General features: G+C 35.4%; 1 protein-coding gene and 3 pseudogenes across 10 annotated transcripts; 1 reads left to right on the top strand and 3 right to left on the bottom strand.

Moving 5' to 3' along the window:
- Window positions 1–5,669, bottom strand: part of LOC122136386 — an 8,436-nt pseudogene extending 2,767 nt beyond the window's left edge.
- A 5,941-nt stretch (window positions 5,670–11,610) lies between these two features.
- On the bottom strand, window positions 11,611–13,252 carry LOC122136385 (annotated as a pseudogene).
- A 4,869-nt stretch (window positions 13,253–18,121) lies between these two features.
- LOC109079862 lies at window positions 18,122–21,892 on the bottom strand (annotated as a pseudogene).
- Window positions 21,893–34,984: 13,092 nt separating this feature from the next.
- LOC109054706 (adhesion G protein-coupled receptor L2-like) lies at window positions 34,985–133,992 on the top strand. Of its 10 annotated transcripts, XM_042717736.1 has the most exons (24): window positions 34,985–35,600; window positions 53,614–53,817; window positions 67,864–68,077; window positions 69,750–69,859; window positions 72,602–72,616; window positions 73,991–74,791; window positions 90,758–91,018; window positions 92,054–92,157; window positions 93,317–93,502; window positions 95,837–95,875; window positions 101,175–101,358; window positions 106,001–106,123; window positions 106,571–106,776; window positions 109,437–109,611; window positions 113,434–113,645; window positions 113,782–114,002; window positions 115,253–115,319; window positions 121,296–121,387; window positions 122,784–122,952; window positions 124,495–124,623; window positions 125,220–125,316; window positions 127,381–127,509; window positions 131,474–131,509; window positions 132,741–132,880. In XM_042717736.1, the coding sequence occupies exons 2-23, from the start codon at window positions 53,742–53,744 to the stop codon at window positions 131,506–131,508; spliced, it is 3,645 nt and encodes a 1,214-aa protein (XP_042573670.1). In that variant the 5' UTR covers window positions 34,985–35,600; window positions 53,614–53,741; the 3' UTR covers window position 131,509; window positions 132,741–132,880. The 10 variants fall into 10 exon arrangements, with proteins under 10 accessions (XP_042573670.1, XP_042573671.1, XP_042573672.1 ...); XM_042717730.1 differs by lacking the exon at window positions 131,474–131,509 and having other exon boundaries at window positions 34,987–35,600; window positions 132,741–133,992; XM_042717732.1 differs by lacking the exons at window positions 95,837–95,875; window positions 131,474–131,509 and having other exon boundaries at window positions 34,987–35,600; window positions 132,741–133,992.
- Window positions 133,993–144,179: the final 10,187 nt, after the last annotated feature.

The following is a 144,179-nucleotide window of genomic DNA, read 5'->3' as shown; positions in this document are numbered from 1 at the left end:
TTTTGGGCCTGTCTCTTTAAATGCAAATGAGCTGCTGCTCCCCGCCCCTTTTTCAGAACAGAGCTGCACCATTACAGCTCAGACCTGCTAAAAACATCTGTTTTGCTTCTGATTGTCTTTTTTATTGCACGGAAATCATGCGTTTTAAACCATAGTAGTTTAAACTTCTGATATATACGGTTTTCTGAGCACACACGTACAGAATGCGGCTGTCACAGCATGTGAGAACTAAACGAAGTTTTTCATTCACACACAAGTTTACGTTAAAATCAGACGAGTTACAAAAACAGTTGGTTATGTCTGTGAAGGTAAATAGCTGGGAAATTAAACTGCATGTTTATTTTAGATCTGTGTGGCAGCAGCAATATACAATAAATAAATCAATAAATCAGAATAGAATAGAATGTAGCAGTGTTTTTTGGCCTTGTAATTGTAGAGCCTCAAAGGTATAGTTCACCAAAAAATGAAAATTTGCTGTTAATTTAGTGTTCAGTTTCTTGCGCAGACCAATCGTTTCACTTCATAAGACCTCAATATATTGTCAAAAGCCACAGGGATTAATTCTTGTGTTTTCTGCATGTGCTTTTTTGACTCTTAAAGTGTCGGTAGTCATTGACTAGCAGTTCATGAATCACCAGTGCACACGGTTTCAGATAAAAATATTCTTTACTTTCTAATTGGCATTATGGAATCAATACCATTTTAATTACATAAAGCAAATTAAAAAAAAAAAAAAAAACCTATAAACAACTCAGTAAGAAAAAAGGGACAGTCATATCATACTTACAAAACTGCAAGAGCACGCCTTTGTAGACTGAGCGTGTGCAGAGGATGAGCGAGAGCAAACAGGAGCAGATCACCACGCAGTCGAACAGAACGATGAGCTGATAGTGAAGGTCTGCTGGAAACAAACACAGCAAAACAGACTTTCAGACGTTTTCTCACATACTATTAGTTAGTTGCTACATGGACAACATAAGTAAATCAGTGACTAAAATATATTTCATCATCCTCATTTGTATTTGTTTAGAGTCAGCAGTGGAAAACTGATCACATGACCATGTTGAGTGGGGGGCGTATTGAAAATCAGTATGGAATGAAGCTACAGAGGCCATAGAAAGAATGTGGACACTTAAAGATAATACAAGTACATTGTTTGCAGATTGGTCACTTGTTTGATATTTAGTATCTAATCATTCATACATTTTTAAGCCTGCCCGAAGTTTACAAATATGCTCTAATTTAGTTAATGTCATGACTACCGTTACCAAAAAGTAGTATACTTCAAGTTTATTTTATTAAGTATACTTAAGTAAAGTTCAAGTATATTTTTAAGAATACTTAATTTATCAAGTATATAAATATCAGTGTTCTAGTAGTATACTTGTAAGTATACTGTTTCAGTACTCCTTGGGACTAAATTGGCCCACATTCTAGTATATAAAAAGTATACTTTTAAGTATAACACAAGTAGCAAACTTTAAGTACACAACTAGTTTTATCTCTGTGTTTGTAGTTTGTACTGCAATTATACTAAAAGTGAACTTATAGGTATACTGAGAGTTACTAATTAAAAACTTTGTGTGCACTTTGAAGTATAGTCTCAAGTAAACTACTAGTTTAATAGTTTTATACTGCAAGTATACTCAAAGTTTTCTTTACGTGAACTGTTTGATCATACTTTTAAGTATGCTACCATGTACCTATTTAGGTTTTAATTTGTATATATTTTTGTTATATGACTATCTGAACATACAAAACATCCAAGAAAGAACAGAGTATCTGCCTTGTAAACAAAAACATTTTATTCTAGCTTCATGCATTCTTTTTTCTAAACACTTTAATGTGGGCAAGTTTCATAAAAAATAAAGAAATACACATTTGAACAAAAGCTGAAAAAGGAGGTCGATCAACACCCCAAAGCGTGACTGTAAGCTGGACATGATTATTATCTCTTCATCAGTCGACATTTTATTCCATAACGTTACAGTTTTGATGCTGTTTCATGTCAGATGATCGTGTTAGATTACATGTGTTTAGTATCTGTTGTTTCTTTTTTCTTCTTCACTTGTGGTGTTTTGGAAATTCTGTACAGAAGATGTGTACTAGCGCCCTCTACTGTATATAACAATGAAAACACACCGGATTCTAGGAGCACAAGTATAGCTCAAATATATTAATAATTTTTGTAAGTACAAGTCAAGTGTACTACTTAAATTAATTTTAAGTCACATATATATTATATTTAGAAAACGAAAATAAAGTTAAAAGCAAAAAAAAACAATTTCTGAGCATTACATAAAAGTAAACTAAAAGCATACTTTCCCTTTTTTAGTTTAAACGAAGTATACCAATAGCACACTTGAATAAACATATTTTTCGTAAGGGTATGATGACTGCTGATTTTGTATAGAGGGGATTTTGTGTTCTTTTGTGTGTGTGTGTGTGTGTGTGTGTGTGTGTGTGTGTGTGTGTGTGTGTGTGTGTGTGTGTGTGTGTGTGTGTGTGTTCTATTTTTGGTCCTATATCACAACTTACTTGAGCCAGAAACATTCCAGTCCTTGCAGACTTTTATCTGAACATCACTTCTCAGCGTTATCTTGATTTTTCCACTGTGTGCATGGTTGTCAAACTTGATCTGTAATCGAACGCAGCAGATTAACCACTTTATCAAATTAACTTTAACCTGTCCAATAGTTATTCCAGCTCTGAGTCAGACATCCTCTGCTTAACACTGAGAAATAATGAACTCGAGAGCTCCATGACGAAACGGCATGAAATCAACTAAATGTTGACATGAAAGAAATGAAAACAAAAATGGAGGTGTAGTCTTCATGTGACAAACCTCTATTAAACCAATCCTGGAAACTGTGTGGTTATGGCTAGTAAAGGACTTTGTGGAAATGTGCTTTTTGAAACCTAAAGCAGAAGCAGCTGTCTTTTGGATGTGAAAGCAAACCGGAGAATTAAGAGTTTCAAGGACAGCTACACTTTAGGAGATACGAACTATAAGTACATTTGCAGCTACATGTCAGCTAACTCTCATTAGACTATATTAGTAGACTGTTAGGTTTAGGTTTTTAGTAGAATAAGTTTGACATGTACTTGCAAAAGTTAGGGCAGTAGAATGTGTGTTGCTGAACCAGCCAAAATAAGTGTTATAAAGCAGATGACTGCTAGTTGGCATGCAAAGTTACACTTACAAGACAACATGTTATCTTAAAGACACGTACAGTATGTGTGAAATTTAACACTTACATTAATGGCAAAGTCATAGCAGTCCGGTAACTCCTTATAATGCACTGTTTGAAGGTTGATAGCCTTTACTTTGAGATAGATGTTTACTGCTAACAACCTGGAAATGAACCACAAAAATGTCCAGAAAACATAAGCACAAAACTCAATGAATTCAAATTAAACGGCTGAATGATTCAAATATAAATGTAATATACGCACCTTTGAAAATCTAAAGTGAGGTTCATGTCATTTTCCAAATCATCCTTCTTGAAGAGTGAAAGGGGTTAAAAATAAAGACATTCTGCAAATTAAGTGAATAACAACAAACAATAAGCTGTAAAATCCAGAGACCAAAGAAATTATATAATATTACAGCACATTTAACTTCTATCTCAGTAGTCTTTTCAGCTTAACGTGACAGTGGATGTTTACTTCTGTCATCCGTACCACCGTAATTACATTAGATTGTACAGCTGTGTTATTATGATAAATGATGATGTACCTGTCTCTACATGTGGGATCAATATCAAAGGTCTCATTGACTGGTAAGATGTTAGCATGTGACGATATAACTCTTGACAGACCGACAGAGGAGTGAACACGTCATCAATCCTCTCAAACGCATGATTATCAACCGTCAGGTCTTGTAGGTGTAGAATACTAAAAAAACCAATCAGACAATAAATCAGATGCAAACAATAAAAGAGATAAAATCACGCCACCTCTGTGAAACGTAATATTTACTCAAATGAAACCCAGCTGCATATATACTGCTGGTTTTGGAAATGTACATGCATTTCATGATCAGTATTTCATAAACTGTGCAAATCTTAATAAAAAAAAAAAAAAACATGATTTCAGCATGTTCCAATCTCACATTTGCATTCATAGGAGAGGAAGTTTAGATCCTATGTTTTTCTGCTTATTTTAATGTTCCAGTTCTCACTGTACATTATAAAAATGAGCTGAAAAAACTGAAACAATGTCATTTATTTAAATTGCATTTTTATATTGGTAATGATGGTAAATCACGGTTTTCAGTTCTGTTTAGTGTGTCTAAAAGCAAAAAAATTAAAAGAAACAATTTTGTTTAAATAGTGTTACACCAGAGTGTTACTAGTTTTACTGACCGCAGAAATTAATGTGGGTTGGTTGGTTTATTTATTTATGATAGATTTTTAAAAGATTATATTTTTAAAAGACATCACAATGAACATTGAGGTCTTTCATAAACAATGTTCACATCTTTAAGTGAACTAAATTAAACATCGAGTAACAAAATGTTTTTAGTTTATCTTGAGTAAACATTTGACTTCCATATTATAAGTAATTTAGCTTTTGTTTATGGTGAAATAAATAAATAAATATTGTATATTGCAATAAATATATATATCTATTGCTTGTATCTAAAGAAAAATAATATAAGTTTAAGGTCTTTATAATAAATTAATGTACATTTTTGTCTTTGGGAATTTTTTTTTTTTTTTTTAATTGATATTAAATCAAAATGTAGGTTTTGAACCAAACATAAATATATTTTGAGGAAAACATTTTCTGTAACAAATTAGAGTTTTTTTTTTTTTTTTTTTTAAAAGGTTGGGTCCAAAGTATGCTTCTTTTCAAAGCACTTACCCTGTTGATTATGTACAGGATTGTGGTCATGAACCTCGTGCTTTGTGTACAAGGCATAATCTTTATTTCTGTTCTGGTAATTTTTCAGGAAAAAATGTTTGAAAGGCGACGATATTTCCTCTTTGAAGGTGACCATCATCTCATTGCTCAATCCGAAAGAAAACTAACTGTGGAACAAAACCAACACTCAGGCAGATCATAATCAATTTATAAACAATATCATCAGAACTGCATATCTAGACCTAAAACAAACTGACAGTAAATGAAGTGTGAAATTGAGCTTGTTTAGAATAGGGACACATGGTCACAGTCATATTTCCAGTTTTACGAAACAATTTGAAACCTGAGGATGGTGAGACAACATGAGGAAACTATACATATTAACTGTAATGGGGGCACTCTGAAAATGAAAGGATTTGAATGAAAGCTTACTGAATTAAAAGTAATCTGTGTAATGTAAAACATTCTCTTGATGTGGAAGACTAAATCTAACAGACTACTAAAAAATGGATTCAGGATAACATGGATTTCAGCATTAACCTAACAAAATGCGGTATTTCCTGGAGTAAATCACATACCTGGAAGGTTATAATGGCAATCTTGAGTATCTGCAGCATCATTTTCCATGGCTTACGACCTCTGGCTCTGTACTTCTGGCATGGACTCATGAAGAAATATTTCAGTTTCCTCCTGAAGTTTTCCACAGACTGAGGGTCCACATGTGATTTAGCCGTTCTGTGGCATGCCGGGTGATTATTCGGACCACACCAGACAAAAAAAACAAGCTCTCCGTCAGACATTGTGCCAGCTCACTCTGAAATCAGGACGGACTGACTCGGCACTGAACACACACACAGGGTTTTTTTGGGGAACTGAAGTGTCGTCTCGCAGTTTTCAAACTGGTAAAAACCGAGAGCTCATCTCCAGCTGAAGTGCTTGCCCGAAAGCTCAGATAGATTCAACATTTTTTAAAATCGCCCCCGTGCCGTACATCATATATATGCAGATAAAAACATTTTCTGAGCAGGTTGTGCAGCATTCACTTCATTTGTCTGCCACTATTTGTGGGTGTGGATGTAAAGTATAAAAAATAAGAAAATGCTGCAGTAACTACATGACGTCTCATCTTTAAAAGAGAGATCAATAATTCTCCTGAACATATTTTTGAGTCAACCAAGCCGAGAAAAAGGAAAAGGGCTTTCACACTTGAAATATATTACCCTGGGTCATTCTAATTCCTGGGTTATCTTGCCTCATGTTTCACACACTGCTCATAATTTACAGTTTCATAAATTGTGATGACAGTCCATAAAAAACCGGCTGCGCTGGTTCTTTTCTCCCTTAAGTGTAGTTAACTTTAAGGTGTTTTTAACATATTTTAGCATTAGTGTACAAATGAAAACTTGTTTGATGTTTGAAGCTCATGTGACTGTATTAAATATAATGTCCTCGGAGAGTCAAAAGAATACACATGCACAGATCAGTTGGTTATAATTATCAAATTTGAAACCCCCCATACTGTATTTGTAAGGAATCAAATGATCAAATGAAGTGTTAACACTTTATATTCTGTGGAGTACTTGCATTTTCGCTTTAACCCTAACCTCCCTTACTCCTAAAACCTTACCATATACTTCAAAAACTCATTAACAGTTAAAGTGGGGAAGCTTCCAGAACAACCACGCAGTTACACAGTAAATCCATATTGTTGTATGTATTTAATGTTAGTATTTCATAGTAGTTTAGAGCCACCTAATAATAAGTGTGACCAATTAAGTTTATACACTTTTACTATATAAGCTGATGATCTGTAACTATATATGACAATATACGGTTTTAACAATATATAAAACACAATGCACATCATTTATTATTACAGGCTATGATCCTCAGTAATGCACTGTAAAACGATGATCCACTCCAGAATGACACTGAATGAGGTAACAATTTGCTCTCAGTTTGTTTTTGGGAAGATTGTAAAATCCACCCATTTAACAGCACACACTACCTAAAGTCTAAACATTTGTCAATAAGTTACACAACGGTTTGCTTGTAAAAGTGAGTAATAGGAAACTCTTGACTTTTGTACTGTATGCTTAACAAAACTTTTTCTGTAGCAAATGTTTGCAGCGAAGCATCTCTACAACTGATGTTATCACAGCATTATTTGCTCACGAGTGGAACAACATACTATAAAACTTAAATCATGGATCCACCCACAACTTAAACACCATGCTTTAGAGTCTTCAGCACAATGTGAACCACAAAAACACACCATATAGAAACTCTTTAAATGTCAGCATTCAGCAGTAAACACCAACAGGGTTTTTTCCCTTTACATCAGAAACATAACACATTTTAGACTCTTCTATCACAAATATGCAACATTTACTGTCCTGATGCAGCCCTATGCAAAACATGCAGGAAGCTAAAAATCCACTGCCCAGTTTGAGTTAATTCTTAAAAAAAAAAAAAAAAAAAAAAAAAAAAAAACACACACATAAATTCACTTTACTTGAAGCCTTAGTTTTTAATGCATTATATGCATTGTAATGCACATATATCATGCATTGTATGATTTCATAATTGTAAACACAGTTACAATGCTTTTCCCTTCATTGTTACACCTTCAGAAAGTATAACACATGACAAACAAGCCTTCAGATATTATACTTAGTGCAGTCAAATGATTAATTGTGCATCCCAAAAAACGTTTTTGTTTACATTATATATGTGTGTACTGTGTATATTTATAATGCATAATAAACACCACAGCATGCATGTATATATTTCAGAAAAAACTGCCCGTTGTTTATATTATTAAAATATTATATTTTAATGATTCAATTACATGAATATAAATATAGGCATGTAAATACTTTTCAAATATATTACTGGATGCATGTGGCATTTATATATATATATATATATATATATCATATTATTAGATATATAATATTGGTATATATATAAATATACACAGAATATACACATAAAAAAACACATTAAAAAAAAAAGTTTATTTTGTATGCCAATTAATCGCAATAACTCGATTTGACAGCACTAAGTATAATGCATTTAAGCACCGTGGTTACAAATTAATTATGAAAATTACATATACATTAAAACGTACATTAAGAATCCCTTTTTAACGCGTTATATAAATAAAGGCTTTAAAGTAAACTAAATGAAGCAAAATTCAGGTTCTGCGTGATTGGATACATTTAAAGTAAGTAGAAACAAATTGTTCGGCATAAACTCATTTTTTAATTAAGCAAATTTAACAAGCAGAAAAAAGAGATATCTGCAGTAGTGACCACGTTCTGGTGAGGGACAGTTGTTTTGGAGAATGTTCTGCATCTCACACATTGATGGAATGAGAGATTACGTCGAAAGGTTGCGCTAAACGACACGTGAGACATCGGAAACAAAGAACTGTGAGCGCAGCGGCTGGAAAAATAGCATCCCCGCTACTTCCCTGTACTGTCCACAAACAGCCAAGCATACTATATCCTGGACGTCCATTTCGGGCTCCTCGGGCAGCGGCGGAGCTCGTGTTCCGGGGTCTCACAGGTTTAGGCTGCCTGATGGAGGCGGTGGAGGACACGGTCACGCTCCCAGCGCCTCTCGCCGACCGACCAGAGTCCTCGTTCACCTTCGCCCCTAGCCGTAACGCAGTTTAAAGAGATCCCGTGAGCCACCGAAGTTTATCGACGACGTCTTCCTTCCTTCGTGATGATAGCATATAGTTGGAGTGTACTTGTCATAATCCGGGTCCATTTTGGAGAAGTCATTGCTTTCTCCTTTTGTTCTCTAATAACCCTGAATTTGCAGAGGACCCCTGCTGCAGTACATGAGACTATTAAGAAAAAATTGATTCAGAAGAAAACAAGAAACTACTGACAAAATTGACTCTCATCAAACCAAATGCATGTTACTTGTGATTTAAAAGCCCATTAGACAACGTTTCTTAACCACAGTCTCCAGAAAGCTAAGGGACGTCAAGGGTGATATATTGTTATTATATTATATACAATAAATAATATATACAACTATATCAATGCAATCTATTTTAAAATAATACTGTATATATTCTGCATATAAACAGGTTGTGTGGTGTATGTAGTATATTATATATAATATAACAGTACAGACAACATTTTGAGAAACATTACTATTTAAGTTGTGAGAAGTTCTTCTGCTCATCAGCCTGCATTATTTGAATCAAAAAAACAGAAAAAAATTATTATAGAGATATTAGTACAATTTAAATAAATGTTTTTAAATGATTATACTTAACTTATCATTTATTTCTGTGCATGCAAAGCTGAATGTTTAGGACATATACATGATCCTTGATAAATCATTTATATGATGATCATTATCAAAGTGAAACAGTCTGCTGCTTAATAATTTTCAGAACATGTGATTACTTTTTTAGGATAATTTGATGAATAAAGTAAAAAAAAAAAAAAAAAAAAGAAGCGATGTTTTTAAAATATAAAATTTTGTCAATAACAATAACAATCCTGGTCAGTAATTTGGGGTCAGTAATTCAATTTTTCTTTTTTCATTCTAAATGATGATTCAAGTAATCAAAGTTGGAAACAGTTCTCTGCTGCTTAATATTTTTCAGACATGTGATACTTTTTTAATTACTTGATGAATAAAAAGATAACAAAAAAAAAAAAAAAAGAGGCTATGTTTTAAAATATAACTATTATAGGAATAACAATATACACACTGGTGCAGTATTTGGGGGGTCAGAATTTTTTTTTCTTTCTTTTTTTTAAATAAATGCACTACTTTTATTCAGCGGCTGTGTTTTTAAATTGATAAAAAGTGATTAGTACGAGAACAGATATATTATTAGACATATATTTATTAGAAGTTTTTTTTTTTTTTTGAATAATCAGTTCTTTCTTTTTAAACTTTTTATTCATCCAATATAGTGACAGCAGAACTGTTTCCAACACTCATCATAAATCATAATATTAGAATGATTTCTAAATGATCATGGAAGACTGGATGGTCCATGTGACCCTAAGGCTGGAGTAATGATTCCTGAACAATTCAGCTTTGCATCACAGTGACATAATTTATTTTTTAAAAGTATATTCAAATAGAAAACTATTATTTTAAGTTGTAATAATTTTTCACAATATTACGGTTTTTTCTGTAATTTTTTTGATCAAATAAATGCAGCTTGATGAGCAGAAGAAACTTCTTTTCCAAAAAACTTAAAAATAGTATGGTTTCCACACTTTTGGTCTGTAACTGATATATATATACATAAATATAATGACATTTTTTTTATGATCTGTTTCTGCCACTGGATTCCTGCCCACTGACTTTTAAGAAACCCTTTGCATGGGAAATGAGAAATGAGTGAATGTATCAAGTTCTGCTCGCAGCTTAATACACAAGCTTTTTCTGTTTGTCTAATACACTACTTAATTTTACCTAAAAATTCTGCTTCATGTGGTATTGTATGAACTGGTTTGTTTAACACTGTATACTATTATAAATTCACTACCTTGACACCCAACTGCTAGATTATTACTATATATTCTTACGATTAAATATATACAGCAAAATGATACATTTCAAACAAATGTTACAGCGTATGATATAACAAACCATGCGGTTTTCAAAAAATAAGATATTGAAAATAAAACCAGCACAACTGAACTAAATCTGAACAATTAAAAAAAATCACATTTGCAACATGCACAAGCAAATCACAGCCAGCTGCCCTCTAAAATCAGTTCCTTTCTAGAGTTTTTATATTGTGAACTAGTTACGTAGGCTACTCATGACATACACAAAATCTGAACCACTTCTTCTGCTTCACTCTGACGTCACTGTTCAGCAGCATCTTTTATTCACTTCAAGCTTATAAAACCTAATTTTTAAATGTATTCCTCTCTTCAAAGGGAAAGACAGACAGTATAGGGTTCTTATTTTCAGAACGGGAACATGAATGGATGATCTTGTAAGCAATAAACATCAGTTTCATTTGGTAAGAGCTCAAGCTCTCAATGCTGTAATCTATTAATAACGAAGAAATATTTGTCCCCTGTGATTACATCTGATATTAATATGTGAGCCTGGAGCACAAAAAGCAGTCTTAAGTCGGCTGGGGTATATTTGTAGTAATAGCCAAAAAACACATTGTATGGGTCAAAATTATCCATTTTTCTTTATGCCAAAACAACATTAGGATATTAATTAAGGATCATGTTCCATGAGAATATGTTGTAAATTACCATAAATATCAAAACTGAATTTTTGATCATTCAAGGACTCTTCAATTGGATAACTTTTCTTAACAACAATATTTTTTTCCATTTTTTTTTTTTTTTTTTCACCCTCACATTTTCAAATAGTTGTATCTCAGACAAATATTGTCCTCCTAACAAACCACACATCAATGGAGAGATTATTTATTCAGCTTTCAGATGATGCATAAATCTCAATTTCAAAAAATTGACCCTTATGACTGGTTTTGTGCTCCAGGGTCACAAATACATTTTGGTTGATCCAGTGTAAAATACGGGTGTAAATGGGGTCCAAAACCCTTTGGGGCTTTTCCTCAATTTAGACATTTTGCATTTCTTGCATGGTGATTTTAACAATAATGTTAATAATAATGTTGCTCACTCTCAAGTCTTAAAGGAGATGTAGCAATAAATATATATATAAATAAAAATCAAGTAAAATTGGATTTCAAATATAATTTCACGCGCTGCACCTCATCAGTTTTTTACCTTTTAAAGCTTCCAGTCGCTCATTTTTCACGCGCTGCACCTCATCAGTGATCTTTGCGATGATGAAGTTGAGCGTTCGGCCCCATTTGATGGACTCGATGAGCATGTCCAGACCCCGAGGGTTTTCCGCCAGGATATCCAGCAGCTTGCTGGTGCGTCTCCCTCTCGTGGTTCTGCAGCTGATCTCTTCTGTGTCATCTCTGGTCAGGATTTTTCTTCGCGCAAAGTAATCAAAGTGGCGCTCTGCGCGATGATCTTATCCACCAGGTACGGCCGTAACCTGTCTATGGCCTACGAGGAAAAAGAAACACGAAGACCAAATATTTAGAGGTGAGCAGTGTTTTTTTTTTTTTTTTTTTTTTAAGGAAGCCTGTTTCCAAACACAGGATAAAAAATAAAAAAAGTAGTTTAGTTTATTTTTTCCGTGATACATATTACTTAACATATAATTTAAAAGACTTTAATACTCATATCAAATGGCCTAGCTGTAGGTTTTCTAATCAGGCCCATGAATAGAATACATCTTAAAGGGATGGTTCACTCAGAAATGATACTTTTGTCATCATTTACTCATCCACTGACTTCCATAGTTTGGAAACAAAACAAAAACAAAAAAAAAAAAACACCATGGAAGTCAATGGCTACCAGCGAATGAACGGTTACCCACATTCTTTAAACATTTCCTTTTCGATTTAAACAGAAGACAGAAAACTAGGTTTGGAACAAACATTTTTAATTTTGGGATGAACTATCCGTGTTCATTGCATTGTTTTAGTGTTGCCTGAATGTTAATTTTTGGGCGAAGTATCTCTTTAAAGCATGGATACAATACAATCCAGACAGATGCTTGCTCGCACACTATTCTGTGATTTCTCACAAAAAAACATTTTTAGAGCAATTTACAACTTTTCTTTTCTTTCCTTCATTTATAACAGAAGCAGGAGAAATGCTCTTAGAATTAAAAGCAGGAAGGCTATTGTTTTTGAAAGCAGATGCACAAAGTTAAACATTTAACACAGAAACGCTGGACAATAATTTATAAGATTAATATGTCTATAATCTATCTAATCTATAGGATATATGATTTATCGCGTAGGCCTATTTAATAGCTTAAGTATGCTGGAAAGTTGAAGTGTGTACTTCATGTGATGTAATGCTGCTCATGAGTCTTTTGCACTCTTTGACATATTTAGCGGCTCGATCGGGTTTATGGTCAGCGGATCAACAGAGAACTGCCACCGCTTTCGCTCGATACACCTCGATACAAAGCATCCCCCCTGGCAACCCACACTAACACACACTTCGACACACACACACACACACACACACACACACACACACACACGGCATCTCTGATCTGTTTAAACCACATTCATACACAAGACACCTACTTCCTTCTTTATATCGGCCATTTCGTCCTCCGTCAGGTGAGTAACATCCATCCTGTTGTCTGCTTTCACCTTTTTTGAGTTTTCAACTAGTTCCGCCTAAGAAAATATGATCACGAGCTCAACATTAAATCGGGAAAACGCATGAAAAGGCTAGACTTTCTGAACATGCGATGGCGAAGCTCGAACTGGTTTTTAACCGAACTATCTAATAGTTCTCTTAGAGTAAAGGGGGAACTACCGGATCTCTGACTTCCTCGTTTAATGCAAGCAGATGCACTGACGTCACAACGCACGCGATTCATCGCCGTACAGCGCTTTATGGAGGATCGAGTATTCGTGAAGAGTTTGGTTACAAAACGCTATAAATCCATTTTGATTCATTTGAGTAAAAGATGTGTTTTCTTACCAAGAAAGTGGCAAGATGAAAACCACTGTTTTCTGTTTCAAACTTTCACAAAGCATCTTTAGGTTATAATAGGCTAACATTAAAAATTCAAAATCCAGATTTTGATTTGTTTTTTTTTTTTTTCAAGATTTATTATGTATATAATAAAATGCAATAAATCTATGATGGGTTTTTTTTTCTTATTTTTTTTTCCCCCAAAAAGCAATAAATCCATTGAATCAATATGAAAGTTATTTTTCATATTGAAACTGTTGAAATTACTCAACATAGTAAGTTGATCCAAATATGACCTTCTCTGAACTTGGTCAATACTAATCTTATATACAGGCACTGGACTAAAAATACATTCATCACTCATAGCTCCCAAAATGAATTCAGCGTGTCATCTTGTTAATGCTATAAATTAATTACAACAATAAAATAAAATTTCATCATGAACAAGAACATGAACAAACATCACATTAGACCACAGGAATTCCATAAAGACATTTCCCTTACATTCAACTTCCTAAAGTGCATTCATGTTTGCCATGTTACCTTCCTTTAGCTGACTAGTGCTGTATTAACAAAAAACATAAATGGCATTAATTAAAACACTAACACTGACAGGCTACACAATATCGCATTCATAATCGAATGCGATTAATCTAATGAATGCGATATAGTGTAGCTTGTCAGTGATGTACGGCTCTGTGTATTAAATGTCACTCCATCTGAAAGCACGTGATGGAGATTTACCGGTAGTTTACTATTAATCACAGAACCGGCTTTACTGACGAGATGCTTGACAATCAATTCAATTCAATTCAAGTTTATTTGTATAGCGCTTTTTACGATACAAAATCATTGCAAAGCAACTTTTACAGAAAATTAAGTTTCTACAATATTTAGAAACTGGAATGGTGGAATGATGCACATGCGATTTATCGTGGAGCCTTTGTTTGTTGATCAAAGTACAAAGTAGATGAGGAAAACTGAGGGGGAGGATGCTGGGTGTATTCAAAGCGCCGCCATTACCGTTTACAGTGCGTGAAGTGGTGCGCTGTGATTGGTTGTTTCTGTTTACAGTGTGTGGAGTGGTGCGCTGTTATTGGTTGTTACTGCTTACAGTGCGCGGAGTGGGGCGCTGTGATTGGTTGTTACCGCTTACAGTGAGTGGAACGGTGCGCTGTGATTGGTTTAGCGGATATATCACATTCTGCAGAAAAAGGAGACTGGTGTTTGTCGCAGTTTGGAAAAAAAGATGACAGAACTACTCGGCGGGTATCGCATTTTGCGTAAAATGAAAATTTTCAATACAGATACAATACTGATTTTGGCGGAAACTTTTTTAAAAAGGCGTTTTGGAACCAAACTCTTCATATGTCACACGTGGAGAGCAGCATAACAAGTTATGCATGTTTTATTATGATTTATTTCACAACATTTCACCGAGCTGAAAAGAGGACTCACCCAGAACTGTTTATAGGTCAGCGTATAACATCTACATACCATTTGGTGTGTTTTTTGCACATCATGAAACATATGAAGACTCATTTGATGATTTTTCCGATACTTTCTGAATGTTCTTCTGATAATCTGTTCCTTTTATTCCATATTTCAGGATTCTTTATTTATGTACATACTTGGGAATATGGCAATTAGGTTGCATATTTTTTTTTTAAAGATGTCTTTGTTACAGTGTAATTATTCAATTAAGTACTGAGTAGTAACATGTATTTACTATATGGGTTAGTTGCTTATAATTATGCATATATTGTTATTATTATAGTAATACTATCAAAGTAGCAGACCAAAACTTACTAAAGTTTCATTCTTTGGGTAACAGTGTCTTTATCATTTACACACACTGTTCTCTTTCAGGATGTTCAATTCATTAATTATACTTTGAGAACTGACATAAAATAAAAACTGATTAATTTATGTTAAAAAAATAATTCTGCATACGTGTTACGGTGCTTTCTTTAAATTATAATTGTACTTTATAAATAATTTTTATTTGAATTAAGCATAGCTGCTTCCACAAGGTTTGTGTTTTTTACCTTCACCATCATCTTATAGACTGCTGTTGCAATCAAACAATCTCCATATCATGTCTAATCTTACTAATAGCACTAATAATAATTTCAGAATTGGACATGTTTTGTTTTGTTTTTTACCTTCATCATCATCTCTCACTGTAATCAATCAATCAAAAACTCTTTCACATCTTTCCATATAATAGAATACATTTCACCAATAGCACTAATAATAATTTCAGAATAGTCCTATTCATTGTAGCTTATTACTCATTTAGTGACTCTTGTGGTAGTGTTGGGGTACATTTAAACACTTGTTGCATTATTTTATCATTGCTTGCAATTTTCTGAATTGGTTTATTAAGATTTCAGAATTATGCAGAAATATTTAAATAATACATCTGCAAATATTCAAGGACTTTTATCCAAGTGTGGTTAAATAGGATACTTACAGATTAGCAACTTATTGTTACATGCATGAACTTTTCTGTAATAACTTTATTTTAAGGGTGTCCTTATTAAACGTTACATGTACTGCATTTTGTTATAATAATAACAAAAAAATTATGTAAGCCAAACCCTAACCATATCTGTTTATTCAATTATTAATTAATATGTAATAAGCTATTATTATTTGTACTGTTTACTCAAAAACAAATAAATAAAAAAAAAGCTATTATAATAATTTTCATCACAACAATTTAAATGGGCACTGGGCCATACTTAAAGGGTTAGTTCACCCAAAAATGAAAATGATGTGATTAATTACTCACCCTCATGTCATTCCAAACCCGTAAGACTTCTATTCATATTCAGAACACAAATTAAGATATTTTTGATGAAATCCAGCTCACAGACCCTGCATAGACAACAGCAACGCAACTTAAATGTTCCCAGACACAGAAACGTAGCAAGGAATATTCATAAAATAGTCCAATTAACATCAGGGGTTCAACCGTAATTTTACGAAGCTATGAGAATACTTTTTTGTGTGGAAAAAAAAACAAAAATTACAACAAATAACAGTTTAATTTTTGGATGAACTCTCCCTTTAACATGGTTAATGACATGCTTTATATTAGCTTTTCATTGCTGCACTAAACAGATCTAGACTGAACACACAAACTGTATGGTTGCATCAATTTTTGCTTAGAAATTTGAGTAAACATTCACATAATTGAATCTGCAGCCACCTGTGATAAACTGTATTTCAATAATCACTTAGCATAGGACTTTTCAGAAATTTTGTCAGCCAAACTCCTTTGGCCTACATGAATTAAGAAAAAAAAAAAAAATCAAAAACGTAATGGCACATTTACATGTTTACTTCAAAAACTTTTCTTTTTTTTTTGTCCATTTTTTTTTTTTTTAATCAGAATGATTTTACATTAGAGATAAAATGGCATGACATTTTCATATGATTATTGTGACCGAAATAATATATAAAAAATAATAATATCACGGTATTGTTCAAATGTGCTGGAAATGTTCAAATAAGTACTCATACACACAGTGAAATTATATTAAAAACCAATAGACATTAAACAAATAAAAAAATACTGGTTGGGTGACTTACAACATATCATGTTATCTGCTAACGTATACTAACGCTCCATTAACAATTCTACATGGGCTACTTTAGTATTGAAGTGTTCAGATTTTTAGAATGCACATTAGTTTGTTTTCCATCTAACAGATTCACAACAAAATGTTGGTCCTGTTTTCTCATTGGTCTGAACAAATACAGCAGACAGGCTGAATAAGTGTAAATCCACTCTCTGGCAGCAGGTGGCGCTTATGGAGCATCAGAAATAGAGCTGTTTCCATGGTAACTGCTGTAAACAAACCAGCTGCCCATTTCCAAAATACCCATGTGTCACTCCTATAGTTCTGAATGGGGAAAAATGCAACACTCCATATGGCTGCTCTACCGAAGGAAGCCCCGCCTTCTGAATGAAAGAGCCAATCGTTAATCTGTAAAGTCAGCGTTCTGAGACGAGCGCATGCGCACTGGCTGGTCAAGCCTGACAAATAAGTATTTTTTTATGCTATCGGACCATAAGGAACAACATTTATGAGGCAGTTGTTGTCAGATTTCACTGGTGATTTCAAATAAGAAATTTAATCGTAAGCTTGGTAAACCGTTTTGGAGAATTTGATGTTTCTCCATTCAAAGAAATGGGAGAGGCGTTTCAAAAAAGGCCGCCGAGCGAAATGACTTGCCTTAAAGGGACTTTAGCTTTTCAACCTTTTTCAAATTCTATTACTTATTAAATATTTAATTGTATTATTTATTTACAATTCATTTAATTAATAACTTTTCATGAACTCCCTGGTGTGATAAACCCTGATTAGGATGTGTTTATTCACAATGTTTTTTTTGCGCATAAATTACTGCCAGTACAAAATAGACGTGGAATAAATGTTTATAATCTATTAGTGGGAAAACAAAAATGATTGTGTAAAGAGGTACACAGAAGGAAAAATGATTGGCAACTGCTTAGAAACATACCAAGACCTTTTCATGGAAACTCTTTCAAATCTTTATTATTACAAAACAGTTTTTTGTAGAAAAATGATACATGAGGTTTTCATCCATATTTTTTGTTGTTGTTCACAATCTATCACGTCAGCCAAATGTAGGCTTCATTCTACAATGTGATAACACGGTCAAAGCTGCTCTCCTCCTCAATCTCTGGTCAGAACTGAAACCTCTTCTAGATGCTGACGCACAACGCCGTCCAGGACTTTACTGACACCTTTACACGCCGTCATGGCTGCCTCTATAGCATCCAGGTGGTCCTGGTGGCGGGCGTCCATCTGCAGCAGGGCGATGTTTCCGCTGCGGGGCAGCAGGGCTAGCGCCAGAGCCGTTCCTCCTCCGCTCTCCTCAGCGTGGCACAGATCGGTCAGCGGCGTGTCCTCCACAAAGCCAGCAGTGCAGGCGCACACATAGTCCCGCATGGGGCCCACCCCCCCCCCCCCCCCCCCACCCCCCCCCCCCTCCCCCCCCTCCCCATACCAGCGTCCCCCCTCACCAGAGCCAGAGTCGCAGCATTCACACAAGCGCTGTAGTTCCCCCGTCTGCCTGCAGAATCTACAGCACAGGACCAGAGACAGCGATGGTGGATATTATAGCCAATAAAATGTGACACGATCTGATCTTTGTATTGTAAGTGACGCTTTCTCCTGGAGTAACAACTATTCAAGTTGCATTTCTTGATGCAGCAGCAGCAGACTGTGTTAATAGACAGTGGTTTTCCGAAAGTACTCCTGAGCCCATGTGGCTATATTTAACATTGCAGCATGACGGTTTCTTATGCATTATGCCATCTGAGGGTTCAAAGGTCAAGCTCTGCCTTGCCCTACATGTACTGTGATTTCTCCGGATTCCCTGAATCTTTTCACAAATATACATGTGGTAGTTGGCGAGGGTCCTCAATTCTTTGCAGTTTTGCATTGCGAAATGTGATTTTTGATTTGTTTGACACTTCTCTCATGAAATTTGGCACAAAGTGATGAGATACACAAAACTATATTAAAACAGTATAAAGACAGTGTTGTCGCTCATGACTTCTGGAGAGAAATAGCGCAAACACTGGACGGAAATAATTATCAAATTAAGTATAGATTGAAAGGCTGCACGCTGTACAAATACGCTGAGATGCTTCACACAGATTGTTTTATTTTTATTATATTATAAAAATAAAAAAAACCTTGCTGTGTGTATTGTGTTAAGCTAACTGAGCACTTGTATATCATTGCTCTTTTGTTAGTTTTTGATTGCTTCTGTTGTCCTCATTTGTATGTCGCTTTTGGATAAAAGCGTCTGCTAAATGACTAAATGTAAATGTAATGGGAGGTGAATTAAGGTATTATAAATCAATAAAGACTCTGAAAATAGTCTCTGGATAAATGGTGGAAACCACAGTGGGACAGTTCTTGAAGGAAAACCCTTATCTGTATTAAGCCTCGTGTCTCCTTACGTATATTTTTCAATCAAAAATTTATATATATATATTAGGGCTGTCAAATGATTAATCACGATTAATCACATCCAAAAATAACGGTGTATAATGTTTTGTTTACATAATATGTATGTGTGTATACTGTGTATATTTATTATGTATATATAAATACACACACATGCATGTATATATTTAAGAAGAATATGTTATGTTTATATATTAAATATATTTATATATATAATATGAAATATAAGAATATAAATATATTAATGTATATACATGTAAATATTTTCTAAATATATAAATTTATGTGTGTGTATTTATATATACATAATTAAATATACCCTGTACACATACATATATTATGTAAAACAAAACTTTTATTTTGGATGTGATTAATCGTGATTAATCATTTGACAGCCCTAATATATATATATATATATATATATATATATATATATAATTTTGGCTGTATTAATGCAAACAGCATAAATTGATAAATGTGTATTTTCACCCTCATTTCCTTTAAGAATCTATTTTACAATAGGTACAAAAATCGTTAGACTCAGGACATTAAGGAGAAATGCACAAGAAATGATAATGCATCTAAATTAATGTTGCTGCTAATCACTGACATATCCAAGACTAAATAACTCCCCAAAATGCTTGGCATTGTGCATATGGATAAAAAAAAATATATATATTTATTGTGTTGTTCATAAAAGGAAACAACAGTGGCATTATCTAAACAAACTGACATTTAAAGGGTTCAAATTCTGAAAACGAATGAATTTTTGGTAGTTACAGGACAGATGTTCACAATAATAAATCCATGTCAGTGAAAGCAGAAAGAAATATTAATATCCAGTATAATACTTTTATAACATGCTACAGCAGGTTAGCACACACACGTCTAGATTACATCTAGTTTAAGCTGAGGGCTCTTACCTTAACGTAGATGTCGATTTGTGATCGTGGGTAGAGCTCGGTGAGCACCGCAGCTTCAAAGGTCTGTTTGAGGTGAAGGCTCATCTCGCTGGACTTGCGGTCTCCGTGTGGACGTCTCTTCCTCTCCGCCGTGCTGAACGTGGCCATGCTGTACTGACAGTTAATGACCGCGCGATCGTGCAGAGATTTACTGCGAGAGCCTCGCGTCTACAGGGAGCCAGAGAGAGCAAATGAGACGACAGTATGGATAAATGACACAAACTGCAGCTTTGACACACTGCCCTATCTGTTTGGTAAAACCTCATAACTGAGACGGTGTGTTCGAAACACTGCTTCGAGAAATCGTGTGAATCGTGTTGCAGTAGTTTGCATGTTGATAAAATCCTCAGATCTTCAGAAAGTTCTCCCATCATAACTAATAACCAGCGCTCCTGATCTCTCAATATTTCTGAAATGGAAACTGGGGACATTTACTACTAGTTATGGCTCAAAATATCACTGAAATCTCACTTATTTTTTATGAATTAAAAAGCAGGGACAACAGATTTTGTTTTTCAGAATTTTTTTTTTTTTTTTTTTTTGTTAGTACTCATCACTAATTTAATATTATAATGTCAAATAACCAGTGCTGTCAAAAGATTAATATCATCCAAAATTACATAATATATGTGTGTGTGCTGTGTATATTTATTATGTATATATAAATACACAGACATACAGTATATTTAAAAAATATTTTCATGTATTTACGTTCTTATATTTTATATTATACATAAATATATTTAACATGTAAACATAACATTTTTTATCTATATACATGCATGCATGTGTTTGTATTTATATATATATATATAAGTAATAAATATACAGTAAACATACATATATTGTGTAAATAAAAACTTTTATTTTGGATGCGATTAATCGTTTGACAGCACACTAATAAAATAATGAAAAACAGTAAATATTGAAAATCCCAGATTCGAACAGTATTATAACAAGATTATGAGTTTACAAAAACACATTGAGGCTAACGAAATATAAGAACATGTGATAAATAAAACAGTATTTAAACCTGCTAATATTATACAAATTTTCATTTATAACAAACTTTTTTTAAACGTTATTTTACGTTTGCGCTTTTGAAAATGAGAAATTACTATGAAGAATTAGGCTCATTTTGAGCACAACATTGACACAAAGTTTACAGTTGTGTTCAGAACAATGCCGTTCAGTCCCTGTTATATAAAACACACTGCATGCATTGCTTGTAGTATTATTATTATTGGTGTATCCGACACACGATACAAGGCCTGACCTCGTGCGGTCCGTACACCACGGCCAGCGCTTTAGTGTTGCCCTGCTCCAGATACGCGGATCCGTCCGCCTGCGCGAACACGCTCGTGCGCGCCTGGACCTTGCGCAGCTCGCACGCTCTCCGTCCATCTAGACGGTATCCCTGATCCGACAGCAGCTCGAGCCCCGCCATCAGCTCTGTTCGTTCACTAACACGCGCTGGCTTCTTCACTGAGCTTCTTGTTGTTGATTCAGACTCGGAGTGTAAATACCTCCACCTGCTGGGCTATGGATGTTAATATCTGTTATTATATATGGAACTAGATGTTAATTTCCAGTAACAATATGAATCTCTCAGAACTGAGGTCCAGAGAAAGGCAAGAATGAGTGAACCAGGGATTTTTATCTCTTTAATAATGTAAACTGTAAAAAGTTTGGACGTTGCCTTAAAATTTCCTCCTTACAGATAAAGGTTAAGGAAATCTCGTTCAAAATAATTCATCCTACCAGACAACTGAAAAGTGATATTTTCTGCAAAAGTTCCACTTAAACAGTTTCCCATTTGTTTCGATCCTGCCAAGATGCTCAGTGTTTTTGGAAAAAAAATGTTTTATTGCCGAAAATATTTTAAAAGCATTTCAGATTAACCTATAACTTGTCATATAAATCTAATAATTATTACATTAAAGTACTTGAGAAGAGGTGAAAATATACATCAATCTAAAAACAGTAACGCATCTAACAGTTGCAAGATGCTCTTCCAATAACATTTTTTATATAAAAAGAATGCTTAATGGTGCTTAATCACCCATGTGCATTTTAATATAATTATATTATAATGTCTAATGTAAATAAAATTTTTAAATCATTATATGGTATAATTTATACAACTGATGTGCCGTCTCTTTTATTTATTTCTGCTGTGCTGTGATGCATGTGAAATGTTTCCTTGATGTAATAAGTGATTTGTTCTTGTGCATGCTGTTTGTTTAGAATACGGCATTTATTTAAAATAAATAAAAACAAATATTTACAATTCATTCATTTAAAATCATTAAGGCAGTGTGAAAAAGGTTCTTAAGCCAAAGTTCTCAGGAAGTAAGAAGATCTGAAACTGAATTCCTGCACTTGAACCAATGGGCTTCTCTAAGCTAATGGGAGATTAGCAAATTAAAATGACACTTTTAAAAGTTAAAGTGTCAGTTTTGAAAATTGGCCCGCAAAACATTTGCATAAACACAATAAAATGGCTCATTGGAGCACAGCTGCAGGCTGTGGAGACGGGGACCAAAACACAATAATTGTGAGTCAAATTTTTCTTGACACTGATCCTGTCTTGTATGGGGACTGTCCCGGATTGTGAGGCGTTGCTCCTGTGCTTCTGTATCTCTACACGTCTGCATGCTGTATAATGTCCAGGCAGCCACATGCCACACCAGCAGACGCTGTAGTGTTGGCCGTGACATGATCTGTTTGTCAGCAGCCGCTCCTCAATCTCTGCGCTGCATCTCATCCTGACACTGCTTACTAGCTACATCTACCAAACGCTCCGGATTCAGGTAAATACAGCTGTCAACAGTGGGATTGTTGCGGGCAGTACACAAATGACCACAGCAAGGATGTCACTAAACACTATATGCCATTTACTGAGATTAGCGTCAAGTCTTCTGTCAGGCTTGTTTGAGAGATAACAATGAGGAACTCCGTAAGTCACCGCTACAGAAACTAACCGCTTTTTAAGATGCCATTTTATGACAGACTTCTTCCAACCAAAAATGTTGTTATGATTTACATATAAACATGCAGAAGAAGCATACAGACAACATCAAGACATAGCAGAGAAAAATGTGTGGGTAAAGCAAAGAGAAGGCAGTTTGTACAAATACAAAAAATAAAAATACAATTTAAAAATGACCAAAAAAAAAAAAAAAAAGTGGAAGAACCGGGGACAGCAAATGATGAGCATAAGTGCAAGTAATTTACTGAGATTAAAATCAGCTGTCAACATCAGAGAGGGTAGATTATGAAATATAATGACTGATAATGTTCATTCAAAAACATTAAGCAGCAAAATATTTTTGCTATATATATACACAGTACAGACCAAAAGTTTGGAAACATTACTATTTTTAATGTTTTTTATATATATACACAGTACAGACCAAAAGTTTGGAAACATTACTATTTTTAATGTTTTTGAAAGAAGTTTTCTTCTGCTCATCAAGCCTGCATTTATTTGATCAAAAATACAGAAAAAAAAAACAGTAAATTGTGAAATATTATTACAACTTAAAATAATAGTTTTCTATTTGAATATACTTTAAAAAAATAATTTATTCCTGTGATGCAAAGCTGAATTTTCAGCATCATTACTCCAGCCTTCAGTGTCACATGTAACATCCAGTCTATCACATGATCATTTTAGAAATCATTCTAATATACTGATTTATTATGAGTGTTGGAAACAGTTCTGCTGTCTAATATATTTGATGAATAAAAGGTTAAAAAGAACTGCATTTATTCAAAAAAAAAAAAAAAATTCTAATAATATATATTCTAATAATATATTTTCTTTACTATCACTTTTTATCAATTTAACACATCCTTGCTGAATAAAAGTACTGATTTATTTTATAAAAAAAAGAAAGAAAAAAAATTCCTGACACCAAATTACTGACCAGTAGTGTATATTGTTATTACAAAATATTTATATTTTAAAAACATAGCTTCTTTTTTTTTTCTTTTTATTCATCAAAGTATCCTAAAAAAGTATCACATGTTCTGAAAAAAATATTAAGCAGCAGAACTGTTTCCAACTTTGATAATGAATCATCATATTAGAATGATTTCTAAAGGATCATGTGATAATGATCCTAAAAATTCAGCTTTGCATCACAGAAATAAATGATAATTTAAAGTATAATAAAATTATAATTAAAAACAATTATTTTAAATTGTAATAATATATCACAATATTACATTTTTTTTTCTGTATTTTTGATCAAATAAATGCAGGCTTGATGAGCAGAAGAAACTTCTTTCAAAAACATTAAAAATAGTAATGTTTCCAAACTTTTGGTCTGTACTGTATAAATATATACAGCCATTAAATATTATATATATATATATATATAACACACACAAATATGACCAGTTATTTAATATTCATTTTGGATGATTATTGACATTGTTAGAACATGCCTTCAGAATAGATGGTTGGGTATTTTAGGAATCACTCAAACGTTAGCAGAACTGTTTAATCATAAATAATCACGCACAATATAAAATTATTGTTCTCTCATCTCCATCATCATCATCATGATTGTGATCGCCTCGTTAGTTTGGGCTGAATTATAATTTTCAGCATCCTATCTAGACAAATGCTATTATGATTGTGTATTTGTGTGTGTGTGTGTGTGTGTGTGTGTGTGTGTGTGTGTGTGTGTTTGTGTGTGTGTGTCTGTTGTTCTCTCTTCATTTCAGTCTCACTTTCACTTTCAGAAATAAACCTTATTAGCCCATGTTTGAAAAATATTTGGCTTTATCTAGGGAGGATAAACCAGGAGAATAAAAAAATCTACTGAAGCAGGCCTATGACTGCAGCACTGACTCTTTATGGTTTATAGTCAAATTTCTATCGTCATGCTTTAAAAGTGATTCTAAACAGAATTTTTATTTTTTAAAAAATTAATAAAAATTCAGTGCGTTCAAAATGACCGTTATTTTTGAGCCCCACACTTTTCAGCTCTCCAAAGCTTGTATTTTGTGAATGGAGACTGTCAGTCCTCACAACCCACCCACCCCCCCCCTCCCCTTTTTTTTTTTTTTTTGCTTAAACCCTCCTTAGAAGCAAATAGCTCAACACTTTGGGGACTAAAACCTGACACGCATGCATTTACTTATCACGCGCATGTGTGTGAAACCTCGGTGACTGCATTCATTTCCAACAATTCGCTATAACTTTGACAACGATCTGTTACTGAATAAAGTAGACTACTGTTCTCCGTGATGTTTTCTAATGTTCTGTCAGAGGAATGTTCAGAAACGCTTGTCATCTTACCTTTCATTCTCTTGGTTTTACTGAACGTCAAAAGATGATGTGCTTGCACCTTTTTAGGGCATTTTTGGATGAAAACTTGATTGATCCTGTGCTCAGATTAGAGATATGAGATATTTATAGTTTGTAAATTATCCTATAGTTTTAATATTTCATTTGCTTTAAGAGTTTTACCTAATAGACGACCATATTAATGTAAAGGATAGGCTTTTTTTTAAGAAGGGATGCTTTTTTTGGGGGGTTGCCATTCCCTCACAACCCCCTCAATTCGTGCACTGCAGCCTATAATAGACATATTCTATATTAATGGAAAATACAGTGTTCTGATATTAACACTGCATTTACTGTACCACTTCCATTTTTACCTAGCATGAGATTGTAGTCATTTTTAAGCTCATATTTGTAAATAATTTCGGACAAGAACATAGCCGAATCACCTGCTATATGTGATACACTTACACCATTACACTAGTTTGGGATTAGCAAGATTTTTGTTTCTTTGTTTTTGAAAGAAGATTCTTATGTATGGCCTATATAAACCCTATTAATTTGTGAATAAGTGCTACTTGTTGTTTTATTATAAGTTCGATTTTTAAATGCTGAAAGCTTGACCTGCTCCATATAAATCTGCAGTGTTTAGTGTGCTGTAAACTAGGCTAGCAGGATTCTGCACATAAAGCTGTTTAGTGATTACAGCTAACTATAGATTCCAGTCCCTTCATCTGTGATGCTTATGATGCATTTAAGGGCCAGTCTAAGTTCATCCCTGTCTAGGGGGGTCATGAATGCTCTGAAATCTTTTGAAATATAACTGGTCATCTGTGATGCTTATGATGCATTTATGGGCCAGTCTCGGTTCATCCCTGTCTGGGAGTGTCTGTTCTTGGGTCCCTGGATGGTTTTAGGAAAGGCAGTAAGGTGGATTTGTAGCTGTGGTGATGCTGTATTTTTTATTATTATTATTATTAAAGATAAGCTCTTTTTACATTACGGTAATGATTATTAAAGATAAGCTCTTTTTACATTACGGTAATGGCCATTATATTAAATAACTCTGGGAAGTGTCATTGTTTTGCCATAGGGTTTAAATACATTTATGATGGATTTTCATATTTTAAGAGTGAATGTGGGGACAAAGGTCAAACAATAAAATCTACGCAAGTGGAATGTTTATACAGTACATGGATTCTGAGGAAACTTCCATCCATTCATCCATCAAATTTGTGAACTGCTTAGCATGTACACTGGACAAAAGTGAAACAACCGTGTCATTTATTTAAACACACACACACACACACACACACACACACACACACACACACACACACACACACACACACACACACACACACACACACACACACACACACACACACACACACACACACACACACACACACACACAGTGCCCTCCATTTATATTGGCAGCCTTGGTAAATATGATCAAAGGTGGCTGTGAAAATAAATCTGCATCGTTGATATTTTTGCTCTTTCATTCAGAAAAATTCATTAACATTCTAACCTAGCATTGAAGTGAAACAATAAAAAGTGGAGATAAAACACATTTCTCCAAAACACATTTTTCACAAAAATAATAACACCCACAAAAACTCATAAGAAAAAAATATATATATCCATCCATACATACATTTTTTTTATTTTAGCACACCAGGGTGACTGGGAGCATGAAATTGTTCCTGTTCCACAGGATTATAAATATGAGGAACACAAAGGCCAAATTCCGTTAATCATCCATCACAAGGAGTAAAACCAAAGAATATAGTTCTGATGTGCAGAACAAGATTGTTAAACGTCACAGAAGAGAAAGTGGTTGTAAGAAAAGAACTAAAATCCCCATTTACACCATCTGCGCAATAATTAAGATGTTCCAATATAAGTGGAGGGCGCTGTATACATACATACATACATAGGCTCTACATACATACACATATATATATATATATATATATATATATATATATATATATATACACCTACATTAAGTATTTTTATATCTTAAGAAAAATAGACACTCTAAAAAATGCATTTCAACCCAACTTTGGGTCAAATTTGGACAACCCAACTTTTGGGTTAAAAATAGAATGTCAAAATTTAACCCAATGGTTGGGTTAGTCCATATTTGACCCAAAGTTGGGTTGAAACAACCCAGCATTTTTTTAGAGTGTATGGTAAAAAGAAAAAATTGAAAAGCTCAGACTGTCCAGTTTACTAAATCATATTATTTGTGATCTACACAAAAGAATTGCGTTTTTGTAATTCTCTAAAATGTGCAAACTATTCAATTAGAATTTAAATGTAAATAGTTGATTTTCAATGACATACTGTAACTGAAACTGTAGTTCCCAGCATGCTTTGCATGGGACCTGATGTAAAAAAAAAAAAAAAAAACATGAAATTAAGTATTATTTTGTTGTGTTTTTAGAAAGATGAGAAAAGGTGTTCAATTACAGTATATTGAGATTTAAAACGGTTTCAGTTTCACTGGGTAATGATTGTGGTGAAGAGAAGCTTTTGATTAGGCTGAGGACAGATTATTTGCTGCTTTAAGGAGCAGATCAAACATTCAGAATTTATATCTCATTATTTAGCGCAAAAATAAAAAATTCATTAAATGGGAACCAAAATAAAATCTCTTTGAGACTACTCAAAGTGGTTACTTTCAATGCTGTGGAGCAAGTTTGTGTTACTTGCTGTAATTGATTCATGTGGAACTGACGTACATGATTAAATACTGAAAATCCAACACACTTTTTAGTGTCTCCAAGTTCATCTGTCCTGGAGCACCCGGATAAAATTCACATTTTCAGGAAACTAAAACTTCAGACTAAAATTCATCTTTGCTGCCCAGAATAGACTATATTTATAACAGAGTATCTTTTTAAGCATATCTTTATGCCTTTGACTTCTTAAGTCGCCAGCTTCATTTGCCCCTCAAACCAAAGCACACATTGCTGTGGGCATTTTGTATTTAGCAAACCATGTTGGTTGCATTCTAAATAAGGACAAAGAAAAAAACATTAAAGGAAGGTTTGGCTGGGTAACAATCCAGCTTTTGTAGCAGCAGTCAGGAGCTCAGCGATGAGCGTCCCGGGAGGAGCGGAGAGTGAGCGGTGAGAATCCCGAGTGTCCCTAGGTGAACAAGTTTTCCAGTCCTCGGTCTGCGTCTGGCATCACGGCACATCCTGCAGCAGAAGAAGCCTGGTTTGAAGCAGAGGCTCTGAGGCCACATCAAACAATGGCTTTCTGTTGTAAACAAAGACAGGGCAGGCCGCCCGGGGCCCCGTCTCTCCCTCTCGCTCTCTGTGTTTCTCTTTTACCCCACACACCAGTCATTCTCCTTGTGCTCTCTGTCTCTCTGCTTCCAGGTCTCTGGACGGCGTCCAGCCTGCTTCGCCATATGCCACAGGTCCCAGCTGTCTGTCAGACAGATCCACACTGGCTTTCACTTTTATTTGTTTATGCATAAGCCCACAAACTTATCAAACAAAGAGAAGTGTGCAGGGGCGAAGGGGGAAGTCAGGGGAGAGTGTGGTAAATGCATCAAAGCACAAAAGCGATGTTCAAAACATGTCTACCTTATTTTAGAATATTACTTTTCTGTTTAGCTGGTTGTACATCACTAACAGACGAGGTCATTTGTCATTTTTGTTTTATATTTCTTAACCCTTATTGCATTTATTAAGCTCTTAAAGGCACTATATGTAAGATTTTCGTAAAAAAAAATAAAAATAAATAATAAATCCAAAAACTACTTGCATACACTCTCAGAAAAAAAGGTACAAAAGCTGTCACTGGGGCGGTAACTTTTCAAAAGGCACAGCTTTGTACCTAAACAGTCCTTGTTAGTACCTAAAAGGTACAAAAGTGTGTCTTTTGAAAAGGTACTGCCCCAGTGACAGCTTTTGTACCTTTTTTTCTTACAATAAATGTGATATATTTCATGTAGTTCTGTACTTACATTATCCCAGAAGTTCCCAAGGATTTGTAAATCCAGAGAAATTCCTATTTTAAATAATGGCTCGTCCCTGGTCATTGTCGCCTATCAGTGACGTAATATCCCCAGGTTTCTGCTTGTACACACACGGACACAAATGCTGCTGTACAGATAAATCCATTACAGCTGTCACGAATAAGATGCAATGAAGTGAAAAGCATTATATTTAGATCTACTCAGTGTTGCGCCATGATTTTGTTAAACCGTTTTTACAGTGTTGCGCATTTTAACCAATCACACACAAGTCTGTTGAGCTTATAAATGCAACAACCAATCAGAGCCGTTCATTTAGACGTTAATGCAACCACCCCGGTACCCTAGCATAACCATGGATCCCCTAGCATCGCATAGCAACACCTAGCAACCACCCCGGTACCCTAGCAACCGCCCTAACAACCACCTCAGGTACCCTAGCAACCGCATAGCAACACCTTAGCAACCACCCCAGGTACCCTAGCAACTGCATAGCAACACCCTAGCAACCCCTTGGGTACCCTAGCAACCGCATAGCAACAACCTAGTAACCACACTGGGTACCCTAGCAACCCTCCCAGGTACCCTAGCAACCATCCGGAATACCTGAGCAATGTTTCTAAGCCATATGACCTCATTCAAGCATCCATTCTATCTAGTATTTCTACTGTTTCTTAGCCACGATAATATATTTTGGTAATTTAAATGACACGTTTATGATGTTTTTAAAGTATATTTGACACTATAGACTATATAGATCTCTCTATGTGAGCCTAGTTAAATAATCCCTTTACTTTGCTTGACAATCATTAACCTGGACATTGTATAAGCATGTATTTAATGTGTCATAGAATGGAAGACATTAACCTGGACATTGTATAAGCATGTATTTAATGTGTCATAGAATGGAAGAAGAGAGGCTCTCTGGAGCATGCGTAAATGTCACATCCTTTTGTCTTTCCTGGCAAAAACATTCCAAATACTTTACATAAGAATCAGACTTCATGCTTTCATAGACAACATAGGAAACAGGGGACGTTCTTGTTTTTTTAAGTTTCATTACAAGCTGGTCACACATCAAAACATCATCTCCTTAAAGAAACATCAGTGCAATTTCAAACAAACTGGTGCAAACGAAATATTAGTTTGAAATTGCAATATGCTTTCCCTTAATGGATGAAATTTGTATTATTATAAACATACCCTAAATTGCAGAAAGCATGTTTACATAAAATAATATTATAAAAAAATCTGCCTAAAAGCCCAAATCTGTTTAAGTCTTGATGAATAATCTTTTACGTTCTTTTCTCAAAAGCTGCTTATGAGCACAATTCATTCACAACACATCTATGCTTTTAAGAACTTACATGCACGCTGAAGTCCCTGGGCTCACGGTGTCGAGGACGCTAATATTTTACTGAATCACTGTCTGGTTTAATTAGCGTTGAGTGCAGCATCACAGTTTTCAGTCTCTCATAGACATATGAGCAGCGGGTGAAGGATAGAGTCGACTTCAGCGGCAAAGAATGTGATTTTAGAAGTGGGTTATAAAAGCGAGCTTGTGGGTGGAGTGCATGCCATGTGCTTTGTCTCCCATTAAAAGGCACCAAAATGTGTTTCATAAAATAAATAAATAAATAAATAAATAAAGTCTTGATGGAGAGTCATCCGCACAACAGTGCATCTTTTTTTACCCCATCAAACCAATGACTCATTTACCACGGTTATATTTTGCCGCAGTTGTTCTCCAGCACTCTCTTATTAGCGGTGTGACACTTTCTGAAAAGTTCTCAGTTCTTTTTGAGGTTTTCTCAGCATAGAGAACAATATGTCTAAAAGGGAAACACATGTAGGAATGGAGAGAGTACAAAGAAGAGGCTGATGAGAACATTGAAGCCTGTGCATGGGAATGGAAAACATTAGATGTTTGCCTGCTGCTGGAATCCATCTTTAGCTGAACTCAGATGCGTACATATATAGATATACAAAATACAATCACTATCAATGTGAATTTCTTTTATTTGACTGGTTGTTAGTTACAAATAAGATGTTTTTCTAAATTATTAATGTGACAAGTTCTTAGAAGTATTTCTTTATTGATGGTTTTATAAGTTTTTGGGAGAAAAACTAAGTTTTTTTATGGTTTGTTTGGCTTGAAGTGCTGTAACTATTATATAAAATTAAGAAACAAATTAAAAAATTTTAACCTTACACCTTGATTACATATGCATATTATTATTATTTGAAATCTTATTTTAAGGTCTGTTTTCTTAGGCTTTACCATTTAAAAAACCATGTTATAAAATGTCTGATTGTCTATGCAGCCACAGATGAATGTGAAACCAATCGAAGTGATTTTTATTTATTTATTTATTATATTTTATTTTTTCGTATATATATATATATATATATATATATATATATATATATATATATATATATATATATAACAAACAATTAGTAAAACAATTTTTTTTTTTTAACAATTTATTGTATATTTTGAAACATATTTTTTTTTATCTTTAGTTATTTTGTTTGAAAAATAAATCTCTGAAAAAAAAAGTACATGCATTTCACATTCTGTTACATGCTGCATTTTATGCTATTACCAGAGTATATCAAATTTAGTTTTTCCAAATGTTCTCCTTGTGTAACTGTAAGTTACATTACAGTGGATACATTTAAAAAAATAATAAATAGATAGATTTATATATCATGCAAAAAAGAGTTTGCATTACACACACTATGCAAGAAAACTGAATATAATGAATGTTGGCATCTCTTTGCATTTCCTTCAATTTGCATTTGTTCAACCTACTACTTTTTGTTTTCACAAATTACAATGTTACACCTGTTTTCATTTATTCTGCTCTTGTTCATTATGTAAAATGATGCCTGTTAATACATGCATGCACACACCACTAATCCACTCGCTTCGCACCTCGTGAATCTGACCCAAATTCATTGCTTCCCTTGTGTGCCTGCTTTCCTTTTTTAAAATATTATTAATGTTGACGCCGTATATACGAGATCTGACCTGCCTATGTTCCTGTGATGGAAAAATCTTTTCTGAAGCAGAGCAAAACTTGTGTCTATGTAAGCACGGTAACAAAATGAGTTCTGGTTCAAATGAGAAAATCTGCTATATACCGGCGAGGAAATGAAGTAATCTCTTTACTTTTCTCATGCTCTCTTTACAGCTAAGATTGGGTTTCATTTCTCAAAATGAAAGCTGTTCTTGCTTTTTTTCTGAGGAATTCTTGTCTGAACAGGAATCGCAATGACAAAAGCGTCTGATATGTTTCAATAACCCGACTATAGTTGCAGCACATGTGGTTTGTTCCCTCGGCTCTCCTGAGGCTGTTACTCAGGGGGATACTACTGACACCACCGGGAACAAATGGCTGGACAAGCTTTTTTTTGTTGGGTGAAGTGTTGAGATGACTGCATGTGGCTCAAGTTACCACTGAGTCTGTCTGATTCACTCATTCATCTCTGTACTTCCTGCTGATCCCGCTCTTCTCCAGACCTCATTCATCAGATACAACGATTTGTCCCGAATTTCTTCCTTAATCTAAGAGGAATCATGCAGCTCATTTTCCTGCTTGAATCAAAGGGACAGTCGGATCAGTATGTGACAGTATAACTGGAATGGCCAAACAGTTTGTGCTTATCAACCATAACTGAACTAATATAAAAACCATGCACGCCACTTCATTACACTGTAAAAAGTGGACAAGTGTAGATATATATTTTAAAGAGCTATTGTACCTAATCTTACACTTAAAATACTTTAGTTGTAGTCATGCAAATAAATAAATTAAAACCAGACAATTTAGATGTCAATGCGTGAGCCTTTAGGTGACAACATGTGGGGTATTTGTTATGAAAACGGTCCGCAAACTCTAACTGCATTAATTGAAAATAAATGAAAATAAAAACTTATCTCACTTTTATAATTGATGATTTCAATTACTGCTAGTGTTACAGTGCAAAATAATTGTAAGCTGATTACACAACTGTAATGTGTTTGTGATTGTTGTTTCTAATGTAATAAAAACACTATACAGATGGGCTATGGTTATTATAGTTAAGAAAAAATTAAATTAAAACCATAAAAAACGTTTTTGTTACTTGAAGTAAAATAAACATTAACTAAAATAAAATAAAATATCAAACACTTTTATATTTCAGCCAGTTGCCAAGTAAACATTTCTAATTTTAATTTAGCTTAACTTGATGTATTAAAATAACTAAATGAAATTACATACAAACATATAAAAAACAAAAACTACCAAAAACTACTAAAACTTTAGCTTAAAATTTTCATATATAAGAATATTAATACGGAATATATATATATATATATATATATATATATATATATATATATATATATATATATATATATATATATATATATATAGTTGTAACTGATTACATATAATCACATGTAATCTGGATTACATAATCTGATTCCAACAAAGTAAGTGCTAAATAAATTATATCACATTTAAAATGCTCATAATCAGATTACAGTTGATTGTTATTAGATTCCATATTACATGATTACAAAGCCCAGTTTGGGAAACCGTGTCATACTGTGATGTTAAATACACTTCATGATGTTGATAACTAAGAATGGAATAGATTCTCTTATCAGAATGAGATCAAAAGTAATCTAAAAAATGCTGATAACAAGTAGAAGTCATAATACATTACCTTATATGTGACCATGGACCACAAAACCAGTCATAACCATGATGCATGGTTTGTTAGGAGGACATTATTTGGCCGAGATACAACTATTTGAAAATCTGGAATCTGAGGGTGCAAAAACATCACCTTTAAAGTTGTCCAAATGAAGCTCTTAGCAATGCATATTACTAATGAATAATTAAGTTTTGATCTATTTATAGCAGGGAATTTGCAAAATATCTTCATGGAACATGATCTTTAATTAATCTCCTAATGATTTTTGGCATAAAAGAAAAATGCATCATTTTGACCCATACAATGTATTGTTGGTTGTTGCTACAAATATACCTGTGCTGCTTATGACTGGGTCACATGTGTAATCCAATACAACACAGTTTGTTACAAACTACATTTGTCATCAGTAATGGATTACAATTTGTAAGTAGCCTAATCTGACCAGCTCTGTGTATAAAGAAGTATCTCGATATATGGCTCTGTGCACAGAGCAGTGTTTTGGAGGAAGTCAGATTTTATATCACCGTCCCAAGGCAAACTTTTGGCAGTGTTTGAACAGTTGTTGAGAAGAGAGACTTCCACGAGGTTTATGGCCCCTCGAATGGGGTTGAGTTTGTAGGCCAGGTGTGGCTCCGCTCCGCTCCAGGCCGGGTTTTCCAGCGCGCCTCTGCAGTGAGACACGCAGCCGGTGGAGTCGACGCGCGCGCCGTCTCTCTGCTCCGGGATCGCGGTGCGCTTTCCGCAGCACCAAACGAGTGGAATTTCCTTAAGTTTTCAGGAAAAGCGCACTCATTCAGCTGAGTGTGTGGCGGGTCCTGCCTCGGTATTGCAAGCGGGCGTTCAGAGGGAAACCGGTCGGGCCATCGCGACGACGAAAGGGCGCATGGCTTTGATTTAAACGCGCATTCATTGCGCTCTGCCCCAAACCGAGTGTTGCACGGAGCGGGACGACCCCGGCTGCTGAAAACGGCGAAATGCTCCTTTTAAACGTGACCCGGGTGCTCGGTGGTCTCAGCTCTCCATATTCGTAGGCCTAATGCGGTTTGGGTTTTCTGGACTGCGCGGATCTGCGATCTACCTGAGCGCGCGATGAAAGTCTTTGTGCGCTGATTTAGAGGTGACTTAGAAACCCTCGCTTTTCATTGCGTCGATAGATCTTCTGGGACTACTCCTCAATCCGTGAGTATCATTCACATTACCCAGATCTCCATTTTACGCACTACGCGTCCGAATACCGTGTTTTTTGCGTTTCTGCACATCCACAGACTCGCGTGTTAAAACACTGGGAGCACACAGAGAGCAGCAGAACTGCAGGCTTTTTGAACAAAACACCAGGAGCATCGAGATCTCACTTAACCTGCTACTTTTTAAAGATTTAATTTAAGGGTTGAAAGCATGTCGGGTCACCTAATTGTGCGTGCATCGTTTCAGTAACGTGAAAAAGGGGCACTTTATCTTAGTAAGACGTTTTTTTTTTCTTTAAAAAGAACAGGATGAGGGCCAGATGTGATTTTCGAAGGAGGCAATACATCACGCTTATCTGTCTCTGAATTATCTCTGTAGGAGAAATATAGAGACCTGTGCAATAAAACGAAAATTTATGGTGCAAAACACTATGAGAGAAACAAACAAAAGCAAAAGCCACTTTTCTTCTTCATTATATATATATATATGTATATATATATATATATATATATATATATATATATATATATATATATATATATATATATATATATATATATATATATATGATTACCATGCTACAATATTGCCAAAGCAATAGCATAGTTTGTAAAAGTTTCTGTAAAATAAAGGAATAGAGAACACTGTGGCTTGTTATGACTAGTTTAGAATGGGATATTTTGAATTTGTTTTTGTTTGCCTTTTGAAGGTCAATGCAGCGGCTAAATTAAGATCATTTTACTGCACATGCATTATTACACATGCTATGAGCTGCTCATGTCACAGTCGCTCATGAGAGACACACTCTTGGAGCTCACGTTTGTCATTTGAATCTGTGCAGAGAAACTGATGCTGTATCTTCTGATGTGTGCCACGTACAGGCAATAACACACAATCACATTTGTAATGGAAACAGAAGCATTTTCACATTTTACCTCATTATATAAAAATAAATAAAGGACTCATCCACGTGGAAACCCCTGTATTTCACATTTGAAACGTGTGAAGTGTTCAGCCTCAGATCTGAATTATGAGTCATTGTTTAGTGCTTGTTCATTCGAATGCAGAGAGTGAACTCACATGAACAAATGCGCAGTTGTGGCGCGCTCCATTTGTTGTGCATGTCTTTAGAGGAAGTGCCATCTCAGCTCACATCAACTGCCTGTGATTTCTAGCGCTTCGTTTCCAAGCGTGCATTTACATGACAAAGTGGTTGAATCTCAATTGCTAAAAACTTGAGCCACCAGCACCCCCCTCCCAAAGTACGGCTAAACCGAGGCTCACAGTTGTATTCTTACATCTTTGAAACATACTGTTTCGCCAAATTATCACACACTCTTAAAAAGAACCTTTCTTTATTGTCATCCACAGTTCCACGAAGAACCTTTAACATCTGTGGAACTCTTCCATTCCATAAAAGACACTTTATAGCGGAAAAAGATTCTTTAGTTTTTTAAAAGGTTCTAAAAAAGGTTCTCATGACATCACTGTGAATGGAAGCCTACAGTGATTCAGTTTTTCATTGAATAATTAGTGCAATTAGTTAACTTTTTTCCCCCAAATGTATTACTTAACCATTCTTTTTCCAGTGAGAAAATCCGAGTCAGAAAGTCTTAAATGCTGTGTACAAAATCCAGATCTCCGTTGTCAGAGGATTTAGGGTTTCTGACGTTGGAATGTTCTAAGAAAGGTTTTCATTTTTCAGTGATTTCATTGTTTGTGGATTCTTAAAGTTTCACCAACACTCGTCGGACGCTTTATCGTGAGTTGAAAAATAAAATCGCAGGTTACTTGTTACACTGCAACCACACTTTTCACAAGTATAGTCATGCACATTATTTCAAAGCAGCTTTACAAAAAAGAAAAAGATGTTAATGTTTCTAATATCTTCATGCCGTATAGTTGCAAGCAGATTAGAGCTAGTCAGTAATAATAGCACATTTTGATGAAAGCAATCAGGCAGTGTACCATACAGTAAAACAATGCCACTAGACATGATCTGAGAAATACGTATGTTTTTATATATATAGCAGCAGCTGACCTGATTGATTCCCTTTCAGACGATTAGTCTGTTGATTGGATGTTTTGATCTTGATCATGCTCTGTAACACACATAATGAGTCGCGGCACGCACTGAATGCGGTTTCACACTCTGAAGGTGTAAAACAGGCCGCTTACTGTCTTTTCTGAAAGAAAGCTGTTGTTAGAGTCAGTAGCATTGTGGGTATTTCTCCCACGCTTTGCACTTTGTTCAAGTCCCGGCTTGTGGTCCTTTTCCTGATCCCGTCACATTGCACTGTCCTGTCAAAATAAAGCCAAAGAATGCCAAAATGCATATGCATTGCTTTCAACAAGACCGTTCAGAAGAAAACGGCATTGAAAAGAGCATTCAGTTATATCGTATTACACCACTGGTTTCTTTTACCACTATTTACCGACTCCATCCGCCAAAAGACTTTGTCTGTCGAAAGCAATAATGGCTCAAGAACTTGGGGCGAAAGGCAGAAAGAGCTGGAGCTGGTGGAAAAAATGGTATGGAGCCGTCTGCAATGAGGAGCGATGCATCTGGAAAAGTTCAATGATGTTTTTGCAGTGGAAAGATTCAGTTGATGAACTTCATGCATAAGGAATGTCGATAATTTTTAAAATGCTTCTCATATTACATCAGAATGAACTGCTGCCATAGATCATTTGTTACAATCGTTAGGATTATGAATCGACAAATGTGTAAAAGAGGATTTCTTGTCTGAATGCGCTTTTAAATTTGTTTCACTCCTTAAATTCCTTAAAGTCTAGTCGATGAATGGAGTTTGATCTCTAGTTTGCTGAAGTTCCCACAGAAATGACTACGTTGACTACCGGATGCTGTCTTATTTCTGCTGTCCTAGAAAGTCTCGTTTCTTTCTCGCGTTACTGCTTAAACTTGCATTCATGATGCATGCAAGCAAGCAAGCTGCTACAAAAAATTCTAAAATGTGATTTTTCTTTTTGTTCACTCTCAGAAGAAAATATATCCTAATATGTACACTTCAGCTACGACTTTTTACCTTTAAGGTACCAATATGCAACATTCAGGGTTAAACGAGGAACAAATTTGTACCATTTGAAAATGATGCCACCCCAGTGACAGCTTTTGTACCTTTTTTCCCTGAGTGTAGTTGCTAATAACATTACATAGTGTGGCTAAAAAATATTACACCGTTAATACATTTTTAGTAATACATTTTCTAAAATATTTTCTCTTACTGTAGTGATTCAGGCTACTCTGTAACAAGTTAGAAAGTGTATTAGAGAGCAAATTGGAACCATGCAAAAGAAAGCCAGAGCTGTATGCATTAATCTTGAAGTATATTAAATGACAGAGTAAAGCTTTCACAATTTGTATCACAAATACATTTAAAGATTTTTTTTATAGAATTGTATATACAAAATCTTGTTGAATTTTAAAGTTATTTTTTTAAATAAAATGTTTTTATTATATTGAATTTATATATTTTATTTATATGAATCTATTATATGCTGTATAATGTGACAATACATTTTAATACATTCTGTAAACGACAAACTGAAATGTGAACATAACCTAAAGTAAGCTTGCATCCATATTTTGGATTTATATTGCAATTAAATGCTTTTGGAAATACAAAATACAACTATTTTACCGTTAGGTTTAGAGTTTATTCTATATTGGGATGTTGTGGTTTTTCAGTTACATTTATAAAACTAATATTTCCAAATGAAATGCTATGCATGGATAAGAAGACACTGGCACACACAAGTAACTTTATGCAAAAATGAAAATCTGTGCCTACCAATAGCATTTGCAAAATATAATTTGATGCCCTTGTAAGATCATACAATTGTGTTTTTGTTATTTTATATTTAAACTCCAATCCAAATGCCAAATGTTGCCTCTGTTTTTTTTACATTTTAAACTTAATATATTAATATACCTTTATAGCGTGTTTATAGTAAAGTAGAAATGTTTATTGATTATATAAATGTTGATCTGGTGTTTAAATCTTCTCGTTTTCAAAGAAATAAAAACATTTAATTATCAGTGAGTGAGTAGCTTCATGCAATTAATATATCAGTATTTGCGCTTATTTATGTTTTTGCAAATCTTACTTTGCTTGTGCGAATCCTTTTGCAATCATTATTAAAAATTGTCATTAAAAAACAAAATGTAAAATTGTAAGAGATGCCAAATCCTCAAGGAGCTGAAAAAAAAAGATTTTTGAGTGACAACGATGAGAAGTATTGATCATCTAACAACGTTTTTTTTTTTTTTTTTTTTTTTTTCTTGTGAACAATAGTTTTTAAAGAGAGCCCCGTCAAAAACTCTCTTGTCTTGGTTATTAAACTGCTTTGTATTGCAAGAGGCAGAACAAAGCTCTACAGGTCAGATTTCTTTCTGATCTTACAAAAAAAAAAAAAGAGAAAAGACTGAAAGAGTGCTAGCGTGCGTCGCGTTCCTGCTAAAATGTGCTGCTAGAATGCCACAGATTCCTCTGAAAGCACAAACTGTTTGCACGGCCATCATCTCTCAGAGAATCACTAATGAAGGCTAAAATGTTGGAGAGGAAAAAAGTGTATGTTCCTGTAAAAGTGTTTCTCAGCAGCTAATCTGTGTGAAAACAGACGGGAGAAAGGAAGAGAGCGCTGCACAGACGATGGGAATGTTTTTGTTCAGCGTTCTAAGAGTTGAAGTGATTTTGGTGAAGCTTTCTTTCTTCCTTTCATTCATTTATCAGTACAGTACAATAAACCTATATGGATCTGTACATATGTTTCTGAAGTTGTACATGCATAAAACACTTTGTTATTTTAATGTTGTACACCTCAGCGGCACTAACCGACAGTTCATACAAATATCTGTGAATACCAACAAACCATGTTAGTGAGCTGAGCTTGGGAGATTACAAAGTGTAAAAGCAAGCTTCGGCTAATGATTTGAACCCTTCTACTCCTTTTTATAATCTGAAGACTTTAAAGTCATGTACGTTGACAATAGCTGTGTTTCCATCCACCTGTCTTTATGCACATTTTGCTGAATCGTAGGATGGAAACAGTGCTTCATTGGCAAATGTTTTATGCAATATTCCATTTTTGTGCAGATCTGTTGTGTGTTAAGCGAAGCTGTATTGCACACCTAGCGTAACGCTGTGTTGGTGGACAGGACACATTAGCAGCGTTTTAAACACACGCTGCTGGATGTGATGGATGGCAGCGAGAGGCTTTCTGCTCTGTGGATAGCAGGGTGATGAATGGGTGGAGGTCTTGGAGCTCCATCTATCAGGGATTAGCATTGACCTGTGAGACTCCGGCGGCCCCGGGCCCCTGCGCCACAACAGACGCATGCATTAACATGGACAGAGACCACAGGCTCTTCAGAGGCTAGAGCGATAATATATCTGTGCTCCTCTGTGGGAATTTCTAATTAATTTGATTATGGTGCAGCTGAGAGGAAGCACACACAGATATTGGCAGGGAATGTTGTATATATTCTTGAAACAGAAGTAGGGCTGGGCGATAGGGCCACAAATGTTATCATGATATATTTTTTTCATATCGATATTGATCACAATATCCTTTTTACCATTAAAGGCAAACAGGGCTCGAACTTGCGACCGTTTTCTAAATGTAATCTGCGTTAACCAGTTCACCCAAAAACTCAAATTGCTGTTATTTACTTAACCCCAAGTTGTTTCAAGCATGTATGAGTTTCTTTCATCTGTTGAAGACAAAAGATGATATTTTGAAGATGTTGGAAACCAAACAGTTGACGGCAGCCATTGGCTTCCAGTGTATTTTTTCCCATACTAAAGTCAATGGCTACCAGCAACTGTTTGGTTACCAACATCTTCAAAATATCTTCTTGGTATTTGGTTTGGTTCTTTAAAATATTTTGTTTTCCTTTTTTTTTTTTTTTTTTTTTTTTGGATTATGTGTGATTTAATACAAATTTAAAGAACAAATGTCTGATTTAATCTAATACAAATAAAAAAAGAGAAAATATTTAATGAAATTAATTCATAAAACTTTAACAATTCAGTCAAAATTAGACAACATTTGCTAGAAATGTAGAAAAATTAGTCATATGAAAATATAACATTTTTATAGTTTTTTTTTTTGTCAAATAAGATGCTGCAAAACAGAACTATATTAAAAAAAGGATGAAAAAAGTATTTGCATGACATTCCTTAAAATATATATATTTTTGATTTTTTTTTTTTGTATACAGCAGTAATACATTTCTGTCATAGTTTCTTCAAGTTAAACTAAACTTTTATATTGGCATTTCATTTCTATGGCAATCATTCACACACATACTCAAAGAGCATGCAGACTTAAACAAATGTGCTGACAGACTGTAGTCACATTTATATCTGCTGTTAAATGAATCCATATCAAGTAAAAATGTCTAGAGCTTATCATTGCTATCCACATCTAGTTTTACTACCATCGTGATATGGTTTATCGCAGCTCTAAGTAGAAAGCACATATGGAGTCACACAGGTTGATGTGTTAACACATGCTGCATTATTTTATGACAGTGTTCTGAAGTGCTGTGCCAAACGCTTATGAATCATTGTCTAAACGGCTAAAATCAACCCGTCTGACAAAAAAACATGCAGTTAGGCCATGCAAAAAAAAAAACTTTAAAACTTTTTAAAAGATGTGTATTGCAACGTCTGTGCATGGTAATTATTGTTCTCTATCAAAGCTGTCACTGTGATGGTACCCTTTCAAACTGCAGTAATATGTAATTTTATTGTACTGATGTACACCCTTTAGGGGTAAAAAAAAAAGAAAAAAAGGTACTTTTCAGAGTGACAGCTTTTGTACTTCTTTTTCTGAGAGTGTAGAACAAAATTGGCTGCATTTTATGTTTTAATTGTGACTTATTTTTTAAGCAGATATTTATTTGCCACTCATGCTTTTCCATTGCCCTAAATTGATGCGGAAATCAAAGGTGCCCTCTATTTCTTTATGTATCTGAACATGAAGAGATGCAGAAAGCCAGACGGCTGTGGTGTTTAATTCATTCCCTCCCTCTTGATTGGCGCTGATTCGTTCCATTTCGAACAGGCGTGTGAATAAAGAGGCATGACCGTCCTGCTATGGATGCGATGCTAAAGCGAGTGTGTTGATCACCGAGGCGAGCGGGAGCATGATTGCTGATTGCTCGGGGTTTTAATTATGGAAATCATGAGCTGTTAAGAGTGCTCAAAGCTTTGAGCGATTCGCTAATGGTGAAAGTCATAAAAAAAAAGTCTAGTAATGACTTGCACTGATCGCTTCCTTTTATTTGCTTTTTTTGTTTCTTTTCCAAAACAAAAACAAATCTTGTTCCCATCTTGTCTTACTCATCTGCAGTTTGTTATACCACTCTTTTCCTGAGTTGTCACAGGCTACGCTAACAACCAAATAGTTCTTTTAGTTAATGCCACTAATGAGTGTGAAATATTGAATTATTTGTTTCTGACTGGGACCCGCTGCACTGCCTTGTTCTCTCTGCGGTAACTAAGGGAATCTGCGCAGACACAGGAAGGAATTGTGTTCTGGGGGACAGAAGAGGGAAAAGCAGGAGTGGAGGATTGGGAGCAGAAAATGAATTCGAGTCTTGCCATCCAGCAGAGGCTTTTCTTTTGTCCATTTATCATGAAAGTTATTTTATTTCTTTTTGAAATTTCAGTTCAATAGATAAAAATCCAATGAAGCTGCACTTTGGTTATGCTTTTCTTTGGCATTTATGAACTGAACATTGTTAAAAGGAAAAAAAGAGCAAATTGACTGAAGTACGTTTGAAAGAGTAGTGTCTTCATTATTAATGTGAGATGTAATGCATTGCTTATTCACTCTTAAAGATGTAAAGAAAGTTTTGGTAACACTTTACAAAGAGGTTTCATTCGTTAACATGAACTGACAAGCTTTAGAAGCATTTATTAATCTGAGTTTGTTAAAGGATAGTTCATCCCAAGGCCATCCAAGATGACTTTTTTTCTTCAGTAGAACAATAAAGAAGATTTTTAGCTGAAGCTTTGATTCTTGGTGATTCATAAAATGCAAGTCTGTGAGTGGCTACTGTCACTCTGAGAGTCAAAGAAAGCATATCAGGCAACACAAAATTAATACCCATGACTCCTGATGATATATTGAGGTCTTATGAAGCGAAACAATCAGTCTGTGCAAGAAACTGAACATTATTTACAGCCGAGCTGCTGATGTAGGGCTGCACGATAAATCAAAATCACGAATAGGCAAAAGCTGCGAGTGTCATGCGCATCTGGTCAGTGAAACACGGTTCTGTGGTCAGTAGTAAATCTCCATCTGAAGGCCAGAGAAACTCCAAACCCAGGAAATCCCTATAGCGCTAGCTGAATAAACAGAAGATTTAAATGCTTTCATTGATTCAACGTGACTGCTAAACACACCACTACGACAATATATGGTTTGTCTGAGTTATTCTTATTATAATTTTCATTATAATAAAGTATATAATAATGCAAGGCCTTTAATCACTGCTTAGAATACTATGAAATATGTTGCGTGCTTTATTCTGTGTAAAAGAAGCCACATCATCTCGCAGAAAGATTTGTTTCAAACACTCGACTGACGTTATGAAGTGAGTTTTTGCGTAAAAACATGATATTAAATGTGGTATTTTCACATGCTTTCAGATGGAGCAGCATTAGTTCACCGAGAAGTTATGCAAACAGGTGTCATTATCGCGAATGATTTTTTCGATTTCATAATGGCGTGATTATATCGTCTGCGATATTTATATTTTTTTTTACGTAGCTTGTCTAACTACGGCTCTGTGTGGTAAATGCTGCTCCATCTGAAAGCATTGATACGCTTTAGACATTTAAAACATCCACATTTGTCGTCATTATTGAGTGCTTTAACAATATAATTGCGTATACATTACATCATTGCATGATTATGGGAGTGAGTTAGATAATTGAACCAGTTTATTAAAACAGACTGTCTAAAAGAACCAGTTTGTGGAAAAGAATCAGATTTCCCCGCGAGGCTCTAGATTACAGGTTATAATGCTGTAAATAATCTTCAGTTTCTTGCACAGACTTGTTTTGCTTCGTAAAACCTCAATAAATCTTTAAGAACAACACATGTTGTAGTATATAGATTCCATAGTTGCGCACAAATGTATTTACAGTGGCTTATCACAGTTGGGAACATTACAATGACTTTGCCAGAAAAGGTGGAGCTGGGGATTCATAATGTATGGCTGATTAATGAGTACGAGTAAATTTAAAGGGCCACTGTAAGAAGTGTCTAAAGCGGATTGGAACGCATCAGATTAGGGTTGAATAATGTGGCCTGCCAGACTTAACACCAAAAGAAATAATGGAGTTAGAATCCAAACGTTATATCACCAGTGTGAAAGCACTTGAATTTGTGCTGAATAAGACAGGTGAGCTCATAAATTAGGATTAAGTCGGCTTTGTGTTCTGTTTGCGATCTGCTTACACAGTTTCCCACGAATCGAGCAATATTTCATGAGTTATTCTACTGGACTGCGCATGCAATCTCACATTTCTCTTCCACAATCCTCACCAGCTGGGTTTTTGGGAGGGGATTTATTTATACGTTTATTTTCTTCCTTTCATTCCCTTTTAATCCCAGTATTAGCATTGTTAACTGTGGTAAGGTAAATTAATGCCATGGGCCAGGTTCCTTTTTACTCGTCAAAACAACAAAGTGTGATTAAATAACATCTGATAAAAAATGAACAAAGATCCGGACGCTGTGGTGATGCTGCTTATGCTGAGATTTAGTGTTGATTATTTGAAATGAAAATCATGTTTAGGTCAGATTGTTCATATCATTTGTGAACTAAATCTGTTGTGTAAAGGTTCTCTATTGAGCTCATTGTTTGACACTGTTGAATGTGGATATGTTGTGTATCATAAGATAAAACCTATAAATGACATTTACATAACATTTCCCTGACGCAGTTTCAAATGATGTTTTTGTGCATTTTTATTAAAATTTATAAAAACACATTTTGCCCCATATAGCATCTATTTTATATGTTTGTGTAGTTATTGCATCTTTTCTCTTATTGACGGTATATTTGATTATTTTCACTTGTTTGCACACTCTCAGTAACTTTGATATTTTAGTGAATCATAGTAGGCCCTATGTCAATATTTAATAGTGCACTTGAAGAAAAATCTACAAAAGCTGTCATCTGTGTGGTACTTTTTAAAAAAATATTTGCCCCAAAAAGATGCATATTAGTATCTACACGGTACACTTTGAAAGGATATTGCCCATGACAGCTTTTGTACCTCCTTTTCTGACTGTGTGTGACAAGTTTTTGTAATAAAATATTTGCTTACTTGCAGATCAATAGTTTATTTATTGTCTGCATCCACTAATCTTTCTTGCTTATTAATGCTGGATAGTTGACAACATAAACATAATGATGTCCGACTGATATTTAATCTATTTATATGGTATTATGTCCTATCCTATAAAAATAAACAAAAAACAAACAAATAAAAAATGGTTAATATAATTAACCAAAAAACATAAATCAGGAATAGACAATCCTGGTTAAATCTCAAATGGTTAAATGTGTAGACCTGTCTTTTTAAAAATAAAGCAAAATGAGATTGTACAAATAAAATTAACCACAGGCAAAAATAAACAAAACTGTCTACGTCTCCAGACCATAATGTGTTGAACACGCTGGATTAGTTGTACTAATTTTAGAAATCCATGAGTGATGGAGAAAAAGATTTCAAACACTTCTCACATTTGTGTCTTGAGCAGGATCCGTGTTCTCTCAAATGTGAAGTTATCGTGTCAGTCTTACGGCACTCGGGTTACTTTTTGACACTTTTATAATCCTCGTTTGGAAACAAATTAAAAATACTGCTTCACGTCTTCAATTAGCTGCGTTAGAGCTCGATTTTGGATGCAGCTTTACATCTCATTTGTGCCCGTTCCGCTTGCTATGCATGCATGTATGCATTCTTTATTTTCTCCCATCTTGGTCGTGCCAATTGAAAATAAATTAACATTCCAGCTCTTTTATGTTCTGCTTCTTTAAGTGTGTCAAGAATACTTGGAGACGAACCCTGAGAGGTCAAGCGACACTCACTAGTTGTCAATCTTCCTGGTTGACCCGCCCATCCTTTTCTTTTGCTTTTCCATTCTTTTCTTCCCCGTTCATTCAGTTCCTCCCTGTCTTAGAAACTCTCAGGCATTCTTTCGGTGGTCTCTGAGACAGGAAGCTCTGGGATGAATGTCACACTCACAAACACAGCCATATTTGATCCCAAGTCCTCCTGGCTGCCGTTTCCCCCGTAGAAAACACAGACAGAATCAGCAGAATTTACTGTATAATGCTGAATGTCTTAACTTGGCAAATTTTGAAAAAATAAATCAAAAGTTGGTCAGTACACTTAATCAAATCGTGATATGGGCTGTGAATAATAAACCCGACAACCAATCAAAATAAAAGATCGGTTAAACTTGACAAAATTGTGACAGAAATGATTACTCTAGTACAGCACAGTGTACAATAATAAGCTTATTTTAACAGTAAACCTCTTTTTTTTTTGTTTAATTTTCATTTGATTACATTTTCAAAAGTAAATTATTTTTCCTGTGCCTTCTTTTGAGTACCACCATTTTTTTTTATACATTTTTATTAAATAATCATAAATCCAGAAAGCCCTATTATTATATAAAAAAGCAATAAACTATTAAGTTGTTAGTGTTTTAAAGCTTCGGTTGATTAGACATGCTGTTTGATTGTTAAAATTGAATTAAAATAGAACCCCTCCAAATTAAAACAGAATACACAGAATTAACCTTTTAATACATTTTTGTTAAATTGTAGAAGTGCTTTTTGATTGCTAAAATTTATTTTAGTTCAGAAAAAAACTGTAGCCAGAAAAATTGAAACATTAGGGGGAAAAAAATAAATCTGATTTCAATTTTAAAAGAAGTTCTTTAATAACAGTTTATTATTAATTTAATATGGAAAATGGATCTTATGACTATTAAAATGGATACTATGAATTTTCCTAGAATCCTAGAACCATTGCAAAAAATAATGATCAGAAAAGTCCAGTATTTTGTCTCCTTGGTATGGAATCAAATGTGTGATATTGTCTCATCGTGCATGTTTCTGCTATTTCATATCTCTCCTTCATGCAAAAGAACCAGGCCTCAGTTTCAAGTCAGAACAAATCCAGAATGAAATCCTCCAAACAAAGTACCTCAAGACATAAAAAAACCATTCTTAAAAGCTGCCAAACAAAGAGAATGGTGTTTATGGGGATGATAATGTGGGGCTCCTGTGATTAAGCCTCCAGACACACGGTGAGTGAGGGTTTGAGAGGAATAAAGTGTCTTCAGCATCAGTCTCTTCAGTCTCAGCAGGTTACGTCCGAGATCGCAGATCATTTCAAGCTTCCTAAAATGCTTCCCACTTGTAGATTCGCTTTTATTTTGGGATATTTGGAATTTTAATCCCATAATGCAATGCACTAAACGGTTCCCCACAGGAATGCACAGTAAGAGATAAGGCTGATTAACTTTATATGATTAGGCCTTGATTCGCCTAATTAAGCGTATTAGTGAGAGGTGAAAAATATTCATCCTTAAAGGGACACTCCACATACAAAGGAATTCTCTCATCCTTTACTCAGCCTCATACTGTCCCAGATGTGTATGGCTTGCTTTCTTTAGATGAACACAAACACAAAACGATCCATCTCTGTGAGTCCATATAAAGCGAGTGCAGTAACTGATTACATGTTATCTGGATTAAAAATATGTACTTGTAATTCCATTAGTTACCTTTTTATTGATTACAAGACTACATATTATATACATGATCACATGACATGCAGGTAATGTTTCAGTAGTAATTGTAAAAAGATTTATTTAAATGTAACATTTGTAAAAATTAATTAATGTTTATTAGCTTTTCATTTAAACTCACAAACTCCCTGCTGTTCCTTCACTTACCCTAGTTTGGGAAACTTTGACATAGTATGTTTAATGCACTTCATGTTGTTAATAATAATTAAAGGAATGCATTTTCTTTCTCTTTGTATTTTTATATCAGTATGGTACAAGACTATCCTGTTTAAATCAATGTGATAAACAAGTTAGGTCAAAAGTAATCCAAAATGTTTTCTGAATTATGTAATGTAATGGATTGTTGCTAACTGCATTTGTTTTTGTTTTTTTGTCATTGAATCTGGAGTCAGTAACGGATTATAATTTGTAAGTCATCTACCCAGATCTCTGCAAGTGTATGAATCTCTCAAAGTTGATGCTTCAAAAACCACACAAAACGAACACAATGGCAGTCCACATGATCCCAGTCTTCTAAAGTGTTATTGATTATTCTTAAAAAAAAAAAAAAAATTAATCACAATTATTTTCATTTTAGAATGATTTCACTTTCAGATAAGCATGCTGAAATGGAAAAAACTGCCATGTAAAGCAGAATATCTGAGTAGAGATTGCTACACTCCAGTTTACAGCGCTTTTTACGTAATGTAGAGAGAGCATGTTTATGGTTGGCAGGTTGGAAAGATTAAGTAATCCACTGGGCAGAAAATGTGTCTATTCAAGAGAAAAGCTCTGAAAGGGGATATAAACTGTTGACATCTGGCAACCGCAACCACGAAACCTTGTGGAGGCTTGTTATACCACATTAAATGACCACATTAAAATAAAATGCGGACAATTATGCTTAATAAATAAAAGAAGCAGAAATCACGATCGTGATTAAAATAAGATTCATTGCAGCCCTAGATACATATGACATTTGATTGGAAGTGATGGTTTATAGTTAAAAGAGTTGTGCTTCAGAAGACACTGATTCATCCGCTGGGGTCATATGATTACTGTTGAGTGGTTTTTAAAGCGTCAACTTTGAGGAACCAGTGCACTTGCATTATAGGGACTGACAGAGATGGATTCTTTTTCCAAAAAATCTCAGTTTGTGTTCAGCCGAAGAAAGAAAATCATACATTTAGGATGCATGAGGGTGATTAAATGACAAGAGAATTAATTTTTGGCTGGAGCATTTCTTTAATTCACCTGCAGCTTAAAACAATAAATTTTTTTAATTAAGTACAATCTTTCTAATTATAAAACAATAAATGTGTTTAGTTAAGTACAAGTGTTTGATTTCTAAAACAACGCTCCTCCTGCATGCCAAGGTTGACATAGCTCAGAATTATGTTTGTTCTGCACCAGTGCCTGATGTTCTTGCAGATGCATTGAACATATGAAATTATGAAACATAATTAATTTTGTCTTCTATGGAACGTTTTGTACAAACTTTTTCTGTCTCTTTTCATCCACATCTGTAGAGCTGTGAAAATGGCACAGTGTTTATATTTGGGTTCATTATGAAATAATCAGTGCACTTGATGATGAGGGCGCTTTGATGAAGCACACTTCAAAGTGCACCACTGCACAGGATTCCCTACCTGTGCTGTAAACGCTGAGCCAGTGCACTGAGGAAGATGAAAGTATTATTTAGTTTTCGGGTGGGCGTTTGTGTGTTTGTGCACATGCGCACGTCAGTGGGAATGAATTTGTGAACAAAGTGAGCCTGACATGTCATCTGTCTTCAGCGTTTGGCATTGTGTTATAATGAGCTCGGGCTCCCTGAGGTCTCAGATATTGCCTTCTGCCAATGCGGGCAAAGAGTCTGAATGTGTTTGTTCCCGTGAGATAACAGGAAAATGCAAACACACACAAAAGAGAGGTGATTTTAGTAGTTTATCAACTGAACCTGTTGCCACAGTAATTATGATGTACCTCAGGGTGAGCCGAGGGATATGAGAGATCTGTCTGTAATCTTCATAAACACAGTGGAATTTAAAGGTAGACCAGAGATGTCAAAGCAGCTCAGAGGTCCAGAGTTACTTAGCTTGAAATCCATTGTATCCTAGAAAAACAAAGATTGTGTTATGAATGCTGGAGACTGTTTCGAGGCCTGCGGTTAGATCCAGTGCAGTGGTAAAAAGTTTGCAATTATTAAGTTTGACCAAGTCTCTTCTGCTTGCATTTTTTTTAGCTTAAAAATACAGTAAAAGTAATGATATAGTGATCTATTATTACAATTTAAAATAACATAATTTAATTTATATGATGTTGTAATAATATAGTTTATTCCTTTGATTTAAAGCTATCATTACTCCAGGTCCTTCAGAAATCATTCTAATAGTTATCGATGCTCAATTAATAATGTTAACTCAATTTAATGCATCCATAAAAGTTCATCTTTCTCACCACAAACCTTTAAATGTTAGTATATCACAAAACTATTCGGCAGCACAGCTGTTTTCAAAATTCATAATAATCTGAAATGTTTCTTGAGCAGCATATTAGAATGATTTCTGAAGATCATGTGACACTGAAGACTGGAGTAATGATGCTGAAAATACAGCTGCGCATCACAGGAATAAATTACATTTTAATATATGTTTCAATAGAAAAGAGAGATTTTGAATTGCTAAAATGGTATTTCACAATATTGTATTTTTCAACAAATGTATTTAGCCTTTGTGTGCACAAAATGCTTCTTTTAATTCCAAATTTAGATAGATCCTAACTGAAATTGCATTGGATACAAAAGAGATCAGATATGATTCTGCGTTAGGGTGTTTCTGTAACACAGCCTCTTCTTCTGAGTCATAACAGCCTAGTGTTTTGGCTGTGAGTTTTGCACAGACAAGCAGCACTTTCTGGCTTGTAATTGAGATTGATTTACACTCTCCCAGCCTTTCTCACACTCAGCTGAAGTTCAGAAACATTTTGGTATGAGATGGTTTGATATGAGATGGGTGCTTTCATCTTGCGTAAAGTAAAACAAGTTTGTGCTCCATTATTCTTTGATTTGTTTGCCTCTGTTGTATCGGTTGACAAGGTGATTTGACAAGGTTGGCAAGATTTATTTCTGTAAACCGTACCGTTTTTTGGCTGGTAATGATGTTTTTCTGTATCACTGATGTTGGATATTTAATTTTGCTCGTGTGCTCAGTTTTTACAAGTAGATTTATCTTTGCACTCATCTAATGCTCACTCGTGAACACACAGTTTTCCTTGATGTGTTAATGTAATTCTGATTGAAACACGAAGTCAGGGTGGGACATCGAAGAGCTTGTCTCTTTTTCTTTTTAAAAGTATCAGCATTTCTTTTATATTTACAGCCTGGCAAAGCTGCATTCGGTAGCTTGTGACAGCCGCAGTCCTGATAAAAAATGAGTCTAATGAGTCTTAACTCTTACTACATCTAAACAGTGCTCATTTTTAGTAATGGTCATGATGTGTAGTTTGATAAGCGAGTCGTGGCGTCAGTGTTAGCTCTTCTTGTCAGTGATGATTATAATGCAGAGGCTTTTTAACTGTTCACGATGTTTGATCTAAAGCAGAGTGTTCTGGGCAGAATTCTAATGGCTCGGATACGTTTGGTGGTTATGATTAGCTTCGTGCCGTCTCCTCTCTGCAGCAGGTTGTGTGATAGACTTGGAAAGCATAATTACACTGGCTGAATCCTTCACTATGGAAGTAACTTTGCAACTACATGTCAACTAACTCTCATTAGAGTATAAGTAGACTGTTCAGATATGGTTAGTGTTAGTAGAATACGGTGACAAGTACTTACAAAATTAGTTATAGCTAGTAGAATATCTGAAGTGGACTATCAAGATAAACTGTTACCAAATAGTAAATGTGTAAAGAAAGGGGCGGGACCTTCAGATTCTGTGCAGTTGTTTTGATAGAGGGAAACAAGATCAGATTTTTCAGATATTTCCCTTTAAATATAATAACCAGCAGCTTTGGTTTTCGACTGCTGAAAATGGGTATCAATCTGAATATGGAGCTGTATTGAGATTCCTGTATCTCTGTGACTGAATGAAATATGGCCTTGAAATGGTTTATTAGCAACCAAATCTAATTCTTTTTGAGTTACATGCACACAAACGTTGGAAAAAGAATATTAATGGCACTCGGACAGGTATGTCCCATGGAATTGTTTTGATTGAAGGAAACAAGAAACATTCTGATTTCCACATTTGTTCTTCAGACATTCCTTTATAAACAAAATAAGTATCATCTGTGTACGAAGGGACAGACATTTGGTTTTTGACCACTGAAACTGTGTACAATTTAACAATTTACTCCTGGAGCCATATTGAAATTCCAATATCTCTGGAACCGAACAATATAGGGCCTTAAAAATTAAGATGCCAAAAGAAACGTTTGTTAAGACACAACATCTAAAAGGGCATTAAAATATCTTTAATACTACTTGAGTTACAAGCATCCAAACATTGGAGAAAAACAACTTGAAAAGTGCTTTTTCCCATTTTTGAACAGTCACCATTGGCAGATAATGCAACAAAGATTGCTAAAGTCAACAGATTTTACTAACAGACCTACCAATCTCTCTGTAGACATAACATCGTGATGCTGTCATCTTTCTGAAGTCATATTTACCCCCATGTTATTTGGCTTTGAATCTCAGGTGAAAATTGCCATTTTGACCCCCCTCTACAAAATAGTGGATTGCTCAGTAAATATACATCCATGGCATTTAATATTTTGGCTTTCATTACTATACATGTTTATCTTTCTTTAGAAAATATTGACAAAATCAAAAGCTTGAGCCGGGGACCTCTGGTAGAGTTCACACAGAATGACCCAAGAGATTTCAGAATGAGAGATTTCATCTGTGTTACGGACTGAGAAAATAGCCAGATTATTATTATTTTTCCTTTTGATTGGATTATTTCAGATCTATGCCTCCTCCTCCTCCTCGAATCGAATCAATTATGGTCTTTTCAGTCCAATTGAGCCATCAATCCCTTTACTAACACAGATTACAGACGAAGAGTGTTTTGAGCTTGATGTTCATGTGATATGATTTCTGTTTTGTTGATCCCAATTCACACTGCTAATCATTTTGTCTTTAATGTGCTTTCAGATGGAGCATGAATGGTGAAAGGTGGAGAACAGCAGATTGCTGATGTCTGCGTGGCCTGCGTACTGTCTAGATCCTCTTTCCAATCCAAACTCTTGTCTGGCATCTGGAGACGCTCTTGAATAACCAAAATGGCTACTTCACTGTGGAAATGTCCCCTGGTGCATGGACTTGTGTTAACTGTGATTTTTATACAATCTTCAGAAGGTAAGACCATCTCTAAAGACGCTATAGCCTGCTGAAATCATAAAGTGACATTTTTAGAGAGTCTGTATTTAGTGAATATGGAGCGCTTTCCAGCACAACATGTTCATGGAGACGGTTCAGAAGTAGTGTGATTATTCAGCTCATGTCAGTTCAGATCAAAAACAGTTTGAAATGTTGGTGTGTTTGGTTTTAGTTTGCAAATTGAATTTGGTCTGCCTTGATTCTGTGTTCTCTCACAAAAGCCGACTGGGAAATCGTAGACATGTCTGTTGAGTGCATGACCTCGAAAGGCAATCAGAGTTAAGTTAGTCAGAATTCACTCAATACTCAAAACGCCAGAGATCTGCTCTCCCGTGGATCCTTAATTCTTCATTTTGCAGTGTAGGTCAAGTCATATTTCATGTCAAGTCATAAAAGACAGAAAATAAATGTAACAAAAATGTGTTTTGCATGAGGGCTAAGAACAGTTATTATTACCTCTAGCTTTAAAGAAAAAAGAAATTGACAAGTACTTTTGTAAAGAAAGGTGTGTTTTTGCTTTACAGATTTGAATATAAACTTAAAAAAATAACTATCACATCAAAACATGCACATACTCTGAGTAGGTGCTTCTTTTGAATAAGTAGTTCACGACTGTTATGTAGTATGAATGTTATCCGGCTGAATGTTGTTATTGTCATGTGATCTGCCAGTCATTCATAAATCCTCTCCCATGGCCTCACAGGATAGGAGAGTGTCCTTTGGATGCGCTCTTCAGTATCATCTGGGAATTAGTTGGATAGTTTTATGAATACTGTGAATTTGGAGATATACAGCCCTACTGTATAGCAGGGAATTATGCATATTCAGATACAGCCTAAATTATTAAATTAAATTAAATTAAATTAAATTAAATTAAATTAAATTAACACATTTATTTTTAATTATTTAATTTAATTTAATTTAATTTAATTTTCCAAAAGTTGATCTCCATTTCGATATTTTATTTTATTTTATTTTATTTTATTTTATTTTATTTTTATTTTTTAATTATTTATTTTTTTATATTATTTTTAATTTAATTAGTTTAATTGTATTTTATTTTAAGCTGCCGTTTCCTGTTCTTACTCTATTTTGCTCTACTATATTATGAATAAACCTGGCCAAGCCAAAAATGAAAATCGCAGAATGCAATCTATGAAGATGTTAGACCCGCAGTTGTGATAATTCACTAGATTTGCTGATTTGACGAACTCTGAGAGTCTGAGAGAGTATGCGTTGCATGTATTGTCCATTGGAGTGACATTTCTGACCATTGTCTGAATGAGTCTGATTTGTGTGTGAAACTGTATCGTGCTGCACTCGTCTTTTGTTTTGTTTTAGCGTTTTCTAGCTCGTATCTGAATCATGTATATGTGACACAGCTATCATGATTTATCTGCATTTCCATGGGAAAGGTGTCCTCAAGCACACCAGAGATAAGATTTATCCATCTTATACATGGCTTTGCCTCACTTTCATTCAACAAGCCGTATCTCCAGAAACAAAAGCTGGCCAGAAAAAAGTTTTCAAAACAACACATATCTGCTTATATGATCTGGATTTTAATGTATGTTCTAGTATATTCATTTACATTGATTCTCCAGAAATGCCTTGTCTTTTAGTGAACTCTACTGACTACGAGTTCTAACTACTATTACTTATTTTGGCAATTTGATTTTTTTTTTTTTTTTTCCTCTAAGATGAGTTAGGAAGAGCTTTTCTTTTCCTACAATGTGCCGCTTTGATCAGCTGACACTTAATACATTTTTATGTTTTGATTTTGGTTTATCTTTTATAACTTTGGGAATTGGGAGGTTTGGATCTGCACTCAGCTCTTTGTACATCAATGTTTGTTTTCATCTAGCAGCGAGACGCATTTTTCTTCTGAGTTTTCTGAATGACTTCTGGAAATATGAGATGCTTGCAAAAAACAGCAATTTTATTTTATTTTTTTCACAAACTTTTCAACACCATTAACCTCTGAGCTGAGTTTGGGTTTGATTTATCTGTTGAGCACTAGAAGACAGAATGACACAATTAAGACCGCAGCATTTTACTACAGCAAAGAGTAATCTTAAAGGGTCATGACATAGTTGTTTGATATGTAAGAGGTCTCTGTACCATTAAAACATCCTGCACGTGCAAAAAAAATTACCATATAACCAAGCTCCAAAAACATCTCATTTGGAATTCACTTTTTTAAAATATTATATGCTTACCAATCAAAGATTCATTACATCCATATTTATAAATAAATTCTTTAACTAAGAATGCGTTTTTAAGTATGTGTTGCATGTATTGTCCATGGAGTGGACATTTTGACCATTGTCTGAAGGAGTCTGATTGTGTGTGTGAAACTGTATCGTGCTGCACTCGTCTTTTGTTTTGTTTTTAGCGTTTTTTTTTCTAGCTCGTATCTGAATCATGTATATGTGACACAGCTATCATGATTTATCTGCATTTCCATGGGAAAGGTGTCCTCAAGCACACCAGAGATAAGATTTATCCATCTTATACATGCTTTGCCTCACTTTCATTCAACAAGCCGTATCTCCAGAAAAAAAAACCTGCAATAAAAAATTTTTCAAAACAACACATATCTGCTTATATGATCTGGATTTTAATGTATGTTCTAGTATATGCATTTACATTGATTCTCCAGAAATGCCTTGTCTTTTAGTGAACTCTACTGACTACGAGTTCTAACTACTATTACTTATTTTGGCAATTTGATTTTTTTTTTTTTTTTTCCTCTAAGATGAGTTAGGAAGAGCTTTTCTTTCCTACAATGTGCCGCTTTGATCAGCTGACACTTAATACATTTTTATGTTTTGATTTTGGTTTATCTTTTATAACTTTGGGAATTGGGAGGTTTGGATCTGCACTCAGCTCTTTGTACATCAATGTTTGTTTTCATCTAGCAGCGAGACGCATATTTCTTCTGAGTTTCTGAATGACTTCTGGAAATATGAGATGCTTGCAAAAAACAGAAATTTTATTTTATTTTTTCACAAACTTTTCAACACCATTAACCTCTGAGCTGAGTTTGGGTTTGATTTATCTGTTGAGCACTAGAAGACAGAATGACGCAATTAAGACCGCAGCATTTTACTACAGCAAAGAGTAATCTTAAAGGCTCATGACATGAGAAATCATAATTTTCCCTGGTTGTTTGATATGTAAGAGGTCTCTGTACCATTAAAACATCCTGCACGTGCAAAAAAAATTACCATATAACCAAGCTCCAAAAACATCTCATTTGGAATTCACTTTTTTAAAATATATATGTTTACCAATCAAAGATTCATTACATCCATAATTTATAAATAAATTCTTAACTAAGAATGCGTTTTATCACTCACATGAATTACTGAATTTATCAGCAGTGTGTACATGGCTATATATTAACTATTTACACTAGTAAAAAAAGTGTACATTGAGGATCTCAGCTAGGGTTGCAAGGGGGTGGAACATTTTTGTTCGATTTCCACCAACTTTTCTAAAGGTTTCCCAAAAATTCTGGAAAGCCTCTGAAATTTCCAGATTGAAAATGCAGTTTTATTTATTTCTATGCAGTTTTTAGAAATCTCTTCTGAGTTAAACTGGACCTGATTGTGTTATGAGAGTTAATTATGTGCCCTATTATGTTTTTATTAATTTATTTTTTTGATATAATTCTGCTGAATGGAAATGTGAGTTAATTTGATTTAAAAATGGTTTGTTCCAGTTAATAGAGCTGGGAAAAAGTGTATCTAAGCCGGTTGTCAGTAGCAGGGAGAGAGCGCTAGTGAACAGATTGTGTTTTGAGTGGAAAGACATGAAGTTACTGCCAGTGAAGGCTAAAACTGTCACTTTTAAATCGACTTTCTACAAAGTCAGACAGCGTTCCGTATCGTTACAGTAAGCCTGAACAATTAGTTTTAAAGCCATCTCATTTCCTGGAACACGTCCAATAATTGTAAATTCTTCCTCTGTGTTATGATGAGCCTTATTATAGATTACTGCTGTAATCCTTTGAGGATTATATGTTTCATTATGATTCAGCTCTCTGCTGGAAAAACCCACTTTACCTGTCATTGCATGTGATGCAGGTGGCCAAAAGGTCATTTAGCCTATTATTATAAGACATTAATCAGGATTATTTGTGATTAATCAAACCCATTGAATAGTATTCGAGTAATCAATTAGTTACTACAGATGCTACAACTAAATTGATTTTTTTTTTTTTCAATTTCTGAGAATCAAAGTAATTCTAGCCATTCAGCATTTTGGAAACCATCATTTTTGCATCATTTTTTAATTTAAATAAACTTTACAAATGTCACAAACTCCCAGAAATGTCACATTTAGCTTTTATTTTTGCCTTTATTTAGAGAAAATAACTGTCAAAACAAATGTTATTTTATGTATTGATTTTAATGCTAATTAAGATCTCTACTTTAAAACTCTTAGTATTAATATTTTTATGTGAGCATTGATCGACTCAATACAATGTCATAATGTCAGGGCAGTACACTAAAAAAAACTGTATAAAAACAATTACTGGTTAATTTTACTAACTACAAAGAAACTGCAAGTAATGCATCTAATTAAAGTAAAAAGACCGAAATGCATTTTTTTTTTTTTTTTTGTAAAAGACACTTCAATAACCTTTATTGAAGCAGAGATTTGTTTCAGATGATCTGTGGTTATATGAATCTTCATTTGAGATTGTGAGGCCAGTGTTGGTCTGTTTTTATCTGTGTACATGACAGACGGAGGGAAATATCAGGAGCTGAATTCCAGCAAACCACGGCTGGACCTCAAACCATACACGAGCTCCTCCCTGGACAGAGTATTATATCACTGTAAGCTTCAGCAAAATCCTTTCCTGGTTTCTGTGGCCCGATTCCTTGCGCACAGCATGCGGTCCTTCTCTGGCAGTCTTGAAAAGAGGCCTGCCATATTTTTATATTCCAATATGAAAGGCCAAACAATAAATGACTCTGTAGACATTGGCTTCTGAAAGGACACACTTAAGAGAAAAGAGCAGATTGCTTGAAGAAGTGTCTTAGATCATCGAGTGCATAGCTTGTTTAACAACGGTGTAACAACAGATATCAGGACTAAACTGAATCAGGAAAAAAAGGAAGTGTAAATAAAAGTGCTTTCTTAGATTTCAGTCTTTTAATATTTTACATTTTCTTTTCAATGCTGAATCTTAACACTTTTAAACTACCAGTGTTTTCGGATAAAAACCCAAGCTGAAGCACATGCATAAAGAGTTTCTTCACGTTATTCATTTCCATCTAATCACTGCACTGCATTATGCATGAGGTCAGATAACAGCGCCAAAAAATGAGTTCCAGCGCTGTTCATTCACCTCTGTGTTGTCCTTCACATCTCATAACCTAATTCATGCTTGCAAAAAACAATCTGCAAATGCACAGCCAACGCTAGGTTAAAAACAACACGGTTTAGATCATTTAATAGATACGAAGCCAATGCTGGTGTGTGTTAAATCAACTATTGCTGCTGGGTTAAAATGAACCCAATATGGTGTGCAAGTTAAAATCACTTTAACACAGTAACAACACAGGCAACAGTAATAATCAAAAGGTTAAGATTAATCGACAATCAACAACACCTCAAAATAGACAAAAGTAGGCAAGAGCAATGTGTACATGTAATGGCAAATCAACAGTTAAACAACTTATGCAGTTAAACAAAATAGCTTAACGGTGCATCAGTGGTTTCTCTTTACAATGTGTTTTTGCAGCAATACGCAATGTATCCAATCACAGTTTGCACTGGTTTTCAAAACCGCTTTCTGTGCAATAGCCGCCCCTTTCGGGAATGAGATCTAAATCTCAATATGATTGCGCGGCTTGTTTCATTGACACACTGGTTGGGAAAAAAACTTGCTTTGTTGCACCATGATTGATCGCGCACAATGTGAATAGCTCTATAGGGAATTATTGTTTCGATTCAAGAACATCATTGCAGCATACATTTGCACCGATTAATCACACTTAGTGTGAAAGGCCCAATTTGACCAATTATTTCTTCCAACCAATGAAAATAGTTCCACTACTGCCAAACCATCTGAGTGACACCAAAAACATGCAGACTCGAAAGCCTGTAATAAACTCTGTGATAAACTGTGTATTATAGCAAATCAACAGGATTTTCTCCTCTTCGTGTAAAGCATTTAAACCTCTTGATGTTTTGGTGAGAGAGACGACACTCAGATTTAAACAAGCATCTTTCTTGCCAGAAACACAGTGAAAGTGATGCATGTTTAAATTAAAAAATATTGCATTTGCAAAGTTAGCCACATTCACTAAAAATCCCAGAATATTATATTCAACATACAGATATTTATTTGTGTAGACAGTAGGGACACCCATCTTAATGTTGCGTATCCTGTGTGAATTGACCATAAACTTTACAGATGCACTCAGTTACAATTCATTTACATATCAAAAAAACAAAAAACAAACATCCTTCTGACTGATAATAATTATATCAGAGTATTATAATACTCATTTGTTGATATTTGTAAGTATAGTCTATCAAAATAATTTTTTTTCTATCATAGTTGTTTGTCTTCAGTGATAAAGATGCCTGTTGTCAAACACGTCCCAGACTGTTTTTCCATAGTCATGTTTCTTCATCTCTGTAGTCAGTGTGTTTCAGGTCTGCTGTGGATTAGTCACAGTCTGGAACCTGGTTTTGTCAGTCAGGATTTAGTTTTGCCCTTCAGTTCCTTAAGTAGCTCACTACTACTGCACTTATTTTTGCGCACATTGCACTTTGTATTGTACATCTTGCAGAATCAACCAAATGTTAAACATTTTACCAAAAATAAGAGAGATTATACAAAATGTTACTTTTTATTTGGCACACACACACACATATATATATACTGTATATAGCAAAATTTTGTTGATTCTTGCATGTTTTGCGACTGACTCATTTATGTAGTCTGCTCTGCTTCATGTGAGTGGGCGGAGCTAAAGAGCTCTTTTGGCACGCTCACTTGCTGTTAGACTCTGATTGGTGGAATTTTCTGTACAGAATCATCATTTATCAATCATTTAAAAAAAGGTGAATTAATGCGATCAGATGGGTTCAACAAAAGTAAATACAATCGATTCACAACCTCAGAGCTCACAACAGCTCTGTCTTTTAAGATTTATATTGAGTTTTACTTCTGAAACCTGACCGTTGCGCTTTATACTGTACCAGGTGAGCTAATGAGCAAGTTTACCATGTTCCATATGGAGCTAGTTATGTGATGCAGACAACAAAATGTGTGTGCTGTTCATTCAAATACTGCACTTTGGTGAAAGGGGCTTAAGGTCATAACATAGTATTGTTCAATAATCTGTTCCTTTAACAGTAAGTTGTGTGTAAAGGAATTCAAGTTGTTGGTGTTTTACTGGCACTAGTATTAATTTAATCTGAAAACTGAACTGAATTGTATGTATAGTTACATTTTTTGGAGTTCTGCAGAAATGTAGGTAGAAGCAAGTTTTTCCAACGATGAACAATGTTAAAATAAAGCAAATTAGAACCTCATGCATCTTCCCAGCTCAACTGAGATCAACAGGTCAAAACATTTCTATGCCGCTAGCATCAAAAATCCAAGTGCTGGTGAAATTGCAAAAATAATGATTAATTCATTTCCAAAAAGTTTCATAAACACTCCCCATATGCCAGTTTTCAACCCCCCAAATCGGACAGTTCTGTCCCAAACCCATGCCTTCGATGTGAGTCACTGTTGCTGTGTTGGGCTTTTTTAGATGCTCGCATAAACAAAGCAGTTTTTGATGATGCCACAAAATCATTGTGTGTAGTGTTTGGTAAACTGTTGTTTTTGCCTTGTGGTGCATTTTGGCACAAGGGCTTGCTTTCTGATGGTAAGAATTCTTCGAACAACAGCGAAATTTAGAGGCTGAAGCGCTGAGAAGAAAAAAAAAAACTTTAAAAAGGCAAACATTGCATTTTAAAAGAAGCTTAACCCCCTTCCAACACATCTTAAATCCTTTTGGAAAATACAGTACAACACCGTAAACCCTGCATTGCTCCGTATATTGGATTATAGGCGCTTGAGAGCAGTTTGCACATTTTCCTTTTCTTCTGAAGCTACTTGGCGTCTAGTAATACGGGAAGAAAATCACAAAAAAAGACAAGTAGGCTCAAGAAGTCCCTGCTGGGTCTACTGTGGGACTTCTCATACTTTTCTTAAGATGACACCATCCTTTTCTGCTCTCCACCCATTTTTCAGTCTGAGAAATCCCCCGTGGAGTCCGGGACACAATGGGGGCCGGTCGAGGGGGAGTGTGTTGGATTTGCATGCAGCTGTTTGCTGTTCCTAAAGCCACAAAGGCCAATCAAATTTGCATTAATGGAGGGTGACAGGCAGGAATCCTGCTGGAAGCGGCCCTCACACTCGCACACTTGGGAGACGCGCTGCTTTTCTGCCTAAATGGTCACTGAGCGGGATCTTTCCAATTATTTTTCATTCTTATATGTTGTAAATGTGTAATGTATTTATTTATAAAACATCTCACCTAAGACCTCTTTCATTATTTTTTAGTTTTTAAATCTAGTTATAATAATGTAGACATAAATATATTACTGTTGTAACTTACAGCTGTACTGTTAAATAAAAAAAAAAACAGTATTTGATAATTATAAAGATCATTTAACTCTACACGCTACCAATGTTTATGCCTTAAGTTCTTCATTTTTAAATGGTCAAACCCTCGAGCGTTTGATGTTTCAAATCCTCAAGTTTTCTTTTGGGGAATTTCTGTAAACTTCTGTCCACAGAAATGTTGGAAATTATGCAAATGTGTCAATAAAGTGAACCAAAATGCATTCCAGAAATGCATAAACTCATACAGAGAAGGAGTTTACTCTGAGCCGAGCTGCTTTGAGACCCTGAAAAACTGGGGACAAAAATAAATAAATAAAATAAATAAATCATAGTCAAGAGGTCTAACCTGCAAAAAAACTAATAAAACTAATATAAATACAATAAATAATACAAAAAAAAAAATGCAAGAGGTCTTACCTACATAAATAAATTAAATAAAGTTCAGTTGAGCAGCAGAAAATGGGGTATATTGTGCAACGATGTTGGCTATGCTGGCTTGAGCCCACAGCAAACACCAGGAAGATGCATAAGAAAACTACTTTTCCAGCCACTGACCAGAATTCCTGATAAAATTCCAAGTCAAGTCCAATGGAACAGGATCACAGCTAATTAGAATCCAGCTAGAACTGTTGCCATGGCAATGCACGGAACATTGCATGTAATGTATTATGTATGGCATCGGATTCCCCCTTAACATGAGTTAAGTTAAAAGAAAGCGTGAGATAAAGAGGCACACGCTTTGGCAGGCCCGTTTAGGGCGACTGTTACTGCTTTCCTCTCTTTCTTCCCAGCTTTGATGTAAATCTCGACTGCTGCTGGCAGAAGGTGAGTTTGAAAAACTGTGCTGGTGTGTGGAAATAAACATCGACTCTAGAGAGCCAGTGAGTGGAGCAACGTGTTTGAGACTGCAGAGTATAGACACCAGAACGCTCTACTGTTTGCTTTGCACTGTTCATCTGTGCACGTCTTTCCAAAGAACAACAAAGGCTCATTATCAAGATAAAGTCAGGTTCTCTTCCAGTCAAATGACACATGCATGCGGGATAACATCCAAACTAACGAAGCGCACAGTGAAGTCTTGCCCACATCGTTTTCCAGTAAGTATCATCGTTTCACTGGGAAATGCATCACATTAGTCAGGGATATTGAACAGTCGGCTGGTCATTTTGCGAAACAAACCTTGAGGCTCGAGTCTCAGCTCAATGCCTTGAGACCACCACAGAATTTACACTGGCTTTAAAATACATTACTTATGGTTATCTCTGCAAAATAAATAAATGCATAGCCATAAATGCAGAAATCTTACACAAGCACCAACACATTCTCTCAAAACTGCCAGTTGAAATACCTCATGCTCAATGTTCATAATATTTACAGTTGGGCATGTGTTATACTTTTCATAAAGAAAAGTATAGGTGCATTAGTGTACATACTGTATTTATTGTACAATAGAACATGCTTCTCAATGTTATATCAATAATACGGAATGCTTAAAAATAATTTTTTGAAAAAAAAGGACAATTTTTTTTTGAAAAAGATCACTCTTCCATGTTTACATTTAGCAAATAAATCAGCAGTTAATAATTATTGACCCATTAGAGCGCATTTGTCTTTATGTCTATATTAAGTATTTTCTGTAACCAGATAACAGATCAGATCTATTTTCTGATCTGAAATCAAAGTAGAAAATCTTAAATTCTTAGTCATTACATTAAATGTTGCAAAGGGTTAGTTCACCCAAATATTAAAATTATGTCATTAATGACTCACCCTCATGTCGTTCCAAAACCGTAAGAACTCCGTTCATCTTCAGAACACAAGTTTAAGATATTTTAGATTTAGTCCGAGAGCTTTCAGTCCCTCCATTGAGAATGTATGTACGGTAAAGGTCCACGTCCAGAAAGGTAATAAAAACATCTCAAAGTAGTCCATGTGACATCAGAGGGTCCGTTAGAATTTTTTGAAGCATCGAAAATACATTTTGGTCCAAAAATAGCAAAAACTACGACTTTATCAGCATTCTCTTCTCTTCCGTGTCTGTTATGAGCGCGTTCACAATACTGCAGTTTAGTGATATCCGGTTCACGAACGAATCACTCGATGTAACCGGATCTTCTTGAACAGTTCACCATATCGAACTGAATCGTTTGAAAACGGTTCGCGTCTCCAATAAGCATTAATCCACAATGACTTAAGCTGTTAACTTTTTTTAATGTGGCTGACACTCCCTCTGAGTTCAAATAAACCCAATATCCCGGAGTAATTCATTTACTCAAACCAGTACACTGACTGAACTGCTGTGAAGACAGAACTGAAGATGCCGAGCCAGATAACGAACGAAACATTGACTCGTTCTCGAGTCAGAGAACCGGTTGCATCGGTTTTCGGATCACTCATCGGTTTTATGATCACCAGTAGTTCTTTCAGACAGTTCGATTCAATAAAAATGTTGAAGAAAACGTTTCACGTTTCACAACGGTTCACCATCAAACGTAATGACTTCATTGGCGATGACTGCCCTTGATTCAAGCCTTCGGTTTACCTGCGCTCATAACATTAGTAATCAGTTCAGAATCAATCATCAAAAGAAACAGTTCAGTTCAGACGCGCTGTGTGTCAGTCTGAATCACGCAAATTCCTCGGTTCTCGAATCGGGCGTGTCCGACAGAAACGGTTCTTGACTCGAGAACGAGTCAATCATTCGTTCGTTATCTGGCTCGGCTCGATGTTCATCTTCAGTTCTCTCTTCACAGCAGTTCAGTCAGTGTACTGTTTGAGTAAATGAATTACTCCGGGATATTGGTTTATTTGAACTCAGAGGGAGTGTCAGCCACATTAAAAAAGTTAACAGCTTAAGTCATTTGTGGATTAATGCTTATTGTAGACGCGAACCGTTTCAAACGATTCAGTTCGATTTGGTGAACTGGTTCAAGAAGATCCTGTTACATCGAGTGATTCGTTCGTGAACCGGATATCACTAAACTGCAGTATTGTGAACGCGCTCATAACAGACACGGAAGAGAAGAGAACGCTGAATAAAGTCGTAGTTTTTGCTATTTTTGGACCAAAATGTATTTTCGATGCTTCAAAAAATTCTAACGGACCCTCTGATGTCACATGGACTACTTTGAAGATGTTTTTATTACCTTTCTGGACGTGGACCGTATACCGTACATACATTCTCAATGGAGGGACTGAAAGCTCTCGGACTAAATCTAAAATATCTTATACTGTGTTCTGAAGATGAACGGAGGTCTCACGGGTTTGGAACGACATGAGGGTGAGTCCTTAATGACATAATATTAATTATTTGGGTGAAAACTATACCTTTAATGATCTGAAATCAAAGTAGAAAATCTTAAATTCATAGTCATTACATTAAATGTTGCAAACATTCCAAAAAATAAATAAATGTATGAATAAATATAAAAATAAAATAAATTCTTCCTCAGTATTTTTCCCCCACTTAAATCACATTTACCTGAGAAGCAAAATGAAGTCTTGTTTTCTGAGAAATAGAACAAAATGATGCTTAAAACGAGAACTAATATTTGTTAATGTGACAAAAAATACTGAAGAAAAGAGCACTTTTTTGCAGTGTGATCAGAAAGTACAGTAAAACTTATTTCAGTATTTTTTTTGTTTGAATTGAAAAGTAACAGCAATCTGTTTGAAAGTTGTGATTTCAAGCTTCGAGGCATTGCAAATACAAGACACTTACACTTAGAGACCATATCGATGTATTGTGTCTTTTAACATTTTCCTTAAACTGTGTACTTGGTCTAAAGAAGGTCTTAAAAAACTCTCAAGTTTACCTGCAGAAAGCCTGAATTAGGGCTGCACAATTAAAAAATGTCAACGATCTAATCATGCAAAATGTAGATCAAACCGCAAAAGTCTACTTTTCTCTTTACCATGTTTTTACACAGTTTGTGCAGTGTTGAGCATTGTGGCTTCACTAACTCTCTGCCTGCTGAATGTGGATGGGATGAGAGTGAGAAATGGAAATCCTGGAGTGGATCCGGAGCAGCGTATTCAGTCTGTGACTGAGAATCTAATCTTCTGTCTCAATCTCTCTATAAAATAAATAATAATTCAGCTACATCAGTGCATGCGTTACAACAAGCACAGAAACCTTTTTTTTTATTTTTTTTATTTTTTATGAAGGTCTCTAGATGATTTCTGTTTGTCATAATGCATGCACTATGTAAGTTTTGCTTCTGAAAGGGAAACCCCTACAAATGCATTTGCAAAAAGTTCAGCCGCAAAAATAACTGCCTTTTCATTGCTTCTTATTCACTGCGTGTCTTGAGTAAATCCTGACAGTAAGTTTTAACTCCAAAAGAGGGTTTGTGTTGCTGCAGGCTGATAGGAAAAGTCTGTGGCAGCTCATTGAATCATACAGTCACAAGTTATGAAATTTGGCACACAGTTAGTGGACAGTCCCAATGTAAACTACATGTCTCTGCTTGCATATTTTAAACCATGTGGTCTAGAAACCTCATTGTACAGAGTAACAATATCTCAAATATGGCACAGCAACAGAAAACACCTCTTTATGTTTTGGTCAGTAATATCATCTACTTTGTCCTCCCACACTTCACAATGTTCCCTGCATCTTAGGGAAATCTGACCAACCATATGGTCATAACCATAACTTCTGCATAGCAGTCTTTAATAGCCATATCTTATAGTATGATGGCTTTTTGCAAAGATGCAAAACAAAATGCACAAATGTCATTTCATTTATTTGTCTGGTGACATGCATTAATAGCAGATATCAGATAACATTTCTCTATTTTTGTTGACATGTTTATATGGTAAATTGTGAATTTGCTGCACCAAAAGAAATATGCTGACCCATCTGCTTCATACAGGACTCGGGAAATCACGCTGATGCAATTTAAGAATAATATTATGACATTACTCTGAGAGCTGTAGACATAATGCATGCTAAAAGTGCAGTCTGTTATTTTAGAAATGACACCAAAACAAGTTATTACTTCATGCAATGTCTGGCAGAACAGAGATCAAAATATCTGGGCTTGTAGTTCAAATGGAAGCCATTTGTTATTTATATTAACTGATAAATATCCAGTTGCTACCTAGTAATATCAAATAAAAAAAACTCATTTCATTAAAAAAAGTGAAAAAAAAAAAAATGCATGATTTAAAACATACATATATGCAAGATTTGCAAAAAGTGTCTGCCAATTCAAATGGGAGACCATTTTCAAAACGGTTGCACTTAAAGTCTTTCACAAGGACGCATTGTTTTAGGTTCTTCTGTGTTCAATGTTAGTGGGCCATTAAAGCTGAAATCCTCTGACCTAACACCAGGAGCGGTCTAATCTCTGATCTGCCTGTCTTTCCTTCAGCCTTCAGTCGTGCAGCGCTGCCGTTCGGTCTGGTGCGGAGAGAGCTGTCGTGTGAGGGTTACCCTATCGATCTGCGCTGCCCGGGGAGTGATGTCATCATGATCGAAACCGCCAACTACGGCCGCACAGACGACAAGATATGCGACGCCGACCCCTTCCAGATGGAGAACATTAATTGCTACCTCCCGGATGCATATAAAATCGTATCTCAGAGGTAAAAGACCGTCTGCCAAGCATCGCCTGTAGTCCAAATGTGGATGCTATTTCCTCGCTTCCTTTTCGCTTGTAGCTACTGAATTTGGCTCAGCAGATATCGTGTGCTTGTTTCTGAAAAGCTCTAGAGTTTAACATGCAAACTCGAGTTCAAATTCTTCCGGAGTTCTTTTATAAATAAACGCCACCTGTGTTAGTCCACTTTAATTGGTCCAGACCTCATCAGGGTTTGACATGTTCCATTCTGTCTCTGTTAGTTTGGGAATACTCAAGACCTTCCTCAAAATGAACCATATGCTTTTGCTTTCAGGATGGCCTAAATCTGAGCATTACGAGGGTTGAAATGGTTAGACAATATGTGTGTTCTTCACTTCAATAACTGTGCTTTCCGCCACATTTAGATTATTCCCCCAAAATAAAAGGAAATAAATCCAGTAACTGCACAAAAGCATGTGAACTTTTAATGAGCCAAGCACTGTACTGCTTTGCTAACTTAGGTTGCCAGATCTGAGTAAGAACTAGCCAAATAAAAACTATTCTTATGGCCCAAGCCCCAATATCAAAACCTCACTGTTTTGCAATACACACAATTTTAACTTGAAAATCACTGTGCATGCTAGTCATAATCATAAAAAACTGTCTGTATTCATAAAGAAGCTCAATGGAGCCTTTCCCCCTCACAAAACTCATGATCCAGCACAGTTTTAGCATTGGTAACATTTAAAATGGGTAAAAGATTTCAATACAAGCATTTCTGTCAAATACAGTTTATGCAATATGACAAACTTTTCACCTACCGGGGAGAAGAGATACAGCCAGCAGCAACCGTTTAAAAGTCGCCCAATTCAACGGGAAAACCACAGACCTGGCAACCCTGGTGCTAACCCTGCTCCGGAGCTATCAGGGTTTAAAGAGACAATAACCCAAGGTTAAACGCAGTGTGAAAAGCCCAAAAACTGGAAGTCAGCTATCCGTTATTCAGCTGCCAGGGCTTCAGCTGGCAATGCTACTCAGCTAGCAGAAAACAGCATGGCATTAGTTCAGCCAAAAATGAAAATTCAGTCATCATTTACTGTTACCTATGAACGGCACCACAGAGGAAATTCTCAAATGCTGGGGGATTTGAAAGTCTTTTTTTTTTTTTTCAGAATTAGTTGCAGTTGGCCTTGAGTTAGAATTAATGATTTTTTTTCTTAATTAATAAATGTTTTCCCCTGATTAGCCTAAAGCCAAAGTGTCTTGTGGTTAGCATGAGGATGTGTAAGCATGCATTAACACAGCCGCACTCCGTGCACGCAGAACATGATGCAAGGAAGGTGCAATTAACAAAAATGATACAAGACGTCTTCGTGCAGAAGCTCGATGGACACATAACTAATCTAGAGGTGTGGGGGGAGTCATGTAAGGTGCTAATGTGAAGTTAAAACTGTGCTGAAGAAGATATTTTGAAGAATATGGTTATGCAAAGAGTCGTTGGTCCAAATTGACTTCCATGATATGAAGAAAAAAAAGAAAAATCCTAATGAAGTCAGTGGGGACCAGATATTGTTTGGCTACCAGCATTCTTTAAAATATCTTCAAAACAGTAAATGATGACAGAATTGTCATTTTTGGGTAACTGTCCCTTTAAGTGAGAAGTTTTGTCCATTAATTGATTTCATTGAATGTTTCAGGTGTAACAATCGGACGCAGTGTGTTGTCATCACAGGCTCGGACGTCTTTCCAGATCCGTGTCCTGGGACATACAAGTATCTTGAGGTCCAGTATGAATGTGTGCCATACAGTAAGTGATCTTACAAATATTCTGAAATACGGCTCATACCAAAAAATTATTATAATAACAATTTTATCTTGTTTATTTTACTGGAATGTCTTGCAAAGTAATAGTAGAACAGTAAAATGCTGAAATACAACATCATTAAATTTGTCAAAGATGATACGTCCCATTTTAATAACAACAACAAAAATAAATAAATAAATAAATAAAAAAACCCTAAAACTTCATCTGTATGTGGGTCAAAGATGATACGTCCCATTTTGGTGTCCGCATCAAATTAAGTTTACAAAAGTGATTTTATATACAGAAAAGCAAGTAAAGTGTCTGCTTTAATGTTTTAAATGACTTTTGTGCAAATAAAATGTCAGTATGTGGGTGAAATAATGTTCCGTTGTCATTCAGCATTACAGATATACTGTATTTATGCAAAAATAAAACAGCATACTTATTCTGATCTGTACTTAATAAAACATATACAAGAAAGAGTGATTATACTAAATTTGATTATATTTTATATACAAACCTAGTGGTTTGAAGGTAAGTGGCAAAGATTGGTAAATATTTAAAATTACAATCAGTTCGTATTTTTAGGGCTGCACTGTCATCTGATGATTCAGTAAATATTTTTTTTTTTTTGCTATGTCAAATATTGTTACACCAATTTACATTTTAGTGGGTGTCTTCAGTAAAGCATGGTAAAAATGTGATAGTCTATTAAAAATAAATAAATAAGTACATAAAAATAATGCTTTATTAAACTTGTATTGTTTTGATGCTTAAACCCCTTTTCGTCTTTGACCCATGTTTTGATGTTGAATAAGTAATAGCACCCCACACGTAATATACCGCTTCAAACATGCATAGTAAGCTTACTAACAGCTTTTATCCTTATATCATAGCTCTGTTCCAAAACATAGTGAGCTGCTCTTCTTAGGAAGCATCCTAAATGAAAACACACATCCTAAGTGATTTCCGAATCTCTTCATGCGCAGCAACTCTATCAACAGTCACAATTCATGTTACTAAGAAAATCACACGATAACCTAACCTAGTGCAAAAATACAAAACACAAACCCAATATTACATTTATATGCTGTGTAATACAGACTAATATATTTATTTATATATATGTTTGTATATACATTTTATAAAGACATACATTTAATATGAATGTAAATAGTCAGTGCAGTGCATTCTGGGATTGCCTTATCCATGAAAGAAACGTGCGATGCTGCTATAGATTTAGACAGACATTTGGCATGTTTTGCATGCAACAATGAAGCCTTAAAATACTCGTCTCTATACAGTAAGCAGCTCATTAGGATTTGGAACAGAGCCATTGTCTGTTTCAGCGTTTAGCTTCGTGCCGTTGTTTCTCCGTCAATGATTAAATGGAAAGGTGTTTACTCTGTGTTTAATATCTTTAGCTCAGCTTTTGGGTTTCTGATTCTTTGTCCAGTTTTGCAGCTGATGGCCATTGTCTTCTTGAGAAATAAAATGTTCTGTCTTCAGACATCTTTTCTACAGATGCTTTGTTTCTTGTGTTTGTCTCTCTATTGAAAGCCTCTAGTTTTTTTCAGATGGATGTTGGAGGACCATGTCCTGTTGTGGTGGCCAAAAATTTTGGCTCCGATTTTTGAGAGATTTTGATATGTCTTTTAGTTTCTACAAAAATATTGTGCAGCACAACTGTCTTCAACATTGATATTAATCAGAAATGTTTATTGAGCAGCAAATCAACATATTAGAATGATTTCTGAAGGATCGTGTGCCACTGAAGACTGGAGTAATGATGCTCAAAATTCAGTTTTGCTCATAGGAATCAATTACATTTTACTACATATTCACATAGAAAGGTTATTTTAAAATGTTATATCACAGTTTTTAATGCATTTTTGATCAAAAACATGCAGCCTTGGTGAGACTTTTTTCAAAAAACATAAAATCTTACAGATCCTGAACTTTATTTCTCTTTGGCTTGGCTTTTCGTTTTAATGATAACTTTAAAAATCAAGCAGAAGCCTGCTTGCAGGTCAGATTGTTTCTTTGGCAGTGGATTGAATAGACGACCACTGCAGCACTAATCATTCTCCCTTTCAGGAAATTTAGTGTGCAAACCTTCTCATTTAATTCATATTCATGATCCAAGATTGTTACTACGCCCCTTTCTTCATTCCTGTTTTTCAGCATTTTAGCCGCTTTTTTAAAATTCAATTAACTTGTCCAAAAAATTATTTTCATATTATATTAATATGAGATCATGAAAATTTAAATGTGTTAATTAATGCATTAACTTGCCTGTAGATGTGTTATTTGTTTTTGTGACAATACATTGTTCACAATAATAACTCCAATCTTAGAGAATAATTGAATATTAGACAATTAATGGTTAAACGTGTCCTTTTTAAATGCCTAGTAGTATCTGTCTGGCTCTTTATGTTGTCGTTTTTCTTTCTCTTGCTCTCTAACTGCTAACTTCTCTCTCTGTTGCTAGGTGTCCACTGAAAGCAACTTGATTAATTAAACCTTATTCTCAGTAACACAGGTGTTGTCCCTAAGCGTTTTACTTTGAATGTTTTTTTTTCTCTGCATATGCTGTAAATTTTCCCATTGGATGGTCTCTTCTTTGACGTAAACATTTTGGCCTGTATATGTAAATGTAAGGTTTTTTTGGGGGGGGGGCTCTTCTAATCCTTTCTCTCCCTTGACGCTCTTTCCATTCTTTTGCTTTTCCATGGCTCAAAATAGAAGTGGAGCAAAAAGGTACAGTAAATGACTGCTCTGGCTCTCAGTCCTCAGCTCCTTGTTTTGTGTTGTATGGTTTTGAACCCTTCCCTCTGCTCCCCCTGCCACCCCATCGCCTACATGATATCAAGGTGGAGATCTATCGAACCCAAACCCAGAAAATGTTGGGTTGGAGGTTAAAATATCAAAAATCAACCTCTTTTTATACACTTCACACATGGAAATTACATGGAAATCTTCTATGGTCTATATTTTAAATTATTTTCCATTTTCCAAGGTCATGCATGTGATTTTTATGATGAAATACTTTCTAATTTCCCAGTTAATGTGCAGAGCCAATTATAAGTAAGCTGTCTTTCAGTTGATCCCCTGCAAAGTGCAAACACTGTGGGGTTAATAACAACAAATTACTTTTAAGTGTCTAGTCCAACCCAACTTTGACTAGCCCATGGTGAGACTAAAGTGGACCTTTTTGTTTTTAAGACAGGGGAAAACCAGATTTGAAAACCTGTTTGGAAACATTTTTTATGCCAATCTATTCAGTGCCACTAGTAGCACAACAATCGCATGCTTCACGTTAAATAAGATAAGCTCTTTGACAGTTGGTTCATGTACAGTGAACTTTGGCTGAATTTTATTTGGCTTTTTCCTTCAATGATAATGATAAGAGAGAGAGGCCAACTGTCTGTAGACATCTGCATGTGATATGCTGTTCACCACAGACTTTGCATTTCCAACTGGTTCAACACAAACCAACGACGGGCGCGTTTGGCAAAGGCCTCGCTCTCAGTGACATGAGCAAAGATTCTTCTCTTTGGCTCTCATCCTATCTGTCCTGAACAGCATTGTCATCCTGTTCCCTCGACCTCCGTGTCCTTTCCTCCCGCCTCTCATGTGTCGTTGGTTCTTTCCTCAGACATGATCCATGTATGTGTGTTTACTTTCAAAGGTATGGCTTTTACGACCAATCTGACAAACCCTCCCCATACTGTCGACGTAAAAGAACCGTGAACGTAGATATTCCAAAATGAATGTTATCTGTCCATTAGCTTTGTTTCTCTCATCTTGTTTCATTTACAGGACTTTTTTGCCGTCCTCTTTTTTCCCTCTTGACTGTTCCTCTCAGTTAAACTTGTTTGAGAACTATCTCAGGGAGCAAGACCACCTCAAAACAGAGTCTCACTTAACCTCTCGTTTTCTTTCGACTATGCACGTAACACCAGTTATCACACTGCCAAAATGAAAATGTGATACATTAGCTTCTGAAATCCATGTTTTACTTACACACACCCAAAGAATTGGACCTAAAGTATACATAGAATGTCTTGGAATGCATTGTAGAGTGCATTCCTGGTTCGTTTTCTAACTCTAGTTCTTGACCTTTCTTCTCAGTTTTTATTTGCCCTGGGACTCTGAAAGCAGTAGGAGATCCAGCCTTTGTCTTTGAGGCGGAACAGCAATCAGGGGCTTGGTGCAAAGACCCCCTGCAGGCGGGGGACAAAGTCTACTTCATGCCGTGGACTCCGTACCGCACCGACACACTCATAGAGTACGCCTCACTCGATGATTTGCGAAGCGGGCGACAGACGACTACCTACAAACTTCCACACCGTGTTGATGGAACCGGATTTGTGGCATACGACGGGGCCATCTTCTTCAACAAGGAACGCACGCGAAATATCGTCAAGTTTGACTTGCGGACTCGTATAAAGAGCGGGGAGGCCATAGTCGCAAATGCCAACTACCACGACACCTCGCCCTATCGCTGGGGCGGGAAAACCGACATTGACTTGGCGGTTGATGAAAGGGGACTGTGGGTTATCTACGCTACAGAACAGAATAACGGACGTATAGTTCTCAGCCAACTCAATCCTTATACTCTGCGCTTTGAGGCCACTTGGGAGACCGTCTACGACAAACGCTCTGCCTCCAATGCCTTCATGGTGTGTGGCATACTTCACGTGGTCCGTTCCACCTATGAGGAGAATGAAAGCGAGGCCAGTAAGAGCCAGATTGACTATGTGTATAACACCAAACTGGGGCAAGGGGAGTATGTCAATATCCTCTTCCCTAACCAGTATCAGTACATCGCAGCTGTGGATTACAACCCGAGGGATAACCAGCTATACGTGTGGAATAATTTTTACATTCTGCGGTACAATCTGGAGTTTGGGCCACCCGATCCAGACGAAGGTAAGACTCATTATGGTCTTTATGGAGTCTGATTTGTCTGCAGAGCGTAGGCTGTTATGGATGATTTAGTTTTAATTTTAAATACTGTAGAGAGTCCTCTAAACCAAAATAGCTGAAGTGCCTGGGATTATTGTCTTGTGTGATTGTCGCAGTGACTGCTTATGAAGGCATATTATGGCAGTGAGCCAAGCAAGGCTCTCATTCGCTCGACTCAAGTGTCTGATGAGTCTTTGCAGTCCTATTCCCCTTTATTTTTTCCGTAACCCTGTAAATCTCACCCATAAACTCAGACCGGGAGCCGCAGGGGGATCTTCACAATTGGCATGTTACACAAAAGCATCTGAGAAGCCTAGAAGAAAATTATCTCAGCTTGTTCCAATTGGTATCGGATTAATTTCCTAGAGAATAAGATTTCCACTAAATTTAGACAATCTCAATATCATTTGGTGTGTGGTGAAGGAAAATGCATAGCATGTGCATGAAAAGATGCAGTTATCATTTGGCTGCAAAAAGGCTCAACGAATGACAGCACTACCAAGCGTAGACCTTTAATTGCACGGTATGTGTTAACTAAGCCTAGCTTTGACCCTGCTTAAGAAAATCTATAATCTAAGCTAGTTGCCTTTCTCCAGAAATGTGTTAAAGCAATAGTCATTGCATGGCCAAATGCATGTATCATTGCCTCACAACAAGGCTTGAGAAATGACTTGCCAGAGGAAAAAAAGATCAGTCATCAAGAGCCATTAATTGTAATTGTGAGCCACTAGACAACATTCTTCTGTTAGCAAGAAGAATAATTAAACAGAAACCCAGTGTTATTATTTTTGTGCCAAATACCCTGTGCGTGCAAAAGTGTATTATATGTGCAAAAAGGCGTGCACATGTGTAAAGAATTATTGTATTGTAAAACCATGTATCGTTTTGCAAAGAAGGGCCATATGACACTTTGTTTCTAAAAAATGTACCCAGTCATCAGTATTTCCCCCTCATCCCTCATAGGCTGAAAATCTGGTGCAAAAGCTATGCGCTGTTGAGCATGTGAGCAGTAAAAGCTGTGAGCACACAGAGTATGTATGAAGAGAGGAAGCCAGTGAGATCTTGCACATGTACTGCAGTCAAAGAGATCTCAGAAGTGTGTTCAGATGTGGACATCAGCACATTTTTTGATGAAAAATTCTGTTAGAATTTAATGCTTAAAACTAAGTTCCCATGTATGTAAAATACTTTTGCGTGCTCAAAATATCCCCTTGTGTGTGCAGAGCTGTGGCACAAAAATAGCTCCATAAAAACTATGGTAAGTGGTGGCACTGGTGCCTGCTGTGCTTTAGCAGCATTTCCCCTTTTGACTAGGTCTGATTGTTTCCATTTCTGTCTGCTGTCCTCAGACGTGTGCATGCAAAGGTCGAGCCTTGAAATTCCAAGATCCTCTTTCCCCCCCTTCAAGCCACAATTAAGTCGACGCACCAGATTTTAACTGGCCCACCAAGCATGACAGGGAATGCATGCGTTCAGCCTATTTTCACTCTGGCAGTCACATGTAAATGTAATTAACATCTGAATTATCATAATTGCCATTAGTGGGTGATCAGGGCAGTGCAGCAAATTTGGGATGGTTTTGAATTGCTATTGTGACGCCAGTGGTTTTGTTGAGTTTTTTGGTTGTTTTTGCCATACTTTAATATACTAAGTCTGCAGTATTGATTTAAATTTTGAGCTATTGGGTTGAATCTCACAGGAAATTCCAGGCTTGCTTCATTCACACTTGCATGTTTATATCATGTCTTTAAACACTTGTCCAGCTGCTTTTTTCCCGTTTTTGGCTGTGGAGTGGTTGTACCTTGTTGCTACATTAATAGTGTTATTGTGTAGAATTTGAACACAACAACCTGCATTGACCTCTGGGAAATCATCCTCGGTCAAAACAAAGAGACTTTGAGCTGTGGAGGGTCTGAAAGTGACAGAGACCACGACAATACAAAATCTGAACCACAGACTCCGATATGATACTTGCAGTTGCTGCCAAAAATATTGATACCCACGTTTATTTTTTTCCCCAATAATCCACAATTTCTTTTAGAAAGCTTTAATAATAATAATTTTACAAAGCTTAATTTACTAAATGTAAATCTGATTAATGAATTAAGTTAGATTTCAGTTTAGATATAAATTTGAATGTGAAAAACAGTCAGATTTTGAATAAATCAGGTGAAGAATTCAATGACTCACCCATAAAGAGAGTGAGTCACCTTGACTTTATTTTATGACGATCCCTGAGGTCCTGTTAATGTTCATTTATGCCACCTCAGAGCTGCATTAAAGAGCTTCTGCAAATGCACCTAAATGCCCCTTCAGGTGCTGCTTCTGCAGTGCAAAGATGGCTTTTGTTGATGCTGATTTTATGTGATTGGTAGCAGCCCTGTAGTGTTTTATTATTCTAATTGAATTAAATTAAATGTAAAAATTTGACAGATGACGGATACATTTAATAAGGTTATAAAAAGCCATTATAAAGGTAAAAAGGGGGCAAATATCGTCCCTTAATGGAAATGTTAATTTCCATCACCACTGTGGTTATAAAACCAGAGCTGAAACTAGGACATCTGCTGTGTTAATGAAAGTATAATTAGACATTCCTGTTCACAGTAGCATAGCTTTACATCAGTGAGCTTGTGCTGAACATACACAAAGCACTTGTTTGTTGCCATTAAACCCCAGGTAATTTAATGTTTAATATATAATATTTCTTCTCTAACTGCTCAGTATTAAACTGTTATATTTCAGTTCTCATTGTTGATTGCAATAAAATATTGTTCTTAGAAAGAAAATGTAAATAGTGTCTCTTTAGCGGGAATTAAATCTCTAAGCCTGATCTCTGAGCGCAGAGATAAAATGAGTTGCTTGCATTAATATTCACAGGGAACGCAGTGAAGCCCCACAGCAATACCTGGCCGCAAAGCATCCGTAGAATTTACACCATCCGAAACTGATGACGCGAGATGCGTCTATGGGAGCCATTAAATCTCATTACCAGACTTTATGAAAGTGAAAGTGAAAGTCGTGACATTTGTCAAGTATGGTAACCCATACTCGAAATTGGTGCTCTGCATTTAACCCCATCCAAGTGCACACACACAGCAGTGAGAAGTGAACACACACCCGGAGCAGTGGGCAGCTATATATCCAGCGCCCGGGGAGCAACTGGGGGTTCAGTGCCTTGCTCAAGGGCACCTCAGCCATGGGTATTGAGGGAGGAAGAGAGCGCTGTTCATTCACTCCCTCCCACCTACAACTCCTGCCAGCACCGAGATTCGAACCTGCGACCTTCTGGTTACAAGTCCAAATCTCTAACCATTAGGCCACAGCTGCCCCATGAGCTGCACATTAAGCCTCAACTGTGAGTTGTACTTTGGGTAATTACATGTTAGCACAATTTCCAGCTTTTAAAAGAGTACCAGGGACACCGTGGTGCTCTTTGACTGTTGTAACAACACGCTGAAATGCTACTGCGAGTCGAGGAACAGAGTGTTAAATCCTTCGTAATAATCCTCCTTTACAATTCTGATAATTCCGTGAGGGCACAGACCGATTTGAAGCACGTCTGATTTCTTAGAGAATCAGTGTGAAATGAGAAGCGTGCTCAAACCACAATAGAGGACTGAGCTTTTCCCAACGTCTCAAACTTGTCAGTATATACAACAAGGCTTCTGTTTATATTCCATTTTCTAGCTAGAAATCATCTCCTGTCATTTCACACAAATGTGTTTGATAATGAAATCTGTATGATAATGTTAGCGATCAAGTCTTATTTTTGTTGATTTTTCAGTGTTGAGCCTTTATAACAAATGAGAAATGAAAATGCATCTGAAAGGTCTGTTCAAATCAAGACTGACAAAAATAAATTGGGCTAAATAAAGAACAAATGGACCTTAGTGTGTCTAATTTGACATTCTAACTCATTTAATCTTAAATTGTTATTCCATTCTATTTTTTTTTTTAATTTATTTTGAGGAACGAGTTAAGAGCACCATTGCAAAAATCTATGTCAAGATTGTCCAAACAAATTGTTGGAGCCAGATGCACTTTTTATTGACAAAGCACAATAGTAATACATGAAACACAAATATGGATCTGCAGTATATGAACATTTGTCGACTGACAAAGCAAAGTTATTTTGTACGGTGAGCATGTCAGTTTTTTGCTTTCCAGCGAAGAGGTAGACCATCAAAAAATATTTGAGTTTTGGTTCATATATCAGAGCACTTGGGGGCACAGAAAACAATATTGATGACTCCACAGTAGAGTTTGGATGGGTACATTACATTTATTAGTACATTATTCCAGTTCCTGTACGCTCACGCTGCCTCCCACAGCTTCGACATTTTATCCACAAAATCCAGCAGGTTGAAGGCAATGAGGATTTTCCGCTCTTGTGAGGTTCTGTCCCGCTCTGATGTCATAGGTTAAAGGTTCATGTTGCACCCTCTGTTGTATGAGTAGGTATTTTGTGCTTCCTTCAACCTGATGCATATTCGTTCCACTCTGGTGTGAAAAGACCATTCATCTGCCATTTAGCAACCTCATTTTTCACTTTGCGTTTGGTGTGACAAGCCTTAAAGGCATACTCCACCCAAACATGTATGTCACTTACTTTCTTGTATGTGACTTACCAGCTAAAGAAGTGGCCAAAACCCCTTTAAAAGCAGCCTTCATTTCCATTGCATTATTTTTCTATGAAACTCAATTTCCATTCCACAGAAGAAAGGAAAGTCGTATACATCTGGGATGGTATGAGGATGAGTAAATGAGACAATGTTAGTTTTTGGGTGGAGTATCTCTGTAATGGACATTTACGGGATTCTCAAACTTGGTGCATAAACCTCTATAATGATGAACAGGAGACTATTTTTGCATTCCCATTTTCTCCAACAGAAAAATTCCATGATAGCATTTTCCATGAACGATGGATTACAGCTGTCTGATGAGAGAAAGATGTCAAATTCATCACATCATCGCAGTTGTTAAACCATGTTTTTTTTCTTTTTCTCGTTGAATGTTATGTTACAATCAATGCATTAAGCTCCAGATGTCAAATGACTTGTGAACATCAATTCACATTAACTGTAAGCACAGAACGCAAGAGTCTCATGACTCATCGGTGAAGCATTATATTCAGAAAAGAGAGCAAGTCAAAAGGAACCAAATGCATTTTTAAACTCTCATCGGTGGCTCTTTCTTTAAAGAGAAGCTACTAATAAATAATAATAAAATGCATTGAATCCTGAGACTTTAACTTCTCATTTTGACAATTTAAAGCCATTTTAAGTGATGCACATGAACCATTTTGTCTTTAATAAGGTAAAAATTTGGAATCTGATGAGGCAATAATTGCTATGAATTTTCAGAGGTAAAGACGAAGAAATTTAATGTCCCACAGAACCTAAATTGTGTGTAAAAGATGTAAAATGAATAGTTCCTATAGGTACAGACAGGTCTATAGCTACCACTGAAATTATTATTTTCCCTTCATTTTGTTTTAATACATCAAGTCATAAAATATAGCTTACTTAATGCCAGTTTTGGTGCATATCAGCTTAATAAGAGAATAAAATGTGCTTTTGAAGGCCACTGTCCTCTGGGAATATCTCACAAGGGTGCCTCTGTGAGTTTTGAGTTTCAGTATAACACATTTTGAGTTAAATCGAAGCATTCGCAGCAGACAGAACTGAGAACAGCGAGCAAGAAAAGAGAGTATTGTTCTGTTTTTGTTTTTTTTTCCCCTCCGCCTCCTCAATGTTTGCCTGTTTTTCATTCTCCTGCTTCACATTCGCAGTGTATTCCTAGAGGCAGTGTCAGTCCCGAAGTTAATAAGCCACATTTCCACTCTCTTTGGTCTTTAGCACACATACATCAGCGTTTCTAAATGCAGTCTCTGACTTGGGCACCAATCTGTCTGGTTTTTATGTGCCTGCGGCTATTCACAGGGACTCACCAGTCAACCTGCTAATGCTGTCGTTTAGCAATGGAGCGTTTGACACCTGTTAGTCTGTGGTGATAAGTGGAAATGTAATGCCTGTGTGGGGTCTAAAGCTTTAAATCTTTGAAGAGATTCTACAAAGCAGGTGTTTTTCTTGATGGAGCTGTTCATAAATCAGACTGAAGCGCCTGAAACGGTTCGTGGCTCGAGCAGCACAGATCACAACAGCAAATTGTCATCACCCCTAAGCAGGCATTAATTAAAAATCATGCCATAGTACTTCAAAAGACGTTATGCATAGTACATAATATCTTTAGTGTCCTGTTGTGGAAGCCATAGGTAAGGAACGAAAAACTCCATTTGATGTTGGATAATGGAGAATAAAACCTGGGGAGAAACCAGGCAACACCAGGAGGCCAGCTCTCCTCTGGCAGCAGTGTTGGGGAAAGTTACTTTTTTAAAAGTAATGCATTACAGTACTGCGTTACTCCCTAAAACAGTAACTAATTACATTACTTAGTTACTTTTTATGGAAAGTAATGTGTTATGTTACTTTTGCTTTACTTTTTCTTATCTGGGCTTGGCTTGCTTGTTTGTTTTTAGAATAAAAAAAAAAAATATATATATTTTTTTGGCAAATGTAAAAGCCCTTGCACACCTAAAGCAGTGTTGCCAAGTTGGGCTACTTTAACAGTTGCTGCGGGTTGTTTTTTATGTCCACGGGTTGAAGCGACCCCAATAACGTGATATTTAGACCCAAAAATGTGAATTTTACCAGGGGAATACTGCCAAAAAATGAGTATTTTATCCCCCGGTACTCAATTTTTATCGGTGGACCTCCCTTGACAGGTGATTGTGCTAGTTTTGAGTAGCAATTGGGCGGGTTTTGCTGTGAAAACCTGGCAACCCTGACCAAAAGTGAAATGAATAAGCATCAGGCTGAGGGAAATGAAAATCTGTACAGTAGAGGGCGCAGCTCAAACAAACCTTTATGCTGTGCTGCCTTTCAATAAATGGAAAAAACTAAGTAAGTGGTGATGCTTATTTGACAAAGCAGTATTTTCTTGTAAATTTAAAATTAATGTAAGTTACTTTACTAGTTTTTTGAAAAAAGTAATCTGATCGCGTAAATTGTAATGCATTACCCCCAACACTGTCTGGCAGTCCAAATGTAATGTCAGCAATTAAATGGATGCATTACTGCATTTACTGAACTGTAAAATTAGAGTGTAAGTGTTTTTGAGATCCATTTAAGATTGAATGGTAAAGTGCAGGTAGATCCGAAAGCAGTAGCAGTTTATCTCTACAGTATGTGGTCTATTATCAACGGCTGAAGAGATGCAGATGTTAATCTACTGAATGTTTCAAAATGCTTGCTTGGCACAGGTTGCAAATTGTAGACATTGGACAGCAACATCAATCTGGGCCTGGATCTGGCAGGCTCTAGATTACTTAGTATAAGTAGGATGAGACTTCAGATTGTCAACTATTCACGCGTTTATATTCATTAAATTACTTAAATACATATACTAGGGGACATTTAATATATAGCCTATTCATTGTCTACAAGGTTGATGAATGATTGACCAAAGTTTGGATTAGTTTAGATGAATATTAGGGGGGAGCCCTACATATTTTATAAAACTTTCGAAAAGATTGGACACATATATGAATTATTAATTTCTTAACATCTGTGATTGTCAGTGGTTATAAATGGAAGTTTCCAGATGGACTAAAACCCTATACTCTTGTGCGAAGTGTCTTTGCCCTCAGATGACCTGATATAGAGTCCTCATCCGTCTCAATCACACATTACTGCTAGAGATGTCAGGGAAGTTGACTCTCTGTCAACAATGGAAACCGATATTCAGTCATTTAATCAATAGTGGAGCTGAAACCCTACAGATAAACTCTCCCTTGAGGTTTCTTAAGAGCTGCATGGACTAGAAAATGCCAGGCTAAGAGACATTTGAAGAAACTATTGATTGTAAGTGTACAGTGAATGTGCCTGAAATGGGACAAAAAAATAAAAATGTACATAAAAACCACGTTTTTTTATATTGGCCCAAAGCTGTGATCTTTTGATGCAACACACAGTCACCAGTAGTAGAATCACTACTGCATGCTTATTTATATATTATTTTTCTTTTAATTTGGCGGTTGTTGGTCTTTTTGTTCTGTTTTAATGCAATTCTATTTTTTAGACTTTGAGATCTTGGAAGCTCCAAAGAATTGGCACAGACAGCACCAACACATGCTGATCCTAAATTACTGTTTTGACACCACCAGTGTGTAATAAACCCACCTCCAAATGGCAACCAGCAGAAAACTCCAGCTGGGGAAACTTTGGACAAAGACTACATTTGCATTTGGCAACTCCTGCTTTTAGCCTGATAGAAAGGAACTGACACCGCTTAGCCAGTCTTTTTTCTTCAGGTTTTATTCAGTGAAGCATCTAGAGCAGCAATAAGCACAAGTCGGCGTCAATTATGTGACAGATTTGTTTAGCAATCTCACCACTTTTCCTCTTGAAATCCCAATTTCTCAGCAGACCAGTCAGGATTGCTCTTCTCTCTGGAGTCATGTTATTCTTAATCGTTGTGAGCTGTTGAGTGCTCTCGTCTTCGATAGGCTATACATCCTTGCATTCTGATTTCTCCGCTGAGGGTGATTTCAGTGACACTGACTGAAATGACAGCTAATTGAGGCTACTTTTCCTGAAAGCTCTGATGGACAATACTCTGATTCCTCCTCCTGCCAGGCGGTGAAATTGCCTGGCATAATAAAAAGAAAATTGTAGAGGTATGAGCCAGGAGATGTCAACATAAAGCAGCGAGGCAGGCTCAGCCATTGACAAGCAGTTTACCTCCATTTATTTTCTCTCACTCGTTCGCTCCCTTTGTTTTCCACTTCGCCAAAGAAGAACATTTAAGTAGACACAAGGTGAGTGCAGTTGCTACAGAGCTGCTGAGAGGTTACGAATTGAATGGTGTTTCACAAAGAAAGCATGCTTTCGATGACATTTTCTTTATCTTACCTCCGTATGATGCTTAGTAGTGTTTAGAAGTGCAGCACTGCTTTATTTTTTTATTACCGCTGTATTTCCACTTTTACATAAGTGCCACCTACTGCCAGAGAGTGAATTTGCACTTTCATTCAGCCATAAGCCCAAATTATATGTAACTAATCATTTTATTAAAATGAAACGTAAGATACTTTTTGTTTTCATCACAACTTGTATTATTTGAACGGTTGTTTAAATCATAGTTTTTATTTTTATTTTACAGTTTATGTTGCTACTATGGACATTAGTGGTTGACCGATATATTGCCAAGGCCGATATATTGGCCGATATTTGCCTTTTAGAATTTTTTTTAATTTTTAATTTTTTATATTTGCTTAAAATTTCCAATCATGTAGATTCTTATTGAAATGACTGGAATTCACAGAACAACATTAAAATTTTTGAGATGTTAACACATATGTACAGGTTAAAAGCAATTATTAAACTGACGTTTATTATTAAGGCGAAAGTAGCTCCATTTAAATTTTTATTTTTTTGGTTTATAAAGAAAAGTTGAACCAATGTCACAAAATTTGAGGTAAATGCGTAAAACTTGAATTGTGACTTTCTAGAAAGTATGTGTCCATGTTGTTACATTCTAAGCATTCAATGATTCATGTTTTTCAAATTTCAAAGTCACATGTTAGGTATGAGAATTCTAAGTAGTAATAATAATAATAATAATAATAATAATAATAATAATAATATAAAGTGCCATTTCAGCTCTGTTTAATGACCTCTGATGTTTCTGAGTTGTTGTCTATCAGAGATGCGGGATGTAAGTGTGTGTTTCTTCAGTTTAGGAGCACAAAAGTGTTATTCCCCTGCAGAGCGTAACCCTAACCTAACCAAACCAAACCTAATTTCCCTAACCAGACCATGACTGGCTGAGATTTAGACTTCTATTGCTACTAAACCCATAACCAAATTTACACTAAATTTAGTTCACTTACTAAGTAAAAAACTCAGCACTAAGTACTTCAGCACTGGGGCAATGGTAAAAAAAAAAAAAAAAAATTTGGAGTATGACCTAACCCAAGGATTAGGTTAGGATGTCTACAACATCCAAAAAGAAAAAAAGCACCACATTAGGAAACCATTGCAGACTGAACCACTTCCATACCGCAAGGGTTTATGCACAATATTGGCTGAAAAATCAGTCACAGATGAATACTTTGAGAATCCACCAGAAACAGTATACTGTCCGAGTACCTTTGACATAGTTTTCACTCTACTATGCTTTATTTCAAACCTACTGTGAACAATATTATTCACATACAGCCTGTATTTGTTCAGTCTGAATTGAAGAATGTGTGATTGTGAGTGAACCGTCAACAAATTAAGACATTAATTGACAGTGAAGCTGTTTAATTAGGCTGTGTCTGCTACTTCAGAGATGGCAAATAATGTCTCATTCAACCATGAGCAGAACACACTTTCCTGTTGTTTTAGTCCCCTTCCTTTTTTGGATGTTGTTGCACACTGGGCTGTTCAGAGATATCTGGATCATTATCAGCTGATTTCGTTAAATGGAGAAACAAAAGCAGAATTTTTCCAGATTTGGTGGTTTGGAAGCTCGTCCAGTGTTTGTGTAACTGTTGACTTACAAGTAGTGTTTTCTCAGTAACAGTGACATTCATCAATGCCCAATAACAATTCTGCTCCCAAAATTTAAAACTGCATTCTCTGTAAATTCAGAATAGGCAGTGATTTTTCAAATTTTAAGAATAATTAATATTTTATTATTTATGTATTTGATAGTAAAATTTGATTTAGATCAGCAGTCTAGTAAATGTTATATAGTAATAAAAAATATATAAGCTATGTGTAAATGCACTTGTTTCTGAATATTTATTGAATTATGCACCTTGCAGCTCTGTTAAATATCCTAATGAGTGCATTGTGCTAGACTAATAAAATAAAAAAAAACACATTATTTAAATCACCTAAAATAGCATACAGTCTTTCTTCAGAACAAACAATTTTTTTTTAATCCCCAGGTTTCGGCAAACATGATGAATAAAAACAATATATTATAGCAATGTTATAGCAGTTACAGCAATGCTCATAATCAGATTACAGTTATTTTTTAATGGATTACTTGATTGCATATTATTCACACTATGGCAGTAAATTATCCATAAAGGAGGATTGATTCTCTTCAATTCTTTTTTTTTTCTTCTAAATGAACGTACCATTTATATAAATTCCAGGTTTTGTGTAATTGCACACACCATCCATTAGTCAGGTGGCTATGATTACATAGAAAATGGATGCATTTTAATTAGTATTTGAATTATCGCTCGTTGAATCATTTAACCATGCATTATTAGGCCTTTGGACTTTATCTCTAAAACATATTAAAATGCAAAAATTCATGTCATTTACAGCGTAATCCACAGATGCATGCCCAGCTGACTGCATTAGTGTGGTGAAGTTTTAGTTTAGTGAATTAAATGCGTATTTAAATGTACTTTTGTAATAATTTTTTTAATTGTTAATGAAAATGCTCACTGTTTTCTGATGAACACCCACAGTATTTGACTTTATGCAACTGCAGGTTACTGGGAAAAATGCATTTGCATTTCACAGTGTTTGTATAGGCCTAGTGCAAAGTGAATGCAAACAGTCAGTTATGTCTTAAGGGATTGTAAACAGATGGGACAAAATTACTGATGTGTCAAAATAGATCATTAGTGCATTAGTGTAGTAAATGGAGCCTATTAGACTTGCTGCTATCTAAAATGTCATCAATAATAATCAAACGGCAATAAAACTGAGAAAAGAAAATGACTTACTGCTCTTGTCTGGAGAACTTCCGTAGCTTTATTACTGACTGTAGATTCTCACAGCACTCTTGCATGTGTTTCTTTGTTCTTCTTCATTACGGTCTATTGACTTGTATGTTTTGAAGCTATATTTAGTTAGTTGAAAATTACTTGACTACATTAAATCGTCTTTGTTTATTATTAGTTTTTATCTGGTTGTTCATTTAGCTCAAACAGTGAAGCAGATCCTGGGTTTGATTCCCAGTGAAAGCCAGAACTGAGTAAATGTGTTTGCTTTTGATAAATGTAAATGTAAGAGCATTGATCGATAGCATAGTTTTTTATCAAGGTATTTCTTTTTTTTTATTTTTTATTTTTTTTATAAAGAATAGAAAAGGTTTAACTGAATTTGTCTGTCTTTTACTGAGTTTTAAGAGTAAGTTAGATTAAAAATAAAGTGTGTTTTATACTGAGTAGTAACATGGACTCCAACGGCAACAGCAAAAAAAAAAAAAAAAAAAAGCGTTATAATATAATTTTTATTTTGGAGCACAATAGTTTGTCAAAGTGGTATAAACTGTAAGTATTGTCAGGTTTTTAATCATTTTGTTGCAAGTAACTCTGCATGTAAGGTGGACACAGAGAGTAGTTTGTGCCACAAATATTCATTATCAAGCACTTTGATGTGAAGGGTTGTACATTTCCCATCTTGTTCGATTTTAATCTGTCAGGAAATGTTGTAACTTTTGCTCTTTGTGTTGTGACATGCACATCATTCCAGAGCTTTGGTGGCAAGAGCTCTTTTAGTTTGATCAGGGCTGTGTTTCAGGTTGTTGGTTTTGTGTTTTGGCATCCCTTTTTTCTTTTCTTTTTTTACTGTGGGAGTGTTGCTAAAGTTTAAAAACACAATAGACCAGATCCGACCTTGTTTATTTTATCTGTCAGAATGATGGAAAGTGCTTTGAATCATCTATTAATGTTCTTAAAATAAGTACAAAGCACACTTTAGCCTCTGTCCTCGGCTTTCTAAAATCTATTCACAATGAAGCGTTGAAGCTTTTGGATGTTTGATAAGACACACACACACACACACACACACACACACACACACACACACACACACACAAAAGCTAAAACCTTGGTTTTAGAGGCCCGTGGTTGATTTTGTTATTGTGATTACATTATAATGCTGCAAATAGAATGATAACCAGCAACTCAGCTTCCTTCATTAGCATTCATCACGGATCACCGTACAGAACGAGCACTGAATCCACTCAATATTACAACATGCTGCGTTTTATTTCTCATGAGTGAAGCCCTAAAGCACATCTTTTTAACATGTTAACAGAGTTGTATTGCTTACATATTGTTCAGAACAAAATCACACATTCATTTTTTCATTCATTTTTGCTACACTTGTCAGCAGTTGGAAACGTTATGATTTTGAAATGCTTTTAATGAAGTGTCTTCTGCTCTGCATTTATTTGATCAAAAATGTGAAATATTATTACAACTTGAAATAAGCATTTGAATATATCTTCATACGTAATTTATTTCTGTGATGCGCAGCTGTATTTTCAGCATCATTACTCCAGTCTTCAGTGTCACATGATCTTCAGAAATCATTCTAATATGATGATTTGCTGCCCCTTTAATCTATGGTGATCAGTTATTATTAATGGTTATTATTATTTTAAAATGTATTTATGGCCTAATATTTTGACGAAACTTTTTTTTTACAGGATTTTAAAAGAATAGCATTTATTTGAAACATTATAAATGTTTTTACTGTCACTTTTTTATCAATTTAATGCACATTTGCTGAATAAAAGCATTATTTTCTATTAAAAACATGCACGTACACGCAATCAGTTTGTGGTATATCATGGTTTCTGGATGAATGTTGGGCAGCACAACTGTTTTCAACATTTATAAAAATCAGAAATGTTTCTTAAGTGCCAAATCAGTATATTAGAATGATTTCTGAAGGACCATGTGATGCTGAAAATTCAGCTTTGATCAAATGATTGACACTTTACAAAATATTCACATAGAAAACAGTTATTTTAAACTGTAATGATACTTCACATTATTAGTGTTTAACTGTATTTTTTGATCGAATAAATGCAGCCTTTGTGAGCAGAATAGACTTTAAAACGTTTAAAAACCGTAATGTTTTGGCAAGTACTGTATGTGTTTAATTCTGCTTCCCTGAATGCCGTCGACTGTCGGGTTCGGCTTCACCGAAAAGACAACTGAGCATCCAGAACATGTTTGTCCTTGTATCACAGAAAGAACAAGATGGTGCGCAGCCTCTTTATATGCGTGACGTGACAGACATGTGAGGGGGCGGGGCTTATGCACCATCTGCCAATGATTTTCTTCAGGCTTCATCCGTGGCTGAAATGAAAGGCAGCAGAAATATTTGATTCTGAGCACATTCATATCTTGTGAGATTCATTATTATGGATGATTTTCATGCAGTCGCTGCTCTGTCTGATACAGGAGCACACAAAGACAGAGGAGAATTCAAAAACACTCACGGATTTATACACCAGAGCGGTCAGATTCACTCCTGGACATGCTCGTATCCGCGTTTGGGTTTTTACAGATTAAATACACTGCAAGACAGTTTTTTAATCTATCTATCCATTCATCTTTCTTGCCATTTATCCTGTATGGGGTTGTGGGAGTGCTGGGAACTAGTCTGCGTCCCGCGCTGAAGGCAGAGAAACAGTCTGGGAAAAGTCCATCACAGGGTACACACACACACACACACACACACACGGCAGTTTATCATCTCCATTTCACCTGCATGTCTTAAGGTTGTGAAGGAGACTGAAGCCTACACATGGAGAAAATTAAGGGTGAAATTATTCACTCACTTCACTATATTATGCAATTTTGACAATATTTTGTAATAAAAAAGTAAATAAGATAGTAAATAAATTAAATAAACGTAATAATAAATTAAAGCGTATTTATTTCCCAAAACATGTACACTAGCCCAACATGTTTATATGCTTATTATCTATTGATATGTTAAGTTAGCATTTTATGTTTTCAGTTTTAATTTTAATTTCAGTTTGTTTAAATATTTCTAATTGGATGAAAGTTTTTCCATTTATTATTTATAATTTATTTCAGCTCATTTCACTTAACGAAACAATTTTTAATGTTTTCATTTTAATTTAAATTAGTACTGTGTACAGTATATTTATTATGTATATATAAATACAAACACATGCATGTATATATTTAAGAAAAATATGTTATGTTTATAAATTAAATATATTTATATAAAATATAAGAATATGAATATATAAATGTATAAACATCAATATTTTCAAAACATACTGTGTGTATTTATACATACATGATAAATATACACAGAACACAAACATATATAATGTAAACAAAAACTTTTTTGTATGCGATTACTCGTTTGAAAACACTAATTTAAATGTATCTATTTTTTAAAATATTTAGTTTTTAGTAATCTATATTTTTTATTAATTTTGATTTCAGTTCTGACTTTTTTCACAATCTATAAACTTTCTATTTATCATTTAATTCATTTTGTTTTATTTTATTTCACAATCGATACACTTTGTATTTATCATTGTATTTTGAGTACACTTTCTTCTAGAAAATTTAAAAAAAATATTTTTTTTTTATTTCAGTTTAAATTTTAGTTAAGGTTTAGTATATCAAATCTAACTAAACAAAAATGAGAAATGTTGCTTTTATTTTATTTTAAGAATTTTATGGTCACACTTTATTTTAAGGTCCAATTCTCAATTTTAACTTACCATTAGCTACGACTTCTGCCTCAATAAACTCAATAATGCTGCTTATTAATAGTTAGTAAGGTAGCTGTTAAGTTTAGGTTTAGGGTTGGATTAGGGATCTAGAATATGGTCATGAAGAATAAAGCATTGCTTTATAAGTACTAATAAACAGCCAGTATGCTAGTAATAAGCATGCTAATTAATAGTGGGAAGAGGCTTTCTATGGTTTTAGTTGACAATAAAATCCCTGGCTGTCTCAAATGTGTCTCTTCTGAACCACCTGTCAGGGTGTACATTGCAAACTATGTCTGTGTTGATAAAATGTCAAGTGAACTGTCTGTTTAAATGATCTCTCTCCTGTTCCCACAGTACCAACTGTCTCTGATGACATCACATCAACGGTGCAGCCTAGAGGATCCACACCTCCCATCAGGACCACAGCTATCAGCATCACCCAGAGACCTGCGCTCAACATCACCGTCACACCGGCCCCGCCGCCGGACCCCAGCGCCGTCAGCCCGCCCCCCTCCAGCAGACGCTTCTGCGACGGGACGGAGAGGAGAGGCATCTCCTGGCCGCAGACGCACCGAGGAGCGACGGTGGAGCGGCCGTGTCCTAAAGGAACTCGAGGTGCGTCCGCACTGGAAACAGAAATTAACGGCAGGAATCTGGCTGTCATTAGTGCAGAAGTGACACTTGTTCTGGTATCCAGCGTCTGGCGTTTCTTATTTGAATGGCATCCATATGGAGACGTCTAAATGATCCGCAAGATTTGCATTCCGTAGCCGAGTTAATATGCAAATGTTATGCAGTGCTGTTAGTAATAGAGAATGTTTTCATAGCATAAATATTTTATTGCAAACTCCAGACAGATGTAGTCTTGATTTAACACTTTCAAAAGTTTTAGGGCCAGTTTCACCAAACAGGGCAAATTAAGTGTTAATTAAGCCCGGCCTGGCCTCGATTTGGTCATCTAAAACAAATATTGAAAATATGAAAGATTCCTATAATCCTAGGCTAAAATCTGTAGTCTTTGATCTCTGGTTTGTCATGTTCACCGATTGCTGGCCGTTGCAATCAAATTTAACCTCAAATGAAATTCAGGCCGTGTCAGACTACACTATTACACTATTCTTCTTAAATACGCTGCTATTGCCACCATTCATATACTTTCAATTAAAGCAAACAACAGTCACTGAACATGTACTGTATGGGTTGGGAAAGTAAAACACCATACAGTATTGTCAGTCAAACAAAAAAACCATACATCACTCAAAATGAAAAAGTTTTTCAGTCAGACATTAAAGGGATAGTTCACTCAAAATGAAAATTCTGTGATTAATTACTCACCCTCATGTTGTTCCAAACCTATAAGACCTCCATTCATCGTCAAGACACAAATTAAGTTATTTTTGATGAAATCCGGGAGCTCTATGACCTTCCCATAGACAGCAATGTAAGTAACATGACCAAAGTTCAGAAACGTAGCAAGGACTTTATTAAAATAATCCATGTGACATCAGAGGTTCAACCGTAATTTTACGAAGCTACAAGAATACTTTTTGTGCACAAAGAAAATAAAAATAACGTCATTTAATTTTCATTTTGGGGTGGAGTAACCCTTTAAAGTCAGTGTTGAGCAGGTTTCCTTCTGTCGTTCTCCAGGAATCGCTCTGTTCCTCTGCACGTCTGCCGATGGGATCTGGAGTCCCAAAGGTCCTGATCTCAGTAACTGCACGTCCCACTGGGTGACGCAGGTGGCACAGAAGGTGAGTCAGAAATAGTCGCTATTATGTAAATATCATTTCTGTAGCACTTTTCGCATTGTTGCAAAGCAGCTTTACTGAAAATCATCATGTTAATTTAGCAGATTCGAGCCGAGCGATCGTGTACTGTAGGTGCATTTTGCAAACAACAACAACAAAAAAGTCATGCAGTTAAAATGTACTCTATAGTGTATATTGCATGAGTGTACTGTATGTGCAAATAATGTTGTATATAATATATTTATGCATTTTTTAATGATATAAACAATATAAACACAGCTGAGATTTGTATAGTATACAGTGCCAGTCAAAAGTTTGGAAATATTACAATTTTGTTATGTTCTTGAATTATTATCAAGGTTGGAAACAGTTGTGCTGCTTCATATTTTCATGGAAAATGTACATACACTACCAGTATTCAAGAGTTGGAGAAAAAATAAGTCAATACTTTTATTCAGCAATAATGCATTTCAACATTGATAATTATAAGAACCTTTATTAATTACCGAGTACCAATATTTGAGGAGCAAATCAGCATATGTGAAAGATTTATGAGAATAAATTGCATTTTACAATATTTTCAAATAGAAACAGCTATTTTAAATTGTAGTGATATTTCACAATATTGTACTGTTTTTGATTTTTATAAAATACTAAAATTGCAATTATTTGATTAAAACTAAAACTTTTAATCAAGTTATTGCAGCAATGGTCACCATAACAGATTTCCTTTAAAAAACATAAAAAAAAAAAAGAAAAAAGATTGCAGTCTGTAGTGTATATTTCATATACTGTAAGTACGCAGGTAAAGCAGGATGCACTATATATTCAACTTTTAATTTGTCACATAATTCTGATATGATGTGATGCAGTTTAATAATAGCAAAATAGACACACACACACACTCACACACTATATAAAAAAAATAAAAATTATAATGATGAAGAAAATTGTGTAATATAAAGAGGAAGTAACACTTGATTAATGATTATCGGGCGATATCAGACTGATATATTTTGGTCTATTAATACTCAGAATAAAAATGTACATTTACAATGCAGGAATTGGGTTTTTGATACAATAGTATTCTCTGAGCTGGTATACAGGTCTGTTTGTATGGATTGAGTTGAATGTTTAGGATTGATTTGGGCTCTTCTTCCAGATCCGGAGTGGTGAGAACGCTGCGAATCTGGCGAACGAGCTGGCGCGTCACACTCAGGGTCCCGTGTATGCGGGCGACGTCAGCTCCTCTGTGCGGCTCATGGAGCAGCTGGTGGATATACTGGACGCTCAGCTGCAGGAGCTCAAACCCAACGATAAAGACACGGCCGGACGGAGCTTCAACAAGGTACAGCTACAGCCACTCTGATTTATGAATGTTGTTTTGTTTGATTTGATAAAGTCTGAATCTTCAAGTCCTAAAATGTCAACAGTTCTGGTTTGACAATCTCTTCAGGAGATGTTTTTATCCTGGCAAATTCAGTGATAAGCAAAAGTTCATTTATGCATTAAAACTTTAACAAAGTTGATTAGTGAGAGAATATCAGTCCCTTTTATTAGTTTATGTGTCTTTCATTTCTTTATTTTAACTTTACTTTACTTTACTTTATTTTTTATTTTATTTTATTTTAAAATTTAATTTAATTTAATTTTATTTAATTTAATTTAATTTTATTATTTTATTTTTATTTTATTTTATTTTATTTTATTTTATTTTATTTTATTTATTTTATTTAATTTTATTTTATTTTAATTACAATTTTATTATTTTAGTTATTCTCTGCACAGTTTATTAAAAAAATTTTATTATTTTAGTTATTCTCTGCATGGTAGGATATAGGTTTGTATATTTATTTATATTAAGTATTTATATAGAATGCAGATTTTTCAAGAGACCACAGCCTTCAATCAAATATCAAGTGCTCTACACATTACACGTTTTGCCAAGATCAAATTATCTGAATTATGTACTATCCACATTTCTTGTATAGTTCTGTACCATTACTGGAAGATCAGAAAACCTGTTACTTTATGTATAAAAGAACAACCTTTGAGCAAAACATTTTTCCTCATGTGGAAATTGTGGGGATTTTAAACAGAGGTGACAGTGAAATTCAGCATTATTGCATCATTCAAGCCTACAAAAATAGCTTGGCCCAAAGCGCCACAAAAATAACAGGAAGAAAAATTTTATAAATGTGCATGCATGTATGTGACCCTGGACCACAAAACCGAAATTGAGATGTATACATCATCTGAAACCTGAATAAATAATTGATGTATGGTTTGTTAGTGGGACATTATTTGATCGAGATACAACTATTTGGAAATCTGGAATCTGAGGGTGCAAAAAAAAAAAAAAAAATACTGAGAAAATCATCTTTAAAGTTGTCCAAATGAAGTTCTTAGCAATGCATATTACTAATCAAAAATTAAGTTTTGATATATTTACAGTAGGAAATTTACAAAATATCTTCATGGAACATGATCCTTACTTAATATCCTAATGATTTTTGGCATAAAAGAAGAATCTATAATTTTAACCCATACAATTTTTCTTGGCTATTGCTGAAAAAATATACCCCAGCGACTTACGACTGTTTTGTGCTCCAGGGTATATATATAGAATATGTAGTGAAATGTGTAATTTCAAATGTAAAGTCTGTAGTATTAAAAATAAAGCTTAACATTTCTTACTTTTCTTATTGTAATCTTATAATATTACGACTTTAATCACATAATTATACTTGAACTTTGTTGCTATGGTGGTATTCTCGTCATTTTATTACTGCTTTAATCTGGTAATGTTATTTTCTCCATTAAGTTAATTCTAGTAAGAGGCCTATTATGAAAATGAAATTATTCCAACATCAGTATAAATATGAAACTTTGTGCTCAAAATCTTCTTCTTTCTTCTTCTTCTGGCAGCTGGCGTAGAGTTTAATGGATTTTCTGGCTTGATTTGAAAGCATGCTCTAACGTTTCCATCTCCATACTTCCCTCCTCAGCCAGTGCCTTATAGAAGAGAGATGCACATTCAAAGACATGTTTAATTGAAATGGGGTTAATGGATGTGCTCCACAGTGTCCTTTTATACTCTGTGTGACCTATATACAGACATTCCTTCAGCTATAGGCACTTTTGTCCAGTGGACTTTCAGAAATGAAGAACACACTTTTCAAGCTCAGTAATAGGTTATGTAAGTTGTATTTCTCTCTGTAAAGGTCAGTTTCATAAGCTGCATTCTATATATTCTAAATACAAGCAGTAAGTAATATTTTGACACCTTTTGTTTACAATTACAGCTTTACAGAACTTGCATACAAAAAAAAAAAAAAAAATTCTGTTCACATAGTGGTATTAACATAGACTTTTCCGACATTGCCTTATATATATTTTATCTTAAGCATACAATTCAAAATGGTAATTTTGTAAATGAAAAACCAAAACAGATTTAATGTGCCATTCAAGGAAGAAAAAACAACAAATATAAAAATCAGTCACTGGAACATAAAAGTGCCTGTAGTTGAAGTGACACACATACATGATATGACTGACACATAGGCTCTTATTTGTTCTCTTTTCTTCTCTCTCTCTCTCTCTCTCTCTCTCTCTCTCTGTGTGTGTTTGTTTGTTCCTAATCTTCCGTCTTTGTGTTTGAAACCAAAAAAAAAAAAAAAAGCGTCAAAAAAGAGAGAGGACTTGCAGGGCCTATATGAAGGTATATATGGACACAATCCCAGAATTCCCTTCACCTGCTCTGCTGCATGCAGCTTGTTTGTCTGGCTGGAAGTCCATCTGTCTGTGGTGCTGCTGAGTCTGTCTTTCTGCTGATACGCGACTCTCTTTTAGGGCAGCCTCGGTGTCTTTCTGTTCTGTTCTGTTTTGTGTTGCTTTTACTGTCCTCCTCTTTTCTGTTCACCTCCTCCTTAACGCTTGTCTGTCTGAAAGCAGTAGTTCACCCAAAAATGTAACTTTGCTGAAAATGTGCTCACCTTCAGGCCATCCACGATGTAGATGAATTTGTTTCTTCATCAGGTTTGGAGAAATGTAGCATTGCATCAGTGTCTCAGCAATGGATGCTCTGCAGTGAATGGGTGCCGTCAGAATGAGAGTCCAAACAGCTGATAAAAACATCACAATAATCCACAGCACTCCAGTCCAGCAGTTAACATCTGGAGAAGACAAAAGCTGAAACAAATCCAGCATTAAGACGTTTTTAACTTTAAACAATAGCTTTTGGCTAAAATATGACTCCATAATCCAGTGAAAAAGTGTTCTGGTCTGAATCAGGAGAGAAATCTGCACAGATCAACCACTGTATACAAGCCAAAACAGCTCTAAACAAATATGTGTGTGGATTTTGATGTGAGAGACAACAGGAGATGGACTTTATCACTGAAGGAAGCGTTATTATGGATTATGGAGTCATATTTTAGCCAAAAGCAACGTTTGAAGTTAAAATGTCTGGATGGATTTGTTTCTGACAAACACACAGCTTCCATCTTCTCCAGATGTTAACTGATGGACTGGAGTGCTGTGGATTATTGTGATGTTTTTATCAGCTGTTTGGACTCTCATTCTGACGGCACCCATTCACTGCTATATTTCTCCAAATCTGATGAAGAAACAAACTCATCTACTGCACATCTTGGATGACCTGATGTGAGCACATTTTCAGCAAACTTGTTTTTTTTGGGTGAACTGTTTCTTTAACTGTACACTCTGCTTTCCTGTTGATTCTGAATAATTGTATTTCTGGCTGGTTTCTGCCCATCTTTCTGTCTGCTGTTGCTCTTTGAGTAGATCGTGATCGCTGGGGTCTGTCAGCTGATGTTGTGATCAAAGTGTGTTTGCGCTCTCTTCCTCACCTGCTTCAGTCTGAGCAGTTCACGCTGTGGTTTCGTCCCCTTGCATTTCTTTGTAATCTTTTATGCATATCTCTGCTGTTGTGTTTTCATTATCTTAATACATATTTCAGTCAGTTCCTCAGAGCTGCACCTGTGGAGGAATAATGTAAATTTATTGCTTTTTTTTCTCTGTTCTAATGCAAATCCATTTCAAACAGAAACATGAAGTTGGACATACTCAAACAAAAAAAACCAATAAGCTTCAGTCACAGTCACAGCCTTTGACTGTGATTTGCTGGCATAAGAACATTTTATTAAACAAAAAATGGATACAGCCCTGAGTGCAAGATGAGTCAGCGGTGACTTCAGTCAAATTTTGACCAATTTTTAGTTAGAAATTGAGTTTTGCTTCATCTGTCACTCAAGACTATGTTTAGGTCTGGTCCATGTGATGAGTTTTGATTTAAGTTTTGGGTTTGGGATCTGACAAGGCTATTCAAGAACATTCACTGTCAGTTATTTCACCCACTGTACAGTTTCCCAGGACACACTGAAAAAAAAGGGTTACTTTGAAACCATTTTGCACAGAAATTGCTTGTAAATTCCATTAATAGTTACAAAGACAAGGCAACATTGAATTAAACTGGAAATTGGAGTTTTTGTGCATCTTAATTCACACTTCCACAAATAAAGGACTTAAAAAGGTCAAAAATCTGAGCAAAAAATCATTGCTTTAAATGTTGCATGCATTGCAAAAAAAGGTATTCCTCAGTATTTTCCAATATAATTATCTAAACACCTTTAATGCAGATGTAACACCTGAAATGCAAATCTAAATTCTTGAAAAACTAAATAAAATTAAGTGAGTTTAAGTTAAGAACAAATATCTGTCAATTGGGTTTGAAAACTTCCCTTTGAATGAAGGTTATTTTTCTGAGCCCACTGCAGATATTTCTTCTTGTTTTAATTATAAACTCAGATTAAAAAAAAAAAAAAAATGTTAAGAATCTTTAGACCTTTAAACTGAAAAACAGGATAAAATTACTAAGAATGAACATCACTTGTACTTATAAACTTTGAAGTGTCACCAACACAAAACATTTACATTTTGTGTTCTCTTTAATTGATTCCTTTAACTTTCTTTAATTGGTCTTAAACAAAGGTCTTAAAACCTGCAGAAACTCGATGAAATTTTGAAGATTTGAAGAGGAAAGACTCAAATTTTATTTTCTTGTAAAATGTACTCTAGCAATCTTTGTTTTATTGACAAATAATCATTTTTTTACAGCACATATGCATCCGTCTTCATAAATGCATGAATCTAGTGAGATTGAGTGTCGCCTGGATAAAATGAGAAAAATCCATCTCTGTTTTCTGTGCGCATATTTAAAATTGAAAGACCTTCACAAGCGTAACTGCAGACAGAGTTGAGTGTTGAGACTTGAGAGTGTTTGATGGTGAAGGTTGATGTCGGCAGTGCGTTTGGCCGCATGCCTTCAGCCGAGCGTCAGATCTGAAAGAAACCTTACAGCCCACAAGGCCATTGCACTTCAGACGGCCCACACAGCACTCAATCAATGCATGTCCATAATGAGTTGACAAGCTGCGAGAACAGGGCTGTGAACACTACTTGTGGCTCAGCAGATGCTTCTGACTTACTGTAGTGTAATTGCAGGGGGATCTCACTGGAGTAATCATGGGTTAAGTGTCCTGCCATTACTGTGTGTCATTCAAAGGCTCTGTAGTAATGAGATCCTCTCACAATCTCTACAGTTAACAGGTCACCCCTCTGAGACTCGAGTGCAAGTCCTTTAGAAGTTCAGAGTGAAGTTCCAATTTATATTAATTTCCTTATTTATTTTAATTATAAATTGTTTAAACTTTAAATTTGGCTTTGTAGGTTTTATTATAAAATTATATTTTACTATAATTTTTATTTAAAAAAATTACATTTAAACATAAATGTTAAATTATTTTAAACATTTTACGTTTAATTTATTTCCAAGACAAGTATTAAACATAGATTAAAAAAATAAAATAATAATAAGAGAAATTCTTTGCAATGCTATGCAAACAAAAACTTGAGAAAAATTGAAAAATGGGCCACATTTATGATGTATGGACGGAATTAATTTCTGTATAAATAATAAAAAAATTTTTTTCATGAATTAATGCTTTGAACTTAATGTTACAGCATATATAAGAAAGGCTTTAAACAAATGATCTACACAGACATCTGTTTTATTCATGAAATTTGTTCTGTTTGAGAGTTTTAAATAATGGACAAAAAGTTTTTGATAATGCTTAAATACATTTTAATATCCTGCAGGAGGTCATACATAAACAAATATCTAATGACAAAACAAAAACAACAATAAACAAATACCTTCTTAAAAACTTAGTAAACAATACACTCATTCCTTGTAAGTTTTTAGTCTCTTTTAGATTATTATTTATTTTTTGTTTGTTTGAGTAAAAGATCTTTTAGTATAATTGTCCAGCTCATGCTTTACATGTCTTTTTGCTGTCTTTTATAAAGTAAATGTAAGAATAACTCTTATATCGATAATATTTCACCTACTGGATTGAAGCAGCTTCGCTTTACTTCATTCTCCAGACATCATTTTTATAAAAATCAGTGAGTCTCAAATTTGATCATCAGGCTTTTGAGGAACATTTATTTGTTCATCCCTCAATCATCATTAAATTGCATTATATACTTTAATCTTGAAACTAAGTATTTAAATATCATTTAACTGAGACATATTATTGGAGAAATAGAGTGAGGGATGATATTTCTATCATTTTATGTAAGTATCTGCTATACTGTTATAAAGATCTCATTCATTTACATTTCAAGCATCAGAATTTAACATCTGCACCAAATTGCATATATTTGCTAAATTTGAGCCTCTGAACAATTATAAACAATTATAAATATGCTCACTATATCAGACTATATGAGCCATAAAATCCTGATGCATCAAATATGACACAGAGTATAAAACAATACTGTATGCTTTTTAAAAAAAATAGATTTTTTTTTTTTCAGACTTTTATTTCATAGATCAGACTTTATAAGGTTAAAATCCTCCTTTAAACCCAAAAGCACCCCAGTCTCCTTGGGATTGGTTAATTTAACTGCATACTGGTTAAAGCCCATGCAAATTAAATGGATTGCACTGAGAACATCCTGTTTTCTGGAGTCTTTATGATCTGCAAGCTACTTCCAGTCTGATAATGCTTTCTACTTTACAGAAAGATAATTATTTATTTATTTATTTATTTTTGTGGCAGCATGGCCATTAGAACCTGTTACAGATAGTAACGCATGCAATATTGATCCCCAGAAGGAAATTTAATATGACAATCCAGTAGATTGTGTAGATTGCAGTTGTTGTGGGAAACCTAGTGGACTTATGTCCAGTGCTGAAAGCAGTTTTTGTAAGCAGGGAAACTTGATCTTTGGAGAACTACAGACACGGTCTAGAAATTATGAATAATTGGTAACGGAACTGGATAAGAACTAGTGTTGAGTCCGAGTCCGAGTCTAGTGAAACTCTACTGTTTGTCATTATCTTAACCTTGTTTTAACCTTTACAACTAGAAAAAGGCAGTGCAAACGCAAACCTCTATTGCATCTTGCCATTTTGATTTTTGACATGCAAAATGGAATTTAATTCAGCATTTGCACGCTGGCTGACAGGTGCTTTCGCTGCGTGAGCACAGAAACCCATCAGCTTTCAAGTACTGGACAAGACTTAAAGTATGAATATCACTTTCGTGATAATGCATCGAGTCGGTGACATTTTCGTCAACTGTCCCTGGACTCGGAAATATTTTCCCAGTCCCAAAAGTTTGAGTCCATGTCAAGTCCGAGTCCTCTAAAAAATTGTACTCGAGACCCCAGCTCTCATACGAACCACAAAATGTGTTTACAATCCTGATGATCCCTGATGAAAGGTGGCAGAAACACACCCAACACGTATTTTTGCAGGAATTACACTAGTTGTACAGTGCTTCATTTCCCATTACAGTTGTCTCGTGTCACAAGTCTCATTCGGTTCTCTTCTCTCCAGTGTATTCCATGTGTGGATCCTTTTTTTTTTCCAGGGAAAGAGAAGGAAAAATATCAACCGCCTGTCATTTCTCTTGTTTCCATGGTTACAGGCCATTGTGGACACGGTTGACAACCTCCTGAGGCCAGAAGCCCTTAAATCCTGGGAGGACATGAATTCGACGGAGCAAACGCATGCTGCCACGATGTTACTGGATACCCTGGAGGAAGGAGCCTTTGTCCTTGCAGACAACCTGATCGAGCCCGCAGTCGTCAGAGTGCCTGCCGAGAACATCAGTAAGTGCTTTCATCCTAGACGGCAACTTTTGATGTAAATTATGAAGTTTCGATTCGAGCCACGTGTCTGACCTGCCGCTTATGACTGATGGAGAAAGGAGAAAAGAAACCGAATTGGCAAGAATGCTCAGAAGAGGTAGAAAGGTCAGTTCACACAAATTCAAACCAATGCCAGAATAATGGACAAGTTCACCCACAAATGAAAGTTTGCTGAACGTTTACTCATCCTCAGGCCATCCAAGATGTAGATGAGTTTGTTTCTGCATCAGAGCATTGCATCACTTGTTCATCAATGAATCCTCTGCAGTGAATGGGTGCCGTCAGAATGAGAGTCCAGACAGCTGATAAAAACATCACAAGTAATCCACAGCACTCCAGACCAACATATAACATAATTATAACAAAAAAACCATTCCATATTAAAAAACAAATCCATCATTATACATGTTTAATTCTCTAGCCATAACATTGCTTCCTCCAGTGAAAAAGTGTTCTGGTGTGAATCAGGAGAGAAATCTGCACAGATCAAGCACCGTTTACATGTCAAAGCAGTCCAAAACGTGTGTGGATTTTGATGTGAGAGACAGCAGGAGATGGACTTTTTCACTGGAGGAAGCGTTATGGATTATGGGCTCGTAATTTAGCCAGAAGCAACAATTTGAAGTTAAAACACCTTGATGATGGGTTTGTTTCATCTTCTCCAGATGTTAACTGATGGACTGGAGTGGTGTGGATTACTTGTGGATTATTGTGATGTTTTTATCAGCTGTTTGGACTCTCATTCTGACGGCACCCATTCACTGCAGAGAATCCATTGATGAGACACTGATGCAATGTGATATAAACGTTTGTGGTATAAAAGCTATGCTTTGTCCAGTTAAGTTTATCTTTTTTATCTTACAAATTTTCATATTTAGCAAGCACTGATTCTCACTGATTTGAACTAAAACATACATGAGAAAAAAAAAGATATCTATTTTGAAGAAAACATCATAGTCAACAAATGTATGCACTAATTAGAATGTGTAAAACGAGTGGTCATTGCACTTTTTCAAGTTAAAAATTACATGTTGAGGGTTGACTAAACTTATAAGAGATTTTCAATAAAGGCAATCTAACAGCTTTGTCAGATTATCACTGGAACTGGCCTGAAATTTTAGGTGAAGAAATACATTTTTTTTTTGTGATAATAAATACACTTTGACACGGTGCTGTTGGGTTTATTTTTATTAATGCACCCTCTTGTGAACCGTTGACTGAAAAATCTGATGTCCACTGATCTCTTCCTATAACTGAAATAAATCCTTAAAAAATTAAGAAATATTTAATTTAATCCTTTATTACAATTTTTTTCAGCCCTCTCTACAGGCTGCTTTGACATTGTGGTAAAAGTAGGAAATTTGGCAAATGGATGTAGTCTTTTGCACATTGCTGCAGTGCGGCTGGAAGTATTTGAAATATTCAGCTGCAGATCCTCAGCTGTAACCAAATAGTATAGAGAGCAGATAAATTATTAATTAATGAGGCAAATAGCATATAAGACAGTATGCAAATTCAGTATCCGCTCCAGTTACTGTTTCATGTACCTTCTTCAGCGCTGAGTTTTGAGTATAACTATGAGTTTAAACGCCCATGTACCCATCTACAGCTGGAGACCTCTGCAACAGTATGTTATTCAATCTGTAGATGTTCTTGCCTCATAAAAAGGCGTTGTGCCTAGATGATGAAGGTTATTGTGGGTTTATTGAATATACTGTCCATCAGACGTGTTATCATAACTAAGCAAGGTCTCAGTGAATGTGTGTTTGTGGGCAGTTTGACTTGCCTGTGTGTTATAACAGTGCTTTAAATGAGAGTAACCAACACTGCTTTTGCTGCCACACACGTCCATCTCTGCAGATATCAGCTTTCCTGGTGAGTCTGTGGAAAGAGAAGAAAAGACAAAGCGATCCTACACTGCTTAATTTAGAGAACCTTTCCCGGCAGATTCGATCTGGGCTCGAGAAATCATTGGGCTGATTGCTATTTACAGCCACAGATATGAGAATCTCGCAGGCAGTGAATAATGCAGGAATCTGAGCCGTTGACGGCTGTACAAGAGTTTACAGCGAACGAGTCAAATCTCAGGTTGCGTTTGTCAGGTTGATTTCAGGCTGGATGTAGCAATCTGCCCTTCTTGAGTTTGCTAACCAGGGTTTAGCATTCTTCATACAGTTCACAACCTACAGAAACACTGTACATACTGTACGTAATCTGGATTACGTATTGAAATTCCAAAAAATGATGTACTTGTAATTAGATTTTAACATACTCACACTCAGAATACAGTTATTTGTTTTAATTATTAAATAGTATTCAGACATGTAAAACATTCATAACACTTTATTTTGAGGTCCAGTTCTTACTGTTAATTAACAACTTTTGCCTCAATAAACTCCTAATGTGCTGCTTATTAATAGTCAGTAAGGTATATACCTTATGCCAATATACCAGTAATATGCATATTGCTAATAAACAACTATAACTAGTTCTTAAAATAAAGTGCATCATGTTCATAAATGATTTAAATTATTATTTTTATTTTCCACTACGTTCGGAAAGAATCGCAGTTTTGTTTTACAAAGTAAATTACACAGAAAACTGAGAGGCCACACAGCATTTGACCACTAGATTTACAGAAATCATGGAATAGCGTTTCATTCTCATTGTATTTTAATATTAATATGGTACTAATGAATTCTATTCAGTATTATGGAATAATCTAGTTAGTTCAGAAGTATACTAAAAGTAATCTGTTTTGAACTGGAACAAGTGAAACTAAAATTTTTTGTTAAATGTTGAAGTGGAAGGTTTTTATTTTTTTATATTCAGTACCGTCTCAGGCATGTTAGAGTTTCTCCTGCGAACAGTTTTAGGACAGTGTTCCAGTAGGAAATATCAGTTTACATTCCCAAACATTCCTTGTGCCATTAATTGTAGTAATCCAATGGGATTTTTGTGTGCATGAGGAATCCAACAACAGACAGTATGATCCACACAGAGATCTGATTTCAGTCCGTCTGGGAATAAATGAAGAGACAGAAATGGCTGAGACAGACTAAATCCATGAGAACTGTGACAGTGTCTCTAAGACATTTGGAGAATCTACCTGCAAAGCTACAGAAGTATGAAAACTTATAGGCAATATAAAAAATGTGAAGAACCTAAAGTGCAAGACTATGTGCATAGGCTATATGATGTCTCTTTAAGCCCGTCTGGCATGGCCATAAAGATTAAGTCTTTTATCAAAAGTTTTCATGTTACTGTAGCAGGACTGATGGATGAACAGTTGATATGTCCAGTCATGAAGTCATGATTGAAGTCATGCTAAACATGAGAGATTTCATAACTACTAGTTATTGAACACGTTATGACGTTCTGATTGAAGCCAATCACACACTGCAGTTTTCATTTTAGGTTCACCAAAAATTAGAATGACTACATAAGTGAAGAGCATTTGTAAAGGAAGTGCTTTTAGGCATCAGGGGTGGAATCCATAGCGTAATCAAAAATGTTGTGATTTCGATACAGCTGTTGTCTCGGGTGCATGTAAATAAGTGGATATTGTTCAGTTCTGCAATTTTGTCATGAATGCATTCATCACTGTGAAAGAGCTGAAAACAAATAGACTTAGCTCCGGTCTCAGCATGTGGCGACTTTAACCATTCAGATGGTGAGAGGATCCAGCCCAGGCCCCTGCCAGTGGAATTTATTAGTAATGCGATCTCATTCATGTAAGTCAGCTTTGTGCGCTCATCTGTCATTTCACTGTACAGGCCTCTGGGTTACTGCAAGCTTTTTCCTTTTAACCTTGGCTCAGTGCTTTTTTACTCCCTTTATTTGCTTTTCAATCTTTTTGTGTAGCTATTTTTTTGTTGTTGTTGTTCTCAGCCATATGAAAACGTGGTGATGAAACCCATGAAAATGTAGATGCTGTTGTAAATAATAGTGAAAATCACTTTTTAAACTGTTGTTCCATTATTACCCCTTAGCTAATTTTGACCCAAATACATTGAAAGCAAATAGGGATGCATTCTATCAAGCTTTAGCTCTCAGATCTCTTGCTTTCACATCAAAAGAGAAACGGATGTCAGAAATCACAACACTCAATGCGGCATCTGTAGGAAAGGAAGTCTCATCTTTCAGTTAAAAGCGCCAATTTTAGTATAAGGTAATGAAGAAGCTTTTCTCTTTTTTTTAAGGCACGAGTTAATTTTCTTGAGAAAAGTGTTCATTGTTAAAGAGAAAACATTTTCTGCTTACATTAGACAATACACCTGTTTGTTCTCTGCCTCTCATTTGAAAATTATATGATGCGGTACAAATGCAGCTTTGCAGAGTTTGTTGGCCCGAGGTGCATTAGAAAACTTTGAAACCATCTTCTCAATTCACTCTTTTATATGTGCACAATGTCTTGTTTTAATTAAATTATCTCGCATTGGTTTAATGAAAAAGACCAAAAATTCCATCATTCACAACAATCAGAAAAATTTAATAACAATAAATTAATTTATGCAACTGCCATTGTCTCGCATTTTGTTTAAAAAGACACCAACTGGCACCATTGGAATCCATATCTTTCTGCTTTTCTTTCTTCATTCAGTGTTGGACGTGTACGTGTTGAGCACTGACGGCCAAATTCAGGACTTCAGGTTTCCACAGACCAGCAAAAGAGGAGCCACGATTCAACTCTCGGCAAACATGGTCAAACTAAACAGTAAAAACGGTAAATAAAAGCAAGGTTGTAGTCATTTCAAATGCTTTAATGCAAGGCCTTGAGATGCTTAGTTAATGAAGTCAATGATTTTCCTGATCTGTAGGACATAATCGCTCTGCACAAGTACTTAGTGCATTGCAAGCTTTACATACGTTACATGCTTGCTCACATTTTTGTAGCTGTAGCAAATGTCAGTACTCAAGGGCACCATTGAATATTCTACCACATGATGTTATTCTGGTTGCTAGCAAAAACATGCTTGTAAGTTCTAAAGTGCTTAACAATGTCCTCTTCGATCCACTTTGGCAGTTGTTAACCTGAAAGGGAAAGTTCAAAATAAGAAAAAGATATAGATATTTTAAGACCCTAAGGCTCTTTAAAAATAATATCAGTTTATTTTTCTATCGAATTCCAGCAAGTACTAATGGTCTTCTCCTATCATTTATCCTTACTCAGGTGTTGCCAAGTTGGTTTTTGTCCTTTATAAGCACTTGGGGCAATTCCTCAGTACGGAGAACGCCACAGTTAGGCTGATGGGAGAGGGCGGAGTCAGAAACCACACCCTGACTGTCAACTCCCACATCCTCTCCGCCTCCATCAACAAAGAATCCAGCCGCGTGTTTGTGTCCGAACCACTCATCTTCACTCTGGCGCATTTGGATGTAAGAATATAAAAACTTAATTAAAAACATGTTTCTCTTTCTTTGCAATTTTACTTTTTGGTGTTTTTTTCTTTTTCTTTCTGAATACAGTGTTGTGAGAAATGTTTGTCCCCATCCTGATTTCTTCTGTTTTTGTGAATGTATCATACTAAATTGTTTCAGAAATAAAAACAAAATCTAAATGAAACTTAACAGAAAGGCAACCGGAGTGAGCACAAAAGACAGTTTAAAAAAAGTTATTGTTATTTATTAATGCAAGAAAAAAATGATAACAACTGGGCCTGTTTGAAAATGTATATGCTCCATTAATTATGGGGTTAAGCTGGACTAGACCAGGCCTGAACTTTTTCAATGGCATGAAGTTTTCTAAAAGTAGTGTTAATTTTGTCAGCTCTTAGGGTGTATTCACAACCTGTCTTGTTTGGTTTGATTGAATCAAACTTTAGTTTGTGCTCCCCTTTGGTGCGGATCTTTTGGGCAGGTGTGAATACAGCAATCGCACTCTGCTGCAGACCAAACAACTGCACCGAGACCCAACTGAAGAGGTTGTCTCGGTCCGCTTCCAAACGAACTCTGGTATGGTTCAATAAGACCCGAACACGACCCGACCCAAATCCAAAAACAACTCCAGAAACAACACCCAGAAAAAACAGCTCTTTCATATAGCACTTCAGTTTGCATTTCAATAGCCTAAATCACAATTACGCACATCAAAAAAAAATAGCCCCATAAAAAGTCACAAAAAAAAATACCCACAGCAAATATTAAAGAGATATTTGAATAATTTACTAACGCAGAGGTTACAATGAATGTGTCGGAGGGGAAATAGTAAGGAGATATTTGAATTATTTATTAATAAACTAGTGTTTTCTGAGTCAGTGTCGCAAAGATGAAGTTGACAATCCTGATTCGCCGTCTCACTGGACGCGCCTTTAGAAAGAAATGCATCTTTACGGGTTTTTGTTTTGGATTTGAAATATCTTGTTTTGTAGTCATTTAAAGCTTTCTATAGATATATTCATCATGTCTGTAAGGAAAATATTTGAGTTTTATTAACATTTTTGTGAAGCACCGAGATGGCAGAAAGCGCATCCTATTTGTTTTCTTTATTTCACAAAAGCACAACTTCAGCTCCCACTCTCCGCACAAACGATTGGATATGCGCCCAGTAGCGCACATTTATCTAGGTTAAATGTTTAACTAACATTGTGACATGTTTTAAGTATTTTATATTGTAAATATAAATTTTATATTTTATATTTTATATAGAAAATATAAATATAAATTTTATATTTTATATAGATTTTATTTTTGGAAAGTCATAATTACAACATCCTATGACATTGTCTCATAAAAGTTTATTCACATTGTGTTAGCTGATCAAATCAGTAAAAGAATAAAAATTGCACTACTAAAGATATTTGATTAGCCTGTTTTTGCACTTCCCATTTTTTCTGGCTTGAAAATTTCTCTCCAATGAATGGATGACCTTGGCACACGTGTGGTTTTGTTTACAATTTCTGGTTCACTTGCAAAAAGGGAAGCGTGAAATCGAACTACACCAAAAAAAAAAAAAAAAAAAAAGATCAACATTGTATTTTGTCTGGACCAAAGCAAGTGAACTAGCAGACTTTCCTGTGGTGAACCCTTAGTCTTAGTCCTGTGTCATATGTACTTTTTAGTTTTTATTATATAGAATTAACTTGTCATAAAGTAAAAGATTGTGCTGAAAGTGTGTCCTTGTAAAAGATAAGCTCTGGTAGAGGGATTTAAACTGTTGACATTTGGCAACCCTAAGCATGAGAACCTGTGGAGGTATACTTTTTTCTCCTCCTTTATTTTTTTTACTTATTTATTTAGAAAATATAGACACATTTCTAATATTTTTATTTAGTCTTATTTTTCTCATCAACAGTATTTAAAGTTGATATAGTCAGAGTTGATGCTTACATTTTTGTCATAGTTTTCATTAATGAAATTAACACTACTTAAGGGTCTTACCCAGTAACACACTATGCCAAATATAAAAGAAATTCCAGAAATGATGAAGAAGAAAGTAATTAAAATACATCAGTCATTTAAGTGTAAGTGGGTAATTACCTTTTCACATGGGTGTTAGGTGTAAGACAACTTTTTATGCTTCAATAAAAAAAGTGTTTAATCAGATTGCCTTTGATTCATATTGTAATTTATTGGAATATCTACAACTGTTTAATATCATACTATTCTTATGTTGGCGGTAAATACATTTTCACAGAACTGTATTTATATGAAACAGGTGCTGAAAAACAGTGAAGGGCCAGAGTAAGGCCAATCTGTTTGCTTCAAAATCTAAAGAGAAGAAAAATTAAAAAATTCTTAAAGTTTCAATAGAATTATTGGTACCTGTAATGTATCTTGTTGTAACATAAAATATGGGGCGTGTTATTTTAAATAGCCAAGTAATCAGTGCCTTCTGATTTTAGGATTGAGTTAAAATTAGAGCCTTGAAAAACATGCTTAAACAAAATCAAAGAACATTCTTGTCAGTCAGCCTGGTTTATTAATAGAGAGTGTTGATCAAGGAAAACAATGTTTGGGTTTAAAAGGTTTAAATCTCTAACCCTTGCAGATGTCAGCTGTCACATTCAAATAAAATGACATGTTTCTCCGTTTATCAGACTGAGAACTACTTCAATCCAAACTGCTCATTTTGGAACTATTCTGAGACGAGCATGACAGGATACTGGTCAACACAAGGCTGCAAACTCCTCGCGACAAACAAGACTCACACCACTTGCTCCTGCAGTCACCTGACTAACTTTGCAATCCTGATGGCTCATCGAGATGCACATGCGGTGAGTATTTACTGATCCCAGTCCAGCCCTGTGGTGGGACATCCGGTATAGAGGAAATCAACATAATGATTCAGTTAGTATGATTAAGTCAGCAGCTACTCTTCAAAGCCAATTTTCTGCTTTCTGCTTTTCATATAGCCATGATACTGTTGAGTACTGAGTCTCTTGAGTTTCCAGAATGTCATTTTCTTCTGCTGATACATTCATTGGACATAATTTGTGTTCATCACAGCAACAGCCACATATCTCTACAAGAGAACAAATGAATATATTGCAGCTCTTTCTTAATATAATTCTTAATCTACTTTGATGAATGAATCTCTTGTGTCTCTTGTAGATTTCTGGGAACAACGCAATTATGTCAGTATGATGACATATCAGTAGTAGTTGTCTGATAGCACCAAACATACGATATGCTAGCATAGCTGTCATTTAAGCTGTAATCAATGTGGAAATCATGGGTTTTGATGTGTAACTGTTTACTTGGTCTTGGTCCACAAACTTACCTAATTGCTGCAACTGTGGAAAGATATATAACCATTATGACAGCAGAATCTTATTTTCTGCCTACATATTACATAGATATTGTGTTTTGTCCTGTTGAATCAGGAATAATAAAAAAGATTCCCTTTCTACTAAAATGGTTTCCTTAAACAATATAATTATGATGCACACAATTTGCTGTGCTCCTGAAAAAAATCTATATTGGAAGAACTTACAAGATTGAAAAAGTTGTGTTGTTAGTAAGGTAGAGAAATGGAAATCAAGCCAAGTAAATATCACATTATTTTCAACCAAGCAATAATTGAACTAGTGCCTGCAGTGCTCGAGGAGCCAATTAAAAGCCTTGAAAGCTGGTCTGATGTAAACCTAAACAACAGGAAAGTACAACAAATAAGGGAGGATGTAATCACTGGCCTCAAGCATATCCACAGTACTGCTCTCCTATGAAAAAAAGGGCAACAGCCCAAACTGGAGGCACCAGAGTTTCAGCTGCCCTGTCTTTCTGGCCAATTACCTTGTTCAAAGTCGCCCTTTCACAGGTCAGCTAGGTGGGGTATTTGATTAGCTCACATTTGAGAAGTGGCTTGGATTACCAAGATATGTCAGCAGGATAGGACTGTATGGTAAGAGGGTTCTTTCACTTCCAATTATGAGCCTTATGAAGGAATACAAATGTGCTAAAATTAGGTTAGACATGATACTCAAACAGTCCCAAGATATCATTGTGAGAGAGGCCCCTCTATCCCTAGTAATGGACGGAAATGCAATCCACCATCAGCGGATGCAAAGTCACCCCCTTGACACTGGGATATTGCAGGCCAGGTACAACTTGGAAGAAAGGGTTTTGGGGAAGCAAGCCCACCTTGTAAAATGGCAGCACCAGCCGACAACTTGTGGTGGAAGAGATACACCAATCAAGAACAAGTCTACAACCACTAAAGCCATTTCTCAAACCAAGCAAGACAGCTGGGGGAGTTGGAAGAGTATTGATAAGAAAATAACTACCTGTAAAGACCTGTGGGATATGTTGAAAGAATGAGTTTTCTCATCTGTGCCACAAATGAGGTCCTTCCTTGTCCTATAAACCTAAATTGGATTTGACCACAAAGAACAACAGCCAGTGCTACGCTTCAGAATGCCCAGTCAACCCACCCATTTCTGATATCTTTGCTTAAGAAAGGAAAAGCAGAGTCTTTGCTTCTTAAGGCTGGCCCACTGGTTGCCACCAGGGACTGGAAAAAGACATTGACCTAGACCAGAAACTTAGAAACCTTTCTCATGGAAATCGCCAACACCAACCTGAGACCAAATCTTGCTCTGTGGTCCAGATTACAGCAATATGTCTTTGTTGTCTAAGTTCTTTGGGTGGACTCTGTAGATGAGGCACATGAGCGAAAGAGGCTGTAATATGCCAACCTTGCAGGAGAAACAGAGATTTGATACTGGAAAATCCAGATGTGCCCAGTCGAAGAGAGATGCATTGGATCCAATATTATTTTCAGCTCCTGAGAGTTAAAGACATTTGTGGAGGACACAGAGCAAAACAATAATTGACTCTGGCTGAAAAGGAAGGACAGCTCCTGGACCAACAATTGAGACCATAAGATACCAGGGCTGCGTTTCTCAAAAGCATTGTGAGATAAATTGATCGTACAGACTGTTGGTGGCAATGGATCGACAATATACTTTAGGCTTACAATGCTTTCGGGAAACTGCCCTGATCAGCCCACTGCTTGTTAAACTAGATGGCTCTTTGCAGTGTTGGCAATCTTAGCATCCTGACATTCGTGTACTCTGAGCAATCATTGACTATGGCTAAAATGTAAGGACACCACCTGGACCAGCATTTGAGCACCATAAGAGACCAAAAAGTGGCAAGAAATACGCCCAAACCTAAACGGTCCACTGCTTGTTAAACTAGGTGTTGCTACTCACAGTGTTAATCTTTGCATCATGGCAGTCATGCACTCAGAGAAACAGCAAAACATCAAGATGCACTGATCAACTAGATATCAAGAATGACTGGCTGTAGGACATACATCAGGGTCTAAAGAGCCTGTGGTGGGCGAACCTCATGAGAGGGTGTATTAGTTTTGGGGGCGAAATGCTTAATTTTCATATCATCCTACCATCAGCCTGTGAGATCGCTGATACACGATATTATCATGCTAATTTATTATTTCCTCAGTTATTCAAAAAGCAGCTACAGAAAACGAGCAAAGAACATATGCATTACCAAAGAACATCATCACTAGCTCAGTCTAGCGTGAGCTTATGCACTTTAAAAACACTCCCGTGAACTAGTGAATCTACACTGTATGATGAATAAATCTCTTATACTTGCATAGCACGTACATCTGCACTTTGTTGTTTACGATGAGAGAATTCGAGAGTCAGAGTTTAGTCAGCGCGCGCTGAACAACAAAACTCCGCTGTTTCAGCAGTGACTCATCTGAACGGCTCTTTCATAAACTCAAACATAAATATAATGGAGTGTGATTGGTTATAATGCGCAACACTGTAAAAACACAGAAAAAGAAATATAATGGAACAAATAAACCCTAAAATTAATTAGACAGTATTACAAGCCTAATAATAATAATAATAATAATAATAATAATAATAATAATAATCATCATATTGCTATCAGCCACAGGCAATATCTCTGACTATCGTTAATGCACGATACTATCATCTATCGGCACAAGCCATAGGGTGTATTATGATAAACTGGTAAAACACCCAAGGATGCTGTGGTACACAACTGATGATGTGTCTCAATACAATCCTTTAAGCTTCTGCCCAGCATCAGGACATCATTAAATGAATGGAATGCTGATCCACATTGATGGTGCTTTCATGCATACAGCCTTTCAGTAAATGTATTAATTTGTTGTTGTTGTTACTGTTATTTAGAGGATGTGTGAACAGAACCTGTCAGTGTTAAAACGTCTTTAGCTTCTGTATTGGTGCCATGTGTAAACAAAGACGTAAGATAGATTATTAAAACTCTGGGATGTTAAGACATTATGATTTAAGACGTCTGCTGTCAAAAACTTGCTCTATACTAGACGTGAGCTTCCATTGTAGTCAATAGCTGTCTCTACTGGATGTGATCACTGTGGTGCATTGACTTACAGATTCAACAGCATTTTGTTGCTAATATGTAGATAATAGAAAAGCCTATAAAAGATAGCTGCTGTATGTGTGACTAGCACACTTAAGATGCGTTTTTGCCCTACGCATTCAAAAATGATTAAATTCTGACAAGTGACTTGTTCGATTTAAGTAACTGATAATGCTAATGTTCATTTTTCGGGTGTGGGGAGCATTCACGAGCTCCTGCTGACAGTCATCACTCGAATGGGCATCGCCGTTTCACTTGTCTGCCTTGCCATTAGCATCTTCACCTTCTGCTTCTTCCGTGGCCTCCAGAGCGATCGCAACACCATCCACAAGAACCTCTGCATCAACCTCTTCATCGCAGAGCTTCTGTTTCTTGTGGGCATCAATATGACCGAACCTCCGGTGGGTACATTTTTTGCACGCTGGGGGGGTATTGGTGTGAAGAGGGCTTATTTGAACCCTAGTGAGCTGCCTATATTTTCAGGCATCAAACCATAGGCAGCTTTGTTTGATTCTTTGTTTATTTCTTCCTGCTCAGATTGTGTGCTCTGTGATTGCTGGAGTTCTGCATTTCTTCTTTCTTGCCACATTTGCCTGGATGTGTTTGGAGGCCGTTCAGTTGTTCCTCATGCTTGTGGAGGTCTTTGAGAGCGAATTCTCCAGACGAAAATACTATTATGCATCTGGCTACCTGTTCCCCTGTGTGGTGGTTGGCATTTCAGCAGCCATCGACTATAAGAGCTATGGGACGAGGAAAGCGTGAGTAATGTTGTTTATTTATATCAGATGTTCAGACCTCCCTCTGTCCATTAATGTTGTTAATATTAAACAATGTTGACAATCGAAAACCAGTCACTGCTCTTGACTGTAACTTTAACTTTAATAAGTATTAAAGTATTAATTCTAATGAATTTTTCTGGGTAACACTTTAGTTTAGGGGCCAATTCTCACTTAATTACTTTCTTGTTAGCATGCATATTACTAGCATATTGGCTGTTTATTAGTACTTATAAATCACATGTTAATGCATTATTCAGCATGACCATATAGAGCATCACAGTCCCGCCCACAGCCCGAGAGAGCTTAGGTGCCAGAAGTAAATTTCTGTAAAAATCTGTATCTAAAGAGTTTTAGAGCATGTCTGAGGATAACCAGCTACGGCTGAACTCATAAGCATACAACATATCATTTCGAGTGAAAAAACGAAGAGAAAATCCATGTCTTAACCCTACCCAATACCTAAACTTAACAACTACATTACTAACTATTAATGAACAGTAAATTTGGAGTTTGAGGCAAATGCCATCATTAACAGTTCGTTAATATTGAGAATTGGACTTTAAAATAAAGTGTAACCTTTTTCAGAACATTTGCTTGGTTAGCTACTGTTACATTCCTGATAAGCTTAACCGCTTACTTTATTTGTATCTTTGCTTAATTAAAAACTTGAGTTTTGTACTTAAATTACTTATTTTTGCTATGTTAGCAAAATTGTATTGAATTCATAATCGTATTTTGGTATATATACTGTCACTGTAAAATAAAATTACTTACATTGTGATAATACATTATTTTGGTTATACCGTTAACGCTTTCTCCAGCGGTAGATCTCACCAAATCTCTGAATAAAGTTCTAGAAAACAACGTCAAACATCAACAACAATCTTAAAAATCATACACCATCTTCTTTCCATTAGACAAAATATTATATGGCAGTGTTTCCCAACACTGCTTCTGGAGGCACACCAACAGTGCATATTTTCGACCTCTTCCTAATCAAACACACCTGATTCAACTCATCAGCTCGTTAGTAAGACCTGAAATTGATGGGTTAGAAAAGGGAGACATGCAAAATGTGGAGTGCCTCTGGAAACAGGATTGGGAAACACTGATTTAGGGAATTCATTCCCTCCAATGAAAGTGGTTGTCACTCTCAAAACTGCAGTGTGTTCATAGCTTTAAGTAATTGCTTCTATGGTGGTTCTTTCTTTCTTTTTTCCTCTTTCCAGCTGTTGGTTGAGGGTTGATAATCATTTCATTTGGAGTTTCATTGGCCCCGTTACGTTCATCATTATGGTAAGTTTTTCACATTTCCCATTAATACCTTTATTTAGGTGTATGGAATTTTAATTTAATTGCTATTTTTTATTGTGTTATGGTTCTTTGCGATGTGTTGAATTGTCTATAGTTTCTTCAGTACAGTTCCAACTGAATGTATGTTTTGTTCGCATGTCTTGGTAATGTATGTTGCATTCAATTAGCTCAGTAATATTTCTTCTTATTGGTCAATAATTCATGCTGTTTAATTTTGGTTGGTACGTAATGATTACTGATTGATTACCGTAATGATTACTGTGTTCCCATTGGTCAGACTTCATTCATAGAGTGAAACATCTTCCGTTTAATAATTATTGAGGCTACTGTGCTCTTGGAAACCGTCAATGCAGCAGATGTTTTTGTGACCTTCACCAGATCTGTACCTAGACACAACCCAGTCTCTGAGCTCTGCAGGCATTATCTTTGACCTTATGGCTTGGTTTTTGCTCTAATATCCAGATTTGCAGCTGTTTGACCTTTATATAGACTGTGGGGTTTTTTAAAGTCATGTCCAATCAATTGAATTTGCCACACATTGACTGGAATTAAAAGGTAAAAACACATGAACTGCAGAAATGGGATTCACCTGAGCTAAACGTCAAGTAAACCTCATTATGCTTTTTGCTTTGTCATTATTAGGTAAAATACAAAAATAATTATTTACAAATAATCACAAATGAAATCATTTTAAATGAGCCTTTTAAGGCTGCAACATAAAATGTGGAAAAATGAAGGGAGTGCTCTCCACTTTCACAAGTAGGGACTACAGATTGTAACTATACTGATATGAATTATGGCATAATTGCGCTTGGTGAGAATGTCTTTTTCACAATGAAAGGTAGAAAAAAAATCCACACCATTTTCTAAAATGAAATGCCCTGAAATGCAGAGATACTGAGGTGCGCAATCACACTTCAGTTTCATTTATACATGCACTTACTTTAAATGTGCATACAGCGGCTTTTCAGAACAAGAAACGGTTACACCTAATACATCCATGTTCCTCCCGTCTCAGAGAGATCTCGTTCTGTAACCATGAATTTAAAACAAATGGGTGCGTCGCATATCTAGGTCACATTTTACCCCATAAGCAAAGCTAAAACCCTTTGTGTAGGACCATTTCTTTATCCATTTATTTAAATATGACTCTCATTCTCAAAATGCTTGGCACTTTATCGCAAAATATCTTGCGTGACGTTTTCATGACAATTAAGCAGATCCTCCCCTGTGCTTTTCAACAGGAAATACTAAGATATACTTCAACGGGCTCAGTCAGCTTGTCTCAGAACTCAGACTGGTTTATATTAAACTTGTGCTTGTGGGTCTATTTTGGGGGATGGAAGGGTGAGATGGAGGAGGAGGGGAGGCTGAGAGATGCTTCGGCTGGTCTTGTGCCGTGCCTGGCCGTCTCATCAGATCTGTGTCATCACTCCCAGCTGTGTTATAAATTCATTCCTGGCCTCTCCACCTATGCCGGAGCGAAGCGGCTCCTGGTGGCTCAGCAGCAACACTCAACAGCGCCATAATTAATGATCTAACAGACCCGACCTCTCTCTCTCTCTCTCGCTCCATGAATCCTCCCATGTCTTTTCCTTCTGTCAGTTGACCTGTTTCTCCTTTCTAATCTCCTGCTTCCAGTTTTTAATACCACTTTTTTTTGTGCTGCAGTCATGAATTATACCTCAAATCAAAAAGAGAGGTGTGCTATTTCTTTTCAGACATAAAATTTTTGCCCTATGGTAAAAATAAAAAAAAAAAAACGGGTGAAAAAGCCAATATTAAAGGAGGGACCTGCACCAAATGGAGTCCAGAGATGTGGAAGTACAGCATGGTGCTAGCAATACTAAGAGAACAATAAATCTTATTCACAGGGAATGCATGTACTGATAAAAAAATGCACGTTTACAATATTTTCATCTGAATATGTCAAAATTGCATTGTTGAGGGGAAAAAAGACACACTGATAAATCACATGGGTTGTGTAGTTATATTGTATACAAAACAAGAATGAAGAATATGAGTATAAAATAAACAAATTAGAGTGGCATTCATTACAAACATCATTTATTACAAACACCAAGGCTAAACAAATTTAAAGAATAACCGGTGCGTGGGAAATGCGCTAAATTAACTTCACATGCCTTACCTTGCCTAAGAAAAACAAACCATTAAAGTTGAATGTGAGGAGATTAAAAACTGAAATCCACAAGAAAACATTTCTGTACAAATGCTCGGACCATTAATGTCTAATTCACCGACAAGTTATTTACTGAACTAGAAAAACATAATGATTTCTGGCTTTTAACAAGTAAAAATATATCTGGGCTTGTATTCACAAAATATTTTATCTTACCACTAAGAGTTCTCCTAAATAGCAGTAAAAGTTTTTAGCTTAGCGTTTTCTCTTAAAACCTATTTCCAAAGTTGCTGAGACAAACTTTTACTAAGGAATAGAGAGAAGTCTTAAGCTCAGAGTAAGGGGGCGGGGTTGGTCTCGTTGCTATGGATGATGTCAGCGTGCTTACTAACTATGCACACAGTGATTGGCTGATAGTCTCTGGCAGAGATTTATTCATAGAAATATTGTAGAGCATGATGTTGCCATATATAAAGGTTTAAAACTTAAAATGTTGCCACATTCAAATAAAAGATTTTTAAAATGCAGGGTAAGTGTCACTAATTAAGCAAGCATATGTTCAGCTTATTGTCCGCCTCTTACACGTGTGCTTCTCGTAAACAATTAGAGAGTATGCATATAAACAGCCTTTTAATTAACTGAGTAGAATAATCATGGCTGATAGTAATACATGCAAACGTAAATAAAAAACTGGATGCAAGAACAGCTGTTACTTCTTGCCCAACTGGTTAATGAAAACAAGGATATAATCAAAGGACAATTTAGAGTCGGGATAACTTCCAAAACCAAAGGCGATACCTTTTTAAAAGCTCATTATCATCAAATGTTTTTAAAATGTTTACATTCAGAGGCAGCTCGCCGGCAAAAGCCATTTAGGATAGTTTGTGGTTTGGTCTTATTGACTTAGGAGTCCTCTTCACTACTCCTAACCTTTCACAGATTGTGAAATACACTTAGAGCCAAAATTTAGGACTGACACACCCATTATTTTTAAGATTGTCTCCTAAATCAGCGAGCTGTGAGCTACTTTTAGCCTTCAGATGTTTTGTGAATACAGGCCCTGGTCTACTGTGGTTTTAATTTTAACCATATTGGATGTGAAAATAAGGATTAAAAGTGAACGAAAAGAGGAAGATAAATGTTTATCTGAACAAGTCCCATGCAGAAAAGGCTGAGACGTGACTGAAACAAGAGATATACCATTTAGTCCAGGGGAATAACCCTAAATCTAAATGTTTCCATATTTGCGATGTGACATTTTGTTGGTGAGCTTTAATTTTTTTTTGCAAACATGGTTTTTAATTGCATTGTAAAAGTTGCTTTGGAATACAAGTTGCAGCATGTATTCTACAGTAAGTAAATAGCTTTGGATAAGTCAAACAGAAGTAGCGAACAAGCCTGAAGTACTGCCAAATGTAAATGCAAAGTATATATAGATTTAAACAAATCATTTGCAATTGTTGATTTTCTTTTTTCTTGCTTGCTTGCTTTTTAGTCTTCACCTCCCCCAGTCCTGCTCTTTCTGTAATTCTTTCTGTTTTTGAGCGGGTGCTCCTTATTTGAAAGGCTCTGAAAAATTGAGTTGAATTCTTTGGTGTTTACATGTGGTTTGTGTTGATGATCGACAGAGCAAAGAATTCAGTGCTTTTCTTTTTTTTAAAGGCATATTCCTTTTCTCTCTCTAGCTGCATTCTGTATATACAGTGTATATATATATATATACAGTACACACCAAAAGTTTGGAAACATTACTATTTTTAATGTTTTTGAAAGAAGTTTCTTCTGCTCATCAAGCCTGCATTTATTTGATCAAAAATACAGAAAAAAAACAGTAATATTGTGAAATATTATTACAACTTAAAATAATAGTTTTCTATTTGAATATACTTTTAAAAAATAATTTATTCCTGTGATGCAAAGCTGAATTTTCAGCATCATTACTCCAGCCTTCAGTGTCACATGTAACATCCAGTCTATCACATGATCATTTAGAAATCATTCTAATATTCTGATTTATTATGAGTGTTGGAAACAGTTCTGCTGTCTAATATATTTGATGAATAAAAGGTTAAAAAGAACTGCATTTATTCAAAATAAAAAGAATAATATATATTCTAATAATATATTTTCTTTACTATCACTTTTTATCAATTTAACACATCCTTGCTGAATAAAAGTATTGATTTTATTTAAAAAAAGAAAGAAAAAAAATTACTGACCCCAAATTACTGACCAATAGTGTATATTGTTATTACAAAATATTTATATTTTAAAAACATATCTTCTTTTTTTTTTTACTTTTTATTCATCAAAGTATCCTAAAAAAGTATCACATGTTCTGAAAAAATATTAAGCAGCAGAACTGTTTCCAACTTTGATAATGAATCATCATATTAGAATGATTTCTAAAGGATCATGTGATAATGATCCTAAAAATTCAGCTTTGCATCACAGAAATAAATGATAATTTAAAGTATAATAAATTTAAAAAACAATTATTTTAAGTTGTAATAATATATCACAATATTACATTTTTTCTGTATTTTTGATCAAATAAATGCAGGCTTGATGAGCAGAAGAAACTTCTTTCAAAAACATTAAAAGTAGTAATGTTTCCAAACTTTTGGTCTGTACTGTATATGTGTGCGTGTGTGTGCCTCCAAAAAATAAACCAGATGTGTGTTTTTCATTCTCTTGTATGCAAAGCTAAAAGTGCTCACTTATTTGTAATGTAGGTTTTCTCATTTCTGACTGAAGTCAAACACAATACACTAAGCTAACAGCATGTGCTTTGCTAACCTATACACATAGTCAGTGCCTGGATGCTACATTTTCAACATGTGACCCAAATTTTGGAATTAAACGTAGTTTCAAAAATATATAGTTTAAAAATAGTTCTCCACTTGCTTTTATACCATTTTAGACTTTTAGTGTTTTTGAGAGTTTGATAGAAAGTGAACTGTGCAGCGAGAGCTTCTATAATTAGGATATTGTTATAATATATAGGGGGGGAATTTGGAAAGTCTGGGGAAGAAATAACTTTTGTCACCACCAGCTAAATTAAGACAAGCTTCTTTTAATAGAGGTGCTCTATTCTTGTTCCACATATTTAATATAGATGATGCTCATTTTTTGTTTCCTGAAGTATGTTTCTTTAAGAGGTCTTCTCTGGTCAGCCTGAATTACATTCCCATGTTCAGGGCGGTGAAGAAAAACACAAGCTCTTGCCAGCAAGCAGACATTTTCAGGGCCAAAGTTATGACTTATACTCGTCTGAGAAGGCGCCTACGCACAGTTCGAGCCGGTTATCTTTAAGATCAGAATTAGGAACAAATGGTAGCACTTTATTTTCTGGGTGATAGTTTATGTGTCGGGAAATATCAATGTTCTTACAAGCTTCTGTGCTTGAATCACTATTGAAGATCTACTTCAATTGTCATGCTAAGAAGACCTTTTCAAATGGTCCGTGCATAAAAGCATAGTTTATAAGATGTCTCGGAAACTCCCAGCAGAGTTCATGCATTCTTGCATTTTGATGTTTTTTTTAGCTGCTGTCTGCTTTTTGAATTATTGAAGGCTATGCTTTGTAGTTCAGATCAGCCAACATAAAAGGTGCTTTATTTTTATATTTCAATTCCATTGATAGTCGTCTAATAGCCTGGTGATCGCAGATCCCAAGAAAGATCATTGCACGGTGCTCGTGAATGTAAATATGAAACAATGTTTGACAAATATGCCATCTGAATGATGAATTGCAATCGTGATTTCCAAGAGCTTCTCGGTGTGGTCTTCTCAACATGTTTTATCTTTTCCGACAGCTCAATCTCATCTTTCTGGTGGTGACTATGTACAAGATGGTAAAACACTCAATGTCTATGAAACCTGATTCCAGTCGACTGGAGAGCATACGGTAAGCTCAATCTTCAATGCTGTCGTACACGCTTAGCAGCTGTGCAGTTTTACACGTTCATGTTTAGAACTCAGCTATTTTGCTGTCGCTACTCTATTGCTTTATTCAAAGTGTCAGGATGCTAATAACAACAGCGTGGCCGCTGCATTGTCGCTGTATGAACCGGTTCACGAGGTAGAGCTTGCATCTGGAGCTGGACGTGTAAATACTCAAATACAGCTAATTGGGGGATAATTACAGAAAACATTAACTTTTCAAGCACCGTGTCATTAACTAATTCATTTGCTTCCTGCAATGCGAGAGCACAGTCTGACCCTCTTATAAACACTGTCCTTGGGAACTAAATGCATATTTCCAGATGGGCCGTACAATGGTATGATAAGCAAGATGTTTTATTGGACCCAAAGTCGTAATTACTTTTAAACTTGCATCTGGGGGCCGTGAAATCTGCTCTCGTCGTGTCCATTTGTAGAAATCGTCAGTTCAGGACATTTGATCCACAGAAATAGTTTCTGGACTCTCTAATGGGAAGAGTCCAGTGATATACGGCTGGGTGGTCTAATCGTAGGAATGGCTTGAATTTATAAAAGTATTCAGTGTCTTTTTTTTTTCTTTTTTCATCAGTCCTGTTCTCAAACAAATGATTCTTTTGAGCTGGCTCTCTTTAATGATTCATTAGTGTTTGTGTATTGGGAATAAAACAGAGCACATGAATGCAACAGCCAATCAAAGACAATTAATTGTCTCACTGACGGAGAGGGATTAAGCTCAATACCACTCAAATCAGCAGCGTTTTCTCAGCATGACCTCGCCGACTCATTATAATCAACAATGATGTCAATGAGATTGAATAAATGCATAAAACAGCTATAAACTAATTCAGAAACACACAAAGCTATTGCAATCTAACTTCTCTTAATTGACATTAAAGGGATAGTTGGCCTAAAAATGAAAACAGTCATCATTTATTCACCCTCAAGTCGTTCCAAACCTGTATGAGTTTATTTCTTTTTGCTGAACACAAAAGAAGATATTTTAAAGAATGTGGATAACCTTTTGCCTTACATGGTATTATATTCTATGTTATGAAAGTCATAAATGATAACAGAGAAGTACAAATGTTTTTATTTATCATTAGAACCATAACAGCAGGCTTTGCTTAGAGTTGGCGCTTATAGACAGATATTGTATGATGTTGCTCACAAAAGCAACCCAGGCTCATTGAAAATGCATGCTTGTGGTGACAGATATTACATGAAACTGCAGTGATTCATACGTTTAGGTACGTTTTTGAGTTTGTGGAAATGTAGGTAGAGGCACGTATTTCCAATGAGCCCGGGTAGATTAAAAAAAAGGCTATGAAATGTATTTCTGACTAGAGTCCTGTGGGTTTCAGGTCCTGGGTGTTTGGTGCTTTTGCACTGCTGTGTCTGGTTTGTCTGACCTGGTCCTTCGGCCTGTTTTTCCTGAACGACTCTGCAGTAATCATGGCGTACCTCTTCAGTATCTTCAACACCTTACAAGGGATGTTCATCTTCATCTTCCACTGTCTTCTGCAGAAGAAGGTAAACCCATGACGTACTGAAGGAATCGGTTTGTCAGACGCCACTTTCTTTATTACTGATAGCCGCTGAATGTGTTTAGTAATAATGCATTTTCTGGCTGCAAAGTTTTTTTTTTTTTTTTTTTCGTATTCAAATCCCAACAAGTCGGGAGACAATTTCAAGGTTGTCTTTATCAAAGGCTTGTTTTAGAAGGTTATAACCCTTAAATATACTGTATATTTTAATACATAATTATAAAAGATAAAAAAATCAATACAACAGTCCAATTTTATTTCAGGCCCACCTGTGAGTGATTTAATGCACATATAATTGCATTTCCTAAAGGATGTTTTCATAAAGTCGCTCACCTTCTCCTTTGATCCAATTTAAAGTGATTCACAGCGAGACACAAAATTGGCCAGCTTTTGCTGATGATTATTTATTTCAAATGAATTATAAATATGAATGTTATTTAAATTATACTTTTAATCAGAAGTCAGAAAGAACTTTATTGCCAAGTACATTAACACAAACACAGAATGCATTACATGTGAGGAGTTAGGAGCTAGCTTCTCATTTAAATTAATATATATATATATATATAAAAAGGCCATTTAACACCATACAGAGTACGAAATGACAAATAAAAAGATGCAAAAAAACTTGCCTTTACAAATGTTACAATAAACTGTAGAAACAAGTCTCTCATTACAGCAAAAACATTAAAACAAATGAAATAGAAAGGTGATATTCAACTAATATAAATACAGTAACACTTTATTTAAGGACCCAGTTCTCACTATTAACTATTAACATTTGCTGTTTATTAGTACTTATAAAGCACATATTAATGCTTTATTCTGCATGAGCATATTTTAGATCCCTTAATCCACCCCATACCTAAACTTAACAGCTACCTTACTAACTATTAATAAGCAGCAAATTAGGAGTTTATTGAGACAAAAGTCATAGTTAATTAGTAGTGAGAATTGGTCTTTAAAATAAAGTTTGACCAGAAAGACAGCAGCAAAGATGCTAGTAAATAAAGTCAGATTAAATCCATAAAGTGTATTTGTATTCCGTAACATCTTTAATTATTGCAGGTACGCAGGAAGTTCTGTGTATGTACTTCCTTCTGGGTTTTTATTAATTTCAAGGAATATTAAATCTTTAAGCAGCACATGTGGTGCATTTTACCACGAGTCTAATCCAAAGGAATCATTTAACCAACTTATCTTTAGTGTAAATACAGTATGTCCAAAAATGCATAAGATAAATTGTAAATTATTTTATGCAAACACCTTGCTAATAATCTGCAAAAATGTATCAGGTTTATGCTCAGATGTGGTGGCATTTTCAGTGTTCACAAATATGTGACTTAAATATTATATCGCATATTATAGTCTAGCAATGCCATTGGTTGAAGACTATTAATAGGTAATCGATTCAGTGCCTGATTAGAAAACATACACATTATTAGTTTTATGATATGTCATATTTACTGTATGTCTCCTTTGCTGTGAATGGTGTATTAACGGAGCTGCTGTTGGATTGTGTCTTCAGGTGCGTAAAGAGTACAGCAAGTGTTTGCGTCAGTCTCAGTGCTGTTCTGCTCTTCCCTCTGAAGGACCTCACGCCGTTAACAAACCCTCGGCCTCCAGGTCCACCGCTCGATATTCATCTGCTACACAGGTACATCTCAGTCAAACTCTGCACTCTCATATGAAATGTGAATGGTGTTTCTTTTTTATTGATATGGTCTCTCTCTTGCCTGCGGTAGTGATTGTAAAGGGTTGCTCTTCGCTGTCTGGTGGTGATTGGTTCTCTTAATAAACGGACAGGTTAAAGAATCAATCTCTCGGCTGTTTAGAAAGCTCTGAGGATCCTCCCGTTCATTTTGAGCCAGAAATGAACAATTCTGCGAGTCGTTAACTGAAGATCTGTCCCGAACAGATCGTTAAATCACTGACTTGTTGACAGTCGTATTAGTCCAGTTCACATCTGAGCCGGTTCAACAGATTCAGTGAAAAGAATGATCTCACGCATGAATCAGAAATCGATTAGGTGTCTTAAAAATGGATGTCTGTTTACTTGATTGTTATTGTGATTATCGTGAGGGATTTGTGAAGCTGCAGCAGATGTAATCTTCAGAATGTGTTGTTTAGACATTTTCTTTCGCAGTTTTTTTTTCCCCACATTTAGTGTTATTATTCCTGCTATACGCTGCAGAGCTGTTTGCATGAGTATTAGCCGCATTAATCAGCGAGCGTGTCTCCGTGTCGCTGCAGAGCCGCATCAGGAGGATGTGGAACGACACAGTGAGGAAACAATCAGAGTCGTCCTTCATCTCCGGAGATATCAACAGCACTTCCACTCTAAACCAAGGTAACAGATGAAACCCTGGGCTCTCACACGCGCTACTGTGGGTTTATAGACGCTGTAGGGTTTTTCTACTTGTTCCAGAGATGTTTATGTGAAAGGTATAATTATTTAATCTCCTTCTGTCTTCATTTAAATGAGCGTAAATAGTAACAAATTCTGTTTGCCTTGGGATGCATTCATTATTTATTTTTAGTTTTGTTTATTTATTTAATAGTTGGTTGGTGAATGTAGCCTGCGGTCACGAAGTGCATTGAACAAACATGGGATCTGTTTCAGTTTGACGAATTCAAACAAATTGAACCCACTCAGTATAAACTTACTGTCTCAAGATTGAATCTTGTGGGTTTTGTGGTTGGTGTAGTTCACAGGGAATTAATTCAGTACGGAGCTGAGGATGGAAAAATTATTATGGACGCGTTTACACAGCGCAAGAGATTATTAAGAAACTATTGACACAGACTTATACACTGAGAGATATCACCACTGAAAGTAAGGGAGAAAACAAGCTGAATCTAATATAATATGAATGCAAATAAAAGTATTTTATATAGATCCACAGCGAGATTGCATTGTCTTATACAAATTAATGTAAATGCCTCTATTTGTAATTTTTTTAATTAAAATATGAATTTAATTTCTGTTATTTTGCAGTCTTTTTTGCAAGCACCAAACATTCAGAGTGAGCAATGCTTGCAACTGCCACTGATTATTTAAAAAGTGAACACTTGTATGCATTAATATGTATTTTGCTCTTTCTTTCTAGCAACACAACAAGTAATGAAGATATATTTGGTGTATCTTTTTTAACTTAGTGATACAGTTTGTTCATGTCACAGCATCTCATCCTGCTGTGTGGCCCATGATGCATTGCATCAATCCATCTTACTAGCCATTTTATCAAACTAAAATATATATAGCACTCAATTTTTGTTTTTAGGTTTTCTCCATCACACACTTCATACAGGTTTAAACTCTTATGGAGCAAAAACTCCACAAATAACAAAAGGATATTTTACCATTTCTTCTCTTTCATTTTCAGTTGTTTTGGTCTTTTCTGTTGAATCTGTGTGCAAATAGTCTCTGTCTTTTCATTAGGACTCTACATGTAATCCTTTATTTTCTTTCTTTCTTTTTATTTGGCAGTTTAAAATGTACAAAAAAAAAAAAAAAACAAGAGAAAAAAATTTAAGAAACAGTTAAAAAAAAAACAAAAAATAAAAAAACAACCCATAATTAAATACTCAAACCAAACACCAAAAAATTATAAAAATTTCACAATATAATAAAGAAAACAAAATTAACAGAGAAATTTATAAATAAATCCCAAAAAGTAAATAAGCAATTATGTGTAAATGTATCAGGGTACATGCATGCATGCAATATGTGAAATGCATGTATGTACCGTATGCATGCATCTGTGAAAAGTGCATATATATGAACAAATATAAATGCCAAGAAAATATTGATTTTACACCTTAACAAACACTATAATACTGGTCATTGTATTAGGTTAGAGAGCAACCAGGATGCTTTTTAAAAATTATTAATTTTTTAGGCTAATGAGAGTTTGGTGTTCAGTTCGAGCTGTTAGAGACGTGACCGAGCTTTGAGTCAAACTAACGTAAAATGCTCAGGTGTGATGCAGGACCCAGTGTTCTTTGGTACACTAGAAATTGGGAATTGAAAGTAATAGTTTTCATGTTTTTTTTGTATATTCTGAAAAGATTTAGCTGGGACCTGGCATTGGGACAGATGCATGCTGTAAATTGAGTCATATTTATAAATATTAGTGTCTGAAAGTCAAACATCTTATCGGTTCTTGTGAGATCATAAGATATATTTTTGTGTCCAAGTAAAACATTAGCTTGGTGGGCCATTCTGTTCACATATCTGAAATATGTGATCGGTCAACATTTTGTTCTTCTGTCCACTCAGAGCAGTTTTTCACACGCATAGCGATGTCATCTGAGTGGCTGTTTCAGTTCACTTTAGCAGTCGCAGACGGGACTCTGTCTTCTTCTGTTCTGTTTTTCTTAACTCATTCTCCTCTCTTTATTTGTTCAACAGGAATGAGCGGCAACTATCTGCTAACTAACCCTCTCCTCAGGCCTCACGACACTAACAGCCGCTATAACAACCTTCTCGCCGAAACCATCGTCTGCAGCACCCCTTCTCCTCCAGCTTTCCGCTCTCCAGGTGCTTTATGGGGCGGGTCTCGTTCTGTCGTTTGGGAATGTGGGCTTTTTCACAGCATGATGAACACAGGACTGCAGTTTACAGAGAATCTGTAATGAAATCACTGCAGCCTTTCTTTAGGTTAACACAAATATCCAAGTTGTCACTTAATAATATAACTAAGTTGACCAAACTTGGTTATTCATTCATTTAAGCATTTATTATTATTAATATTATTGAGCATTACATCAGTGTTTTATTTCCTGCTGTGTATTGTTCATAGGGAAGCCTGTAATTAGCATTATATCAGTGTTATCTATTATTTTCATTACATTTTTTACATTTTATTTTATTTTACTTTATTATCAGTGTTATCTATTCTTCTAATTTTTATTTCATTTTTAATATAAATTTATTTATTTGATTATTTATTTATTTACGGACATAAGATGCATAACCCTAACCCTAATTTCAATTTAATATATACATATTTTAATGAACCACCCAAAATTTAAGGGGAGCAGCAAGCGATCACCATGCATTTTCATACATTATGTGAAAAAAAGCATACACTGAAAAAGAATGGTGTAATAACTATTTTCACTCAGAATTTGAAAAAGAAACAGCAAGCAACACATTACATCTGAAAGTTCAAAGACTGAGATAGCATGCTCTTGTAAAATGTACTCCAATAATGTTTTGTTTTATGTACAAGGAAACAAGCCATCTTACCAAATAACACATTATAAAACTTTTTATATTGCCTTTTTTTTCATTAGAGAAGACTTTTTGCCATTTGAAACTGTATTTTATATATACATTTTATACATAACATTGTAAGCAACTTCAAGCATAAAACAAGTGCATGGTGATATAGTTTCTATAGAATAAGGAGAACAGATTTTAATAAATCATACAAATATTGTAGATAGGTGTTTATTTATGTATGTTGAAGTACGGTAGAGTATGTAAATTCACATAATTTAACAAAATAAATTGAATAATCACTGTATTCATAACTGTCAGTCTCTCAAACAGTATAGAAATGCACAAGCTAGAAATGCTGACAGTTTCAGTGCTGTCTACAGACATATGGAGACATGTTTCGACTGTAATAGAAAGTAGGAGTTTTATAGAAATATTTGATTTGTTGTGGCAGTGTAATGTCTTCATAGCCGTGTCTCTGGGCTGACTGCAGCATGATGCTTGAAGCGGAAGTGAACGAGAGAATTGAACAGCTCGCTCAGACTGAGACCTTCGCTCTAGACAAACAGCAGCAGGAAAAGCTTTTCTACATTTGCAATGCTGAGCAATCAAAGATCTGGCCTGGCTTTTCTCCCAGAATTCCTGCTTTCTAGCTCGTCCGACCGCATTCGGTCTGCTTCTCCAGTTCAGACAGTACCTGACTGGATGAAACCACTCGCCAGCGCATAAACAAATGCAAATCATCTGGGCTGAGATGATGTCTTATGGTTGATTGCTTTATTTTTGTCCTTCATTTCTCCCCTCGGTCCCTCTCTCCTCCCGTTCAACTCTTTGATGCCTGTTTCACAGCAGAACACAGACGTGTTTTTCACATCCCTTATGTTTATTTCAAACTACAGAACTTTAAATCCATCCTATGCTCCACATGAAACAGCAGTTCATTAAATCTGTGATGATTTTCCACACTTTCAATTCTATCAACAGTTTTTTTTATTAGTCACGAAATACTGCTGTTTCATACTGCTTTGTAATTATGATTCGAGATGTTTATGCATTCATATACTGTAGGCCTGCAGAAAATAATCAGGTAACACTTTATTTTTATGCTCCACTTTAGACATTTTAGTAACTATAAGTAACTTTGCAACTCCATGTCAACCAGCAGTCCTTAGAGTATTAGTAGTCTAATATCTGCTAACACTTTATTTTGATGCTCCCCAACACACATTCTACTGACTACACTGTAAGTAACTTTGCAAGAACATGTCAACTTATTCTACTAACCCTAACCCAACAGTCTACTGATACTCTAATGAGAGGTACGCACTTGACGTAGTTGCAAATTAAAAACGGTTAGTTGACATTTAGCTGCACTAAGTTACTTATAATTAGAGGAATGTCTAAAGTGGACTGTCAAAATAAAGTGTGACCAATATTTCTTTTTTTCGTTTAAAGATGGAGTACTAAACCTGATACTCCTACCATATCCTGCATTCAGCCTTCTGATAGATTCGCTCACAAAATACAAATACAAAAATTCTAAATTAAAAAGCTTTATTGCTTTACACATTCAAATTTAAATATAATTCGAATTGGAAAGATATTTAATATATATATACTTTCTCAAATTATTCTATTTCTATTAAATATTTCTACACGTTGGAATAAATATAAATAATAGATTCGCTCACAAAAAAAATAAAATAAAAAGCTTTATTGCTTTTTACATTCAAATTTGAATATAATTCGAATTGGGGAGAATATATATCTCTCTCTCTCTCTCTCTCTCCATATATATATATACATATACGGACCAAAAGTTTGGAAACATTACTATTTTTAATGTTTTTGAAAGAAGTCTCTTCTGCTCATCAAGCCTGCATTTATTTGATCAAAAATACAGAAAAAACAGTAATATTGTGATATATTATTACAATTTAAAATAATAGTTTTCTATTTACATATACTTTAAAAAAATAATTTATTCCTGTGATGCAACTGAATTTTCAGCATCATTACTCCAGCCTTCAGTGTCACATGTAACATCCAGTCTATCACATGATCATTTAGAAATCATTCTAATATTCTGATTTATTATGAGTGTTGGAAACAGTTCTGCTGTCGAATATATTTGATGAATAAAAGGTTAAAAAGATCTGCATTTATTCAAAATAAAAATTTTTTTTAATAATATATATTCTAATAATATACTTTCTTTACTATCACTTTTTATCAATTTAACACATCCTTGCTGAATAAAAGTATTGATTTAAAAAAGAAAGAAAAAAAATCACAAAAACAAAATTAATTACAATTAAAGTAAAACAAAACAATATTATATATTTATTTAAAAATTATATACATAACCTTTTCTTTTTACTTTTTATTCATCAAAGTATCCTAAAAAAGTATCACGTTCTAAAAAAATATTAAGCAGCAGAACTGTTTCCAACTTTGATAATGAATCATCATATTAGAATGATTTCTAAAGGATCATGTGATGATGATCCTAAAAATTCAGCTTTGCATCACAGAAATAAATGATAATTTAAAGTATAATAAATTTTAAAAACAATTATTTTAAATTGTAATAATATATCACAATATTACTGTTTTTTTCTGTATTTTTGATCAAATAAATGCAGTCTTGATGAGCAGAAGAAACTTCTTTCAAAAACTTAAAAAATAGTAATGTTTCCAAACTTTTGGTCTGTACTGTGTATATATATATATATATATATATATATACTTTCTCAAATTATTCTATTTCTATTAAATATTTCTACACTTTGATTGGAATAAATATAAATAACCTAATGATTTAAATGAACCTAAAGATTTGAAGGGAATTGCAGTCTGTCATAATAATAAACATATGTTATATGAAGATGATAACAGTCCAAATTAATTTTCACCACAAAACTTTTTTCACAACTTCAAATTGCAGTTTAGCATCCTGTGGTGCCAATTCGATTGTAATTTTAATTTATGAACTGAAAAAGAGACTAGTTTTACATTTAGAATGTTCCCTAACCCTAATTTATGGGGATAATTACTTTCGGCCTTTCAAGCGTGGAACATTAAAAAAGTCTTGCATATTTCTTTATTCATGTTATTTATTTGTTCAAATTGTGAGTGAAATGAAATATGTGTGGTGGATCTCGATGGACTGAATTCAGACCTTTGGAGTTTGTAAGCTTGGTGATTTCTCACTTTTCTGTCTTTGCTGCAATTTTTAAAACGCCGTTGTTTCACTCTTTTTGTTTTGGCTCATGGGCAGTTCTCAGGTCAGCTAGCCTGAGCAGACACACATGATGTGAGTGTTTGCACTCTTCGCCTTCGCTCTGTGATCTGTGGACTGGCATCTGTGTGCTCCATAAACACGCTTTCATCTCTGTGGTGTTCGATGCAGTCATTTACAGCATGTTTTGTGTTTATGCTCATGCTTTTTCTGTGGAAAAAAAGAAAAGAATGCTGATTGTTTTGTTTTTGCAAGAGGTTCTTTGGCTGCTTTGCTGTTGCCATTACTGTTAAAAACATTTATGAAACACTGAATATTTTGTTTAAACATCATCTGTTCAGCAACATGTATCTCTACTCTTTTAATTTAATATTTTAGTTTTAAATTTTAATTAGTTTTAATTAGGGCTGTCAACCAATTACAATTTTTAATCTAATTAGTTACATGACATGCCGATTAATGAATCAAATTAATCACAAGTTATTCGCACATAAATTTTGGCTGAGAAATTACCCTCCAAAAATCGTTTTAAGTCATTGTTGTGTTAGATGAGAAAAGCCTTGAATAAACATTGCTTTTGATTTAGCATTGCATAAATAATGATAATAATTCAGTATTATTATTTTTAATTATAATATTAAAATATTGTAATAATTGAATTTAAATGATACAATAAATATGATTTTTTTTTAGCTTAAACGGCAGTAGATGGCAGCAAGTCACTGTCTTAATGAGCGTGTCCTTTCACTAATCAATCATTCAACTGATTTGTTTAAAAAAAGTATGTTCAAGTATGATGAACGAGTCATTGAATCACTGGCTCACTCGATTCATTCAGTAACAAAACTGCTGTCTACTGCTCCTTGTTTGGAAGTATGAAATTGAGTAAAACAGACAATATTGTATCTAAAATGAAACACTTTAACTTGTTTATTGAACTACTGTATATAATCAGTATCACATTCACAATCCTGCAGATCGGGAAAAAAATACTTGTGTTATATTGCTAAACTGTATCATATGATACAAGACGACAAAACCATACAGGGCATTTTTTCGCTCATATCTTGAAATGAAAGATGACAGTACAGATTTGATCTAATTTTAACATAATTTTCCTATAATTAATCGCACCCAGTGAATACATTCAATCGACAGCCCTAGTTTTAATACATTATTTTTAGTTGGCATTTGGCATGTAATGAGTGTGATGAGAAATCCCGTGTCCTTAATGGTAACAAATACCTAGTATCGTCTGTCATACCACTTACTGTTTCCAACAAATGAATTTTTGTTATTATTTCAGGCCAGCACTCGCTAACCCACAGCCGTGATGTCAGCACCATGGACACGCTCCCTCTCAACGACAACTTCAACAACAGCTACTCACAGCGAGAGGACGACTACGAAGACCCTGCGTTGTGCTGCCCGCCTGCTGACGCTCTGCGTCTTGATGACGTTGCCTTTGAGAAGATGATCATCTCCGAGCTGGTACACAACAACCTGAGGCCTCGCCGGCCGCCCCAAAGCCAATCCGGCTCAAAAAGCCAACCGGCGTCTGACAGCAGCCACCGGGATCCGCAGGAGACCTTCGACGGGGGTGTCGGAAATAGAAACCGGAGTGAAGATGATGCCACAGTTTCCGACACCTCCGCTTTGCCGCCGTCCTCCAGCCACCCGGCGCTGGAGCTGCTTCTCCTCCACCCCAACGACCGGGAGGCCCTCGAGGCCCCGCTTTTGCCCCAACGAACTCACTCGCTCCTTTACAATGCTCAAAAGGCCAGCAGAAAGGCAGAACAAGATGAGGAAAGCGCGAAAGAGTTAGACGACACGCCATCGCCGAATAACAGGGACTCGTTGTACACAAGCATGCCCAATCTCAGAGACTCCCAGTCCTCCGAATCCCCCGACCTTGTCAGTGGACAGGACGACGGCTCTCCTTGCTCTTCCGCCCAAAGTGAAACCGAGGAACAGTGCTACAAGAGCTTGCCCGACCTGGGAGACGGGACTCAACCGCTTTCCTACTATCAGATCAGCCGCCGAGGCACTAGCGAGGGCTGCATTGGCCCCGGGATCCCCGAGGGCGAACCCTCTAGCGATGGACAGATGCAGCTAATCACCAGCCTCTGAGCCAAGAATGTACGCTTTCCTTCCTTTTCTTCTTTTGCTTCTCCCATCCACAGACGACAGCGAATCAACGGCACAATGAATTGTTTTTTAGTAACAGAACTCTGGTCAAACTCTTCTGTCGTACTGATCAAACTGCTCGAAGTGAGCAGAAAGTGTCAAGACTGGCATCATCTACGTCTGCCAAAAGCTTTGTACAGTATACATATATAAAAAATAATAAACATGCCAATGTCTGATTTTTGTAGGACTTTGAAAAGTCTCCCAGCCAGTTCGCAGGTGAATCTTCCCTTCTTGGAAAGGCTGTGATACAGGAAATGAAAAGAATGAATTAAAATCCCAGACTCAGGCCTTATATTTTCTCTATTGCACAAATAACTGTTGTACGAATGACAACTAAAGAAAATCTATTTTGCAGTACCATGTGTAAAGAAAGCCAGTTCAGCCCGTAATCACCACATCTGCACTTGTGAATGATGTGTTCAGTTATGGATTTTATCATGAAAGAAGTATTATTCCAACAAAAAAAAACAAAAAAAAAGCATCCTCCTTATTTTTCTTTTTAGCTTAATGGAAGTTGTGTCTTGCACAAATTTGGAGTGAATTGGACTAATCTGTAATTTGTTTTACTTAAAAAAAAAAAAATGCTTTGACTTTGTCAGGGATCATTAACATTCATACAGGTCAACACGATATCTCCGTATTTGGCACTACATAATTTATTATATGAAGTATGAAATAAAAAGGGTTGGAACGAAAGTGGGTGTGATGTAACACTGTTGATATTCACTTCAGTCTTTTTCAAGACCCCATTGTCGTTGCAGATGTACATTCAACTCTTGTTTGATATTGAATAAATGTGATGATTTTTTTCTTGTTTGCAGATATATCATTCTCATTCATTGAAGCATCAAACTAGCCAAACAATTTTATTATATGACAAAATCAAAAATATTCTAAGATCTCTTCATAACTTGCCTGATGATTTATTTGCAATAAATTGCTAGTTATTTGTATTATTATTATTTGTGTGTGTGTGTGTGTATGTGTGTTTTAGCAAACCTTTGAAATGATTTACAACCCATTTATGCTTCATTTTTTAATTTGATTAGTTGACAGTATGTATTTTATGGTTAGCATTAGAATTAGGGTTTGGTTTTGGGTAATTGCATGTAATTATGCATAATTTGTTATAACTATCTTAAGAACACATAACATGTTTAAAGGCAGGGTAGGTGATTTGGCTCAAAAACATTTTGTTATGCTGGTTGAAAGTCTCTTCACATCCCGATAGCACTCACTGAGTTCAGTGGTTTAAATGTACTTACATCACAAATTTGCAGAATAATGATAAATTTGACCTCAAACCTGATTTAGGAGATGCTTGGGACCATGATACATCGGATTTTTTTTTTTTTTTTTTTTTTACTTTTCCAGAACATTTTGATTAATATAAGTAAATACTTTAACCACTTAATTACAGTTATCTACTTTATTTTAGTTTTTACTTGGTTTTTTTTTTTTTTTTTTTTTTTTTTTTTACATTAAGGGGAAGTGCTTAAAACATATCAACCAGGCCCTATATATTTTACACCATATTATAATTAGTGTTAACAACAGAGTTATGTAAATAAAATCAGGGAAAAATATATTTTGTGGTCATAAACTGAAAATTAATTTAGTAAAATTGTGGCCACAAATTAAACAAAATGGGGGGAAAAAAAGACCTTGTTTATTCCTGTATGTTGTGCTTAGGTTAACAAATACTTTTTATCGATAAGCCACTTTTTATCACTAGGCCATAAAAAATACTTAATGCAAATATGTGAAATCTTGGCAAATGCATTGCAAGTGCAGCTGAACTTGCACTTCTATCACCGTGACGTAAAATGGAAATAAAGGAATGAGAAACTGTCAGTAGCTGATACTTTGGACTGAAAATCTTTCAATTTTTGAGGGATTAGTTAAACCTTTCTTCACAACACCTGGAAGCAAAGGGTGAAATGCCAAGAAAAACACATGACTCCAACGCAAGCCATTTTAGGTCAAAGCTTCAACCCCACTGTGGGAAGCTTGGAATTTCAGAGAGAACCAAAGCCGATAATATGTTTACTTGACTGATACAACTAAAGCCAAAAGTATATTTCATTTGTCCACATTCCTTTCCAGCTTCAGGATTTTTGTCATCAGCTGATGTCCACACAGACAGCGCTGAATGAGAGCTTAAAAAGAAAGATCTGCCTTTCATGGTGGAGTGTACTTTAAAAGGCTTGCATGCTTGACTGTGCACAAGATGGAGTGGAATGTGGACAATTAAGTGTTCCTAAGTCTTAAGTCCACTTGTGCTTCCACAAACACTCACCAAATCCTCAATGCCACCTGAGGATGCAGCCTACATTCTTCAAGCATGACTCCCTGATGCAAGAGCAAATCTGTGGACAGCAACACACTGTGCCAGATCTAAAGTTGGGTATGAGTGCATTCCCTGATTGTAGACCAGTGATTCCCAACCACGTTCCTGGAGTACTCCAACAGTGCACATTTTGCAATTTTCCTTAATCAAACAGGTCATCAGCTCATAAGTTTAGACTCTGAGACCTGAATGGTTGTCAGACGAAGGAGGGATGCAAAATTTGCAGTTACTCCAGGAACATGGTTGGGAACCAGCCGCTACATTTACATGGACACCCTTTGTTTCAGTCAGAATGAAATCATTCCAGTTGATGAATTTGACCATAGTGTTTACGTGAATGCCAAATAAAGTGATTGGGTTGATGTGAGCATTTATATGCCTCAGGTTTCCAATTTTACAGTATATACCCTCATCAGATACTGCAAATGTAACGATTTATCCACAGTGATAGATTTGCACCATGCAGGACTTTTGAGCCAAGGCAACTGCCTTTTATAGAGAGTCCCTGTCCCAAACTCTTGAGTATGTCTGCATAGTAGAGAAGCTTTCAGGAAGAGATGCCTAAAAAGACAAAGCAGCAGCCAAAGACCTGATGGAAACAGGTCCTTAGAGGATGACATCTCTGTCACCTCCTCTAAAATAAAGGACAAGACTTCTTGAATCAGGATCTGGTTCATTTGTCATGTAACTCAATCACGGTCATGCTTTCAAGAGCCTTAAAAGATGGTCAGTTAAAAGCACAATTTTGTGGAGTTGCTAACAATCCAATTAATGGGACATCCATAAAACGTTTGTCCCAGGTGTGCATCAATGCGACAGTACTAACTGCAACAAAACAATCTGCCTGTATTAACATCAGCCGAATGAGATGCATAAAAGAGACCCATAAACAAGCAAACAGCATCAGTGCCCTTTTATCAGCATGTTTTTAAGACATAACACCAGGCTTAATGAAAGTCTTAAACACCTTCAAAAAGCTTTGCGAGGTTTTATGCATATATATTGCCTCATTCTTACTCGGGAAAAGCAGCCTGTCTCATCCTATTTCTATGTAATTATCACTCTTCAGGTGGAGCAGATTGTAAATTAACCACTGGATGCAAACTGCTGACAATGTTGTCGTCATATCCATTTTGCATGATGACAGTGTTAGTGTTTTATGCACATCCTGATTACAACAATTTTGACAGTGGGTGGTTGTTGTCAGGGACTGTTAAGTATGGAATGATTTCAGAAGTATTAAGGTTGCTGTTTTGTGTGTTATAATCATTCTCCTTCTTGAAATGTGTTGCTTGCATAAAGAAGGTTCATTAGTATCACTTGGTGTTAAGCAGCACAAACCTATTAGTTCAGAGAAAGAACTTTTTTACACAGTTCCAGCTTTAGGACATTTCTGTAGTCTTAAAATGTGTTTGTCTAAGCAAATCAATTTGTTTGTGAACCAATGCATCAGCAGATAAATTAGGCCACAATGATCTGGACTGTTACAAGGCTTTGGAGACAGTGTTCAGTCTTCTTCTTTACTACTATGGAGTATTATAGTTCCCAAAGTATTCAAACGTGTAGTAGAGACAGTGAGAAAAGCATGGTTTGTTCCAGGTTCTCAGCCAGCTCTAGATAAAATCCTTGTGGAAAAGAATGATTAATTTGCAGAAATGGACAAAGAGGTTGAAAACCCTGATAAGATGAGATAATCTTACCACAGTGCTCTTATCTCACAAAGGAGTACCGCAAGGATCTGTTTTAGGCCCTCTTCTGTTTTCCTTGTAAATGCTTCCCCTAAAAGCTCTACATTTCTTGTATAAGACCTTTTTTGTAGAGATTGTATTACAGACATTAAATACTCAGTGACCAATATTCTTTCTGTTGACACTCCATTGTTGCTTTCAGATAGAAGTGGATGACAAGTCTGAGTCAGCAAAAGAAAAGCTGACTTTCCGTATTGAGAACATTTGCAAAAGTTGGGAAAATCTGTAGTGGATTGTTTATATCCAGATTAACAAGGTAAAACTTTGATGTCGACCCCAGTGCATACTCTTTTTCTCTTTGTTCTGACTTAGGAGTAAAACCTATCATGTACAACCAAGTCAAACTTCCTTATCAAGGCCCTACCTTTGAAAGTACAGTTCTTGCATTTTAGCTTTTTTTACATTGAATTGTAAGGAATATTTGTCCATTTGGCCTCTTTGTGATTCAGAGGTACTACTGTACTGTTTCTTCCCTTACTTCAGATACTGAAACGCACTGCAAATGCCTGTTGAATAGCAGAAAGAAGAAGACGTACAGACATGGGGCAAATTTGTAGATACATTCTTTTGTTCTTTTCTGAGTGATGACTATGAGGTAGAAGCTGCACGAAGGCTGTTGGAGAGGAAACAAAGCTCACAGGAGAGTATTCATGACTTTCCATTATCAAAGTTTATGCCTGAGATAGAAAAAGGATATTCGATAGAGAGATCGTTCACACTACTGAAATTGTAATCCTTAACTAATCAGCCTGCTTGGAGGAATGGTGAGAACGGTGAGTATACTGGAAAGGATTGTTAAGATTCAGATTCTTAAATTTGTAATCCCACACTATGCTGACATGGAGTCTGAACTTAAAAAGACATCTGAGTTTCAGCATATGTCTCATTGGAGACATTTGGACTTGTAATAGTAAAAGCTTCCTTGATGACAGGCCTTCGGATTAACGCTGTGACATTTAGCCGATTATTGTCCTCTGAGTCAGATGGATAATTTACTCTTACCTCTCTCTCCTCTCAGCTCTGCTTTTCACATGCTTAATTTTTTGGTGTCATGTAATGATGGAGATAAAGGATTAACAACTAAAACCAAATCCAAAACTGTATACAGAAGTGTCGTCATCAAGGTTTGTGGACCAAAGCCAGTTGCTCAGAAGTGGCCTCAGAGCTAGTCGAGAATCTAATCAAAAGAAAACAACATCAAAATTGCTGTCCTCTGTCTTTCATGCTGAACAATTATTTGGACTGAAAGAAAGGAATAGTATTTAATTTTTGCATGCAGTAATCTGCAGTGGATTACTTTTGGGGTATTTTACCTGACACTACACTAATGGTTAAATACAAACTACTTTTAAATCAAAGTTTTCACATTTATAGGAAACTACTACAACACACAGTCCTGGTATAATTCAAATGGACACTGAAACTGAACTAAACAAAACAAACCTTTGGAACAGCAGTAAATGATAGAATTTTTGTTTTTAGGTGAGCGGTTCCTTTGAGGTCTAGATTTTTCTGTCAATAAATGATTTGTGAGAGGTTAAACAACATCCATTCAACACCACTGCCTGATGTCTTCTGGCACCCCTTTACTGCAAACTCCAAGACATATCAAAACAGTTGTGAAGTCAAGGATGGAGTATGTCCATTTTAACTTAGGAGAGCAACTGCAGCACTACCTGAGGGAGAGAACAGAAAGAATAACACTAGAGATATCATTCAATATAGATGGACTGTCAGTTCTCAAAAGCATCTGTGGTCTATCCTCTGTGCCATTCATCTCACAGCCATCAGACTCTTGTGACATTGACACTTGATCCTTCTAAACCAACAAAGTTGGACTTATTTGGTGAGGAAGGCCTAAAGACAAACATGGAGTTCTGCAGGTGAGAAAATGCAGGAATTAGATGGAGCAATATCTGAAACCATTATAGATGAAGTGCTTAGAAATCTCTAGTCGCTGCTGTGACTGTTGCAGTTGCTGTTGTGCCTGAGTTTAGATGCAATGACCTTCAAACATCACAGATGTAATGATATCAAGGCAAAAGAAGACATTAATGATTTTGATAAATTATCTCCCTGAAGTGAGAGTAAGGGGGTGTTTACACAACAACATTTTCAAATAAAACGTTTTATGCATTTTGGCCATTCATTTACTTGACAACACCATTTTGGGGGTCTGAAAATGCAAACTTTTAAAAACAGGCTTCAGAGTGCAAGGTTTAAAAAAATAATAATACTGTTATCATGTCTGTGTGGAAATGTTGACATCATAAGCACGTGTGTTATGTGTTCAGTCCACAGGTACAGTAGGGGCGGGGCCAAGATGGCAGCGTGATAGGTGGATGCGTTTTCGGAGGTGTCATCAGGAAATTTGAAATAATACCAACTGGCTTAAGACCAGCATAAACCAGCAAAGGACCAGCATAAATTAGCAAAGGACCAGCTTAAACCAGCAAAGGACCATCTTAAACCAGCATCCCAGCTTCAAAACATGCCTAACCAGCATATGCTGTTTTTTTCAACAACACGGCTAATAATGTTCTGTATTAAAAAAACACACACACACTTCTTTTTGCATACTTGCAATAGAAAAACATGCAAGGTTGTGAAATATATATTATTTAATTTTGTACTCGAGGATTATGTTCGATTATATATTGTTCCTATCGCAATTTAAAGTTTTGTCCATTCAGATTTAAGAGGTGTTAGATTTGTTTTTGGTGTTTAATGGAATTTAAATTGAATTCCTTTTCTGTTGTATCTTTAAATGTAAGGGGTTTACGTGATGCTGTAAAGAGGAAAGCTGTTTGTTTGTTCTGTAAAAGCACAGAGACTCATATAAAACTCCTCCTCTAAAAAAAAACCAATTAAAAATGAATTAAAAATTTTGAAAAAATTGGAAATTAAACACTATATATTGCAGCCACGGCTTTAATCACTCTGCTAGAGTTTTAATTCTTTTGCACAAATTTAAAGGGCAAATACTTGGGGTAAGGTCATCTGTCGAAGGGAGATGGATTATTTTATCACTTAAACAGGATAATGCAAACTTTGTAATTTGCAATATTTATGGTTGTAATTCTCGATCGGATAATAGGTCTCTATTTTTTCAAATCCTCTGACCTGAAAGAAACACTTGTTAAATACCCCGACTCTATTATGATTCTAGGCGGTGATTTTAATGACCGTGTTGACTGCACTTTGGACAGATTTCCTCCCGCAGATGTAACAATGGTCTTCATTTAAATAGTAACATCTTAGCATTATGTGCAGATTTTTTTCTTACTGATACGTGGTGTTTTTTTCACCCTGATTTACATGAATTCACTTGGCCTAATAGAAATAGGTCTTCCCAATGAAGAACTGACCTCTTTTTGCTCTCTTGCTCAGCTCATCAATTTGTAAAAGATATATTTCTCACTCATTTGGTCCCCTGTCAGATCATAAACAAATAAGTTTAAAATTGTAGCAATACTGATAAAATTCCTAGGTTATGTGGTTATTGGAAATTTGATAATTCACTCTTAAAAGATGTTTCCTTTAATGATAGAATTAAAAACGTACTTTTACAGATATTCTCAAAAAAAAGAAAAAAAAAAAAAGAAAAAAAATGAGGACTTTTATTTTTTAAACATAAGATTCTATATATATATATATATTATATATATATATATATATATAAAAAAAAAAAAAAAAAAAAAAGGCTAATAAAAAAAAATATATGAACTCTTAAATAAAATAAATATTTTATTGCAAAAAAAAAAAAAAAAAAAAAAAAAAAACTTTCGAAGAAGAACTGCATTTAAAGGACTTAAATATTCAAATTAATCAAGCTTATCTGGACTTGGCCAGGAGGGCTTTTATTAGATCTAGAGCAAAATAGCTTGAGGAAGGACAGACCAATTCCAGTTATTTTTTTGCATTAGAGAGGAATTTCAGGAAAAATCCATTTGTGAAAAATCCAAAAATGATTTTCTTCTTTTGATACTACCTTTTATAATGATCTTTACACTTCTGAATTTAATATGGATAATTGTGAGAATTTTTTGGAAACGATTAGAAATCATATTCATGTCATTGATGATGATTATAAAGATATTTGTGAGGCCACTTTGACAAAAGAGGAAATTAAATCTGCTCTATTTTCCATGAAATGAAGGAAATCCCCTGGTGTTGATGGATTTTCCGTTTAATTTTATATTAATTTCTGGAATTTAATACAATCTCCTTTGCTTTTCATGTATAGTGAATGCATTGCTCAGAGAGAAATGACTTCATCAGTGAAACAGGGTATTATTTGCCTTATCCCAAAGCCTGAGAAAGATTCTCTCTTAATTGCACAATAGCCAATTACACTTCTTACAGTTGACTATAAGATCTTGGCCTTGGTATATGCACAGATTAAAATTTAAGCTTAATCACATTATTGCAGAAACACAGTCAGGTTTTGTTAAAGGCAGGCACATTAGTAATAACTTGTTTTAGATTTAATGGATTATGCTGATTTTGTGAAATCTGAAGCTATTATACTCTTCTTAGACTTTGACACCATTGAGCATGAATTTCCCCTGCAATCTCTTAAATTCTTTGGTTTGGGGTCTTCGTTTGTAAATAAAATTGAAATGTTTTTATAAAGGAATTACCAGCTCTCTCATAGTCAATATGTTCACCTCACAAAGATTTTCTATAAGATATGCTGTTAGACAGGGTTGACCTTTTTTGCCCCTTTTTATTTATTTTGGATACTGATTTATTATCATTAAGTATTATGCACAATCAGATTCTGAAAGGTATTTCCATCTTTGATAGGGAAATTAAAATCTCTCAGCTAGCTGATGACACCACTCTTTTTTTAAAAGATAAAAATCAACTTTCTAAAGCCGTTCAGATAATTAAACAATTCTTGTGTGCTTCCGGGTTAAAGCTAAATTTGTCAAAATGTGAGATAATGTCACTGAATAAATGTGATGACACATTAATTCAGGGTATTCCAGTTAAAGACACAATAAAGTATTTATGTATTTAAGTATCAAAAAATATAATAGCCAGACAACAACTTAATTTTTCCAGTAGAATAAAAAAAGACTCAAAATATTTTTAATCTTTGGTTACAAAGAGACCTTTCTCTTTACAGTAGGGTTCTCCTCTCTAAAGCGGAAGGTCTTTCTCGCTTCGTCTATCCATCACTTTCTTTATATGTCAATGATTGTACTATTAAAGGTGTTAATAAACTTCTCTTCAACTTTATATTGAAAAATAGGTCCATAAACTTTAAAAAAGCAGTGATATCTAATTGTAGAAGTGATGGGGGACTAGAAGCTATAAACTTTCATAACACCGTTTACACATTTAAAATAAACTGACTAAGAAGGCGTTTAATAAATCCAAATTCTTAAAATGATCTTTATCTTAAAATGTTATTATATGCATAACAAACTCCTAGTACCGGCACATATTGTGGCAACGAAGATGAAACCTTAATACATTTATTCTATTCTTGTGAATTTGTTCAGAAATTTTGGGTTGATTTGTATTCCCATTTAAACAACCCCCCCATCTTTGCACAATCTTTTATCTTGAAAGCTACTATTTGTTATTACTCCGACTCTGCCAACAGATCTAAAGAGTATATATTTAACTTTTTGTTATTTTAATTGGCAAATTTTTCATCCATAAGTAAATTTATGGGCTCAATTCCTACTCTTTCACATTTTCTGATTGAGGTCGACTCACTGCTCACATCATTTTGTTTGACTAGCAATAAAAAATGTATTAGGTTTTTGGATTTATATGGAAAATGTATTTCTATTGACTCTGATTAAGTTTAGATAGCTTTCCTTCAGTGCCTTTCTAGTCCACAGGTACTGTACTGTATGTGCACAGGGGAGTAGTGTTTCTTTACTGAGTGACATCGCCATCTACTGGCCTGGCATGCATAATACAGTGCTTTTGGTTATTTTTGTGGATTGGTATAAACACTGAACAGGGATCATTTTGACAAAGTTGTCATATGTGAAAAAAATGCCTGTTTTCAGTAGCCATTGTTGTGTGTATGTACCCTGTGAGTTCTGTTGGTGTATGTTGATCAGGAAGATACAGACATTTTTACAGATGACTAAAGAAAATAAAGGGGTAAAGTAGATTTTTTTTTCTTTTTCTTTTTTTAGGTCTTGTAAAAAGCTTTGATTAAAGAGACAGGAGAGGGTGGATTTATATGGTTTGCTTTTTTTTTTTTTTTTAAATATGGCAAGGGATATCCAGACAAGGGCATTGCTCTTTCAATTAGTAACGCAACAAAATATGGATGTTATGTTAGTACAAAAAAAAAAAAAAAAAACTGGAAAGGATTTTTGGACAAAGGATGGTTTGAAAACTGTAGATGTTTCCAAAGCCTCTTTTTGCAGCTATTTTGAAAGCCATTATCAACAAGTGGAAATAAAGGGGCTCTACAATAACG

Source organism: Cyprinus carpio, chromosome B2 (assembly GCF_018340385.1).
Source record: "Cyprinus carpio isolate SPL01 chromosome B2, ASM1834038v1, whole genome shotgun sequence".
Lineage (NCBI taxonomy): Eukaryota > Metazoa > Chordata > Actinopteri > Cypriniformes > Cyprinidae > Cyprinus > Cyprinus carpio.
The sequence above is the reverse complement of the archived record's forward strand: the minus strand, read 5'-3'. Positions and strand labels throughout refer to the sequence as shown.

Coding starts and splice junctions, on each gene's coding strand:
- LOC109054706 (XM_042717730.1), top strand. CDS start 53,742: ATGGCTACTTCACTGTGGAAATGTCCCCTGGTGCATGGACTTGTGTTA. Junction 91,019..92,053: donor GTGTCCTAAAGGAACTCGAG/GTGCGTCCGCAC, acceptor GTCGTTCTCCAG/GAATCGCTCTGTTCCTCTGC. Junction 109,612..113,433: donor GGCTCATCGAGATGCACATG/CGGTGAGTATTT, acceptor ATGTTCATTTTT/CGGGTGTGGGGAGCATTCAC.